The sequence below is a fragment of the Acartia tonsa genome, chromosome 1 (genome assembly GCF_053477335.1).
Source record: "Acartia tonsa isolate MP-2025a chromosome 1, ASM5347733v1, whole genome shotgun sequence".
Lineage (NCBI taxonomy): Eukaryota > Metazoa > Arthropoda > Copepoda > Calanoida > Acartiidae > Acartia > Acartia tonsa.
The window spans coordinates 50,078,996-50,223,174 of NC_137260.1; the positions used below are offsets into that span (position 1 = coordinate 50,078,996).

Below are 144,179 nucleotides of genomic sequence, written 5' to 3' on the forward strand. Positions count from 1 at the left end.
TAATTGCTGTGTTCAATGTTCAAAGCAATGAGAAATAATAATCATTTAGATTTGACATTCGTTTTGACCCTGATAATTTTTACAAAATCATTCCTTGTAAATAGACTTATGAACAAAAGAATGTTAAAAAATGACAAATAATGACGTGACTAGAAATGTTGGTACAGTATGTGACACACGGTTTTGCTGTCAAAATAATTCTTTTAAATTTACTTTTTTTTGTTAGACAATTTTAGGGGCAAAGGGTTGGGGTTGGTTTGAAGGCAAACAGGAGGAAAACGTTTAGATTTTATTTGTCATTAGATGAAAACTAAATTTGCAAACAAAAATGTTTCAATTTTGATTTGGAATATAAAAAAATAACAAATATAAAAAAAGGGAATATATTTTTGAAAGTTTTAATAAAAAAAGTAATTTTTGGTCCTTGGTATTTTTTTTAGCGAATTTCATATGTTCAATATGAAAATCATTGGTTGAATCAAATATTTCACAGAGTGCAATCTAGGTAAAAATAAAGCAAACATTAAAAATTTAATTTTATAATTTTTATTAATTTTCTAGTTCCACTCATAAGATATTTATGGTACCTTAGCAAAATATTATGTTTTTAGCACACACATATAAGATAAGCAATTTTATAACCTAAAATGTGGATATTTTCTAACGTGTTTTGATATAAAAGTTTAATAATATTAAAAGCAAATACTTTTCACAACCAGCCCTTTTATTTCTACTGTTTGGACAACCTTTTATTTTGAAGTTAAGTAAAATGAATGGGCTCTAATGTGATTTTATGAAAAAAAACACTTATCATTATTAACTATAAAAGTTTGCTGTGACTATGGACTAAAACTGGACGAATATAAATTATATGTTGATTATAAATATTCAGACTTTAATCAGACTGAAGGTGCAACAGTATAAGTGCCCAATAGGTACCAGGAATTTGGTTGTTTTGAAATAAAAAAAACTGACCGTTTATTTTAATAAAAGTATAACAAAATCACTAAAAAAAACACTAGGAATCTAGAAAAAATATCAAGAATGAAGCCTCTTCTAAATTACGCCTCAGCTTAAAGTATGTAATGTTTAATTATTCAAGGAATTTTTAAGTATTTTAATACGATCCAATTCCCTGGTACCCTAGTGCCCAAGTGCAAAAGTGTGTGCAGCTAAAATATTTCCATTATTTCTTGCACATAGTCATTTCTATATTCAAACAAAAAAAACATCTAAAAGTTATAAAAATTGCTATTTAATAAAGATAGCATTTCAAGATATTACATATTAACAAATATTTCTAGGGTTTATTAAATAAATGACTATATGCAAAATAAAAAGAAATGAAAAGTGTATATTTTTCTTGCTAAAGAATCAATGCCTTTCTATATCTACTCTTTTATTTGTCCTGAGACAAACAATATGGCTTATGGTAGATAATGAACTGTATAAACTCTAAAACTTATTAACTATATATTTTTTATAGAGTTAAACTTTAAATAATTATAATTATACATATTGATTGCATGATTTATACAAAATGGAAGACTTGTTTGCAAATATCAATAAAGCCATAGAGAAATCAAAATTACTATTAGCATTTTCTAAAGTTGTGTGGTTTGTATAATACAGTTTAAATTTTTTAAAAGTCCATTGCTAATTAATTGCACAGGTATAAAATTCAAATTATTGAATGGGGGACGAGGGAGTGGGGCAGTATTGGTTACTTTTCTGTTTAAAAAAAAGGTTTCCCCCATGAAATTACAGGTTACCACTTCAACGAAGAAAATGCCTTTTCATTATATTTTTTGTTTATAATTTTTCTCTATGATGTTTGAAGCATGTTTGGAGAATCACAAGACAAATTAAGGCAATTATCTTATGAATATTCTTTTTTAATAATTAATGCTAAAAAGCTAATTTAATTTTAATAACAGTCATATGCTTCTTTGTTCAGTTATCAAGTATTTTTTGAACCGGGTTTTATATGGCTTGAAACTTTTTATTCTTCAAATATTCAAACAAAAAAGACAAACTTTAGATTTTTAAATTTGCCTTTTTTGCAGAAGAATAGTTTCATATTTTTTGGATACTTTTTCCATAGATTTTTGAAACATTACACATTTAGATTTTTACAGAATCATTATAACAAAATAATTGTGTTGGTGAAGAGAAGAAAAAGTGAGGTGTATTTATACTGCAATCATTTCACAAAATCTTTGCCTTCTCTGCTTGGCATGTTCAACAATATTTGTCATTATTATATCACTTAATTTATATAATTTCTTTCACAAAAAGTTTCACTTTTTTCAAGTCAATTTGTATATATTTATAACAAAAAGTTGTCTTTTTATATATATGCTATATGTTATCTTTAACAATGTCAAAAGTAACATGTGACCTGCTATTCAGCTAAATTCTAGATAGTATGGTTTGGCCAGATTTTTTAGGTTTGAAGTATTTTTTTGTTATTTAATCTAGTTTTCATTACAGCCTAACTGGTTTTAGCAGACAGATCACGTGATCAAGCTGGTTAAAAATCAGCTGATTTATTCTGGTTTGGTTTGGTAGATATACTGAGCAGAGAGCAGCTTGGTTAGTTGTTGGTTGGGAATGTTTAAATCTACACTGTGAGCAGAGAGAGGAAGGTTTCAGCTGTCTTCATTTGCCCGGAATAGGTTCCTAGGAAACATAAAAGAATATTTAGAATTAAAACAAAACAAGGATGATTTATAATAAACAAGGATGACAACAACAATAAAAGCTAAGCAAGCGCTGAAACGTTAGGACAAACGGACATTAACACTTGTATAGTGTCAGAACTGAATAATCAGAATATAAATGTATAAGAGTCAATGCAAAATTGTAAGTAAATTTGTTGAAAAAAATGCTTGATACAGAAAAATGTTTATGGACAGACTGACATTTTTAGGACTTAATTATAGAGTTGCTTCACTTATAATATAGTAATTTGTTGTCCCAGGAATCCGTATACAAAAAATCAGATCAATCGGATGATTAGATTAAATCAAAATTTGTTGTTAAAAAAGTAAAAAAATCAACATGTTTAAAATGGACGAACGGACATTATGGTAATAGTTATAGAGTTGCTACGCTTTCTAAATCGCACCCAACTATTGCAGGAATCACCATGCAAAGTTTGAAATCAATAGGACAATTCTAACATGCCTAAATTAGCGAAAAAAAGCTATCCGTTACGGACGGACGGACGTACGGACGGACCGATCCTAATTATAGAAAAGCTTCGCTTTTTACAAGGTATTTTGATTTAATAAGAAAATATACATCCAGGATATCTTGTTCCATCTTCCAATTATTTGACATATAATTAAGAAAAGAAACAAATAACAAGTGTAGAGTAGCTGTGCCCCAACTAATTTTATTCAATTGTAAAGTTTAAAAAATACTAAAAATTGCAATTCAAAGGCAGAAAAGTCCATTAAAAAGATATAAGATAATCTTTTAGAATTGTAGATTAATTAAATGTCAATTAGATGTCTGTAAAAGGGCATAGTTGACTAGTTGACAATCATGCAAGCTAATTTGTTTTCCCCAAGTACACTAAGTACAAATTTAATGCTTGATAAAGCATTTTTGTTTCAATAAGTTTTACAAATCAAGGATAAAAACAAGCCAATCTTTCAACCGCGCGGCCTTATATAAGCGTAGCTGCAGAACCATAATAACAACATTCATAATAAAAGTTAAACCAATTAGATTATATTTTAAATTGTGTTTTAAACTTTGTTTAGTATGAAAAGCTTCGATTTTAGTAATTCAAAACTGCAATACCTGAATATTTTGTTGGTACATCTTTAATATCACTAATTTTAACAGGTTATTTATTTAGCTGGTTCATAATTACATGTGTTTTAGATACAGCACATGTGTTGCTATGCACATGTTTGAACACACATGTGCAGCACATTATGGTGCATTTGTTTGGTACGGCGTAGAGGAACAGGCACTAGGCGTAAATTAATCTTCCCAGCTAACCTAAATAAAAAATTGATTTTAAAGATTATTTTACTTTTAATGCTTAAATCGTATAAAAAGCTAGAAAAATATTATTATTTTTATCTTCAGAATAAGAAATTATACAATTTTGAATATCTTATTTCTTTGAAACTTCTAACGAGACTACTCTATAAATAATAATGTTCACTATACTTGTCATTCGTACAGATACGTAGTAAGGTACAGAATTATAAGAACAACTGGACCATCTTATAGAGTAGCTACTCTTTAAGAACAACTGAACCATCTTATAGAGTAGCTACTCTGTAAACAATAATATTCACTATACCTGTCATTGGTACAGATACGTAGTAAGGTACAGAATTATAAGAACAACTGGACACATCTTGAAACTACAGCCAGAACCACACAAAGAAATCTCCTCCTCCTGTAAAAGATATAAATTGAACCATTAAAATCTAGCATTATTATTATTTTCTGCCAAAGGTTGCGGGATTTTTAAAAAAGGAAAAGGTTGCGTGTTTTTATTATAGGTTTCGTGATTTATCTTTTCCAAAGTATAAATTTGAAATGGATGCATAAATAACTTGGATCTTACACCAGATATTCATGTTCTATAATAAAATGAACTCTGTAGCGAGCTAAAATAACTATAACGCCCATCCCCACTTTGTCCCATCCTCTTTCCCCCTACTGGATGAACGGCCCAACCAATAAATGAAATTGCAACATAAATTTACGACAATTTTTCTCCTGTTATATCATCCACGTATATTCTACATTTCTACATCCATTGAATTTGACAAAAAAGGCAAAGATTTGTTTTTAACACGTACCTGTGGATGGTATTTGATGCACTGGTGTGGCTTCTTTCTGTACAGATTTGTTTTCAGCTTCTCACAGTACATTGTCTCATTAGATGGCCCATAGTCAACCTATTAAATAATATTTCATTTATCCTTTATTTTTATTTATTTAAGCAATGTAAAAGCAACCGCTACAGAACATTACAACTTATAAGAATGGATTTATTACTACTTCGATATTACACTAGATTATCATGTACTCTAATAAAATTAAACTAGTAGCGGGCTAAAATAGCGAGCCACTCCTCCACCCCTATCATTACATCCCCTCTCCTCCTACTGGATGAACAAACTGACCAATAAATGACAGGGGATATAGCACCAAAATTGACAATTTTTCCCCTGTCATTATATTCAAGTATATTCTACATTCATTCGCATCAGTGATTCAAAAAGGCAAGAACTAATAGTTCTTTTAAAAGGTATTGAATTTTCAAAGCAACTTGGTAAACATGGGGAAAAGGATATAAAAATATATGGGTTAAAAGACACTTTTTAACTGACTTAAATAGTAGAAACTTTATTCCAACTTGTTGTATAAAATTCCTCTATTTTTCCCCCAAAATATTACCTTTGTAGGTTCGACAGAAATTCTGTTAGAATAACAAGGACAGGTTGTGTCTGCAGCCACCAGGATCAGGTTGGTGTTGGGGATCATGGACACAGTGAACTGACGGACACAGTTGCTTGTGTGACAGTTACGCAGGATGCCTTGCAGTGGACGACCCTCCTTAAGGAAATAAAATTTATAATAAATAAACAATTATTTTGAATTGTTACTTTCATCTTAAACCTTATACAAAGCCTTTGTTTTAAAGCTAAAACTATAATGAATTTAATTTTCAAATTTTTACTTATTCCAGTAACTCAATTTAGGTTTTAATGAAAATATAGACGTTTGGATTGAGGAAATCGAAATGTGAAATATTACAAATTTCATTCAATTCAATAAAGTTTTTTTTTAAATTCAATAATGAAAGTTCTCAAATATCTTAAAATATAGAAAATTATATTGTATGATCTTCACCTTCTTGAGAGCTTCCTCATTCAGCTCATACAGCTCCACCTCCTTGTCACAGGGCTTGGGCTGGGTCTTGTTGATGTAAGTCATGTCCAAGATTGGGATAGGGCCGCCCTCCTAAAAACACAGTCAATTTAAGTATTCAAGTCATGAAGAAAGGGAAGAATGGATTGTAAATTACATTGGTTGGCTCAAAAACTTTTTATGAAGAAATTTAAATAGGTTTGTTTCTTAGAAGTGCCTAACCTTTTAATTCAATAATTTTGATAAACCATTGTTTTAGATCATACAATTCATTATACATTTTAAATGTCATTGATTGATAGGTCAACAAATTTTAAGAAATGTAGCAGTAAACATAACTTTTATGTGTTACAACTGATAAACATCCAGAACGAAATCCTAATAAATCCTTACGAGCTAGGGTATCGTAAGCCTCGCATATTAGTCTTACCTTTTGATAATATTCTTGCATCAGCTGATTATCTTTTTCAGAGAAGGTTGGTGGGGCTTCGTCTTCATACCTAAAAATCATTGTTTTTTTTTTTAAATAGGACAGTAAAAAAGTAAAACTAGTGTTGCTTCACTCATTGCCTTAGTATAGCAGACAGCAAACTTTTTCATCAAATAAAATTGGCTGAAGATTTTAACATTACTGTATGATACATTACTGTTTTTTATAACTTCCCCCTACCCGTCACGCGCTTGGCATAACAGATTTAGGTATTGTTTAATCTTATTAGAATTCAGCTTTTAGGAACTAATCAATCTTTTTTGCCACTTTGACCAAAAACTTTACCTAATAGAGTAAGAGATAGAAATGGGTAAATCATCGGACGCTAGACTTTATGTGTTTTATTATAAATTAGGCAATGACTTACTGCACATCAGGCTCTGGTTCCTGTAGGGGAGGCATCTGTGGCTCTTCAACAGGAGCTGCAGGCATATACTCGTCATCATATGCATAGTAATCACCATCATACACAAGGTTGGGGTCATTGAGGGAAGGTTGGCTCTGCTGGGGCATAGCGTAGGTCCAGTCGGGGTTCCACAGGTGATGCAACTCAAATCTAAATTAATAATTTATTGTTAAAGGTTTTTCTAATTATTGCTGTCCTAATAATATTCCTAATATGATTATGTTTACTGTCAAAACTTCATCATAGACGGCGCGCGACACTAAAAATAAAAGGTTACAATGACCTAAACAGGCAAAATGTAACATTAGGCAGTTAGGTTTTCCTGGCAACATTTTACAAGAAACTCTAGGGAGGGGAGGGGGTATGAAAAGCCTAAAACAACCAGACGAAATCTTTAAAGCTTCCCTGAAAATGCAAACTAATCCTATGAATCTATTAAACTGACCTGATAATGGTGAAGGCAATGTTAGCCAGAATCCAGTTAAAAATATTGGCCATAACTCTGAAGGGAGTCATCATGATAGAGGCTGGATTACCATAGGCGGCAGATTCAAGACAGATAGCCTGAAAACATCATAATTATGAAGAATTTGTTACGGATGTGTAAAATTAGGTTAAGCCCCTTTGTTCGTTTTTCTCACTACGTCATTAACTGTGTAACTATCTATATAACTTCTATATTGAATTTGGTTCGCTAAAATTCAATCATCAGTAAATATTGTTTATTAAAGATTTATAAAAGTTTAGGAAAAATTGCTTACCTGGTAGTCGTAGACCTTGATCTTCTTGAAGACCTGATTCTGTACCAAGCTGTTGAGCACAGTGCCGTCAATCTCTCCGAAGAACTTGCCAGTATTCAGAGGATCCTCAGAGATAACCACGAAACCGTTGTTGTCAATGACGTAGCACTCAACCTTGGAGCTGTCGCAAGACAAGGTGCCGCCCTACAAAAGAAGGAATCATAAGAAAAACTGACTACTGTAAAAAAAGAAAAAAATATGTTTATTCCCCATGTCATTATTTTACATTATTTCAGGAAGAGAGGAAACATAGACTGTAAATTATACAGGTACCCAAAGTTTTTTAACAACGTGATCTTAATTGTTGGCTCTAAAACATTGAGTACTTTTGAGTTGGGAATTTTAATTGGTTGATAGTATTTTCTTAACTTTTAAACCAATGATTTTAATCTAATTTTTTAATCATCATTGAAAATGTATAATATATATCAATTGTCTTATCCCTTAAGATCCCTGCAGTATATTTTTTAAAAAATTTAAATAATATATTTGAGCATTTCGCTAATGCATCAAAATCACTTTACCTGCTTATTAGTAATATTCATGAACTTGTTTCTAAAATGTTCATAATCAATCTGGACACCGACAACAGCTGCGGGAGCCTTCTTGGTGCCCTTGCCCTTGAAGATGGCGTGAGTGGCGGTCACAACTGTGGGACGCTTGTCCCCAATGTCGAATGGTACGGAGAACACGAAAGATTCCGGGTTGTTGTAGTGATAATCGACGGCTCTCTTGTACCAGACTTCGTCCGTAGCCTCGTTGTTCACCTCGCTAAAGTGTCTAGAAATGGAGAAAAAAATCAAATCACACTCAAAAATAACACAAAACTAATGAAATATTTCAAAGAAAGTTAATATCCTAATCTCCCCGAGTGTATGATCTTGGATTAGGGGAATCTTCACAAAAAATGTAGACAATGAAACGGATAGACATTATAAGTTACAGAGTAGCTTTACTATTTAAAAAAAACTCACGGTTCTTTGGGGTTCTCAGGATCAAAAGCATGTTCCTCATCGTAGACTGGGTCTGGAGGGGGCGCGTGCTCCTCCCATCTAAATATTATATCGAATCAACATCAATCAGAGTGGGGGGGGGGGGAAGGGCGGGTTAATTCATTGCTAATTGTCCAGATAAAAAGCTTAAAATATCACATAAAGTTACATAAAAGTTTTTTTTCTCTACTATTTTGAAATAAATCATAAATTCAATATCATTTGGGCATTCTAGTTGACAATTGTTTTGTTTAAGTCAAGGCTGCAATATAATTCCTTTTAGTATAAGAATGTTGGTTTTTAATCAAATCAAGCGTTTCTTTCATCTTACCTTGTTAGACCAGATCTGGTTGCAACAAAGGACAGGTTGATTCCAAACAGCTGGAACAGCTGGCTTCTAAATAAAAAAAAAGGTTGTCAATATTTGTTTTCCTACCAAACAAGTGACATTATATCCACAAATAGCACAGATTATGAATAGAAGTTAGAAGCATTTCATAGTGCCTATAAAAATAACGTCATATTGGCCTTCCATTGGTCAATTAAAATTTATTCTTGACTGTTATTGGTAATTTAGTCGGTGTATTGGCCATAGGTCATTTGTATTGTATGGCGTATTTTTTTATGGGCACTATAAAGAGCTTAAAACGTTATAAAAGAAAAAAAGTATACTTATGCTCAAATGTTAATAAAAAACTTGATTAATTGCATTAAAAAGTTTTTTTTGCAAAGTAAATATGTATGTAAACAAACTAGATGATAGAGTGGCTGCTCTGCTCTAAGAATACTAAACATCATTACAATGTTACTTTAGAGGAAACACTGTATAAAAAGAAAAAGACATAAAATTTCTTTTTCTTATCAGGTTTTACTAGCATTTCTAGCTTACCCTTTGTTTCTATGGGATAAACAAATGCACTTGTAATAAGTGTTTAAAGAAATGTTCTGCAGATTCTTGTTCCTTATTTTGTAAACTTTTTTAATATGTACATATAAAATTGTGATTTAGCTGACATTTGTATTAATATATTAATTCTATTGAATAAAAAAATATATCAATCGCATTTTCTTAACTTGTACTTTATCTCGATTTATACATTTTTGGAATTAAATTACAAATTTTAAATTTAAATATCTTGTATCTTGGTCAAAAACCTTAGTTTATTAACTCAACAATTGCAAACAACAAAAAAAGGCGCGCACAAAATGTGCGGGCATAAAAAGATTACCTGTGGCGCTCATGTAAAGGAGCAGCTAAAAGGTTTTGTTAAATACAAACCTACAATCCTCGGCAATGAAAAGGGAAAAAGAAAGTTTTTTTTAAGGATTAGTAGATGGGCTGCTTTTTGGGTTTTATTACATACTGCGATTAAGAAATTATATATATTTTTTTCTAAACTTCCTAACCAAAACCAATGAAATAATTTAGATTTTAAAAACTATTGAAACCAGCTATGAGAACATTTCAGCACCTAATGTTGGAATGCTCATACGATTGTTTCAAAAAGGGTCAATTCCCTTTTTGTGTTCAATATATTTTCAGGAGCTACACGAAATAAATTTGGATAAAGCATATGAAAAAGTAAATTATTGAAGACTAAAATCAAATAAATATCCTATTGAACTTAGTCTTTTATTGAAAAAAACATCCCATCAAAAGTTTTTAGAAAAAATGAAATTTTACCTGGGCATCATAGCAAAGAAAGTGTCTATACCAGGACGAGCGCTAGATAAGCGGGAAACATAATTAATAATGGTGCACAAAATAAATTAGGAATCCTATTACTCTAGCCATTTAAATATAATTTTTTTATGCTTAATCCAACAATTTGAAAATAAAGTAAAAGGTGCAATAACTAAAAATTAAAATAAGGATAAATACGTCCGAGAGAGCATTTATAAAAATAAGGCGACAAATATTATCAGAATATAAAGGTCTTTGTACCCTAATAAGAAAAGAAGGCCAACTTTCCCGTTTTCCCTCTAAATTTGAACCATTTAATAAACAAAATTGGTGCCTTCCTTGCAGCAATTAACAATACTTCATTGCATGTGCGTTTGCGAACACAGGAGACTTGTATGAAGAATGCTAATTTAAATGTAATAACATATTTCAAATGCTCATCAATATTTTTTTTAAAACTGCTTGAAAAGAACTAAAAGAAAATAAAAAACAAACTCAACATTACTTACCCATTACCTGTTTACGACATATTATAATAATTCAATTTCAACAACAATTAAAATATTACCTCATAACCAGGGCTAAAAATGCTAGAGAGATAAAAAAAAACTTTTGGATTAGGGTTAGTCCAAACAATCGTCAACAATGTCAACAAAATCAACAATTTTTTCAGGTAATCTCATGATATATAATTATTGAAAATATCAAGAAAATACTTTTAGGGTCTAAAAGAACAAGTTTTTATTTTGTTTTGCTACTTCGTTTTTAGTAAAATTATAAAATTTATTGACAAAGTCCTTTTTTACCCTTAAAGCAAGTATTGCAATAATATGCCTACTCTATCCCTAAATATACCCTTTTAGTCATGCTTTTTGTATATTTTTTTAGGTTTTTAATTGCAAAGGCATTTTAAACAAGCATGACCAAGAGGGTAATTTCTTTTAAAAAGAGTAAGATACTTACGAGTCAGCGCTTGAAGTCTTGTCCTCAAAAACTTTAGTAATCATAGCATCCAGGATCAAAGCTTGTACCAACTCTTTGTCACCTAGGGTTAAATATTGCTTAAATATCTGCCAATTAATTTTGTCTGCAACGTGAACAATAATGGACAAGACATAATGAATTAATGTACATTATGTTTTCTTACATGTACATTCAAAAGCAAAATGAACATGAATAAAAGGGAAAAATATTTGGCATGTCAGGTGTTCCATTTTACTTGCATATAAAATAATTTATGCTAAATATTTTTTGTGTCTTACCTTCAATTAATGTGTTTCAAAAAGATAAAAATGTGCAAAAAAAGGATGATAAATTGCATGAACATGAATGAATAAAAAAAGAAATGATATGAAATTAAAATGTAAACTAAAGACAAAATAAAATTGATATGTCATGATGATTAAACTTACTACCTATACTTAGAGTAAAATTTCTAATGAACATAGTCTACTTTTAAAACTCGAAATGGAAGATTATTACTCTTTTACTATTTTTAACCAAACAACAAGTTTTAAATTTGAACAGTTCAAATTATCAAAATATCTAAATTTTTAGATGATACCTAAAATTATTGTTTTATTTAAAGATATAAATAATGAAAATTAACATAAAATTTCACCAAACAGCCTAAATCTGAACAATTCTATAAAGCAAAAATTCATGCACCTTGTCATGTTGATCAATTTTAACCATGCAAAAAATAGTTTTTCTTGCATTTATACATGTGCAATATATGTTTTTTTTTCATTTTTTTTTATGCAATAATAGTATTTATGTACAATTTAGTCTTCTGTCACCATTTTTAAAATATTTTGTTTAAGTGTTTTTTTTTCATAACGTGCAAATCACCAAACCAATAAGATAAACCATAGTTTTACACTTGTAAATATTATTGTATTAAAAAAGTGTAAAATTATGGTAAATCAAAATAAATAAAAAAATACTTACAGAAATGCGAATCTTTCCCGGCCGTGGGAATACCGCGAGCTTTAAAAAGAAAATAATTGTTTTAGTCAAGGGGGCAAAATAATCATTATCAGCAAAAAAAAATCAGGTTTAATGTTAGTTAAATAATATATCATATAAACAGGGTATACATCAAGTAATACAAAATAAAACAGGACCAAAGGCGTGCACATTGGGGGTGTTGATTACAATCAACACCCCCCTACTGCACGCCCCTGATAAGGATTATCTTGTCAATGTTCATCTTGTTATAAAATTTGGACACTAGGTCAGGTTTCAAATCATGGTTATTTTATTTCAGATTTTTTTTCTTTTTGAATCAATTGTTTTAAGTTGGTATATATTTTTTTCCTGTTCCCTCTATCTCTTTTTCTCTCTCTTTCTTTATCAATGTTATATATTTATTATTACCCTCCCAATACACTTAACTACATCCCTTGGACACTTTTTTGATGGTAAAAATTGGGTTTTTTTCATTTTTAGCTTTTAAAGTTCTGTCGAAAATTTTGGTTTTCATCAGGTTCAAAGACGGACAAAAAAAATGAGGATAGTAAAAACTTCTTAAAATATCACTTTAGGCATTGTATTTTTTATATTAAAACAAACCTATTCTTTATTATTATTCCCCAAGTTAAATCAAATTTTTGCCATTTTGTGATATCTTTTTTATAAGAATGTCATTAAATTTCATGATTTTGACATTATTACTTTATTTCATTCAGGTAAAGATTTCTTTGAAAAACACGGCAGACATATTTATGTGTGTTCTGTTTATGTTTTTAATCGGATTTGGAAACAAATATAAATTCTTGAGATTATATAATTTGGTTTATATGCTAATTAGATTTTTTTTTAAATTACCCCGAAACAATATACAAAGACTTACTTTGATGTTTAATTTAAATATTATATTAATTTAATTAATTTTTAAATGAAAGGCTGATATCAATCAAAATATTAATAAAGACAATTCTTAAAGCCGCAATCGTTTATTTGAAAGTGTAAAATAAATCAACACCCAAATTTGCAATAGCAATTTATAAAACAAACAAAGCAATATCAATCTAAAGAATTTCATGTTTTCCAAATCCTCAAAATTGCACTGCACATTATAGTTGTTGCGCTCTGACTTACAATAGCCATCATTAACAAACTGATCGTCTCCCTCTCCCTCAATTTCGTCCTCGACAACGGCATCATCGGCTTCCTCGTCGACAACATCACGTTTGTCGACTTAATGAGATAGTGGGTCAAAAGCGAAATATATAAATCTAAAACACCACATTACGTTTTTATATGCAGACCTAAACAAGAATCTTATGACATAATTAAAAGTTTACAAAAATATGAGCCAAAAAAACCCAAGAAAATAAAGAATTTCTGTTAGGTTATTTTATGTGATCAAATTGGCGATTTGATTTAAATTTTCCATACATTATCAGTTTTCGGACATATTAAATATAAAAGACAAAAAACAGATGAAATATTATTGTTTACTTTTAGTCATGCCATAAGGATCTTATACCAAATCTTCCCCCTATCTGATATTGTTTAAAGATGAACATTGTAATAAACATATCAATAATAATAATAATCAATTAAACCATTCATCAAATAAAAGGTAATTCTAATCTGAAAAACCATTTCAATATATAAAGAAGGTAGTGCCATTGAATCAACAGATAATGGCTTCAAAGACTTATTTCCAAAGTTTAAATAAAAATTCTTAAAGTAAGAAAGTTCTTTAAAAGAGACTTTGTTTGCTTTAAAAACTTGTTTATGGCTTTTTTTTCAGCACTAAACTATGAAATAAATCTTGTAGGCCTATAATTTAGGGGATTCATATAAAATTCAATATAGCTAGACTATAATAGATATAAACAATACAAGATTTATAGTGTATATAGATCATAGATTATAATACATATCAAGGTAAACAAACATTGGATGTTATACCACTGGATGGTATGGCTGCACCGCTAGAGAGAAGGGAAGAAGAGAAAAGTACAGTATTTCATATTCTTGTAAACAAATAGATTTAAATATAATATATTTTTATGTCCTCCTTTTTTTGCTATACTAGCTTACCGTTAGACACTGTGCAAAATAAAATTTATTAGAAGTCCTTAAATAGTTAAAGAATCTAATAAAATATGATGAACATATTAGTCAAGTTTTTAAACAAAATAGTAACTAGAAAATTTAGTTTTTAATTATTCACAGGGTTTTTAACGTTTTAATCATACATTTCATTAAATTTTACAAATGTAAATTTTTTGTTAAATCTTTTGAAAACTTACATTTTTGGCAGTCAGGGGTGTATACGCCGTTTCCTTGGCACTTGGGGAGGGGGCGCACGCGGGACTGTCCCCAGTTGAAGCTCTTGTTCTCCTAAAATAAGAAGGCGAATTGTTGAATGATTCATTGGATCAAAATTATGACCAAAAACGCCTTAGGATTCTATATTTTGTATTGGTGCTTAACTAAAATAAAAGATTAATTTATTGATTTTTCATTTCTTATTAACTTTGTTAAATTTTGAAAGAAACATTGCAGTATATCTTTTTTTCTAAAAATAGTAATAAGCATACCAAATATTCAATTATTTCTATTAAAATCAATCTTGTAATATTTGTGCTTAGTTTTATTCATCGCCACCAAAAAGTAAAAATCCATCTGTCTTATTGACAAAGAGTGTAAGTTTATCTAATCATTACATTTCCAAAATAAATTTCCATCCATAATTATTACAATAAAAGCTTACATCATCAAGTCTCATCAAGAAGTGATGCATCATATCCTCTGGTTTGTCGAACAATCTGTCCCTGGTGCCTCCGTAGTTGTACTCGCAGTACACCCAGTCAGGGTGGATCTTCCATTTACCATCCTTCTCCAGGAAGTCGGATACTAAACAAAACAAAAAGTTCAAACACAAGATTCATTTCATGAAAAATAAATGAAAAAAATTAATTATAATTAACTGAATATGAATAATGTACCATGTTAAATTTCCAAAAAAATACTTCAAAATATTTCTCAAACAAAAACTTTTAAATCTTTTATGTCTCAGTACAAACGTTTAGAAAATTATGCAAAAAAGTGTTTTGCTTCTAATAAGACCAGATTTGATGTATTAACAAACCTTTAGTGGATATTTTGAAAAAAAAAATAGATTTTTGTTAAAGCCACCCTTAGTAAAAATAAAAACTTACCTTTCTGGTTTGGCTGCCTGTTTCCAGGATCATTGACCTCTAGACCACCAACAACCCTGTACTTGCCATACTTGCTGGGGAACACAATACCCAGGGTGAAGGGAGTGTTAGAGATGTTGTGGTAGAAATAATCCTAAATAACACAATATGAAATAAAGTCGCTTTTAGTCAATTTCATTTACTGTTTTTGGTTTACAGCCTCTTGCATATTTTCAAATTTTAGCATCGTTTTCAGGAAATAGAAAGATAATTGTTCTTTTCAATATGATATAATCATCTTTTTGGCCAACGTAAAGTAGATTCTGAGTTTTTCGTTACCGTGAATGTAACTATTAGATGTAAACTTCATATATATGTACCTATCTATCTGTGAGGTTAACATAAATTAGAAGAAAGTTATATCCAATCCTATTAGACCCTTCATTCTTCCATCAATGACGCACCTGTTCCCTAATAGTGACCCTCTTCATATCATCCATGTGGACCTTGACGGTCATCCTCTGGACACCATCCTTCTGGTCCACCATCTCCTTTCTCATCATAAACAAGTTGGAGTCGTTGTAGCGAGGCTCATCAGACCTGAAAATAAAGTGTAACAATTGCAAAGGAATCAATATTACCGCTGATCAGTTATGCTCTTCTTTTGTAAAGACTACAACAATACTATCAAATGCCTTAATAAAGTCAAACTATCAATACATGGAAGATACATGGAAAACCTGTCACCTTCTTTTGTCTAAAGTGTTGATTGTCATAAATTTAGGGATGATACACTGCACTCTACAACAAATTCATCTTTCCTAATTGTTGTATTATCCACTCTGCCCTTTGTAGCTGACAAAGATTACTGGGATTAAAGGGGTTGTAGATTACTTTAACTATAAATTTTGCCTGTTTACGTCTGCACTAACCTTGGGTTATAGACAAGTTCAACCTCTGCGAGGTCAACACTGTTGTAGTTGGGCTTCAAAATCTCTTGGAACTATAACAAAAGTAGAAAGTTATCTAAATTAATGATGGAATCAATGGCATTGATTTTAGGAGCAGCTAAATAAAGCGTTTAGTCTTAAGCAGGAGAATTTTTGTAACTAAGCCTCTTATACAATATTTTGATTGATTCTTTAGTTTGATAAAAAAATTATGGTATAAAATGCTTAGTTTAATTATCTTTTTACAGCTGCGCTTTTGTAATTATAGTTGAGATGTTGCTTGTGAAAAAGACAGCGTTTTTAACAAATTAGGAAAGACAGACAGGAAGTCAGTAAAAACGACAAATAATTAAGTCGTACACAGAGATAACTAATTAGACAGCTAAGAAATTTTGAGGGATTGAACCAACCAAAACTTAAAGATCTGGATTATTTTACTGGGATAATTTGATAAAATGCATAGACAATGATGGTCTAGACAAAAAATGAAAAAATGAAAATTAAGAAATAAGACAGACAGTGACATATAATGACTATCTTCTAGAAACAAGCTTATTTTATTGTGTATTTAAAATGTAAAGCAATAGTAATTATGTTTAATTTTATTTTATTTTAAAATTTTTATCAAACTTTAGTATCAATAAGGCATTGAATCTATAAGATAGACCTGACAATGGAATTATTAGCAACTTTGCTTTATAATCTTTCCTTAACCTAATAGTGTATCTACATTTTTTGTGAGTTTGCGTTGCGCCGGGGTCATTTAACTATCATTTACTTATCTTTAAACATAAATAACTTAATTATATCAGGTGTTACTAAACCTTAATTTCGTTTTTTTTTGTATTATTACAGCAAAAGTTGGGCCAATTCTATTTAAATAAACTTCAAACGCTTTTTTTGGTTCTTGTCTTTGATTGAACCTTGATACTTTTGTCATGTCAATAATTTAATTTGGGATAAATGTAGCCAGCTCATTTATATTTGGAGGTACATCTTTTAAACATGTAGGTAAATATTGCATTTAGGAAGGAAGAAAATAAGTGCGAGTCAAACATAGAATACCCACATATATGTACCATTGTCATGTATTTTATATGGTGACCAAACGGAATAAATATTGTCCCATTTTGATGCACTGTGACAGCACAGTGATTGGTTCACAAATTGTCACGCAACAAACATTTGTATTTTTTTGGTAAAAATATATGTTTCATATTCCTATAAATACTGTTTTAAATTTGACTTATATATGTTTCATAATATCTTATGGCAGCACATTTTACAATTTAATATAGATAAAAATCATACCATTTAATTATTAAATCTAATCAAAATACATTTAGTTAAAAAAAAATAGTTTGGAGGTCAACCAAACGAATTAAAACTAATTTTCTAATCTATGTAACTTAAATACTTTTATATCTTAAATTTTAACCTAAAGCATTAGCGCGATTGGGGCGAAATCATTCATAAACAATATTTAAATTAATATTGTTTGAATGCAGGTTTTGATACTGCCTAAATACTTAAATTTTTATTTACACTAAAACCTACTATAAATACTTTTCTAATATATATTATATTTGTCTGATTTTGAATATAAGCCCTAATACATATGATTTTGTAACATACATACGTCTATAAATCATAAGAAACACAGTTTGGTCGAGGTAGGTTTTGACTTTAAGCAAAAGACACTCCCTTAAACAATTTGGGATACGCCTAACAAGTTTGAGATCGATTTGAACTCGATTTTATTAATGTTTCACTTAAGAACAAGCAAGTAAAATTTTGTATATCCTCAAAGAAATTTTTTTTTCTCAGAAATCTAACAACCCTTAAAAGTTTTAGTTCCTATGTAATTTTTCAAAACCAATTTCAGGTAAACTGTGGATAACTATGTAATTATATAAACTATAAAAAGCACCAGACGTCTATGTAAAAAGTTCTATTAAAGCCAAGTGTCAGAAATTTATAAAATTCAATCATCAAAATAATATTAATTAAGTTTTCATTAAAACTTACGATAGAATAAATAACATAGGGCGCGAAGTCAGCGTTTCTAAACTTTATAAATGCCTTAATGAAAGCATAATAATGATATTGAATATGAAAAATTTCTAACATTTAGACTTCAATTTGTAGAAAAAATACATATATCCTTGGTTATACTATTTATCATTTTTCTTACTATGAAATATTATTGATACATACAGGAAAAATACTAATACAAGTATACATAGAAAAATTCTTTCTAACCCCTCAATATCCTTAAAATCTAATTAAAAATACAGGTGTTTAATTAAAATATTGCACATGACTGAAAAAAAACTTGCTTTAAAACATTGTTGATGTTGTTTTACTTTAGCCAAGTCCTGGTAACTTTTGTTAGTAAGCCTTAGTAAAAAGCAAGTTTATAATAGTTTTGTGATTGTGACTATACAATTCAATAAACCATATTAGTAAACTTTTATGTAAGAAGAAGATATGACAAACTGTTTCTTCAAAATTCAACGAGATTTGCATAAACTCCTGGCCTGGGCTTGCTTGGAGACAGATACACAGGGAAAGGTAATCAGAAATTCAATTGGTTATACCCATAACTGACTCCACTGTAAATTGTGTATTTCTGAGAGTTTATTATTGCAAGATAACTTCTAAAACAAATATTTGTGAAGAGAAAATTTACCAGGGGAACTTTTTATCCAATATTTCTTTTATTTCAAGTTATCTATCCCTGTATTTCTGGCATGGCGCACACTGCTCAACTTTCTGAGGCTAATCAAAATTTCAATCTTTTAAAACAATTTTAAACTACTTAAAATACTTTGAGGATGAAAGGCAGGCAGAGAGTAGAGCAGGGGCCTTCACTCAGTGCCTTACAATAATCTTCACTTTTAAAAAGAATTTTTAACTTCTGGTAATAATAAGATTCAGAATGACAGCCAAGCAAGCCCTTGAAAGTATGCATTTTTTCTATACCTAAAAGTCCAATACATTCGAATAATTGCAAAGTATAGAAAATTTTGTCTGAAAGTTGAATTTGGAGAAAATTGATTATTTGTCCAATATCGTCTTTTTACACTTCCTTAAATTTATGTATATGTTTGTAAAATTAAATAAATATTTACCGCTCCGCTCCGAGGAATCTATACAGGACAACCAAATCAATAAAATGTTACAATTTATCTGTCGAATGTTTCTTTCATAATAATAATAATAAACCTCTGTTTTTGAGAAAATGAAAAATTCTAAATCTAATAACAATATTAAGGTGGAGTAGAAATGTCTGAAATGTGGGTTTTTATGCAAGTTTGCCATTTGTTAATTTCATAACTTTTGTTGAAAATTTTACATTTGTATGAATTGCAAACAGCATTCTTGCAATTTTGTCTAAACCTTGAAAAGGTTTCTATTTGTTTTTTAAAAAAATGGTTAGTCAATTTCCATAAAAGGATAAAAATATTTTTAAAAATAATGATAAACCTGACAAGAACAAATCGAAAATGTTATTCTGTAATAAGGATGTAAAGCATAAATGGGATAAATATTAAATTGTATTATTAACCTCACGACATAATCATGTTTTCAATAAAAAAGAAATATTATTAGTAAATGTCTGTAATGTAATTGTAGAATAAGGGATAAAAGGTTAATAATAATGATCACGGCCTGTAAGACAAAAATATGAAAAAAATTATAAAATGAATATTTAGACAAAATTGTTACCATTGGTCTCAGGTCAGGATGGTAGAGGATGTACCCGTTGTTGTTCACAGCGAAGGAGTAGCCGTTAACACCAAGCTAAAAAAGAAAAATAATTAGAATCTACTGCGGTATTACACAAAATACCCAGTTGAGCACTAGTAGCTAACCCCCCTGTCTTTACTTTTAAATAAATAGAAAATATTGGATGGGGGAGGGGGGAATTTGTTTGTTATGTTATGTTATATTGGAATCTGGTTAACCCCGACGGGTTAGGACCCATCGCCGGGGTTAGGCATGGAAACCCCCCCCCCCCCCATCAATACCATATTTTTTTACAGAAAGTTAAAACCTAGGTACATAGGCTTAAGTAATTATGATTACAACACAAATTTAATTATTTTTCTAGGACAATTTCTTTTAAAGAGTTTCCCCAAACTTTTTATGTAATAGATCAAAACTAATGTAAATATATATAATAAAAAAATAGAATCCAATTGGTCCAATGGTTTTTTTTATCTTGGGACAGATAAAAAGACAGCGTATCTCATATTATAGGTTACTTAATAATACCTTGTAAGGGGGAATAAGTTTCTCTATTTGGGCAATGGGGACATCAGTTCCAGCCACGCCAAGCAATTCAGCAATTCTCACCTATAAAACAATTATTATCTTAGCCAAAGCCAAGCTTAAAAGATGAATTAAATATTACATTTAATCTACCTTAAAAGAGGGTATATATGTTTAAAAATGTTAGGCTAAAAAGGATAAATTCTACTATGGCACACAGTTAATGTTAATTATAATTATTGTTTATCTAAAAAAAAACTATTACATACTATAATTAATAATTATGATGCTATGTTGCTAAACTGGGTCTACTGGTTAAAAACTATCACAATCACCTGGTGTTAAGTTAGCAAGCAGTCAGGGGTACAACATGTACTTGAAAAAGTACATGTTGTACTTTCTATTAATTATTTTATTTCATTCATACCATTCCTAAAGTTGTGGTCAACATGCTCAGGTTCTATTTTCTATGTCAAAACTTTCTTTACTTTCTTACAACAATGCTTAAATATGTTTATTAGATCTATGAAATTATAAACCAGATCATTATCTATAAAATTTCTAGATTATTATTTCCAATATCTGATAACTATTGGGAACTAATAATTGTATAAAATACCTTACAGCTAAATAAACTCTTTAAATCATGAATAGATATCTTAACATATTATAATTTTTTGGGTATTAAAACTTGTATTCTAAGTAATTTTAAAGCAAAAGTAAAATATTTTCTAAAATTGAAAAGTGAGAAAAATATTTGTATGTTACTTAAAGTTAAAAGCATCTTTGTAATCTTTTTGTCTAGTTCTAACGGGTTATAATTTTTTGGAAGGGATTTTTCTAAATGGTATTGAAAATTATAATGGCTAAAATACAAAAATATAATTCTTACATCTTAATCTAAGAAAATCGCATCTAAACCAACTAACATTAAGTTTGATTAAATATGGAAATAGGACCTCAACTTTAACAGAGATTAATAGCATATTATCAATGTGTATGTAATAATAACAGTTTATAATAGTTGCCACATGTTGACCAAAACTTTGTTTTAATTCATAATTACACGTCTAACAACAGGATTCTAACTAGAATTTGGTTCAATACAGAGATAGAGAGTGTATTATGTTAACTATATAATAATATATTTCCTAGAAATTCACTGACACACACCAGACAAATTACAATACAGGTTTCAAAGGATATCATGGCGAAACTTGAAGGGAGTAATAGAAAATAATCAGCACCTAAGGTGCCAAATTTATATAGTAGAAAATCAGCTCTAAAAGCACTATATAGATCCTTATCACTTATAAAAAGATCAGTACATAAGGTACATAATCCATAAAGGGAATAAAATAGACTTCATTTTGTTTGAAAATAATTAAACTAAGATTATGTAGAAGAATAAGAAGGTTGCTGGTTTAAATTAGGTTCTAGAGTTTCTATACAAATGGCTGTATGTGTAAAAGCAAAAGAGAAATGGCGTTATTTTTATACTTTAAGAAAATGCATACTTGTTTGATAAATGAAACCTTTAAAATTGTTGCAAATTTTTTACATATGACATGACGTTGGAAGTTGCATAAAATCTTTCAAGTAGTATTATTTAGATTTTGAAAAGTTATGTAAAAAAAGTTGGATTATAATTCCAATAAGCATCGAAAATGGTTTTACTGTTTGAAATGCCTGACATTTGATACAATAAAAGACAATAAAAGGCAGCTTGCGGGTAGCTTTTTAGCAGCTGCCTAATCCTGACCAAAAAAACCAACATACCGCCATTTATATATAAACATAAGGTACATCATCCTAAGGATGATTTATCTACTCGAAATATTTTCTATTGTTGCGCATGACAAAAAAGGTAAAAATCTATTACAAAGTGCCAGAAAAGACACAATTACAGATGCTTGCATTAATCAGAACTGTCATGACACATCTTTTTTGGAATTATTTTTTTAAAGATTTTTCTAGAGTTTCTAATATTTGTCTGTAATAAGAATGAAAGTTTTTGTTGTTACTCATGGTTGTGTTCACCTTCTTAACTTTGTCAACCTTCTTTTTATCGGACACACGTATACTCTCTGTAAAGTTCTGTACAGCAGGAAAAAAAAGAAAAACGAGTAGTTAGCTGGGTTAGTATGTACACGCCGTACAGACAGACGTACAGACCTGTCTGTACAGCAGATATTTACACTGTACAATACTGCCCAATAATATTTAGAAACTGAAATGTAACCTTTTTTATGTACATATTTACATTTATTTACAGATGGCTACATTTAGTTTGTAAATTTCAATTACTGGACAGCTTTTAGTCAATTGTTAAAAAAAAAGAAATTTGATACTTGAAATTTTTATGTAATTATAAAGTTCTTTTTGTTAACAATTGACTTAGGTTAATATACAAGATTATATTAAAAAAAGATGATATGTTATATACACAGGAGATTAACGAACCAGTGAATAATATTTACAACAAGATATCCATCAAAACATTCACAAGAAGATAAAATAGTTAGTATAGATTAGTATGTATATTAAATGCTTTGTATGTTCGGTGCTCAATATGCCCATGCTTTTTTCAGACAAAAATTTTACAGAAAATCACAACTTGTCAATTGCTTTGTTTAAGTCAAACTGACAATTAAGCCATTTTACTATTTAGCCGTTGACTAGTTATGAGTTTTTGTAAAGAAAGTTAATTGGTGCAGTAGGGTGGTAATATTTACATCAATCACATTCAGATATCGGTAAATTAAATTTTTTCTCAATAAAACAAAAGATTTTCCCACCAAATTATTTTCCCCAAACCCCTTTTAATTGTATAACCATTTTGTAATATAACAAAATATCCCATAAAAAATTCACAAAAATAAGGTCTTCCAAAATTTAGATGACACTCTGGTTTCTGAATAAATGAATAGAACATTAATAATTAATTTAACATAACACATAAGTGAGAAATAGATTAATTATATATCATTTATACAAAGTAGTGCAAAGGGGTGACAAATCAAATGCTTTCCATAAATCTGCAAAAAAAATTATGGATCACATAAATATATATATCCACAAAAATCGTTTATTTACAAGGTGTGAGAAGAAATGAAAACATAGCAGAGAGATAGCAGAGCAGAGCTGTGCTGTGATTTAATAGTATTAGTTTTTATTATACTGTACACATAGCAAGTCAGAGCAACAGCATTAGCAAACATATTTAGTATGTACACCAAGATCAAGTTCAACATGGGGGGTGGTTCAATTTATACAAGTAATATTTCTCCCCCCAACAGAGAACAGGCCTTTCATATTTACCAAACAGGGGAAATAATTACTAACAAATATATATGTTATTAAAAGAGTATTTACATGTTTGAGCAGAAGAAAAATTGGGAGTTTGAAACTCCTCACACAAAATGAGGATGTGATAGATAAAGTAAAAGCTAAATGTTAGGTGCAAAAATCCCCCAAAATATCGAGAGAAAAAAATCAAAATTTGCATTTGTTACCAAAATATAAATCACACCCCCATTAAGTAATCAAATGTTAGTAAAAAGAACAACCAAGCTAAGATATAGGGGAGTTATATGTTCGAACCTTTCCAAACGGATTTGATATTTCATTTGGTTTTAGTCCCAAGACCTCCAGGCTCTAAAAAGAAAAATATTCCAGCATCTGTATATAATAATTCTTAGGGATTTTCTGAAAATTGGCAGAAAATTTTATTCAATATTAAATTTGAAATTTTTTTTATCAAAAGGTACTTTAAAGATAAAAAACATATTCTAATATTCTTTAATAGATTTTACCTGGAAAATACTCATACATTTTTAGTTAAATAAAAAAACATTATTATTTTCCTTTTAAATGTCCATAAAAGAAATAACTTATTTTGATATCGAGCCTTTAAAACAATACCAATACACTTTAAATACAAAAATAATAGCTTCATTCCTGAAAGTACAACATTTATAATATATATCATATGTATATCATATTTTAAACAATTTGTATCATTCAACTTTTCAATTTGATGCCTTTTTTTTCATATACTATAATGCACATATTTATTCAAGCAGTTTTGTTTTTGCATAAGTTTGTCATAGAAACAGTTTAAAAATATTAAGCAGACTTTGTCAGATATGCACAAAAATAACTTTGCATGATTTATTTTTAGACATTTCATAACAAATGGTAGTTTGGTGTTTTTATAGTTTTTAAAAAACGATGTATGGCAGGCATTTGATAATTTTAGGGAGCAGAATATTTCTATTCTTAAAAGGTTAAACGTCTCTTCACTAGCTAAAATCTGCCCACATACCCTTGTCTAACAATAGAAATGCCAAACCCCAATCAATTGTTGAAAATTCCATTTGTTTTAAAATAGCTAAAAATATGTGAATTGAAATATAATAAATATATATATCAGCACATTCAGCATTCAATGTGAAAAAATGAAAAAGTGGTGAGAGAAGAATAGAGAGAGACGGTAGTGATTCAGAATAATTGAAGCAATGCTTGTTTTTTGTTGAGTTGTACAAAAAGTTGTTTATGCTTACCGTATGGTTCTTCTTATTATAAACGGGAATGGACACGGTGGTCATAAGTTTGTACCCTTTGAATGTTCCCTCTCTGTCCTGTGCCTCCTAAAATAAACAAAAAAGGTATTATTTGTAAATGCTCTAAACTAATCAATTATTTGTATTAAAGATATTTTTAAAATTTTTATTAAGCTAAACCTTTGTAAATTTTATAGCAGAGAACTCTGTTATTATTTCAACGTATTATAATTATTAATGAATATCTGAAGTTTAAATAAGACATTTAGAACCCAAAAGACAACGTGTACCCCTTATAAAATAACTAAAACTTACATTTGAACTGATTAAAATAATGCAATACATATTCAATTAAGCAAAATATAAACAAATTACTTACTAAAAATAGTAAAATAACACAAAACAAACTAAAATACTTGTGTGCTTTTAAACCTACCTTTGGGTTAATACTACAGGGTTAAATAGAAAATTTTTCATACAGAACAACATCAAAATAGCATGCTCACAATACGCTTATAAGCTAATTGCGCTTGAAGGTTTTTATAAATAGGGAATGTCTGTCTGTATGCAAAGAATCGGCTATATAGATAAGAATTTAAAAACTCTCATATCTTAGTTTCTCTGGACTTTTTCTGAATAAAATGCTATTGAAAACGAAATGTGCTACCAAATTGTACTCCTAAACTGTGCTTTCAAGCCTTTAAAGCCATTACTTAAAAAAACGTGTTTTTTTTAAATACTCTAACTGGATGTACTGTATAAACCCACCAGCCGTGCCATCACCCTGACAAGCTTTGCCCGAGGCACCATACTGACGTCTCTGTCCTCCATGACGGCCTCTGGTCCGCCGCGCACCAGCTTACCCTCGGATAAAAGCTTCGCAAACAAGTGGGGGCGAATTTTCTTCAATATCTGTAGGTAAAATAAATGTAACAATAAAAGCATGCAAACAAACAACAAATATAAAAAACAAAAACATCATTTTTCACAAGTCCCATAAAGTGAAATAAAAAAGTGATTCTTATACCTATAAATTGAAATATTTCTTATATACATTTCAACTTTTGTAAATAATTCGTAAATTGAAGATTTGCTATCTAAATCAAATTTACAAGGGGAAATATTTTGTAATATTTGAAATTTTTATATAAAATATTTTTTGTAAAACTTGCTCTTATCTAATATCTTATTTTACGGGGAATTTTTTAAGTAGAACGCCTTTGAATTAAAAACTAAAATATCATGCTTTTTGTATATTTACATGTAAGTTAATAAAATCAAACATATTATGTCTTTTTGAATATTGATTTTTTCTTCAATTTTGACTAGACCTTCATGCACAAGACACATTAAATAAAAAAAATGTCATAACTATTGAAAATTGTCTTGTATTATCAAATTTACAATAACAAGAATAAAATTCTACAGAGGAAGGAAACATGAGTGAAGATTCTAGAGTCTAGTGGCTCGTGTCAGTAAAACATAATAAAAATAATTGTTTCAAAAAACAACAAGCTAAAGATAATAAATAATATAATCAAGAGCATGGTTAAATAATAAAATATATAGTGAATTAAAACTTAAATATTGACCAAAACCAAATATACAAAACTTAGAAAATCAGTAAAAACCTAAACTCAAAATTATCCCTTAAAATCATGTTATGCTCTTTACGGGCTATGACATTCTCTGTTTGGCTTGATTTGATTTGAAGCATTCTATATGCCTTAGATTCGCTAATCTTCACACAAGGATACAAAGTACATTGCCTCATTTTAATAATAATCTATTTATATAATAATAAGTCAAGACAAAATATCAAAATGAAGTTTATATGATTTGTATCTTTGATTTTCTAAACATGCGTCGCGCGCGGGACCTTCAGCTAGTTTTGTCTCTTTTGTCTATTTCAGAATTATGTTTAAAGGCTTTTTTTGTTATGATACAATAATGTACGTTATTTTATATAATTATAAGCAAGAAAAATCTTGAGTTCTTATAACATAAAACATTAATGACTTGTTCTGTCATAAAAATATTATAATTTTTGCGCAATTTCAAGCCATATATTATGTTTATAAAAATGTTGTAAAGTCCCTCTATATGTTGTTTCTTACATGCTAAATGCTTATTATTATTATTATTACATAGTAACACATTTACACAAGGAAATGCTCGAGTATATATTATATAGGAGAATAAAATAACATGCCATCCCAGATTTTTTTTCAACCCTGGTTGAGGATAACTTACGCGAAATGCAAGTGATAATTCCTTGGGTGGAATAGACCACTTTTCCACCTTTGCATCAATGATATCGCGAACAAGCTGCACAAAAATTAAAAACAAAATAAATATAAAGTGACCTAAAATTTAAAAGAATATACATAAATTATATAATCATAATAAATAAGGTTGTAATACTAAATAATGTTTAGTATCGAACATCGTGTTAAAGTCAAAGTTACTGTAAATATAATGCAGTCAATTTTTTTTCTTATTTTGAGCGTGTGTTTGTGTGTACAGTTATTTGAATGCAACAAAGCATTAGAAAATTCCAAAAACTGGTGCACATAGTTTTTAGTAGCGCAGCTACTCTTTAACAAGTCTTTGTGCGTTTTTCCGTCTGTATATATCCGTCATTTTTCGTAGGGTTAGAAGTTATCCCTATAATCAAACTGAGTAAGAGTAAATTTAGAATATCAATATCCTATTCCATTTTTTTGTGTTGTGCTACCTATGAACAATATTTTCCTTGTTCCATTTGTGAGAAAGCATAAAGGGATTTTCAGATTAAATTTGATACACAGAAAATGTGAAATATTTTTAACTTATTTACTTTATCTTATGAAAATAAATATAAATTAACTTATTTAAACTATCAGCTTGTGATGTTTATAATATTTTGATAAAACTATCTATAATAATATGTGCGTTTTTAATCAATTTGAAATAACGAATATGAAAAATCTATGAAATAGATTGTAAAAGGATATAAAAATAGAACCAACTATGTTGCATATCAACTCAATAAAAGGAAGGATATATAATATGATCAAGGGATGGTTCAGTTTTGCCTACTTTGCGTAATCACAAGTTCTATCCTTTAAAAGTCATTGAAATCCACAACAAAAATTTAGTGGTCATATTTTCTTCAAGTAAAAGCAGAAATATAATTCATTTTCCCCTAAAAATCACCAATTGAACGGTTTCTTTCTTTAATTTCCGTTAAAATAGTTAATTAAATGTAAAGAAATCTATGTTTTTTTATGATTTAAATTTAATGACTTTAAACGAAAAGCTCAGTGATTGTTGAAAGTGTACAAGTCTGCACCGCCCCTTTGTTAAGAAGATGGGGAAAAGTTTTCCTTATTCCCTTATCCATATGACAAGTAAAAGTAAAGTATAAAAGTACAATATTTTGGAACTGCATTTTTAAACAATTTCTTGAAAAGAAAACTCTACTAATCTAACTTTTCTTAAAGTGGAAAACACAAAGAAATTATCTTTGAAAACGGCGCTGAAATTCGGAAAAGTTTTAACAACCAACTAAAGTTCGTTTCAATATTTGAATATTTCAATAGGGACGTGAGACTCGAGCATGAACCATAGATAAATTATTGAAGAGTCAGAGACACCTTACCCTCTCCTTTCTGGCCTCCTCTTTGTTAAGCTTCTCTATGTCAGCCTCCTGCAAGCCCCAGCGGCCGTAGGTTAGGAAGTTGGCCATCTGATTTTTGTCATGAAGACGGGTTAATTTCTCCAAAGCAGCAACCTATTCGTGACCAGGAGCGGTTAGACATTTGAATTTTATTCAATTTTATAAAGTAGGAAAGTTTTTTGTCTGAAGATTAAGATCTCAATAACTACTGAACCGATATGGTTCTCCTTTACAACGGAGCTTCTTATAAGTCCAGAGGATTTTAGGGGGCGTAGACATTAGTATATTATATAGTTTTTGATTTACTATGTTTTAAGAAGTATAAATCAACACCAGATATAGAAAGCAATAAATTTTAAAATAACGAAATGGGGAAAATTAATTTGAAACTTCTTAGGAATAATATATATATATTTCTTATATATATGTTTTAGTATATTTTTTTAGATGAAATCCAAATATTTTTTCCTGCTGTCCACTTTCTCCATCCTCTGTCGGCTTCAGATCCTTGTCTCGTTGCAGTGCAATGATTTTTCTGTAGTTTTCAGTGCGCCTCTTCTGACGTGCGCGTTCTCGTATGTTCCACAACCATCGAGATGTCTTTGGATCCTGGCAAGGTTAGTATTATAGGCTTAGGTTCACAAGAAAAAAACTACATTTTCGTTAGCTAAAATATGTTAGTAATCAAACAAATCCGCAAAATCTTCACAAAAATTATAATTATTAGTATTTTTTGGTTAGCCAAAGAACTCAATATCTTACAAGTTCTTCTCTAAGTTGTCCACGGGTCATGGGCTTGGCGAGACCAATTACCCATAACATACGGTCGTTGGGAACCTGTTATAGTATTTTATCATAATATTGATTCAATAAAAAAATTGGGATAAATATGCTATCCTTGAGTTTTTTTCAATGTACATAATCAGGCTTTTTTATTCGACTTTTTTAAAAGCGAATTAATGGATACCTTTTATCTGTAATCCTATTGTGACAACGTAATAAAACTTTAGCTTAAATGACTAAAGCCTGCCAAGGACAATCGAAGAAACGTTCTATCTTAGCTATACGGCCCTTGTAGAAATCATTTGAAACATATTTAAGGCTAGAATTAAGACTGACAAATAAAGTTATAGAGTAGCTACTCTACAAGTAAGTAAGTCCTACCTCAATATCGGCATAAACTCCAGTCCACCTGACAGGATGCTGCTCTCTCATCAGAACCAGAGGTCGGGCCATTACAGGAATGTATTTCAATACCTGAAAATAGTTATTCATTCAGAATAAAATAAAAATTTTTGACAGATTTCTCACTATTTTAATTTGCGGATTTTTAAAAGAAATTATTAAGTAAAATCAAACTTCGAAATTAAGAGAATATTATTAAAATTAATTTATTTCTTCTCTTTTTAAAAATATTCTTCAGATTATTTTATTTTTCTATCTACCTATCGAAATTTTTAGACTGAAACTTAATATTCTACAAAACAAATCAAATACGAAACCTGTTCTTTGACTTCAGCCAGAGTGGTGACATGTGTAAAGTATCCTTTATTATGGCAGGCAATCCACTTAGCTGCCTCCAGGTCACTGATCTCCCTACCAATCAGGTAAGTGAACATACGCACAGGTGTGCTTGGCTCATTGTGCTCCTAAATCAATTTGAAAATAGTTAGAGTTTTTTAATCTACCTAAACTAAATAAATAAAACTTTAAATAATATTACATATCAATTTTTTTGTTTACAAAAATTTGAGAGAAAGGTAATAAACTTTCATATTTTAGATTATTTGTATTGAATTTTGATTGAATATCATAATTCGATCAAGTCTAAATTGTAGACTGAATAAATGTAGAAATATTTATTAAAAACACTTTAACAAAGAGGGAAAAAGATTGTCATACAATAATATTTTTGTTTAAACTGAAATTATACCTGGAAGATAGTTTCAAACTTGTAGGGAACTCCATCAGTGACAAGCATAATAGCCTGGTTACATCCAGTTCCACTTGTACGGGCTTGTCCAGTCCTAGAATAAATGAAAGCATTTAATGAATATGCTATTATAATTTTTGTAGATTTCAAATTTTTAATTTGGCATGAATAAAAGAACAATTAAGTAAATAAGCCTACAAGATTAAATACATATTTTAGTAAGAAACTAAAATAAATACAAAGAAATGGTTATTTAGCAATACAAATTGATAATTTAATTTTGAACCTTTTTCCCCTTTTACAAATATTAACAACAAAATAAGGAAGAATTTGCTTGGTTTTGATCCTTATCTAAAAATGGCGGATTTACACATTTAAACTAAAAATGTGGTAAATGCGACTATAAAAAAATGAGAATGAGAGAATAAAAAGCTTACTTGTATCTTTCAAGAAGGTTGAAACCAGTAACCAGAGCAGAAGTAAAGTTGGCAATCTCTTCTGTCTCAATATTATTAACAGCCTCAGTAAACTCAGCAATATTCTCAGTGGTAGCCTGAACCAACTCGGGTTCACCGTCAGCATCAGTAAAGCAGTCAACCAGAGGACGTGTCTCGTCAGAGAATGTTAGGACAGTCAGGAAATCATCTTCTCCAAGAGTTTCCATGATGTTGATAACAACATGCTTGGCAATCTCCTTTCTCAAACCAGTCATAGAGCCAGATGTGTCCAGAAGAATGACAATATCCTTGGCACTTGCAGCAGATTTAATATACCAATCGCGCATACGAGCATCGTACATATCTGGGTCATCTTCATAGGTCAGCCATTTGATGGCAGGATATTGGCGGAGGAAACCAGTGCTGGAGCCGAAATACTGCCAGGACAGGCTGGGATCACGCTCGTAGTTGTCACGGAAGATGTCATCCAGCTTCTTGGACCAGTCGATGGCGTTGATGACCTTGGGCTCGCCGTCAAAGACGTTGGTCGGTACATGGACGGAGCTCCTGTTATCAGACAGTTACACATTGATTTTTGTTCATTTTTGGAGAAAAAAAACTTATTTTTGCGGAAGTGGGGTTTTCGCATTATAATTTGATTTTTACATTTAAAGCAAAAAGTTTTTTATATGAAGAATAAATCCCCACCAAAAATTAATGCGGATATCTGACAAAAAAGGAAAATATTATAACTTAATTTCACAACTTATATATGGCAAGATATTTCTTGTATCAGACAAAGTATAACAAGGATAGTAATGTCTTATTACAGGAAACTTTCAACAAATTGATTTATATTGTTTAATACGTAACCTATTGGTAAATTTGTTATGTATTCCCCATACAAATTGTTCAATTTTAAATTTGCCACCCATTTTTTTTTCTTTCTTACAATTAATAGCGCCTTATACCGACCGAATGACAACCCTTTCCTTTTACAAAAAGACAAATCTACGATCTCATATATCCAATTTTAGCAGGGATCGGAAGCCTCACGTAAGCCGCGTGTAAGCCTCAGTGAAATCGTGATTTTATCACAATAAAATTCAGCTGGATGTATAAAACGGCTCTTTAGCAGACAATCCTTCTTTCTGAATTATTTTTTTCTGCCCACAAGCAGGTTTAAAACTGAGGCTTATGCGCGGCTTACGTGAGGCTTCCGATCCCTGAATTTTAGAATACCTATGCTGCCAAAAATAAAGCAATTTTGTTGAGTGATTTCCCGCGGATATAAAATGAAAAAGTTTTTACTGATCTTCGATATTTTAGAATGAGAAATAAAGGTACGGAGAAAAAACTCAAAAGCAATATTTTCCACCCAATTTAATAATAATAACATATCTGGATCATGGAAAGAAAATGAAGTTGCGGGTTTTGACGTAAATTCACAGTAGCTTTTGATAGTTTATTCTAGGTTAGGTTAGGTAAAGTAAATGTTAATGATTACCCAGCAGGGGATAAAAATAGGAATAAAGCTAACGTGAGAATACGAAGAACCCGCTACTTCGTTTTCTTTTTATGATCCAAATATCTCTATAGCTAATTCTTGTCGAATATAAATTGTACTATTTTCACACGAGTGATTTGACTAAGAAAATGAAAAAAAAGAATATTATCATATAAGTCTTAAAATTTTCCTGTTTATTACTCTATAGTCTTTATCTCATTTTTCAAAAAGCAATTTATTTGAAGAATTGTCATTAAATTATTCCATTTTTGTTTCTTTCATAAAATAAAATTCTCAAAGGGAAGAAAAAAAAAACATTTTGGACTTTATTATTAAATGTCTCTTTTACTCCTGATTTAGAGATGACTATACTTGAGAAACTTTATAAGAAATAAGAAGTTTATAACGTAAAAATATGTGTATCATCTTCCTACATATAATTTGATTTTAGATATTAAAAATGTCATTTTATCTGTTAAAAATAAATTGCCATGTACAATGAAAGTAAAGGGTTGTCGAAAAGTTACCTAAGGGGGGCATCTCTCCTTTTCTGTCCAAACACCCTTAGTATTAGGTAAGTAACACCCACCCGACAACTAACTCTTTTATTGCACGAACTTTGTCTGAGACGTCTTTAGTGTGCATGGTAATGAGTTGCGCCTGTTTTGGGCCAAGGCATTCCTCCTACTCTGACTATTAATGTCGCGCATTTGACATAGACGAAGTATAAATTATTCTTAACGTTTTTAGTTATAACACTGTGTTAAGCCGAGATTCCAACATATCTCCGACGACGAGCGTATTCGCAACGTGTTGAGCCATGGTTCTGGGTATTAAAAATAGCTGCTAAAAATGAATGTATATCTGTTCCTGGAAGTGTTGACTGGAATTCCAGAAAAGTGTGGATCCGGGTTTAGCATCAGCCTAGTCACAAGTATTATTTATTTCAAGTTAAAAATTCATTGATTTATTTAAGGTACATGTAGTAAAGTCTAAATTAAGATTTTTTTTCTGAGTTTTGTTTGTCGGTATGGCATTTTGCCCATAACTTGTGTGCAAAACTTATTTACCATAGCCTACTCAATACAACCACACACACATACATTCAAAATCAACTTAGTACATAAACAATTTTGCTGAATATTCGCTCTCATAAAATAAATGTATAAATGCTTTGCCTATACTACGCACTATTCTTTCTGTTTTATGAAAAACTAATTGCTTGAAGTAAATAATTGCCTAGAGTAACCAGGAGCATAGTATTCACTGCTAGGATCTCTATACTGAGACAGATACCTGAAAAAATACAAACAGTTTGATACTAAATTTATTTTAGAGTAGTTGCGCTAATGAAACAGCGTATAGTGTCCAATAAAAATAACGTCATACAATACAAATGACCAATTTTATTGTATGGCGTCATTTTTTATTGGATGCTATGCGCCTGCGATAATAGGTCACAAGGTTAATAAAAATTAAATTTGAAATTATAAATGATCGTTTATCTTTTTGTTTTCTGTTCCAATAATTCTATGTCTTAAAATGTCAAAAATGTAATAAAAATGATTAAAACATTTCTAATTTTAAAATGATATAAATATAAACAAAATGAAAAGTTTATTTGTAATCAAATGTAAATCTATCCATGTAAATAAATAAACAAAATATGTCAGACCTAAACATCAAAAGGATAAAATTTAAAATATTCTAAAAGGCGAAAGTTGAGCATATTTTAATTTATCATTTCTACGGTTGAGCAGCTGAGAAAATAATATTTCTCAAAAAAAAGTTTATTAGAAATAAACCTAACATTAGATATATATTAGGCTTAGGCTTTTAGTAAATTATACAATAATAATAATACTATTCTAAAATGTCTAAAAATCTTTAAATTCTGAAAAAAAGTCAGAAAGAATTAGGATTTTTAATGCTAGTCACAGTTTTAATTTAAAATCAAACAGGGGAATGGTTTGAAGAAAAGACTATTTATTTAGCTGCCCAAATGTCTCATGTAGGAGTAAGAAGCCCATTAAATGTTTTGTGTCAATATCTTGTGAATATAAAAAGTGTTTGAAAATGTGGCTTCACAGCCTTTAGGCCAACCTCAATTTGTTTATTCTGTTTATGGCATAGTATTTTTGTCACTACTCAGCCAGCTTTTTTTTGATTTTTGATAAAAAACAATTTCTCAGACAATTCATTATAAGCTTTAAGCATTTTTTTATCTAACCACCATATGCCATTCAAAACTTTAAAATGAAGCAGCTTATAGTGCCTGTACAAAAATGACGTCATATAATACAAATAACCAAAGATATGCCAGTCTATATTTTAATTGACTTATGGTGAAATATATACTGGTCTATCGTTGGCCATTCATATTGTATGACGTAATTTGTATAACTATGAGCTGCTTCTTTCAAAATAAAATAAAATTAGAAAAAATCCGTGAAACGAGTTTTGATAAATGTTGTTTGCACCCCCTCTGCTGCCAGCCCTATATCCTGCCTACCCTTCTGTCATCCCTACAGCTTTCCTTGCCTGCCTACCTGACATAAACTGTAAGCATGATTTATGTTTGATATTCTGTGTATCTTATATACTAGGCCCTTTAGCCACTACATAGTTTCATCATCTTTTTATATATGTGTACACACCACTTTACTTTAAATATTTATAAATTGTAATGTGATGCAAGAAAAGTGAATACATGTTATGACAAATTGCTAAAACTTCCAGCAAATAAATGGTGGAAGCAGGATGTATCATCATGTATCAGATACGTCTAAAAGGGAAGGATGAGAGGAGAAGTGAGAAAGAAGACCCCTATAAAAAGAGACATATTTTTATGACGTCACACATAAAAATTAACGCTGTCCCAGGATGTGTCTATTTATAGAAAAGTCTTAAATAAAACAATGTGTCTGCAATGCCCGGTGAAATGTTTTATTGGCCTTTGGCTGGTTTGATGCCATTTAAGATCAATTTTTGTAGGTTGACTTTACTAAAGCATTTGATAATGCTATTATATTTGTCAAACAATTTGATTCCTATTATGAAAGTTTTGAGAATATGTTTTGTAATCCATTTATCTTACAAAACGTTTTATATAAGGATAAGATGATAAAAGATTTTTTAATTAAAATGTGAAATGTCACAAAGATGCAGAGTTATTGAGAATTATTGAAGTCAGAGTGGAAGCTTCACAAATATGAATTGTTCACTATAGAAAAGATGACATATGTTTGTTATACAACCAACGGCGTGCACAGGACGGTTGTAGGAAACCCCATAATGAAAATGAGATCTATGTAACTCATTCAAGTTTTATCTTCGAACACAGTAATAGTGTCTGACTGATTATGACGTAACAAAAAAATTTAGCCAATGAGAGGCCACTATAAATTTTACCATTGGTCAATAACGGCCTCTCATTGGCTAATTTTTTTTTGTTTCGTCATAATCAGTCAGACACTATTACTGTGTTCTTTATCTTCTACTTTGTAAAATTAGACCAGTTTGCATAATTCCATTTAAAGAGAAAACCAATAGACATATAAAATTATTACAATTCTATTTATGTAAGGATGAGAAATTGGTCTTTGTCACATTTATATATAATTCAGGGAACTAAATAGATAAACCAACCTCCCTGTGTATAAGTAGTTGTGCCTTTGGTAGCTTAATCGGAGACATGAGTGATTGTATTTAAATTGCATAATAATTGTTCTAAAAATTAAGTAGTGAGTAAAAATCATTTATATACAAGTCTGAATATTCATTATATAAGTATTTACCGATCAAATTCTCCATTTCCACCGCTATCTCCATCAGGAAGAACATTCAATTTCTTGGCATTTACATAAACATATCTACCCTCCGCCAGACGAGAACCTCGTTCCTACAAAAAAAAAAACATTAAAATGATTATTTGTATCAATGTTTAAACTTTTAATATTAGTATAAAAATAATAATTTATTTTAAGTAGAAAGCTATAATTTAATTTGTCTGCTATACGCTATAGGGAAAATGTGATTTCTCGGACGCTACTCAAGATAGACAGCTGAAATTTCAGTGAAGATTTCTATAACACATACGCATCATAATTCTGTCCGCAAGTCTGTCAGTCATGCTTTAGAGCACTTAAATTAGAGTTTAGTTATTTCTCGCATCGTATTATAAACGGCTTTCCGCGGATATAGAATGTACAATTATAAGATTAAAACCAGTTTTTTCAGCTCCGAGGTGCCGAAGGCACGGGCTAAAAAACTGGTTTTAATCTTATGATTGTACATTTTTATATTCGCAGAAAGCTGGATATAATACGATGCTAGACATAGTTTTTTCGTATGGAAGTGAACCGGTTCCTATCCACCGGATTCGAATGAATACGAGAAAAAGTTTTTAAAAATTTTCTTTTTTTATTTAGAAGTTTAACTTTCAATAGAATAACCAATTACTACTACTATTTACTATTTTTCCTTCAAAACATTATTTTAAAGGTTTAAAATAAACTATTCAATTGTTACCTTGTCGTATTTATGGTCAAGGGCAATGTTTTCAGCGAGCTCCATGATTCTCTTGATGGCGTCGATCTTGTGCTGCATCATAATCTGCACCTCGGCAGCCATGGTGCGAACCATTTCAAATCCATCAACCTCGGCAACCTTAAAGAACAAAAAAAGATTTAGTAACAAAGTTTAAAGAAAAAAAATCTTAGAAAAACGATTTAACAAATTTTAAATTAGTGGGTACGAACCCAGTAAAAGTGTCGGACTGATTATGACGTAAAAAAAAATTAGCCAATGAGAGGCCACTATAAATTTTACCATTGGTCAATAATGGCCTCTCATTGGCTATTTTTTTACGTTATAATCAGTCCGACACTATTACTGGGTTCAGTGGGTACTTGAAGACGAAGGGATGAAGAGCTTCCCATGATTTGTAAAAACTAAGGATTGTAGAACATGGCGAGAAGCGGCAAACAATCTTTTAGTGTTATGACACTAGATATGGTGTATACAATTTTAAAAAATAAACCTATTTTAAAAAAAATAAATGCTAATATCGTCCATGTTTTAAGGATACAAATTTGTACACAAGATGCAAGATACAAAGAAAGAATCAAACAAGTTGGAAATAACAATCAATTTATGTTTGTGTTATTGACTAATAAAGGGCTGTATGGTGGGATATTATAATATATTAATAATATCATATGCAATTATTTGGTATTGTGATCAAGTCATAATATCTATAAATGGCAATATTCAGGAATAGAGTAATAGGTAAAATTACTATTTTTCTATATATCTGATTAGTATAGATGGTCTGTATGTTTAACAAACTGTCAGACGGATGGACCGACCGACCATAATTATAGAAAAGCTTCGATTTAAAAATGTAGTAGTTTTGCTACTCTTGTATAATTAGGTTTATTTTTCATGTACATAAAATCATGAAAAATTGTTCATTGGTCTTAATAAATACAAATATAAAAAAATAAAATCTAATAAGATTAGGTACTTGACTTTTCATCTATTTCTTTTAATAATTTACCTATTTCCTAGTTCTGATCAATATGAAACCATTAGATTATACATTCTATAATTGTGAATATCGAGTAAGTTGGTTTCTTTTCTACATATTATTATTATATTACATTATGGCATGGTGTGGTTAATTTTCTTTGCACCTTGCACATCAAAGTAGAATGGATGGACATAATTGAAAATATACTTGGGAATTTTTATGGCAGCTATTCTTTTACAAACAGTCCTTTTTTTGACTGCCTTTTAAGATCCCAATAACCACAGAAAGAATTATGTATTACATTTTCGAGAAGCTTCACAAAGCTTTTGGAATAATTTCAGGTTATGTGTTTTCTAAATTAAAGAACTAAATGGTTTCTAGGCAATTATCTGCCCCTACCTCAACACATTGTAATTCCCCAGAAGAAAGGGGCGAAGTCAACGGTTTACGGTATTAAGTTGTGAGGATTTTGTGTGTCCATTAAATTTTGCTAACCAAGAAATTGATGAGTTCCTCATTTATAAAATACTTTTAAAGAACCTACAAAGGTTTAAAACGTGACTTTCAATATCCTGTAACTTTAATAATCTTTGTCTAGTACCACATCATAGTGCTGAATAAATAAAGCAATCCAACTAATCATTAAAACAAATAAATAATAAGAAAAAGTTGCGTGGTAATTACTTTATGTTAGCATATTATGATATTGTGTGAATGTTCTACTGCATCCCTCTCCTCCCTCACTCCAGCACTTCCTTGTTAAGCCACTCTAAAAATTCTTCCAAGCATACAGCCCTCCCCTCCTAATTCTCCATTCTTAAATATGCTACCAGCAAATCCACTTTTTAGCTGACATAGTAGATATATTTTAGAGAGTTTCAAAAATTAGAGTTTACACCTGAATAAAATGAACAGAATACACCTTTAAAAAATTTGAATCAATTTGATAAAATAAGTATAGAAATTAATTAAATTTAAATTTTTTTTCTGTAATCGTCGCTATAATATAAAGATATCAAGATGGCTATTTTATAAACAGCCAAACCCTTAATCTAACAAAGTGCATTTATTTTGGAACACTCTAATATACATCTATAGTTATAGGTATAGATAATATTTAGACCCCCTCCCCCCCCCCCCTACTCAGCAGCCAATAATATCTGGCATCCCCCCCAAATAGATTGCCTACAATGTGTAGAAGTCCTTTTGTATGTTGTTAGTGAATATATGGTGTAGACCGCAGGGCTCATCCATCTATACCACAACCCATGGGGTGGTCACACAAAGTAGTAAGATTTTCAACAACAAAAAAATGTTTCTTTTTACAGCCAATTATTAGAAAAACCTGAACTTAACATGTAAAATAAAACCGTTTAAAGTCTCAACAATGTCTTAAATGCAAATTTTAAAAATATATTTTTAGGACAACTTTAAATAATTCGCGGATTTTTTTTTTAATATTTGGTCCTTGCTTTTGCTGTTTTACTATATTTTATCCAATCCTATAACCTTTCTTTTTTTTTATCTTTACTCAATACTTGCCTCTCTAAATTTGGTTCCCATATCTCTCTGCACACTTCCTCTCTCTCTGTACAACAACTTTGCTAACCCTCAATTACATTATTCTTTTGGCCTCCAGTACAGGAAAAAAGGGAGAGGGGGGGGAAGTAGGAGGAAAATTCTATTTACCCATTTTTCTATCAAGCTCCCCCATGGGAGTGTTATGGGGGGGGGGGGGGAAGTAACATGGTACCTGCCTGGTTTTGCTTCCCTTCGATTTATAGGAAATCCTCTGGAACCAAGGAGGAAAGGGACAATAAAAGAAAAATAAATCTATGTACCTGACTTTTCTCAAACATGAGGAAGAATTCAACACTTTAGAATTAAGAGAATTATAAATTTACAATTAAACGTCCTCTCCATGTATCCCTGTGTAGAAGAGACCTTTAACAAAATTTGCATGGTAGAGTCCTCTCATATTTCTTTCTCCTCGAATTTTAACCCCCTCACTCCCCCCCCCCCCCCATCATCTCACATCATCTACTTTAGCTTCTCTCCCTGTGTGTGGTATGTTTCTGCGAAATTTTGAAAAAATAGGAATGGAAAATAAGATTTAAAATGAAATTGCCCTTAGATTTTGGGGTATTCTTTTTGTCATTAACAACATTTATTAAATTACTTTTTTGCATGACTATCTACCAGTTGATTGGCAGAAAAATTTCAATAATATGGACAGTCCTTTCCCTCTTTTTTTAACCCTTTAAAATATTAGGGAAAGAAGGAATTGTTGATACATTTAGCCATTTATTTTAAGCTAGCTAACCCTTTTGAAGTTTATATGTTGGGATAGCATATAGCAATTTTTTTTTGCAAATATTCACATTGTATTCACAACTTTCCCTGTATGTTTAATATAGAATGTGCAATGTACTGCACTACTATAGAGTAGAGAGACTGCAAACACACACACACACACACACACACACTCACACACATACACACTCACACACATACACACACTCATACACAGATCAGAGGATAAAACAAGTTCTCAAACTATAGCATAGAAAAAAGTTTTATTTTTGGTTGTCCAAAAATGGTATTGCCTTCTGCCAACATTTTTTGCCATGTCTCGTGTCTGTTGAAAAGGAAAACATAATATCTAACCCTGCTAACTATTTTTAAAAAGGCTTAAAGGAAAAGAAATTATTAATACTTTCATAAGGGAAATTGAATTTTAGGGCATATTACTTAACAGACAACGTTCAGTTTTCATTACAGATAAACCTCTTTTGAAACATGTAATAAAATAAAATCATGTAAGGAAATTCTAGCACATAATAAAACAACAGGGCCAAAAACTAAAATCACAACGTTTCATTAATAATATTGTCTAAAAAATAATCCCTAAAAACTAATTTGACTATTTTAATTATTTTCCAAAAATGTAACTGCTATTGAAACATACAAAATTGACATTGACAAAATAAATTAGATATGTTAGCTAAACCATTACAAAAAGTTTTATAGAATTCTTAGGCGAAAAAAAGGTGTGCAAAAACTACAGAAAGTAAAAGAATATCTATAAAAAGAAAACTAACAAGGATGACAACATCCATAAAAGCGAAGCACGGAAATGTATAGTGTCAGAACTGAATAATAATAAAATAAATGTATAAGAGTCAAAGCAAAATTGTAAGTATATTTGTTGAAAAACTGCTTGATTCAGGATAATGTTTATGGACATACTTACATTTTTAGGACTTGATTATAGAGTTGCTTCGCTTATTACATTATACTTTGTTGTCCCAGGAATCAACATACCAAAAATCAGATAAATCGGATGATTATATCACATAAAAATTAGTTGTTAAAAAATTTAAAAAATCAACATGTTTAAAATGGACGTACGGACATTTTGGTGATGATTATAGAGTTGCTACGCTTTCTAAATCGTACCTAACTATTAAAGGAATCACCATGCAAAATTTGAAATCGATAGGACAATTCTAACATGCCTAAATTAACGAAAAGAGCTATCCGTTACGGACGGACGTACGGACGGACCGACCCTAATTATAGAAAAGCTTCGCTTTTAAAAATACAATAAGCTTTGTATAAAGTGATTACTATTTTCTTATTTGGACATTATTGCAACAAAACCTGAATTCTAGACAGATTTCCTTATGATCAGAATAGTGAAGATATTAGAATAATGCATTAATTTGTGGTTGGAGGCTAAATACTTGGACAAGTATTTGATTATGTATTCATTATTCAGTCAGCTTATTCGATAATTTATAAGTAAAAGAGGACATTGATGCAATATTTTCGACACGCTATTATAGCTGATGTAATCTGGACATAACAATGGACTATTGCTATTAAGACTAAATTATTTCCGGTGAAAAATAACTAGGAGAATAAAATGCCAAAGTTGGAACCAAAAACAATGGCCGTGTAATCAAAAGATTTTGTCTATAATGGTGTACTTAAAGTAAACAAACGTAGCGGGACAAAGTTTCTCAAAATCAGCCATGTGGCGTCATAGAATTGAGTGATTATCCATCTTTTTTTAGGGGTTTTCATTCTCACTTTTCCTCTCATCTCCCTAATTTTCATGACCTCACATGGCTGATTTTTGAGACACAATGTCCCGCTACAAATAAACCAATCAAAGGCCGTGTTTTGGGTATACTATCGTAACTTTATCAACTAGTGCTTAGCATAAATATTTGGCAAAAAACAATACACTGCAAAGTTAAGCAGTAAGAAAAGATAAAAAATACTTACGGATAGCTGTGGCATGTTGTCGTATTGTCCTTGTATACTTTCTCTCCTGGTAGCCTGACTCAAGGAAACCCATAGCTCCGCTCCAAACTTTTGACTCCATCCTTCCACGCTGAAAAAAAAAACAAGTTTAATTTCTTACTTGACAAAATGATTCCTGTAACATATTGGTATAATAAGGAAACGTATAATTTACAATTAATGATTTGTAATATTAATTTCTTGTTGATTTTCGCTTTTTGGATGTTTTCATCTTTGTTCATCCTCGTTAACTCTGAAATGCTCAAAAGTAAACATTAAATTTCCCCTCTTTTAATATCAATGTTTTGAATGTCATAATTTTTATTGCGGTAAACAACACGAAGAAAACACGAGTATTTTTTAGTTAAACTAGCGGCTGTGCCCTTAGCATCTAGGGGATCTTCATTCGAAGGGATATGAAAGGGCAGAACAATAATTTAAAACCATCCCCACACTTATTTATAAAAATAAAATAGCCTAAAACCATCTCAGGATCTATAAGAAGCTTCACTGTAAACGAGACCAATATCTATTAGAAGTTAGCTAGATCTTTCGCTGCTGGCAAAAAAAACTTTACTACTTTATATCATAGGACAGTGTTTTCAATCCTTTTTAAAAATATAAACCGACCAAGCTAATATTGCTTCATTAACTTATACAAGATATGCAATTGATATTGAAGAATTTTTCTTTGAAATATATTTCGTGAACAAGCAACAGTAGTTACTATCTAAAATGCTTTGGTTGAGATAGATTAAAAAAATTAGAAATGTGTCTAAATAAGTATATTGTAAGAAACTGTGTTTTGAAAGTACAAAAGGAAATAAATTGTTTCGAGTCAATAGAAATAGACTAGACTAGACTAGAATATTAAAGAACAAGGATAAGCAGACGCAAATTGATTTTTTTATTACTTTATTGAGTCGCTTGTTTAAATAACAAAGCCAATAATAAAAGTTTATTCTTTATAAATTCAACAATAGACATTAAGGTCAAAAACCTTATTTATTTTTCATTAGTTTAGGTTTGTAACTGATTTTAAATCCATTTGTTATACCAGAGTTTTAGAGTAGCTCTTTACTTCCAACTCTAGTGAATAAGAATTTAAGTAAACTGTTACCACAAGAAGACTGCTAGGTAGGTAGGTAGACAGACAAAGTAACAAAACAAAACTAAAACTTTTTTTTTTGTTAAATCTTGTTCTTAGTTTAGTTTTGATCCCTTCGTTCTTGTTAATTAGAATGGATTACAACTTTATCTTTACTTTTTGTCTGGCTTTAAAAATATACCATAAAATATGTGTTCTCATTAACAAAATGATAAATTAATATAATCCTATTTCCACTAAAAAAGGTTTTGAAGAGATTTAACTCATGCATTGATCGTATCTTTAACCGTTTAAATCGTTAATTTATTTTTGGAAATTTTTATTTTAATTCTAACACAATAAAATTTAGATTGATAAGATCTTTGAATATTCTTTACTATATATTTAGGTTTATTTATCAAACACTTTATTGATATCAAAAGGGTAAGAATACCACATTCTTGATTTAGAAATACTGATTCAATTAAGGCACCTTTACTTAAATATTATAGACAATTATAACGCTTCCTTGAACTATTATTAAATAGGTTTATTAGTAAGCGAGATATGATCTGATATATGAAAAAAAACCTTCCAATTTATTACATATTATAGATAGATTATTCGATGGTTTTATCGTCATAAAAATAGGAAAAAAATAATAAAAATCATTCCTTTTTTGTTGGCCCCCCTAGGGAACGAACGCTTAAGAAAATAGGACAGGAATAATCCAATAATTTAATCTACGTATTCATTGACAATTTGCTAAAGAAATGAACTTTGTAAAAACGGTTCTAAATTAAATCGTTCTCAATGCTATTACTGTTGATATATTTTTACTAATAAAAATTTCAATGGATAATATGAAACATGTAATTTTGTCATAATATGATATCTGCAGTTTCTTGTTCATATTCTTATATATGTATATTCAACATCTTTCTGTGTAGATTAATATTTACATATGCACTATATAATCACATGTAATTTTGTTGTAGAGCAGTTACATTTCAATATCAGCCTATTGCGTCGGAAATATTAACAGAGCCAAGCCGCCACAAAACTAGGAAGTTGTAAGGGTTATACATCAATACTTTTACAATTATTTCAGCTACTATATAATTTGGGGTGGTTTCTACTCAATCTCTTTTTTAATGCATCACATGCATGGTACTCTGGTGTCTTTATATACCGTACACAAACAAAAAAGATTTGATCTTTGTCTATTTTATTGTTATACAATTTGTTGTGCCTTTTTCATTAAAACTATAATTTTCCTTGTTTAAAAAAACTTGATATAAAATATACTTTATATCAAAGCGAACATGACTTTCAAAAGATCAAGGAAGCTAAGCTGAAATATGTTATCAAACCAAATGAAAAGTCGGAGTTTGAGAGTGAAAGTTGATTGTTAGAAATTTATTAGAATTTAGGTAAATAAAATTATAATTTTGAAATTCGATATTGCTATTCATATTATTATTACAGAAGTATCTTTATATTTTGGCTAAATATTTTCTGATTTTTCTTATTAGTTGACCTTTTCTTTCTTATTTGATTGTTTTTTAACCATTTATTTTCACACCTTTAAGTAACTTTTAAAAGCTGAACCAAGTTTAAGCAAGCCTATTTAGGTTAATTATTGCAATGCCTAATGCTGATGCCTTTTTCTCAAGGACAAGGTTTCATTATTTATTCACAATACTCTAATTATAATCAAAGTTTTTAGATGCGATGCTACTCTACAAGTTACTTAATAAGTTGGCCCAACAATTGTACGGCAGTGCCTTTTGATTATTTCTGTATTTGAAATAATTAAAGTTAATATTTTTTGAATTATGTAGTTTGACAGATAAAACATATAAAATTTCAACTAAAAAATATTTAGTGGTATTTGGGCCTTTAATTCCATTGAATACAATCGTTCTTACTGCCTATTGAAATAAATATTGTTATTACAAAAAAATGCATTTTGACCTTTTTTGAAGTTTTAAATGTTTAGTAAAATTAAGCTTCCGAGAAAATATTTTGAGCAAGTATCAAAATATTCATTGCATGTCTAGATCAGTTTTTAAAAACATTCAATTGGATTGGACTTTAGAAAAATCGAGCAGTATTATTGCGCTTTTAATCGTTCTTGTTCAATCATTTTCTTTGATAGTACATAAAAAAACAAGTGTTCCTCTCATTTTTAGTGAGTCAGTTTTTTTTCAAAGAAAGCAAATTCATTTAAGAATAATTTCAATAATTGTACAGCAAATAAAAACATAAATCTTTACTATCCTTTTGGCTTTTTTTCCTATTTGCATTCATGGCTTTTCATCCAGCCTTTAGAAGGTTTACCCTTGAAATAGCCAAAAACTAACAAAGAATTCTATGATAATTTACCTTTAATTTCGTTAAAAAAGCATTTAGAAACCTAAATAAATAATAATAAAGAAAGCAATAATTTTACAGAAAAAAATATATTCCCAAATATGAGAAATTTAACCTTTAAAACTTGAGCATTGATAGCTTTCTATTGTAGGAAAGGTAGAAGTATTTAGTTAGTATTTAGAAATTGTATTCTTGCAAATTCTATAGACACTTAACATAAAAAAATAAAAATAAGGACATTTCAATTTCAAGTTTAAATTATCCGAAATACATTGATAGAAATTAATAGACAATAAAAAAGAGAATTTTGTTCTACGTTTGGTTATTGTTGAAAAACAACAAATATTTTCTCTCTTTTTAATTTTATTGGCTATCAAAAACTTAATTTCTTTTCTCGTATTCATTTGAATCCGGTGGATAGGAACCGGTTCTCATCCATACGAAAAAACTATGTCTAGCATCGTATTATATCCAGTTTTCTACGAATATAGAAATGTACAATCATAAGATTAAAACCAGTTTTTTTAGCCGGTGCCTCGGGGCTAAAAAAAACTAGTTTTAATCTTATAATTGTACACTCTATATCCGCGGAAAGCCGTTTATAATACGATGCGAGAAATAACTATTATCGGATAAAGAAGCCGGGTGAAGAAGTACTAGTTTATTCTCAATTGTTTTATCCCTGCATCTTTAAAGTGGATATATAGTTTGTATTTCTACATATAAACAGGGAGGGTACAGGGGTAATTTTGTGCATTATTATTGGGTATGTACATTAATTTATCGGCAATTGTCCTATCCGTTTAGATCTCTAACATAGAAGATATTTCCATTGATTTTGACCACTCGTCAGCGAAGTTGATCCAAAACCAAATCAAGGTTTTTTATACCAGGGAGGGAGGGGACATTGGACTGAAATTTGTTGGCTTAGAAACTTCAGGGTATTTTTATTGAATTTGGATCGGTTTGTTCTAATCAATAGTGTCAAAACCAATAATTATAATCATTAGCATAGTAGTCGGAGCTCCACATCCCTGATTGATATCTTTCAAACCTCATCAACTACTTATTAACATAATCCTAATAGCAATTAAAGACTATGGAATATCAATAGATATTAATATATCTAGATGGTAAAACCTAAAAAAGAATTTCTAGCAGACAACCACGTTAATTACGTAATAAGAGCGACGAAATTTTATGACGAAAGCTAACTTTTTCCAACGGTTCATATCTGAACATTAAAAGAGTGAAGACATTATTACGCGATATAACGAAATAAAAAAATATTATGCCATTTCTAACCAAAACATGACCAGATTGTTCTTCCTCTTTTCTTCTATTAGCTGATTTAGAGAGAGTGTCTCTAGATTATCTCTATTGGAATATCATAGAATGCTTACAATGGCCGATAAATGAAAATGTTGAAAATAATCTTAATTTAACCTTTAAAAGCCATGTCCTTATTGCAATCCAAACAAAAAAAAACTATTTTATTATTTATTCTGTTCGTTCTGTTTTTTTCCATGTTTAATTAGCTTCCTGACTAATAATCTATAGTAATGTAAGATTATGTTTACACGAAATAGAGAAGAGATTACATGAATATACATCTGTTGTTATTTGTATTTAGATATTTCTATTGTTGTGTGTGTCTCATCTTATACAGTTAGGGAGTTGAATCCATTTTTATAGAAGCAGAAACATAATCTATGATTATGGTTTGGACCCTCTAAAACTGTAATCTACCTTTCCACTTTCCCCTCTCTTGGTGAAGATATCTTCAACGCCAATACGATTTTTGAAATGTAAGATTTTACTTTCCTTTCTCTTGGTGAAGATATCTTCAACGCCGATACGATTTTTGAAATGTAAGATTCCACTTTCCCCTCTCTTGGTGAAGATATCTTCAAAGCCGATATGATTTTTGAAATTTAAGATTCCACTTTTGACTCTCTTGGTGAAGATATCTTCAACAAGAGAGACAAAAGTGATATCTTATATTTCAAAAATCGTATCGGCGTTGAAGATATCTTCACCAAGAGAGGGGAAAGTGGAAGGGTAGATTACAGTTTTAGAGGGTCCAAACCATAATCATAGATTATATTTCTGCTTCTATAAAAATGGATTCAACTACCTAACTGTTATAAAAGTACAAAATATTTGATTATTATAAAATAACAATATTTTATATGAATTTTTAAGCGAATCTTTTCCATATTTTTTTTCTTATGTTAGGTCTTCCGTCCCTAGGATGATGGTCCCTGTAAGAGTTATTTTGTCAATGGCCGCATGATGATTCCTGTAGGAATAGTTACTTTATATTTGCTATTGTTTGCTATATTAAGCTTCGCTTTTGTGTAAGTTTTAGTTTTTGAAATTTACCATGACACATAAAATTCATAGGGTTTCAAAAAAACATTGGATATAATAATGTTTACTCAGTTAAAAAAGCGAAACCATAAATATTTTTTTCTTCAAAGCTTGTTTAGCTATTCTATATAATACTTTGAATGCTTGATTTTCAACATCAGCTGATTATTTACCCCCCTCCTTCCCCCTTTCATTTTCATAGGGAAGTACAATTTACTTTGAACATAGATTGTGAAACAGACGGAAAAACCGGTCAACTCCTGTAAATTATTGCCAAAACTTTCAAACCCTTCGCATGCTTTTAAGTATTTTAAGAAAAAAGATGAGTAAACTTACGTTTTGGCGTCTATCTGATTTGTTTGCTGTTGTTGTTGCTGTTGCTGGAACTGTGTGACGGCCACGCTGGCTAGCAGGACCAGCCCAGCTAGCCCCCACCTCACCCCAGTCATGCCTACTCACTTACTGCCCCCTTGGTAAATTATCACTATATTGGTAATAATATTTGGTACAGCAGTGCAAGTATTTTTTGCTTATTTATAATTGTAATTTTATCACGCTAATATCATAAATACATCTTTTAAATTTAGAAGTTCACTGCTCACTACACATAGCAAATATGTGTGCGTGTGTGTGTGTAATATGTATATGTCCTCGAAGGAGTAAAAAAAATTTATTCCGGCTCCTTTCTCTCCCCCCTATTCTTTCCTGGGAGACACCTGAACTTCCCCTGAACACCTCCTGTGTGTAGCTGCAGCCTCCTATGTCCGTCCAGGTGAATTTATTTAGGACTGTTGTTCAATTTGTTGAACTAGTTTTACACTACGCCCCACGCAGAGACACTCACTATATACCTCAATATTTAATACATACACTTGCAAGGAAAGCTTTTATAGTAACTTTAGCTTTGCCTTTTCACTTTAAGTTAAGCATTCTTTCACTTAAATAATGCAACATTTTATCTAAATAAAAATTGTATATTATTTCAATTATCTTTTATTATTCTAAACTTTATTATTACATATAGGAATCACTAAAGATAAATCAAACTTAAATGAAACCAATATATTATATGTATATATAAATTCAATATCATAAAAGCACACACACACACACACTCACACACTCTGTGTGTGGTGGTACTTAGTAGCACATCAGAAATATAAATGTATGTGAGTGTGTGTATGTGTTTAAATACTAAATAAGTGTGTTTTTAAAATTTGTGGTCTATGGAAAACTAAACGCGTATCACTGACGCACACACACACACTCACACATCCGACCATGCATGCGTCAATATTTCTGTGAAATCAACCAAACAATAAAAATTACAATGATTAAATTTCTTGCTAATTGCAACAAATATTTTTCAACACAGACAATTATGGTTGAGATGTGTGGCTACAGGCACTGACTTGGTGTTGACTGTATGTTCTGTTAAACACACAAATACACATATAATAATGCATCAACACACAGTCAACCAAAATTTCGAGGCTATCTCTAGGAGGCCGAAAACTTACAGTCACACACACACACACCCACACACACACACACATACACACACACCATCACTCTTCACTTAAGCGCCCTCACCAAAGATCTTCAACTTCCCCCTTTACTTCTCTATTCTCTTATAACCCAATATATGCTCTTCCCTTTGTCATGTTATGCCTTCCCATGCCTATTGAAGCTGTTTTCCACAGCCTCTGGCTCTCTTATTTTGGTTCAATATGACCATTTTAGGCTCTCTCCCCTTCAATTCTCTATCTCTTTTCCTATCTTTCTATCTTTTTCTTTGTGTCCTTCCCTCTCTTCTTTCTCTTTTTCCCTTTATCTCTCTCTATTTTGTCTCTCTTTGAAGGATACTCTTTCTCTTTAGTTTGTCTTTCTTTGTACATATGTTATAGTAGAGTTGGAAACCTCAGTAAATCTATATGTCCTACTCTTGTACATGGATACCTCTCTTTTACCTCTGAGAGAAGGGTGCGGAAGAGTCATGTGCCTCTCGGAGGGAGGTTACAGGGTAGGGGCAGAATTTATTACTGAAAGGTTGAAAAAATGGCTTCATATATAATAAACTTGCTATATAGTACATAACCTTATAAAAAAAATATATAATTCATTATAAATAAAAATTTATTATGAAAATTGATTCTATTAATATTTTGAATCATCCATTATTATTAATCTTTTAAGTAAGTTATCCTTCTAAACGGAGAGGTTTAGAAAGTGGATGAGTAAGTATTGGAATATCCTTGTGCAAGGATAATATTAACGAGGTATGGAAATTAGCAGGGCTGGTATAAAAAAATACTTATATGCTCAAAGACACTTTAAAATTTTTTCTTGTCTTTTTTTAATGAAAACCAAGTTTATAGTTCTTTTAACAAACTTCAAAGGTAGATAAAAGAATAAAGCTTGGGTTGAAAAGAAGGGATGAAAAAGTGAGATAGAGTAAAGAAATAAGAATGGGGTAAAGAGTTTATACTAACTGAGAGGTCATAGAGGTAAGGATAGGGTAGTGTCACAATCTATAAAGCAATTTCTATGAAGTTTTGTTATTGATTTTAACAGTTCATATAAAAACTGAATTATTTAAGCATTCCAGTGTGATGCTTATGATTATTTGTTTAAGGGATTCACTTATAGTCAGACAACATAAACTTGTTTCAGGGTCAGGCCAAAATTTCAACAATTGCAACCACAAGGAAAGGCAGGGAAGGAATATTTGCTAAGGTGGTAAGACAATTAATATGGTTTATTTTCTGGTAAATTATTATGGAGCAGCTGCACTCTTAAATTGGGGAAGGTTACAACACTAAAGGATGATAACATAACTAAACGTTAGAAGTGGTTCCTACTGCTACTATGTCAGGTGCGCAACATTAATAGTTAGAGTAGGGGGAAGCCTTGGCCCAAAACAGGCTCAACTCATTACTATGCAAGGTTAGGACTTCTCAGACAATGGTCGTGCAGTCAAAGAGTTGGTTGACTGATGGTTGTTTCTGGACCTAATACTCCGGGTGTTTGGGCAGAAAAGGAGATATTTGGCTCCCCTTAGTTATCCTGGGTTGCTGAACCTGGCGCTTGAGTGTGGCGTTAAACAGAACTCCAGAAAATTAATTTCCCTGCATGAATCAAATATCCTTTGTAGCATTTATGACAGACAGACGGAGTGAGTTATAGAGAGAATTCTTAACGGTCATAAAATCAATTTTTTCAACCATCTAACTTTAGAAGTAGCTGTGTTAATCCCATTTTCTCTAGAACTCTCATATTTTACCAAAAAGTCTCAGGAATCATCAGAAAAAAAGCTTGAAAGATTAAATAAAAGTACTGAAAAGAAAAAAAGTGGGAAAAACGATGAAAATAAAATTTAAATGACAACATCACAGATTGGTATGGTGTTTTTACATTAGATTTATATACATGCATAAATGCCTGTCCATGGCATAATTAAATGAATTCTTGTTTATTAAATAAAAATCATATTAGCTTTTTTATTCAAAAACATTTATTTATTATAATAAAAAAAATTATAAAAAAATCAAATTACAATAATAGGTGCATTTCTTGTATTTCTGATTTTTTAATCATCTTCGTCTGATTTCTGAAATATATAGTTTTTTTAATAAACATAAAAGTGCCATGCAAAATTTCTTGGGTGTTTTCCCTCAAAGTGCCTTGTTTTTATAATTAATTGAAAATAAGGATGTGAGTAGTTTTTTTGTTTCTTTGTTTATTACTATAGTAATGTTTTGGTTAGGTTATATTGCTTATTGTGTGTCCCGCAGGGTTACGGCAACGCATGTATAGGCAGCGAAGGGTAAGAACCTCCCCACAGAATTTTGGCAAACGAAACAAAATCCCCTCCCACTAATTATCTTAAGAATAAGGGAGGGGATTCAGTGATCGAAAAGCATGTTGAGGGAAAGCACCTAATATTCAGACGAACACCCGTGTGCTCTAAATCAATTATGATATAAATCCCCCTCTATTTGCGCCTATGTATTAGTAATGTAATTTTCCACTTAATTTGGTATGTCATTCTTAGCAGTATTTTCACTCACAGAGCAAGCAATATTCTCTTAAATACAAAACGCTACTTTATAATTCTAAATGTCCGCTTATTTTTAGGAAGGGTCTTCTGAGATGGGGTAGGTGGGTGATTACCCCCTCACCGGATTTTGTTCAATTTATCAGATTTTAACCCTCCTCCCCTAAATATTCTATCTTTAAGTTGGGAGACCGAAGGCTCCACAAAAAGGTTTTTTTGGGTGGGGGGAGTGTAATACCCTAAATCGAATTCAGCCCTAGTAAAAATGTAGTAATTTTAATAGATTAATTGTCAATTTCCCTATCCCCTGGAATTGTATGATTTTCCTACATTAAGTTCCTGGGATATTTAATGAAATATTCGTCTATTCTTTAAAACTAAGACATTATTTTTTCAGTCAAATGAATAATGTACATCTATTTTAAAATTATGTCTTAGGGAAATTGTATGTGGAGCAATTTCAAACTGTTTTATTCTGATATTGTTAATATTTTATGTAATTTGTAATATAGCAAAAATACTGCATAAAGCATCATCATATGTATCTCCATAGTAGTTGCGTAAAATAAATGATTATATTAGTTTGCTTTGCCAGTAACCATTGTTTTTTGGCAACATATACAACACACACTATTTAAATTTTTATCTGAAGGGGGATTGTCCAAAATCGCAGAAAAATAGATACATCATAGAATGATGAACAAGTAATTCCTAAAAAAAAGTTAACCATATAAAAGTGGGGCAGGGGGCTGAACCGTGCTTGACAGGGCTTTTGAGGGAAATAGCCTACCAGGCTATTTTTGCTTTTAATTTATGTAATACTGCCTTTTCTTCCTTCCCAAACATTTTTTAACCATTTTACATACTGACGCATAGAATTTACAGTCTTGCTTTAAATTATCCATGGATATGGAAATAATTAATTGAAATATGTAAGTTTCTGTCTTATATTAGTATCATTAAACTTTCATCCCTCCCCCCAAAGAAACTACTTTGGACACGGGATAAAAAAGAGACAATAAATTATTCCTCCCCTAAAATTACCTGATTTCTTTGATTATTAATCTCCCAGAATCTAGTCCAAATATCCAATCTTTTTGTACTGGTCGCTTGCAATGGAACACCTTCTTCTTCTTCTAAAAGAAAAGTATTAATATTGTCACTGTATGACTAGAAACATCGTGAACAAACATATTTTTTTTAAAATTCATAATATATTAATCTTAAATAGCTGAAAGGAGAAAGATATTGTTAGTGAAGCCTCTTGTATCAATGTATGTCCTGGAAATTTTTTTATTTGTTTGATTTAAGGTGCAAATTTACTCATTTATTTGTAAATATACATAGAATTTATAAAAAAAAAACCAATTAGCTATTATTAAATTGACAGTGGAGAACTTTTAATCAATTGACCCAAATATGCAATTCCTCTTTTCAAAGCATATTTCACAGCATCAAAACGGGTTTAATTGGAGGCCCATTCGCGGCTGACGCGCAGCTGCCGAGCCCTGCTTACACTAACTACACTAACTAGCTACACGAACATAAAATCTAATCACCCTGGTTAATTTTCAATGAACAGATGAACAACTTTATTTACCCTTTTCTTGAGATTGTATTGAACTGGTGTTTTGCAGATTTTCTGTATTTGTTGATTCTTGTGATAAATAAGGATACATGCCTAAAACGGTTATTAATGGTGAAATGTTCTTATTCCCTTCGGGATTTTCTATACCAATGAGCATCCAGTATATAACTTACTTGGTCCGTTGATTTTTCAGGCATGCTACAAAAATATAAATTTTAAGATATATAAAAATTTATGTTAAAGGTTTCCTGAATTATGACCACTTGACATCTGCCGTTTAATTAGCTTTGTCCGTATATCCATCAAACTTATTAGATGCTTCGCTACTTATGGATGTTGTCATCATTGTCTCTATTTAGTTAGGATATCTGTCTGTTTAATTGTATCTATAAGATCTCGCTAATCACAGGTCTCGTTCACAATCGGAATTTATTTTTAAGAGAAGAATAATATAAGCAGGTTTTTAGCCATTTTAGGAAGGTGTCTATTTTATAGCCAAGAGCCCTGGAAATTTCAAATTTGTTGAGTTCCTAGTTTGGTAATTTTTTCATTTTTCTTTAAAATAATGAGGATTCATAAAAAGATTAAACAATAAAATTATAATTATATAATATTTATTTCAAATTAAAGAAATTAACTTTTTTCTTAATGAAACAAATTGATAGGTTTTGTGATTGAGCAAGTATAAATATTGTGCCTATACTTGTTTTTGTGTGTATTCTCCACAGTATTTGATCTAGTTTATAAGTAATTCTGTGTGCTTTCTCCTTTCTGCAAATTTGTGTAAATGCATCCGAATTCGGATAATAGATTTTTAGAATAGACAACTGTTGATTAGAATAATGACAAAATTTGTATAATATCAAGTTTAAATGTAAGGTTGTGGGTTGATTGTTCCTTTGAAAGATAAGACTAAAAAATGTAATGTACAATAAAAAACAATAAAGTGCTTTTTCAGCGAAACTAATATAATAATAGAATTTTTCCGCAAGTCCTTCAGTTGGCCACTCTAGTTAAAGAAAGGCATAAAATGAACATTTATATGTCTATAGTATATACAGATAACTACCTGCCCCCTTTTCCAAGGACCTTTTCGTCTGCTAGCAAATTATTTTCTCCTACTGGTCGGTGTTAATATTCCCGACACTATTGGTTGATTTTCAAAGACCCAATTGAGAGTCGATATAAGGTCCTTGCCCCTTGGGATAGGGACATACAGTTATTTAATCCCTCTCCCCTCTAGTGTTTTAAACAAACTGTAAGGAATAATCCAAGCTATTGAATAGATAATCATTGAAGGAATTAATAACGATTAGTGATCTAAATTATGTAATCTATTATTCTGAGGTTAATCCGTGTGCATTCTACATTTAGATTTATTTCCTCTCCACTATACACTCTATCATAAGAGATTAGGTTTATATTTTTAAATAAAAATATAAAAAAGGGTTGTATTCTTTATTTTATGATTTTCCTATAGTGTTTCTAATAATATTAGCCCTTTAAAAATATATGATGTATGATATATTTTTGGAAACTTTATAAATCTATCTTGAATTGAATATTAAAAGTCTAGTTCTAAAAGCCTTTTATTATAATGTTTTTCAAATAAACAATGGGTATAACTATGATATTTACATAGAGCTTGTTAGCTATAATTGTTTTAATATACACTAGAGCCTGCGCCCCTAGAAAATTCTAGGGGCACCTTCAATGGTCCGCTTCATTAATTAGTAGGAAAGAAATTTTTTGGGTGGTTTTTTTTGGGGTTGGGGGGGGGGGGGGGGTGGGTTAGTGGTGAGTGGAATCGGTTCAGCGGTAATCAATGTTTTAAAATGTTAGGGGCTTTGTGTAAGAAGGGAGAAAGAAAAGCTTAAAACCACCCCAAGACTACTATTTAAGAATGGAATAGCGTAAGACCATCACAGGACCTACGTGAATGTTACCTAAAAAAGAGTTCAGTAGTTATTGAGATCTTAAGCTTTGGACAAAAAAACCTCAATCCTTTGTTTGTATGTTTGTACCGAAGGATCTCGCTAACCACTGAACCTATCGGGTTCTCCTTAACAGGGTAGCTTCTCATAGGTCCCGGGAAGGTTTATAACTAAATCCTGGGGGGTGGGACACCCCCAACCCCCCAAAAAATGAAAAATCACCCCCCCAAAAATTTTTTAAAATTTTTTTTAACTAAAATTAAAAATGAGAGGGCCCCCCCCCCAAAAAAAAAAAAAAAATTTTTACTTTTCTTTTAAAATCTAAAATAAGAAATTTAATTATTAAATTCGACTCTCTCCTCCTCAAGTGCCCCTAGAGGCCTCTAGGGGCGTAGCCGCTAGTACTTTATATAATTGGATATAAGTAACCCATCTCCAAATATGCATGTACTTATTTATTTGTCAGGTTCCCAATAAGAGCTAACCTATCCCGTTTCTACCTGTACATCCAGCCAATATTGAGTTCACCGATTCCCGTTCGCTGTCTGTCATTCGAAGTGTATCTCGAAAACCTAGAAATAAAATTGTTTTGGTGACAAGTGAGTATACATAATAAACAAGGGTGACCCCATCCATAATTATCAAGGCACAGAAAAAAAAGGGCTGACAGACAGGTGGACAAAGTTAGTTTTTGAGCAACAAATTTAAAAGGTAGCATATAAAAAGTAATCTTATTTCCTCAAATTCATCATCGACAGACACAGTAAATTAGAGAGCAACACCGCCTCATAACTAAAGACGTTTAAAATTGTTCCTACTGCTGCTATGTCAGGTGTGCGACATAAATAGTAAGAGTAAAGGGGAATGCCTTGGCCCATAAACAGGCGCAACTCACTACCATGCACAGTTAGGACTTCTCAGACAACGGTCGTGCAATCAAAGGGTTGGTTGTGTGATGGATGTTACTTAACCTAATATCCTTGGGTGTTAAAGTATCGCATCCCATTACACGTGGATGATGCTCTGAATTCTCTAGATGATCACTTAAATCAGAGGAGAATCCCGCCCTTACGAGGTAATGGTAAAAATCATACAGCTCAGTAGATAAGGTGACTCATATATGTACATTTGCTATTGATAAGGAACTTAAATTTTAAATAACTTTACCTTTTGCAAACGGGTTACTGTCTATCTTTAGCTTGGTTATCTAAAACAAACATAGAAAATTTAATAATTATTTATCGGATCGTATCATAGACAGGTTTCCGTGGATACTAAAATGAAAAATAATAAGATAAAAACTTGTTGGATAAACAAAAATTAGTTTTGATATAATCATCTATTAATTACATATTTGATACTTTCATAAAAGCCTTTTTTTTTGAAAAAACGAATACCCCTTTGAAAATTGAAATTCTAGACATTGCGGGACTCTTTCAGATGAGGTACTATCCCCGGGTCTATTTAATCCTTTACTTAACCTAGAATAAGTTTTAAAATCCTTTTTTATTCAAAATGTTTGTTTTTGGTATTGTCAATATTGGAGATTTGAGAGAAGTACATATTTTTTCCTTACTTATGCAATTTTAAAATACAAATGTGTAGATGTATAAAATCTGAGCTTATTCATAAGATATTCAATTATTTATATTACACAGATATTATTGCATTAAATCTAATTCTAATTGTGAATCCTATCACCCCCCCCCCCCCCTTCTACCTCCAAGTTTATTAAGGGAAATGCAAGCATAGACTAATGTACAAGATCATCAGATCAAAGTAAATTACTTTAACAGTTATAAATCTATCTCAACCATAACATTTATAAATTAGTAACTACTGCTGCTTCATAACGAAATATATTTCAAAGAAAAAAATCTTCATTATCAATCGCATCTGTAATAGAAAACAACAACATAAATAAATGAAAAAAAAGCATTAAGAATTATACAAAAATAGTCAAAATGTTAAAATATATCATAAAAAATAAAATTTCAAATTCACAGCTACTGTTTAGATCTTTACTATAACACAACCAAATAACAAATAAAGGAGAAGCGGTCAAACTGGCTGTGTAATAAGAGAGAGAAAGGGAAGGGTGTATAGTTTGAAAAAAATATTTTTTAAAAACAATTGCAACTGCATTTTGAATCAAGTTCTACGATTTAACAATGGTTCAAATTTTCTAATATAAAATTTTTCACGGGCTAATCTTATCCAAGGATTATTACTTTTAAGTTGCTCAAATGGAACAAATTGTAAATGGCAAGGGTTGTGGCCATTTTGTGAAAAATGTTGTCCTACAGTTTTTACAGAATTTGGTTCAATTGAATTTTTGTGTTCTCTGAATCTATCCACTGCTTTACGTCCTGTTTGTCCAATATATTGTGGATGAGATTTACAAGTTCCATTATCTTTAGTACAAGTTATACAATATATAATATTTTCCGAATTACAAGTCAAATTAGATAAAATGGGAATAGTTTCTTTTGTTACAGAAGATACAATGTTGTTAACAAATTTAGGTGAAAATTTACATAACATACAATCATTACCACAATGTTTAAAACCTATCTTATTTCTGGAAGGTCTTTTAGGAACTAAACTTTTTGGCAACTTTGCTCTTATGAGAAATTCTCTCAAATTTTTTGGTTTTGTCCAGCACACCATCGGTGGATCTGGAAAAATCTTTTTTAATAAAGGATTTTGTGTCATAACCTTCCAGAATTTAAACAAAATATTTGAAATATGTGGCAACCGTGGATCATATTGTAAACTAAGAATTGGGCGGTTTACAATTTTTTTCTCTACTTTTTTCAAAGCAGTTGACCTATCAATTACAGAAACACGTTCAAAAGCTTTTAAAATGTAATTTGGTTTGTATCCACGGGTCAAAAGTAATTCTTTTAAAGTATCTAATTGTTTTACAAAATCTAAATTATCACTGCAAATGCGTTTTAATCTCAAAGCTAATGAATAAGGAATATTTTCAGTTATATGACTAGGGTGACAAGAAGATGTAAGCAAATAAGAACATTTTTTGCCAGGTTTAACAAATAAATCAGTTTTAATATAACCATTTTTATCAATTGATATCACAGTGTCTAAAAATTCTACAGATTTGGTCTCGAAATTGTAAGAAGCTTTAAATTTAAGATAAGGATGAAAATTGTTCAAATGTTCAATAAACTTTAAAAGTTGTTGCTCAGTGCCAGTCCAAAAGAAAAAAATATCATCAATATATCGTTTGTAAAGGTGTGGTTTGATGCCTTTCCATGATGTTAGCATCAAACATTCTATCGCACCCATGAATAAACAGGCAAAAGTGGGTGCAACACGCGTGCCCATGGCTGTCCCAATACGTTGTAAGTAATACTTATTATTAAAAACAAGAACATTACATGTTAGCACTAGGGTTAAAAGAGTAATTAAGAAAGTGGTTGGGACACTTTTATCACTTCTTGTTTCTAAAAATTTACCAAATATATTGATTCCCTCGTCTAAGGGAATATTCGTGTACAGACTTGACACATCTAAAGTCACAGGAATTGAACCTGGAGGCTGTGGCCCTTTTAGATTCTCCTGCTCAAAGTTCCTTAGCATATCTGGTGTATCCTCCCAATATGATGGCAAGGATTTAACCAGATGGTTAGAATGAATATCAACGAAATGGCTTGCATTCTCGAAAGTAGTACCACTTGCTGACTCTACTGGCCTGAGGGGAGGTACAGTGGTACCTGGCGGCCATTTCTCAGGAGCCACATGATCTTTAATCAAGCCATACAATCTACCTGGCTTTGGCTCCTCTGTTACAAGCCATGAAGCTATATCGTTGTCTATCCAGCCCTCCTTTTTAGCTTTATTTACTTCCGATTTAAGCTTCTCATGGTCATTAAACTGGATTTGATCCGCCTGATATGCATCCAGCTCTTGAAAATACGGGTGCTCTTGACCATCAGCATTAATTGGCATATTGAAATGTTAAAAATTTTTATATGTTAAAATATTCATATCTATTTAAAACCACTAGAAGAATAAAAATCATTACGATATTTTAAATAATTTTTTCTGTAATGATGATTCCTGGGACGAAAAAAAAATTTGCACCTTAAATTACGTCTCATCAGAAAAAAACTCCTCTATAAAGTCTATAAAGAGCTGAAGTTAAAACGCACAGAATAAGGAACTTGACCCATGTTCTATATATTTCTCTATGGTTGCATATTACTGGCAAGTATGTTTATTTAGAAGATGCATAAATATCTATGTATATGTATGAATCCCTATATGTATAATGTATATGCATGTATTTAATTTCTATGTGTATGTATTTAAATCAGCCACGTTCAAATTAAAAATTAATTCAGATTTTTCTAGAAACTTGCTTTAGTTAGGTAAAGATATTGACATTTAGAGACAATCTAACCCAGGTTAAGAATGGAAGGGATGGAACATTGGTATGTAAATTAAATTGGTACTCAAATTTGTTATAGGCACGTTATCTCATTTGTTAGATTTAAACTTAAATCTTAATGTGTTGGTTCATACTTTTAAACCAAATGATTTTAATCTGCAGAGGGGTGAAGTATGTTTTATGGTTTTATTCCCTAATTAATCAACAATTGTCTTATCCCATATAATCCCTGGGTTCTTTCACTGCTTTATACTCATTTTCCATGGAAGAAGAATACACATATCAGGCTAAATCATGAGCCAGCCTAATGTATATAATATAATTTACCAATTGGTTTTGATAAGCAGTGACAGCAGTGAAGCAGGTTTCTGGGAATGCAAATGTTTTGTGGCCCACTTTATGCAAATCGGATAAACTCTCCACCTGAAATTAGTAATGTTCTTTATTGCAAATTTTGCTTGTAGAATTGAAACTTTCATTTCTTTGCCTCAATTTCTGGCTCATAAAATTCTTTTGGTCTTTTAATTCAAATATTAACAAGGAGCAAGAAAGGTCAAAGTTTTAAATCTTTATTCAGCGCAACTACTAAGTATTAATAATATCCGATAATGAAATTAAATTGCTTAAATTTGAATGAGATCTCATTAAGTTGACTCTGAAATATCCACAAAAAATTGAAAAGGTAATAAAGAATAAAACAATTTCCTTCAAGGTGCATTCTCGAATACAAAATCCCCCCTTATTTTGAAATGTATTTCAAAAAGGGCAGGGGGAAGTTTTTCCTTTGTTTATTGATTATTTTTGGATTAGGTTAGGGCACCGCAGGTATAGACCATGCAGGGGCAAAGGTTATGCAAAAGAAAAAAAATACCAAGCCTTATTTCCAATTCATTCCAAAAATAAGGTGGGTAAGTTACAGTGCTCGATTTGGGTGTGACCACTGAATTAAGCAGTTAGTTCTTTTTGCTGAAATATATGGAGATGATTGTTCTTTTTTTTCATTGTTCTACCTACCTTATTATCATAGGAATGAACAATTAGATGAACTCTTGGTTGAAATTTGTGCATTGAATTCAAAACTATTTGCCCAGTTTTATCCTAAAACAAAACAAGATAATGATTTTGATTAATAAAAAAAAATCTTAACAAAAAATCAATTCATATAATATTTTTTTTTTATATTGTGAATCAACCGTATACCTAAACCTGTAGCACTGTGGGACTATAGTTACCTAACTAGACAGTAATAATCGATTTAAAAACCATTTGACCTAATATAAGCTATGTTATAGCCATTTTATAAAGTAGGTGCAAACCCAGTTAGGTGTAAATTTATGTTTATCGAGAAAATATATCATATAAGAAAAATCCAAACAACTGATGATTGTGCCTTTAGAGTAGCTTTGAAATTAACACAAAATAAAAAATAATATTTTACCTTCTCATTGTTAGTCAGTTTTACCTTTTCAAATGAAATGACCTAAATAATTTTAATATTATTGATTAATTAAACAGAATATATAAAAAGAGCAATACAATCTTACACATAAAATGATAACATTATCAATTTCTAATTTTTACAATATTATTGATTATAAATAATGTCAATTTAGTTAGATACATATAAAAGTAAAGGCGTGCGAAAGGGGTGTGCAGTGCATAAACAAAAATTAGAAATTGAGTAGACCTGCATTCCTCTATTTGCACTCTATTGAATATTACATTAAACGTTCCCAAAATATAATGGAATTTTGTGAGAGGTTTCGTGATTTTTTATATCAACCAAATATTAAAAAACTTTTATTTACCTGTCCAATTAGTTGTCTGGCAGAAAACGGAGAATCAGGGTGTGTATAAATTCTGTGGGGAGGGGCAGCGTCTGCCCGTCCTGCTATCAACCATCGAGACTTGTGATACGCGTACCTTTAAGTACAAAATATATTTTTAGTAAAATAACAAGATACAAATCAAGACAAAAACCACAAAAATAAAGAGAAAAAAATATCTTAAGTTTTATATGTGATAGATAGTAAAATCCTAGATAATGAATTAGCAAAACAAAGTATTTTTATTTTCATGTTTTAAAAATATCTTTGTATATATAACAAATATATACCAAAATTCTAGTTTTTAATAATTGAACAATCAAAATGTCGTCGTCTAAGAAAAAAAATTAACAACAAATCAATTATATTTGTTTGCATTGGAATTTGAATCATTAACCTAATCTTTGAAATCATTCTTAACATGAATTTTGATTAAAATTGATATACTTAATGCTTTTTAATAAGAAAAACTTAAACATTAAAAACACTTACTTACAAAGACGACATTTCTAACCTGTATCTTTTATCATCAGTAAGGAGAAAATCTAGAAGCACATCATACTGCTTTGTTGGGTCTAGATACCCGGCAAAACTTATCCGCAGTGTTGGAAACATTCTCCTAGTAATAGAAAATAAAAGAGTCTAGAAAAATAAAAATTCTAGTTGAAAAATAAAAATTAGTCATATTACTTTAAAGTGATATTGTGCTCATTTGTGTCAGTCGGGCATACGTTAGCGTTCCTTTAACCCCTTTTACTATATAATTGGAGAAATAGCTCTTTTACAAAATAACCAACCCTTTGATTGCACGACCCTTGTCTATAAGTCCTAAATGTGCATGATAACAAGTTGCCCCTATTTATGGGCCAAGACATTTACACGCCCTTCTCTTATAAATGTCATAACATAGAAGCGGTAAGATGCAGTGTGGTCCGGACTCGAACACGATACATCTGTCATATATATTTATGTTGTGATGTCATATATTTAAGTTTGCAGACATATGTTAGTTGTTACTCTTAATTACTCTTTAATTGCTCTCAGAAAGAATAAAGAGAAAATATATTTAAGTCAGTTGATATTGAGAGTCCTAACACAGAACATTATCTGGTTTGGGTTCGAGTCTTTATTAAGACCAATACAGCTATCCACAGACATCCTACTACTTTAGATAGTTTGCATAGGCAGATATTCTACCCCTTCAAAGTGCATAGTTAATTAATACATTGTATTAATTAAACAGACAGTCATCCTGTTGCTTGGTGTCCTGATATACAGACAGACATCCTGCTACTTCAGAACTATCCAGCTTTGAATAATCAGTAGTTTTGACTTATTAACATATTTAATCATTTCTAAATATAGTATCAATATATAATCTTATTTACTCAAAAACTGCATTTAATCCAATATAATAAATACTTAAAAATCTGTTTGCATTTTGAATTGAACATTAAGTCTACTCTATCATTAACTTATGTAAGTCTGTCTATATCACATTTGGCGCAGTCTTATTGTGCTACGTGTTATTTAGACCTGCTGCTGAGTTAAGGGTGGGGGAAGTGGTGTTTAATTTGGAGTCAATCACTTTTTGAGATATTTTTTTATCTCGGATTTTTCACAGTTTTGTTTTATTCTTTTATATTTTTAACTTGATTTATATTTCAGGTTTCTGTGGAATTTCATTCTTTAACTCTTCTGATCTAAATTTCACGGCGGATCTAGTTCTAGTGCTCGGATATGGCTGATGGTGAAAAAGGAGAGCGGGGTAAAAATGAAGGCAAGCGTGGACGGCCGCCTAAACGTCCTCGGGAGACTGACAGTCAGGATGATGATGGAACTCCCGAAAATTGGGAGGAGGAGGATGCTGCGGCTGAGGATGCTGGTGCAGGTGCCAATGCGAATGTGGAGTTGGCGTTGGGCGAGGTGGAGAATGACGTTGTGCCTGAAAGCATAAAAAAATATGTTAGGGCAATGTTGAAGGAGCATACGACTGTCAAAGGTCAGGTGGATAAGTTAACGGCGGCGAATAAACGGCTGGAGAATAAGGTGAAAGAGTTTAAGAACTCTGATGAGCATAAGAAGTTAGGTTATGATGTTGATTTGGCTACTAATAAGAAAAAGGTGGCGCAATTGCCAGCGGATGGGGATATTAGCGGTTTTTTGTATGAGACAGATGGGGGGCTGACTGCTGTGTAGTGGAATGATGTATATCTAAAATATATGGATATATTAATTAATTATAATGACTAGTGTTTTCAAGAGATTGTGAAGTTTTTGAAGATAACGAAAATGCCTATTTGTGCGGATTTAGAATTTTTTGTGCCTGGGGCTGATATTCCGGTGAAGGAGTTAGGAATTATTGATACAGGAAATAATTTTAATTCTTTGATATCTAGAGAAATTCTTGATAAACATGGAATTGAGTTTTGTCCTGCTAAATTATCAGCGTATTCAGTAGATTTAAAGAAAGTTAATATTATTGGATATGTTGTGTTGAAATTTAGATTTGCTGGAACTCAAGCTGTGTTTACGGAGATATTTTATGTACCTGAGGTGACGAGTAGGTTGGTAAATCTTGGATCTGATTTCCTGAAAAAGAATAAAATTAATATTTGTTTGGATGAGGATAAGTTTGAATTTTGTGGGGAATCTGTCCCTATTAATTCCTGTTTACAGAAACAGGTGGTGGCGGAGATACAGAAAATTCCTATTTTGTCCGGACGAATGAATTCTGAAATTCCATCTAAACCTACCTTGCCAGGGATAAAGGAGGGGGGTGGGTTTGGAGAGTTATATTCAACGAAGTATAATGTGAAGTTGCTGGATAAAACTATTTTTTATCCTGGAGGATCTACCGCTGTGGTGCATGTGACTGGATTAAAGAATGATGGGCTTTGGTACGTGTCCCCTAATTCTTCTAAGATGACAAGTGGCAATGGGATTATGATTATTGAGGGGGTGTATCAGCCACGGAAAGATGGGTCCTGCGTGGTTAATGTAGTTAATGCGTCAATAAAACCTATTACCTTGCTGAGAAATGTGAAGATGGGGCATTGTTTCATCATGGATAATCAAGATGTCACCTGTAATAAAACAATTAATGAGTTGGATAAGCCAGAAAAGTTGTCGGGGCAAAAAATGCATGAACGGGTACAGTTTATTATTCAAAAATTGAAGTTAGATGAAAACCAGATGATTAAGGAAAATCCAGAATTGAAACCTAGGATTATTAAAATTTGTTTGGAAAATTTTGATATCTTTTCAATGAATGATTCAGATATTGGTGATTGTAGATTAATGACATATAATATAGAATTGTTACCTGGAGCTAAACCTGTGAAGGCCAGAAATATTCCATTGAATCCAGAGTACGATGCTAAGTTGAAAGAACAGTTAACCAAATGGCTGGATGCCGGCATTATTGAGGAGGGTTTCTCGGATTGGTCTAGTCCTATTTTTGCTGTGAAAAAGAAGGCTGCACCTGGAGCAGAGGCTAAGTTGAGGTTTGTCATCGATTTCCGCAATTTGAACAACGTGACTAAGCGGGTGGCGTGGCCGCTGCCACTGATTTCTGATAATCTGACGAAGCTGGGTTCTGGTAAGGTGTTCAGTACTCTTGATTTGACAGCTGCCTACCATTCGATGACTATGGATGAAGACTCTAAACCGTTGACAGCTTTTAGTGCAGCAAACAGGATGTATTTGTTTAACAGGTTGCCATTTGGGTTGTGAATGCACCCAGCCTGTTCTGTGCTCTGATGGATAAGGTGCTGTCTATCCTGCCAGGTATGTATGGATTCTGTATCAGTTACTTGGACGATCTGATCGTGTTTTCATCAAGTCCAGAGGAACATGTAGAGCATCTGCAGGCACTGTTTCAAGTTCTTAGGCAGGTCAACCTGAAATTGAATTTAGATAAGTGTGATTTATTGACTAGAGAATGCCATTATTTGGGGCATATTATTAGTGCCGATGGATTGAAAATGAATCCTGCATATTTGGAACGGATTAAGGATTGGGGCAAGCCTAGAACAGGGAAGGAGTTGCAGAAATTTTTGGGATTTACTAATTATTACAGAGGATATTTTGCTGATTATGCCAAGAGGTCGTGCATGTTGGATAGTCACAGGAATGACACTATAATAAAGTGGACAGAAGAATTGAACAGAGTATGGACTGAATTTATGGAAATGTTCAAGACTGAAATGTGTAAAGGCTATCCTCAATGGGATAATCCTAATCTTTTTATCGTGGATGTAGATTATTTGTCGAGAACTGAGTTAGATTGTAAGGACCATCGACTGAAGGATTGCCAGGAGTGTAGAGAGACAGATAATAAAATTTTGGACCCTTACCTGGATGATTCACCATTTCTGGATCAAATCTATTCCATTATGCAGGTACATTCTGCAGAGGATGAGGCGGATGTTGAGTTTGTCTGGCAAAGTAGTCTTCAGCAGGACGAGATCCTAAATGAAATAAGGTTATGGATATTGGAAAGGAGACAGTTGTCGTCTTATGAGAGGGCGGAGTTATCGGGCAGAAAAGAACTATTGTACAATCTTATTGGCCATATGTATGTGCTAGAGGGGGTTGTAATTTTCAGACAGCCTTTGGCCGAAGGGGGTTTTGTCGAGAGGCCTGTAGTGCCTCTTTCTTTATACAATGATATATTTGATTCAGCTCATGGTGGATATGGTTCTGGACATAGAGGTGTGCAGGAGACAATACGTAAAATAAATGAGAGATTTTTTATGCCTGGCGTGAACAAGTTTGTGGAATCGAGAATACGAAGTTGTATTACATGTTTGAAAAAGGCTGGAAGTAATCCTAAACATGTTTCACCTATAACTCATTCTGTTCAAAGTAGTGAAGTTTTTGCTAATATGTCAGTGGATCTAGTTGGTCCTTGGACTCCATGTTATCATCAGGGACAGACGGTTAAATTTGTCTTAATCATGGTTTGTTTTTTTTCTAGATATGTTTTTACATGTCCGTTGGTTGATGCTAAAACTGAAACAACTGTAAAGGCTATATTGGAAAATTTTGTACCTACCTATGGTTTATTTAGGGCTTTGAGATCGGATAGAGGTACAAATTTTACAAGCAGTGTGTTTAAAGGTGTGATGAAAGGATTGGGGGTGGATACTGTCCTAATTCCCCCCAGGAATCCAAATTCGAATCCTGTAGAGAGGCAAAATCAAAGTTTGTATGCTGCTTTGAAAGTAGATGAAAATCATGGAACAAAGGACTGGGCTAAAAAATTACCTTTGGCTACGTTGGTGATTAACTGCTCCAAGAGTACTAGAACTGGATATTCTCCATTTTTTCTAGTTTTCGGTCGGCAGCCACGTATTCCCCTCGATTTTCTATCACCAGTCCCGTCTGTTGAATCTTCATCCTCGCGGTCGTATTTGGAATTTCTGAAAAATATGGAGGATGTAATTAAGAGAATTTCTACAAAATCCAAGTTATATTTAGAGGTTCAAAATAAACACAGAGTACAGAGGGAAGCATTAAGAGTGACAGATGTTTGTTATGCTTTCTTTAATATTGTGAAGACTGACGTGTCCAAGAAATTACAGTCTTTCTATGGAGGGCCTTTTATTGTAGTTAAGAAATTTTCGGATGCATTGTATGAGTTGGCACCTTTTGGGAATAATCCCATCAAGAAAAATCAGGTTGTGGCTAGGGATAAAATTCGAAAAATTCATGCTCGAACGGAGGTTTTAGGGGAGGAGGTTAATTTTAACGTTTTTCCTTTACCTGAAATTTGTCCGTCCGATGAGATATTTTTGGAGGTTGACAATATGCCTGTAGAGAGAGAAACTGTAGAGGAGAGAGAGAGTGAAGATGTTGTGTATTTGTCATCTGAAAATGATGGTTTTGAATTGGCAGAGGAAAGACAGAGTGACGAGATTCAGGAGAAGGAGAGTGAGGTTGAGGTTGATAATGACAGAGTTTCAGGGGATGGAAATGAGTGGAACGTTAATAGAGAAATTATACCTGTAGGGGAAGGAGTAGAGGTGGGAGTGACAGATGAATCTGTGGTGCCTGCTCCTGTAGTTGAGGGTAATTTTGACGAGGTTGAGCTTCCATCGGAACAGTCGTTTTTGACTACGGCGCCGCCGCAATCTTCACCTGAAAGATTAGTTACAATTAAGAAAAGTGGATCACGGGTGGCGAAATATTTATGGGACACTGGGAGGAAGTTAAGATCTCAGGTAGGGGGTCCTGTGGTACATGTTCAGATAGGAACTCGAGGACGGAGAAAGTAGGGAAAGGAGAGCTGATAATAATTATTTTTGAAAAAAAAATATTATATAAATACATATAAATATTAAAAAAGTATATTATAATAAGAGTTCATGAATTGTTATTTGATTATTTTAATAACAAATATGTGCTGACAAAGCTAGTAGGTGGAAAGTTGTCCTGCAATGAAAGGCTAAATCAGTTGATATTTGCGGGTGAATTGGTGAACAGTTATCAGCTAATAATGTCTGGTCATAATAATAAATTCAAATCAGGTAAATATTTTTTAATTTGGGGATTGTGTTTGATACCCTGTGGGGCTGATGTGATACCTGTGCTAGTAAAGGAGTGTGTTGGTGACGGTCCTGAGTTGAGGGCTTCAGAATGTACAGTATTTGGTCAGCATGAGTTTAATGGAACAATCAGCGGTCATCTGTTAAAAAAAGTGGGAGTGAGATTTTTGCCCGCGGTACAATGTCACGTCGACAGAACGGTTCACACCTGGTATTGTGGCAAATATAGCCACTTACATTTAGGGTCACCAGCTGTTGTTAGTAGTGATGAGTTAATTTCTAGTGAAGATTGTAAAAGGATGGAGGAACAGAGGGTGTTAGACATAGATGGACGACGGTTGCCTGTAGCGTTTTATGACCAGTCAATGACTTATTTCATAAATGGTACCATTCTGTATGATGATATGATGACGTATGGGATTGACCCTCAGTGCAGAGGGGATGGTATTTATTTAAACAATACCTTTGTGCCTAATACTTTTCAAGAAGTTCAGATTACAAGTTATTTGAAAAATATACAAATTTCAATGTTACCTGATAACAGTTGTTTTCTTGAGGATCAGTTCATTGGTGCACATTGTCTGGAGTCTGATCTGCGGCTTGGGCTTGATCGAGTGATAGTTCACAATAAATCACAGGAAGATAGACGTCATTTTAGTTATTTTCGGACTGTTGAAATTGTAAATTTAACTTTGTTTACATTTTCTAATATGGCGGATGATGCTAATAATCAGGGTGGCCAAAGTTGGTTGGCGATTTCTCCACAGTTTTCGTTGGGATTGAAACTGGGGAAAAAAGTGGAGTTTTCTGACTTTCTGACTGATTTGCATTATTTTCATACCAACGTTCCTGATGTATTTTTGTGGATTACAACTGCTAAAAAGAATTTTTTTCCTTGGATGCGAAAAAAGGAGGAGGATGGTGCTTTATTATTACAGCTAACGTCTTCATATCATCAGGTGGAAAGGATTTTGCAGGCAGAACAGGGGTGTTGGGAGAATAATTTGTTTCATTCCAACATCAAACAAGTCGGAAATTTGTTGGTACAACATCTAGGGGAGATGGAACTTGTGTCTGTATGTAAAAAAAGATGGTTGAATGTGACTTTAGGAGCAAATTCGCCGTGTTATCTTGGTCATTTTTCTTTGTTCATGGATGATAGAATTGTTGCTGTAGAACCGTTCACAAGATTAGTTAAAAATGTTTCCTTGTTGATGGTTGTCGAGTGTAGGAAAAATCCAGTATTTGTGAGAGTTAAACCTGGATTATATTTAGGCAACAAGGGGGCAGGAATGCAGCTGGTTCAGACTAAACGGCTGGAGGATAGTTGGTTGAAGGTACCATTGAATTTTGAGCATCTGTTGGATAAGGGAGAGAAAGGACAGGTGTTGGAGTCTGTGGAAGAGGCTAAACTTTCGGAATTGGCTGCTAATTCAAATGCTTTTGTTGTAGAGGTTACAGAAGATTGGTTTGTACATTTGTATAATACCTCGATTGATTGGTTGACTAATAGTTGGCAGCATTTTGTTATGGCTGTGATGGGTGCTGCGGGGGTGGTTGTTGGATTGCTGTGTGTTGGTTGTTTAGGCAGACTGTGTAACTGCGTTAAATTTTCGCGTTATCGGGAAAACAGTAATTAAAATTTGGCATCCCTGATAAATATAATTTGTGTAAAGTATTTCGTTTTGAATGTCGTCTTATATATGAAAAATGTTAAAATATTAAAATATTAAAATGTTAATATTTAATTATTGATTATTATCAGGAAATGGAGATGGAAACGAAAGGCGGTATCAGCGGCCGTCTGGTCGTCGGGAGAAGCGTGAACCGTCTGTTGAGATGTTGGATGCTGGTAGAGCTAATCGGCGGCATGTTGTGTATAGAAGAGATGATAGGAGGCAGTATGATGTAGAATCGCCCAGGTATGAGCCTGGGTATGATGATGAAGACGATGTTGGCAACGTGAGCCTTGAGGTTGAGCTTGATTCCAGGGATTGTCTGCCTAGTGAACAGAGTGGTTTGGAGCTAGACAGTTGGACTGAGCCTCCAACGGACAAGCCTGAAAAGGTGGCAGATACTGGTTCTGGTGAGGGACGGCGCAGGTTTGGTAAGTTTGTGCCAAATCAGGCTGCTGGGTCGGTCAGGACTAAGGGAGCCAGCAAGGCTTATGATGATGCTGGGGAAGGTACTTCCAGAAGGGGAGCCAGCAAGGCTTATAATGATGCTGGGGAAGGTACTTCCAGAAGGGGCGTGGTCAAGCGGCCTGCTGGGGCAGATTCTCTTGGGCCTAAACAAAAGAGGGAGTTACCAGATTTACGTGCTGAGGTTGAGAGAAATAAGGCTGAGCGCAAGAATGATAGACGTGGCTTGGCGCCGCTCAGTGATGAAGATATAGGTAGAATCAGTAATTCTGTTGCTGTGACTCTAAAGCCTATGATTGAGGAAAAAATTCGTGAAGCTGTAAGAGAATCAGTCAAAAGTTTGAACACTGCACAGAAACTTTGGCAGACGGACAGTCATAATCGGATTAAAGATATGTTGGCCTCGCATAAGAGGGATCTAATGGACTGTATAAGGAAGGTCGATACGGAGATGCAGCAAATGGTGGCTACTACTGCACAGCAAAAGGCTTCTTATATGGTACAGAGTGTACAGACAGCAATGACTGATAATTGGGAAAGTAGTTCAACCAAGTTGGGACAGCAGGTGGGCCAACAGGTGGAAAGTGTTTTGGCAGGACAGGGAACTAAGGTTCAAGAGGCTATTTCTGAGATGGCGCAAAAAGAGGCTGAGGTGCAAAGGCACCTGTCTAATATTTTTAGTGAGCTTAGCGAGATCCGGCGCAGAATAAACAATGACTTACCGGCGGCGGCATATTGGCAGTTGCAACAGGCTGGAACTTCTGGCGGTGCTGAGGCTAACAACGGGGTGATGATGGTTTCGGGAGGTGTTCAGGTCACTGGTGGTGTTGATATGGAGGTGGCAATGCCGGCAGATGGGCCAGCGGTTGCTGCAGAGGTGGCTGTTGCGAATGATACCGCCTCAGCGGTAAATGATGCTGTGATGGTTGCTGTAGGAGGGCCCGTAACTGCTGCAGCGAGTAATGCTGTCATGGCGGCAACAGTGGGTGTCTCGGCTGAGGTTGGTGGAGGGGCGCTGAACACTCCTCCTCCAGTGGGTGAAGGAGATGAAGGACTTGAGGCCGGGGTTAATTTCGATGTAGGTTCACCCAGTGAAGACATTGATCCCAGTTTATTGGATCAGCCTGATGGATGGTGAAACCATGCTTAGCTGGATGGTTTCAGAAGGGGGTAAATGTCATATATTTATGTTGTGATGTCATATATTTAAGTTTGCAGACATATGTTAGTTGTTACTCTTAATTACTCTTTAATTGCTCTCAGAAAGAATAAAGAGAAAATATATTTAAGTCAGTTGATATTGAGAGTCCTAACACAGAACATTATCTGGTTTGGGTTCGAGTCTTTATTAAGACCAATACAGCTATCCACAGACATCCTACTACTTTAGATAGTTTGCATAGGCAGATATTCTACCCCTTCAAAGTGCATAGTTAATTAATACATTGTATTAATTAAACAGACAGTCATCCTGTTGCTTGGTGTCCTGATATACAGACAGACATCCTGCTACTTCAGAACTATCCAGCTTTGAATAATCAGTAGTTTTGACTTATTAACATATTTAATCATTTCTAAATATAGTATCAATATATAATCTTATTTACTCAAAAACTGCATTTAATCCAATATAATAAATACTTAAAAATCTGTTTGCATTTTGAATTGAACATTAAGTCTACTCTATCATTAACTTATGTAAGTCTGTCTATATCACACATCCCAACATACAGTAAGCCAACAATAAACATGTATGGTTTTGTAAAGTTTTGTTTTGTTGATTTTAATATATTTATGATGATTATTGATGTATTTAATTAAACGAGTAGGTAATCAGTTCACATTGGGAAAAAAGGTCAAGTTGTTTAAAAAATTCCAGATTTAACCAATATAAATCTAGTTTCTTTTAGTTTCTAACCATAGCAGCTTTTTGCTATTTCAAATTTCTACTTTCAATATCCTTCTTTTTTTTAGTATTTTTTAAAATTTAGACATCCTGACAGATAAACCTACTAATAATATTTATAGAGTAGCTTTAATCTTACAATATCCTAGACTTTAATCTTGTATATTGAACTTGAAAGTAAAATACAAAAAATGTTGCATGATTTATTTGGAAAATATTAAAGTCATTGAGCACAATTGTAAATTAATAATAAGTAGGCATAGGAAGTGTAAATAATAACTTCCAAATAAACTAGGGATTTTAATTTTGTATAAAGAAAACTACTAATTTGCTGCCTTACAATGCTTTTTGAAATTAGGGTTAGAGGTAAAAAAATCATTTTCGATTAAATTATTTGAAGACAAAGGAAAAGTTTGCTGTCTTTTATTAGCTGAAAAAACCAGTGGCTGCACTATAGTATCTAGGGCTCTGTATTCAAAGAGAAATAGCCTAAAGCAATACTTAAAGCTAATAAAGCAATTTCTTTATTAGTTATTAAGTTAAGCTTGAGACAAAAAAACCTTACTACTCATAAATTATGATATCATATTAAAATTACAAGATTTAAAGAGTAGCTATGCTCTATCCTAATATTTAAATGAAGGCAATTATAGTGTGAATGCTAACACTTTATAGGGATACAGGGACATATAATGGAATATTAAAAAGAAATTTTTAAACTCTATCTTAAATAGTTGCTTAGAATTTCACCTCTCCCCTATGACGTATCTTACGCACAGACGGACAACCATGAACACAGTAATAGTGTCTGACTGATTATGACGTAACAAAAAAAATTAGCCAATGAGAGGCCACTATAAATTTTACCATTGGTCAATAACGGCCTCTCATTGGCTAATTTTTTTTGTTACGTAATAATCAGTCAGACACTATTACTGTGTTCGGCATCCATTTTGAATTATAGAATAGCTTTGCCATTGATAAAAATAATATTCTAGATTTGTGTTTTAAAATAATTTGAATCATAAAATATATTTTTCTTCTTATGCGATATCCTTTAAATCTGTGAGTAACACCACCTCGACCATACGAAGAATAAATATCAAGTGTCAAAATATTTGAATTAATATCACTTAGATTGACAACAAGGGAGATTTCTCAGGGAGAAAGTCAAAATTAAATGGTCAAATAAATTACTCTAAATATTGTTTAAAAGGATGTCTGCCTGTTTGTTTGTGATTCTTTACTTCATGACTTTTTTGGTCATTTAAAAGAAAAAATATGAATATTATATTTCGTCAGCTATTTTGGGGGAATGCCATAGATTACGTCATAACAAGTTAAGTATGGTTTGTTCTTCTTCAAAATCAGACGCATGACGTGTTATTATTAACAAAAAGGATAAGAACATAAGCAAGGACAGGTAAAGACCTAATATATTTCTATATTAAAGTCTTTATTAAGGTCTATATAAGGATATTTGAAATATGGATATATCCATACGAAAAAACTATGTATAGCATCGTATTATATCCAGCTTTCTACGAATATAAAAATGCACAATCATAAGGTTAAAACCAATTTTTTTAGCCCGTGCCTTCGGCACCTCGGGGCTAAAGAAACTACAATTGTACATTCTATATCCGCGGAAAGCTGTTTATAATACGATGCGAGAAATAACTAATATCAGGTCACTTTAATTAGATAAAGAAAATATCTACTTATACATGTTTATACATAAAAAAAATTGTTGCATATACCAGTCTTTTTGTGCCTGTTGATTATTACACACTTTTATTTGTAAATGGCATACTTTCTGTCTGCTGTCAAGTATATTGCAAGAGCCACAGTGGACGCAGTCACCAGAAATGATTAGTTACTTTTTTATTTCCTTAATAAAAATTCAAATATTCATAATTCATATGAATGTAAGTGACAAGCTGCATATGCATGTCTTTTCGTTAATTTAGTAGATAATGATTTTTAAGAATGACTCTTAACTGCTAGAAATCCTTTATATGTTTCAAGTAACTTAACAAAGGCTAGTCAAACAATATATATACATATATTATTAGATGGTGGGTCTTTACTTTGAATGGTGATAATTTTCACCTTTCTCTTTGGCCAATGCGTTTTCAATTGATTTTAAAATAATTTTACTCCCAAATAGCTTTTCTGAAAAGGTTTGTTATACAAATGTACATTTAATCACTACAGGCAGACCGACAGACCAAAGAAATAATAATATGAATGATCGTTGGTCTTACAAACAAACAAATAATATGCCGTTTACAATAAATATCAGCTTCAGAACTTACTACATATTATCTGTTAGACGGACAGACAGACGAATTAAAGAGTAGCTTCGCTACTAAAAGAGAGAATCAACATTTGATTTAAAAAACCTATTTACATAAGAACAAATGTTGTCCTTAGTTTAAGGGTTAATTTATAAACATTACATAGGTTGATTTTGTTAAATAGATTTCAGTCATTAGAATTAAGAAAACCCAGCGTTGGTTCACACATAGAACTGCAAATTCTATAAATTTAATAAATAAAAACCTTAGAAACACATCAATAATTAAAATTTTCCACTAGATCTAGAGTCAAATTAATGAAAGACTATACTATTGGTATATAAGTAATAGGTAGGTTATTTTTTAGATTGATACTCTTTGTACATTCTAATAAACTCTAATTCTATCATTAAACCAATTTTTGTGTTCACTGACTTTGTATATTGTAAATCCTTACCATCATTGTTTGTTTCAATCAAAAACAGTAGAATTACAAACAGAGATACTTAGAAATTATGCTGTGAAACTGGCAAAATCATATTTTAGGGAACCAGCTTTGTGTTGAGAGTGTATGGGAGTGAGTGACAGAGGTGAATATTCAAATTAAGAGAAATCTCTCAGGAAAATCAAAATATTCTAAAAAGTAAAACTGCAGATAAAATTCCCTGTCAGTTGGAACACCAGAAATTTACATTATTTGTGAACAAACACAAAATAGTTTAATTCAAGTTAATGAAATATCTTCAATATTCCACCCTTTAAATTGTGTAGTAGACGAGGGTATGGAGTAAAAGGTGTGGATAGTGGGGATATTTATTTTTGTCAGTCAGAAGTTACTTTATTAGCATACATAATAATCTGGTGTAAGATCCAAGAATAAATCAATTGTAGTAAACCTATTTTGTTCAGATTAAAATATAAATAAATCTAGCAACCAGAATCATTTAATTTGCTATAAAAGTGTGTAGTCATATTTCATTTCATGTGCCATATTTTTCTGTTCCTAAGGGTTATTCTTCAAGTCCCAGAATTCTATGAAATACATTGTACATCAAAAAAGTTATTGTCCAATGATATACTACGTTATTAGAATGAGGTAAGTAAACATTAAAGTGCACTACATACTATAGGAAGCATCTCAGTGTGGCTATTATACTAATGATATTTTACCTTCCAGATTTTGTTATTATCATCTCAGTACCAAGTCTGAAGAATTTATCCCAAAGTTCTCTTGTTTCTAACTTACATATCACCTAAATAAATAGTAATTGTCATAAATCAGGGAAAACTATTTCAAACATTAATAGTATCAAAAAGAATCTAGAAATCTAAAATAAAATTTATCTTAATCTTTTTGTAAATCTTGCAGGATGCCTAAATTGGATGCAATTCATTTTAAGATGTAATTACAACTTGTTATTTAATTATCATGGTACTATTACTAATAGTCTTTGGAATCATTGTTTAAAAAATTACAAATAATTTTTACTCCAAAAACAAAAAAATATGGACTTTTGTAAATTATTATTGAGTTTCTGTTATTTCTGATTTTTAAATACAGCAGACTCTAAAAGCAGAAAAAGGTTCATTTTGATATTCTATCTCATATAGACAAATATATTTTATTACCTGAGCTAGCTCTGGACAATTAGAAACACCTGGGCTGATACCCACACAGTGACCCAGACCTCCCAGCAAGAGGGGTAAACCTGGTGGTCTAATCTGGGTCTGAGGGCATCTGGGTAACAGTGGATGGGCTGCAGCTGTCGGACCAAAATGAACATTGCCTAAAAGATATGTAGATTCCTAACTTTGTGGTTAACCTCCAAGTTTCATTCAAGCACAGAAACCACTCAGCTTTTTGGTGAAATTGAAAAGAGGGAGAGGGGAGTTTTTGGTATGTTTGAGTTTTACTTTAGGCCAAGTTAGGTTAGGTTATATTTGGTAGAGGGTAGCTCTTCAGGGTTTTGGAAACACAGATATAGTATCTGTGAATCTGTTAGTTTGGAAAGATCTCCTAACTTCTAAATATTGATTGAGTTTTTTTTTATAAATCTTTGCTTTAGTGGATAAGTCTAAAATTTAATTAGATTGTTACCTATAGGAGGGTGTCTAAGCTGTGGAAGATAGGACGACTTTCTGTGTCCAGCCATTGCCACGTGACTTAGGTAACTGGAGAAGGGATAGGACACTGTCAAACTTTCAGATGACAAATCCTATAAATATACATGAAAGTTTAATAGTTGGATTTGATTAGATTGGTAAAATAAATGGTAAAAATATCAACAAACATTCAAGATCAGATATCAAAATGTATTATTTTTCATATAAATATTTAAAACAATGTAATGTACCTTTAACGAATTTTCTCTAAGATCACTTTTCTCTTCTGTTATATCATGTGTAACTGAATTATCATCGTTTTCATGTTCATCAACTGCAATGTTATTGTTATCTGTTTCAGAAATATTTTCATTGTCTTTCTTATTGTTATTATCAAGAGATGGATTCTCGTTGCTGTTATGATCAACATTGTTTATACTATCATTTGATTCATCAACAATGTCAGCCATTTCTTCAGTATTATTTGAAGTTGTTTCATCTAAAACATAATAAACAAGGTTATTTTTACAAAGAAGCAGGGTAAGAAAGCTAACAATATTTTATACTAGAGGCGGCGTTCTAAAATTATCTCGCTATTGGCTAGATTGAATCTTAATCTTTTCTTCCATTGGCCTATCTCTGAATATTAATTTTTTCTTCCATTGTCCAACCACTGAATATCAACCCAACTACAAAAAAGTTACTACACTTAAAGATTTTTTAAAAAAAATACTACGACTTTAGTTTAGTTTTTTCATCATTTTTTAGAGATTATATGTCCCTCTCTCTCACTTCCCTTTCCTTCCATCTTTTTTAAATTTCATGATTTTTATTTAAAACTGTATTTATAATTTTGTCTCTCCTTCTTTAAAATATTTTAGGATCCTAGAATTTTTTTGTTTCAAATTATCGTCCTCAAAGGGTTAAAATATTTAGTTAAATGTTAAATTTTAGTTTATTATTTGAACACATTACAGACGCAGCGCTAGTATCAAATTATTTTAAAACTAAGTTTTCTTTGATTTACTATTTTATAAATTTAAATTTTCTATTTTATGAATATAAATTTAATACTTTAGTATAATTCAAATAGCAACATGAAATTAAAAAAAAGAATTTATTCTTTATAGAGTAAAATAATGGGTCTTATAGTTCTGGTCAATGAGAGTATATTATGGATTTTTGGAGCACTATGAGTATTAAACACTCTACTATTGGAAGACTCGAGCTCATATATAGACGTTTATTTCCTATATAGATCTGTCATGGATCTTGATGCAATAAAGCAAGCCGTTTTATAAAAAATCTGTCGAAAATAATTCATAAGGTAAAAAACAGATAAAGTAATCGCTTATATAGGTATAGAATGAAATGTAATGAAAAGATAAAATGAATCTTCACTGTTTAAAGTCGATATTGTGTAGATATACCTGAGTCTTAACTCCCTAGATCCTTTAGATTATATTCTGATTTTAAACTGTATTATATTGTATAAAAGCTGCACTACTAAATTTAAGATAAAAACTTCAAATACCTTTTACAACAGCACAATGTCTTTTGTCTGATGAATCCCTAATAAAATCAGGCGAATGTTCTCTTTTTCTTCTAAATAAAATATTATCTTGTAATATGCAAAATATCAAACCTTCAAGGAATAATTATTTCATTTTTCGGATCATATGAAGAAAATGAAGTCATTCCTAAAAAGGACAGAAATTCCCTTCCTTGGGTATAGGAAGGCTATTTAGTTTCCTTTTTCTTACAAATTCTCAGTAAGGAAGGTGATTTCTGTCCACTATCTTACAAATTCTCACTAAAGGAAGGTGACCTCTGTCCACCATCTTACAAATTCTTCCTAATTCTTAGAAATTCTTCCTTTTCCTCACTATTACAACTATGCTTAATAAATCTATCCTATTTACCCAAATTCTTACTTATTTTCAGAAATTCTACCTTAATTACACAAATTCTCCCTTATTCTAAGAAGACCTACCTTATTCTAGCAAATTCTTCCTTATTCTAAGAAAATCTACCTTTTTCCCTCAAATTCTTCCTTATTCTAAGAAATACTTCCTAATTCTATGAAAATCTACCTTATTATAAGACATTCTTCCTTATTCTAAGAAAATCTAACTTATTCTAAGACATTCTTCCTTATTCTAAGAAAATCTACCTTATTCTAAGACATTCTTCCTTATTCTAAGAAATTCTTCCTTATTCTAAGAAATTCTTCCTTATTCTAATAAGATCTACCTTATTCTAAGAAATACTTCCTAATTCTTTGAAAATCTACCTTATTATGAGACATTCTTCCTTATTCTGAGAAAATCTACCTTATTCTAATAAGATCTACCTTATTATAAGACATTCTTCCTTATTCTAAGAAAATCTAACTTATTCTAAGACATTCTTCCTTATTCTAAGAAAATCTACCTTATTCTAAGACATTCTTTCTTATTCTAAGAAATTCTTCCTTATTCTAAGAAATTCTTCCTTATTCTAATAAGATCTACCTTATTCTTAGAAATACTTCCTAATTCTATGAAAATCTACCTTATTATGAGACATTCTTCCTTATTCTGAGAAAATCTACCTTATTCTAATAAGATTTACCTTATTATAAGACATTCTTCCTTATTCTAAGAAAATCTACCTTATTCTAAGACATTCTTCCTTATTCTAAGAAAATCTAGCTTATTCTAAGTAATTCTTCCTTTTTCTTACTAATTCTCTCTTGTTTTCAGATAACCTAGCTTATTCTATGAAGTTCTTCCTTAATTCCCCTAATTCTTCCTTTTTCTCAGATAATTTTTCTAATTTATATTGGGATATCATAACTGAAATAGAGGTATAGAGAATATATAAATTCTGCCTTTTCACCTTCCTTATTCTCTCAAAATCTTGGTTTTTCTCACATATATTTCCTTATGTTTATTGGGATATCAGAACAAGATGTGTAGGATAAGTTTGGGTTGTATCTTTTGACCTGAAATATTTGTTTGTACTTTTAGGTGGAATGTTCATAAAGTACATTTTAATAGAAGGAACCGCAGTCTGTAAAACAAGTATGAAATTATCTTAAGAAATAGTACATTCAGTATTTTTTTGGTTGTATCTTTTGACATTTAGTGTTTATGTTTTTATTCATAAAATTATTGATAATATTAACATAATTTTACTGAGAAATAAACCTTATAATAACAGGATGGCAGAAAATAAGAACAGGAGTCTTTATAATCCTTCACTAGCCAACACATACAAATACTAGACCAAGACCAAAATGTAATAATTTCAAAAAAAAATTAAATATTTTGTATATTTTACTGATATTTTTTCAATAACTATATGTAATTATCAATCCTTTTATAAAAGTAACAGGATGTTTGTCTGGGCTCCCAAGAGAAATTGCTTAAAGAAAAAGTTCCTCCCCTACCCATCAGAAGAAAATTAATTTCCTTGTCAAAAATAAAATCTCAGGCTTAGAGTCAGACATTTTTATTTGATTAATTACTCTAAGTGTCCATGGAAGCCTCTAGTGGCGTAGCTGCTAGTCTCAACCAATGTAATGTTTTTTTTTCACATTCCTATTTATGTGGTACAAACTCTATAGAAGGTTGGCAACTTATTTTTTTCGCCGGAAGTGATTGAACTAAAACAGCTGATAATTATGAAATCAATTCAAGGGCGTACATTGAAGTTTTACTATTTAACCAAAATGGGGGTAAAAGTTTAATACATAGGTAATAGAAAAAAATAAATCGAAAGTAGTAATTAATTAATTAAACTTGGAAATTAAAATCATTTTACCGGCCATTATCTTATCCCTTAGATCTTGAACTCTGGTTTTCACATATTATCCACCCCATAAACTGCATACGGAAGCAAAGGTTTTCTATAATTAGGGTCGTTCCGTCCATGTGTTAGCTTTTTTCGTTTATTTTGACATTCAAAACATGCGGATTTTTTTACAACTATTTGTATGAAACTAGCGGCTGCGGTCCTAGCCTTTGGGGGCTTTGTATTTCAATGGGTAGAAAAGAGCAGAATAGACTAAAACCATCCCTAGACTTAAATTAAAATAAAAAAGTTGCCTAAAACCATCCTGTACCTATGTAAAGGTTCTCTAATCGGTTCAGCGGTTAGCGATATATTCTTCTTTACTTTATATACTTGGAATAGCGGCTGCGCCCCTGGCATCTAGTAGACTCTTTCTGTTGAGGGGTAAGGAGGTGGAAGAAAAATAGCCTAAAACCATCCCAAGGCTTAAATATAAAATAGCCTAAAACCATCCCGGGACCTATGGGAAGGTTCTCTACAATGGAGAACCTAATCGGTTCAGCGGTTAGCAAGATCCTTTGTTACAGACCAAAAAAAGCTTACTACTTTATATAATACTAGCGGCTACGCCCCTAGAAGCCTCTAGGGGCACTGCACTGGTAGGAGAAGGAAAAGTCGACCTCATCCTATTTTAAATTTGAGTTTCCAAAGAGTTATAAAAATATTTTTTGGGGGGGAGAGGGGGGTTAGGACACCCTCTCGAAAAATAGTTTAAAACCTTCCCAGGACCTATAAGAAGCTTCACTGTAAAGGAGAACAATATCGGTTCAGCGGTTAGCGAGATCCTTTGGGACAGACAACAAATGCTTACTACTTTATATAATAGGACTAGCGGCTACGCCCCTACAGGCCTCTAGGGACACGTAATTTTTTTTCTCTTATCAATCTATTTTAAAATCAGCTATTTACCAAAAATATTTTTTCGCTGATAGATTGTGTTAGTTATGTTTTTTTCCCGGGACATATGAGAAGCTACCCTGTTAAGGAGAACCCGATCGGTTCAGCAGTTAGCAAGATCCTTTGGAACAAACTTACAAACACAGAGACATCCTGTTACTTTATTATAAGGATTTATTTATATATGTAACATGGGTTATTTTTTTACATTTTATTAATGGAAGACAATTGTTTCACTATTAAACAGATCATCGGTTCCAATTAAAATGTATTGTATAAAAAGAGTTACATCTTCATAAAATAGGATAATTATCCTATTCATCATACTTTGGGAATAATGATTCCTAGGACAACAAGGTACAATATCATATGCAAGGCATCTCTCTTATCAAATCCTAATAAAAAAGTACATATATATAAACTGTATCCTGTATTTAACAGTTTAAACATTTTTACAGTAACACATTTATAGTCGGATTATTTAGTTCTGACACTCTAAAGTTTTAATGTTCTTCTTTCCCGCCGTTTTAGAGCTTCGGTTTTATGGATGTTGTCATCCTTTTTAAAACTAAATTAAGGGTTGTGGGTTGACCTCCCCTCACCTTAGGTGCCCTTAAAGGCCTTGAGGAGCGCATCTACTAGTCAATATTCAAAATTAACATTGTGTGTTTGTGTATATCTGTCAATACCTGTGATTATATATGTATATCGAAAGATCTCGCTAACTGCTAGACCAATTTCTGGTTCTCCTTTGCATAAATTGGGGAAGGTACCCCCACTCTCCCAAGAGAAATTACTTAGAGAAAGAGGGTACAATGGGCTGTTCAATAATAGTCCCCAAAGTTTTATTATAATGATTCTTATTCGTTGGCTTATTAACTTTGTGGAATATAGTGAATTTTGATTTTTTGTGTTCAAACGTTTCAACCACAAATTTTTAAGGAGTAATTTTGTGTATCATCATTGGGTTGTACATCAATTTAACGGCCATTGTATTATCCCTTTACATCCCTGGAAAAATCAGAGAAGAAACAACTTTAAAATCAAATTAACCAGCATAAAAACTAAAGGCTTAAAAATAGTTCCTACTATGTCAACTGCGCGACATTAATAATTAAAGTATGTAGAATGCCTTGGCCCCAAACAGTCACAACTCATTACCAATCCCATTTAGGACTTCTCCGACAAAGGTTTTGCAATCAAAATGGTGGTTGTCTGATGGGTGTTAGTGTTACTTAACCTAATACCTCGGGTGTTTGGGCAGTTATTTTGGTTTGTTGGACCTGGCGTTTGAATTAATTGATAATACCCAGGGATCTAAAGGGTTAAGATAATGGCTAATAAAATTATGTAAATCTCAATGTTAAAAAACAAAATTACCCCTTCTGTAGATTACAATTCGGGGTTAAAATATTTGGACACTCAACTTAATACACCAACCAATTAAAATTTATTAAAAGTCCACAAAGTTGTTAAGCCAACTAATAAGAAAATGTTATTGTAAATATTTTTGGACTTGTGTAATTAACAGCCCAATGTCCCCTTTCTCTCTCGCTCTCTGCAAACACCAATATTCTCTGTTTATGTAATACTTTTTAAACCACGGTAGCGCGTACATCCCCAATGATGCACAAAATTATCCCTCCTATAGATTAAAATTATTGGTTGAAACGTCTGAACACTTAATTAACCAACCAATAAAAATTCACTCAAGTGCGTAAAGTTGTATAAACTTACAAATAATAAAACATTATAATAAAACTTTGGGGACTAGTGTAATAAACAGACCATTGTCCCCTCTCTCCCTGAAATAATAAAAGTATAAACAAAATTAAACATGGATGACAGCATCCATAAAAGCGAAGCTCTAAAACGGTAGGACTTACGGACACTAACACATGTATAGTGTCAGAACTGAATAATCAGAATATAAAACAAGGATGACAACATCCATAAAAGCGAAGCACTGAAACGGTAGGACAAACGGACATTAACACTTGTATAGTGTCTGAACTAAATAATCAGAATATAAAAGTATAAGAGTCGAATTTTCATAGAATTAGGAAGTATTTCTTAGAATAAGGTAGATCTTATTAGAATAACTAAGAATTTCTTAGAATAAGGAAGAATGTCTTAGAATAAGGTAGATTTTCTTAGAATAAGGAAGTATGTCTTAGAATAAGGTAAATTTTCTTAGAATAAGGAAGAATGGCTTATAATAAGGTAGAATTTTATAGAATTAGGAAAAATTTCTTAGAATAAGGAAGAATGTCTTAGAATAACTAAGAATTTCTTAGAATAAGGAAGAATGTCTTAGAATAAGGTAGATTTTCTTAGAATAAGGAAGAATGTCTTATAATAAGGTAGATTTTCATAGAATTAGGAAGAATTTCTTAGAATAAGGAAGAATGTCTTAGAATAAGGTAGATTTTCTTAGAATAAGGAAGAATGTCTTATAATAAGGTAGATTTTCATAGAATTAGGAAGAATTTCTTAGAATAAGGAAGAATGTCTTAGAATAAGGTAGATTTTCTTAGAATAAGGAAGAATGTCTTAGAATAAGGTAGATTTTCTTAGAATAAGGAAGAATTTCTTAGAATAAGGTAGGTTATCTGAGAATAAGGGAGAATTTGTAAGGACAAGGATGAATTTCTTAGAATAAGGTAGATTATCTGAGAATAAGGAAGAACTTGGAGGTATTGGATTAATTTTCTTAGAATTAGGAAGAATAAGTGAGATTTAGGAAGGTGATTTTTATCCTCTTTTTCAGATATGTGAGAAAAAGAAGAGTGATTTTTGTCCATACTTGAGATATCTGAGAAAAAGGAAGATGATTTCTGTCCTTTTTGGAAGGGAATTTCTGTCCTTTTTAGGAATGACTTCATTTCCTTCATATGATCCCATTTTTCTTCCGTATAATGTGAATTTAGTGATTTAATGTTGTTTGTTTATACCTCAAAAATGAACAAGTGACATCCAAAGGTTCTAAGTCATCAGTTGACCGCTGTTGGGTTTCAGAATATCTGGAAACAGCCAGAAGCTGCTGAGAAGCAGCTTGTAGCTGTTGAATAGCAGCTAATGGGTATGGGAGCTGCTGTGAGTATAAAGTAGCCTCTAGAACTTTTAACAATGGATATCTCAGAGATAACTGAAATTAGACTTTAATTATTTGATTTGATTAAAAATCCTAGATTTTGTCTTTTTATGGCTATAAAGAACAAGGATGATAATATTACTAGATAAGAACTAAACAAGCTTTTTATAAATCCAAATGGTGCGCGATTTTAAAAACCAATATTTACTATATTACATTCAACATAATTATAATTAATCAAATTTTTTTTTGAAGTCAATAAAGAATCCAGGAGAAATTATTTAAATTATTTGCCCTTATATAACATTATCACCTGAGAGTTTAAAAGTCGTCGTCTTTCACTCTCTCCAAATTCCTGAATGTCCTGTCCTCCATCTTCTAACAAATCCATTTTGAATTTGGCGGATTTTTTGAAGTATAACTTTAACAAAATTTCGTTTAACTCCGTGGTTTATGACTGTTTGTGACAGACTGTTTGCTTAAAAATTTTGCATACATTTTACTATACTATACATTTCTTAACTCCCCTCCGATATTTGCCAGAAATTAGGGATTTGTAAATAGATCATTTAATATATTTTACATGATCTTATAAGCAAAATATAAAAGTACATTATCCATGAAATAATCATCCCTTACACCTTAAACCCGAAACAGCGTATAGTGTTCAATAAAAATGACGTCATACAATACAAATAACTAAAGATAGCTTAGTATACATTGTAATTGACCAATCGTAAATTGTATGCTGGCCTGTCATTGGTAATTTGTATTGTATGACGTCATATTTTATTGGACACTATACGATGTTTCCTTAAACCCTTTTTAAGGATTATTTCTTGAAGCTTTTTGGGCTCTACTGAGCCTTACTTAACCAAACCTAACCTGAAGAAAGCATCACACAATGATTTTTATCCTCATTTGCTTATTTCTATATCCTTGGCTATTAGCCACCCTTAGAGAGTGAATCCTATCAAATTTTGCCATCGTCGCACGATAAATAAGAAACGTGCGCATGGTTTGACACTAAGAACGATTCATTTGCTCACTACTACTGGACTTCAGGGGCTATTATAACAGCTTAATGTACTCAAGCCTAATTAGGCCGTATTGGTTAGTAAGTAGTTTGTAGACTAGTATTGCTCTCTAATGTCCTTATACGTTGTTGCGTTACTCATCAACACGTAAGCAATGTAACATATTTATTTGCACAATTAGGAAAAAACTATAATTCTTTAAACTGAAACAAATAGGTATAATAATTATTCTCCTCATCTCTTTTTCTTAATTTATTGATTTATTTTTTCAAAATTCTCTTAGAACAATTACACAAAAAAACATCAAATAAGTTTTTTTATGGTACGCTATCTCATAATTTTTTTTCTTATTGTATAACATTGTGCTGTTAAGGTTAACAATAAAGAAAATTATTAGTAGGAATCTGCCTTTAATGGCTAAATGTTTTCATTTTTCTTAGCGAAGCTTTACAAAAATCCATGGATGGTTTTAGGCTACATTTATAAATCTAAATGAAAGTCGTGGTATGGTTCTGGCTTTATTTGCCCCCTCCCTCTCCCCTAAATGATAGGAGAAAAGAATTATAAATTTGATCATTTAGTTTATAAGAAAAATGTTTGGCCCCTGTATGTAAAACAAAATGCTTGACATTTAGTTGACGTATTTTCAAATCATTTTCAAGCTATTCAATATAAATTTTTTGTAATCATGAAAAACAGACACTTTTCGTGTTAATTGAGGCTTTATTTGCAAAGAATGTGAAATGATTTATTTTTCCTGATTGTTAATGTTAGAAATAAACAAGAAAGCATAATTTCATTAAATAAAAATATTGTAAACTATATAATAAACTTTTTAAAAAATTGGAGTAAATTTTCTTTCCATTTACACCATCATTTAATTTATGTTAATTCAGACAATTTTGTAGGTATTGTGCCATTAAAGTATCGTTATGTCAATTCATATATTATTACTTGGATCTTACACCAGATCTTACTAACTTTACCCCATCCCTTCCCCTTCTACTGGATGACCGAATAAATGAGAGCCATGTTAGCAATCTAAGTTAACGACAATTTTTTCCCTCTCATAACATTCACATATTCTATAACCATGGTCATGTTGATAAATTTCAAATGTGAGAAAATCTAAGCTTTGAATATCTAAATTTGCGCGTCTTAAATATTATGATTGTTATTCATGCAAAATTAAATTTTTAAATGAATTGCATTCAACATAAAGACAAAAGTTTTTAATTGCCGAAAATAAATGTTTTATTGTCCAAAAATCATAGCAGTAAATTGATTGAAACTAGTGTTATGTATCTTATGATCGAATTGTTTCTGGACCACGTATTTTCTATGCTTATTTTAGGTTAGGTTAAGTTAAATAAAAGTTAGAAGAATAACCTTTATTGTTAGAAGGGTGTCGCTGGGATATTAACCATTTATTTAGGGACCCCTAGGACTTCTTTACTTCTTTATATAACAGGATTATCAATCATGAGACTAAACCTCAAACAATGCAAAAAAGGTTGTCCATGTTTTGTTTCTTGTTGTAATCTCCCTTGTACGTGTGGAGAGGTCATATTGTAGAGCGTCCATGCACTTATGTGCAAAAACCTGGTTTCGGGTTAGAGCATTAGCACCATCATCCCTAATTAAATTACTCAATATACATAGCATAAGCAGTTACCATTCTGAAGTCTCAAGCATAAAATATTGTAGTCTAGTCTCGAACCCGACAACTCCCCAATTGCAAACATGTACATGTTATTTTTTATGCTAATTGAGATTGAATATGCAAGAAAAAATTGTACTTGGAATTTGAAAAATAACGTCTCATTGCTCTTTTTGATTGATATTGCATGATAATTTTGTAATTGTTTTTCCATTTTATTTGTCAATACTTGTTATAAAAACGTATAATCTTATCCCACAATTTAAAAAAGAAAAACATCCGAGGGGTCTTTTTGCCTTGAATATAAGTCAGAGTGGTTCATTTTGTACCTACAAAATAGAATTTTACTTACAAATAACTAAAGAAAATTATTAAATGTTAAGTTTGAAAAAGCCCCTATTTCTCCTCATTAAACAGTTTTCAAATGGTTTAAAAATTTTCAATTTTGTCAGGTTTTTTATTACAGTCCTTCTAAACACCTTTTGATAGCTTAAAAGTCAAATGATTTCTCTAATTAGCCTACCTTTGTAAGAAACCTTAGGTAATGCATGGAGGTTTTTTAAGGCTGATTTTGATCACAATTAGATGTCATAGAGAAGTTGTTTTTGTGTACAAATTTCGTCCGTGCCATCAAGACAACATTGTCAGGAATTAGAAGGAGTAGGTGCATGCAATTTGATTTATTTCTTTCGTTGTAACCTACTTTGAGTAACAAAAGTATGGATTTAGATTTGTAGTTATAAAATTGGCTAATTTTAAAGATAGTCCGTGTACACTTCATACTAAAGACGTTATTTTGTTCTGATATGACTAGCAATGTTGAGGCAATAAAAGAAATACAACAGTATTGCATTGTCCCATGAAAAGGCATACTCATTTTCATGCACCTCAAAGACTTCTGGAGAATAGTTGCACAATAAAAGGATTGGTTGTCTGTGTAATATCTTGAGTGAATGTGGTAGGTTTGTATAGTATAAAGTAAAACTAAATTACGTTGTTATTTTTTTAAAGAAACTGAATCCATCTATAATACAAAGTAGAACGATGTCTGTCTGTCCGTCTGAAGCTTAAGATCTCGGTAACAGCTGAACCGAATGGGCTCTACTCTTCAGGGAATATACCTACTGGTCCTGTGGTGGTTTTAAGCTATTTTCTTGGGGGGGGGGGGGCACACCCCCAACCTCCTCCCCCCCCAAAAATGTATTAAAAGATTGAAAAGAAACCGTTATGGATAACCCATAAAATTGTGGTTCGCAGCACCAAAATATGTTTTTTTTAATATGTTCGAAATAAGTTGTTGCATCTCCAATTTTTTTTTAATTGCCTCTTAGGGCAAAGCCCCTAGAGGCTAGGAGCGAAGTAGCTAGTTGTTTTATAAGGTAGTATTTAAGCAAAAAGTGAGACTTATGACAGAAATATATAATATACATAAATGTTGTAAGAATTAGGCTTGCCACAGAAATAGTTACCAAACTTGGATATTCATTTTATTTAATATTTAAAGCTTACACTATTTGACACTTTATGTAAGCTCAATCTTGATTGTTACTTTAATCTTTTTAACTTCTTTTATTTAAAGGGTGTGCAAAAACAAAGCGAAATATAAAAACGGTTCCTGTGCTACAAATAACCTAGGAGCCAGATGGTAAAATGAACCAAAATTTACTCGCAAGTCAAGTTTTGAGTCAGTTGGGACATTTTAACACGTGGCTCCTAAACTATGCGTAGCACAGGAATTGTTTTTATATTTCCTAAAAATAGACTTCTTAGCGATTCTAACGCTGTGCGTAGTATTTTTCTACTATTAACACAAGCCGCGCAATTTCAATTTTAAAAAAGTCAGCATTTTTTTTTGCACACCCTTTAACTAGGTTTTTTGTGTTTTTTTTTCAGATATATATGCTAACTCTTTTTCTTCTTGATCTTAAAGGTTTAAAGCCTTGCAATTCTCAGAATTAAATAATACTATAGCTTTTGATTAACTATCTACATTTATTTCTTTCTAAAATATTCTTTTTTAGAATTAAATAGATTTTTAAAAAAAATTATATTATAAAAAATGTATTTCTACAAAAAATTAGTTATTTTAAAATTAATCACATTTGCTAGTGCATATATGATTTATTAGAAATATACCATAACATTTTAAAAAAAATAAATCTTCTAATAGAATCAAATATTCGATATAATAAGAAACCCACCTATCCAAACACAAAGTACTCATAAATATATTTCCTTTCAAAAGTTTTGACGTCAAATTGGTTTTGACAAATCAAGGCACAGATCGACATGCCCTGACTTCTAAAACAAATTTGAGATGGATAGGTGGTACAGTGGCCAGGGGTACAAGGATAGGTAAATTCAATATAATTTTTTTTATGATGTAGCATATCGAGTACAAGTATTTCTATAAGTAACCAAGATAATGGAGCTGATTACTAAATTTTAGTAAACAACTGAATAAGATATTAGTTGATTTGAATTTGTATAATTAAGTTTTTTAATTCATATAGAAAGATTGTAATAATTTTGAAATTGCTTAATTTTGAAAGACTAGAAGGTGGAATATGATTATATTTTTCAAAATTATTCAACTTTTATTGAATTACCCCTTTCTCCCTGTGTTATAGTAGCACATATAACCAAGATATTTCAACTTGGTAGGTCCTATTCAGAATGTTTATACAGAGCAGCTAACTATTGAATGCACTAAAAATAACGTTCTTTGTAACACCACAGGAATGACACTTTTTCTTTCACTTACAGTTTAATTGTTACTCTTTACCCTTTCATGATATTGTTATAATCAGTACAATTTTTATGCTTTGATACTTCTTGCTTCTATGCACTTAATGTATATTTTGCTATTCTTATTCAAATTGTTTGAGAGGAAACACACCCTTATCTACTTATTTAAACATATCTTTTTATGCAGATAATAGACAGATATTTATATTCAAATTAGTTGTGACATTATTTTCTGTCTGTCTTTTTTTTTATCTAAAGAATTACTAATATTTCTTTTACAAAATGCGCAATTTATTTTAAGCTATGTATTTTTATTGCTTGAATTTTTAGTGCTCCACTTTCCATGGATTATCTTGCTCTTCATTTTTGAAATATATATTTATTAGTAATGATTTATTTATAGTGGAAGTTTTTTTTTAAATCTTTGATCTATTTGTTCCCATTCTCCATCTATTTTTTAGAAAAGTTCTGTTTAATTTTTTTCTTTTATAAAAGAAACACTTTTATAGTTATCAGAAATCATCACAGCAAGTGAAAATTCAACTTTTCATCTGCGTCTGTTGTTAATATTGAATATTGATTTTCTCATTCCTAAAAGAAAAAAAAACACTAAGACTAAAATCAGTAATTGATATTAGTCGATTTAACTCATGCAATGTTTGTATGTAAAAAGCACCTAAGCTTCATAAATGTTACTGATGATTATAAACTTAGGATATGCTATGTCCTTCCTTTAAAAATAAGCAAGAATTTAAAATAGAATAGCCTAAAACCATCGCGAAAACTATTTGAATCTTCTTTAAAATAAAGTACTTCATAATAAAGAATTTCTTACCGTATAAAAAGATCCTTGTTTTTTTTTTATAATTTTGATGGACATATATTTCACTGGTTGTCTATTATTAAATGATATTTGTTCTAAGAACTTAATAACTTGTAAAATAATGTGTCAATCTAATCATATAATTTTTTACATTTTCAATGAATCGGATAAATTTTGTGATTTGTTGACAAGGACGTTAATAATCCTTTGCAGCAGGGTGTTTATTTTATTTTGCAGAGAGAGAATGGACAATGGGATGTATATTACACTAGTCCCCTTAGTTATATAATAAGGTTTTCTTAATCGTTGGCTTAACAACTTTGGGTACTTAAGTGAATTTTGATTTTTAATTCGAGTCTTCAAACGTTTCAACCAATAATTTTACGCTACAGATGGAGTAATTTGTGTATCACCTCGAAGATGTACATCAGTTTATTGTTTATTGTCTTATCCCTTTAGATTTTTGAGTATTTTGATAATATAAATCAAAAGCTGTTGTAACTAAGCATTGCAAATTAAAGAAATAATGCATTTTGACCCCAATTCTAACTTTATAACAGATTTATTAATTTGGTAGCTGTAACACAATATTGTAATTTCTAATTTGTTTGTACTTTATCAAAAATTATTTCCCCTCAAAAACAATTTACAAGTCAAAAAGGCCTAAAAGACTTGCTACTATCAACATATAATGAATTCTTGATTTTTATATAATAAATAATCCATACAGATACTTACTGAATAATACTCTAAACAGCTAAAATTTATCAGTCAAGCCATTTAGGAGATCTTTAGCATTATTTAATCCTAAGTCCAAAGTTCTCTTAAATAAATACATGCATGAAACATAAATTATCATGCATCATGTGAGCAAATTTTGAAAATCATAACTTCGTCTTTGTTAGCAATTTAGAGATCTATTTTGGGAATAGAGGGTTTAGAAAATAGCCTAAAACCATCGTAACAAAATTATAAAGCTTCATATTAAAGAACAACCTGATCAGACCATACATTTCCAATAATATATAAAAAGTGTTTACTACTTATTACAACAGGATCGACATATTAGAATGTGAGAAGGAAAAAAGAAGTCCAAATTGAAAAGTATTGGATATTGGAAGAGAAATTGCATGTTTCTACCTCTTACCAACAACTAAAAAAATATTAAAAATTGCAAAAGTTTTCAAGCAAAACTTTTTCAATTTTCATTTGTCACCGTTCAATTTTGGCAAAGTTTTGCCCTTTTAATCCATTAATATTCCCACCTTTCCCCCTACCCCCGCACTCAATATGGAAAATCTTTTAATTCATTTAGTTTTGTTTTTAATTAATTTCGTGATGTCTGAACTGTCATGCAAAAATGGTTTCCAAAGTAAAATTGGAATCGGCGTTTTCGCAGAATTCTGGAAATGTTTTGCTTCATGTCAGCATAGAATAATTATTATAGAAGTATAACAAAAGTATTTCTACTAATTTCTATGGCTTAAAAAGCTTATAAAATTTTAAGGGAAAAAGTGAATAAAGAAGCTATTTAAATTTAACTCATTTTGTCACTACGTCCTTCAGTTTGAATTGCTCGTCTGCTATTCAAGATAGACGGCTGAAATTTCCATTACAATTGGGCATTTACTATACAGCTTACATGGTCCGTCAGTTTTTTGAATTCTATGGGGGGAAACTATGATATTTAAAGGCTATGTAAAAATTTCAGACCTATGAAATATATTTTCTCAGCTGGTAATAATGATAGATGGTTGAACTTTGCAGGTAAGTTTATAATAACTAATAAACATGTTTGTTTGTCAATTGCGTTGTTTAAAATTAAATTCATAAGCTTCACTTTTTATGGATGTTTTCATGCTTATTTGTAATACATAACAAATGCATTTATATTATTTGTATAATTATTGTAGAAGATTTATTATCAGAACAAAAACTAAGGTATAATTGTGTAAATAAATAAAAATTAGCTAGATTAAATCTTGATTTTCTACCATAAGATGTGCTTCATCTATCTTTATCAGTATTTACACAAAACCACAAAATACTAAAAAAAATTATGATATTAACAGAGCTCGATAGCTTTGCAAACGTGCAGAAGCATCCAGGGATCTAAAGGGATAAGACAAAGGCCGATAAATTGATGTACATTACAGCAGCAATCATGATATACAAAATTATTCCTTCTATAGTTGAAACGTTTGGACAATCAATTTAATGAACCAACCAATCAAAAATCAATAAAAGTTGTTAAGTCACTGAATAAGGAAACGTTATTAAATAACTTTGGGGACCAATGTCTCGTCCCTCCATGAGAAGCATCAATGTCAGCAGAGAAAAAAACCTGAGCTTTATAAATTCTTGGTTAAATCACACTTATCTAAGACACTCGTAGACATGGCATTGCAATATTCAATAATACAATTGACAATATTTGTATTTGACTATGCTATTAAAAACAATGGTCGTGGCTATCATATAATCGACATAACAATATCTTTATGTTGAAATTGTAACAGCGTTTAATATTTTGAGTTGGATTATGAAATTACCACAAAAAATACATCATTCGTTATTGACTTATTTAGCTTAAATGTATAAACAACCTCCTCACACACAATTAGATTACAACTCTCATTACTTGACATTAGATTAACAAACCCACACACACAACACGGCAACCAAATAAAATTAGATTAGGCTAGATTACAGATACCTTTAATCTAATAAAGCGAGGTCCTAACCTGATTAGGCCGGGTCAACTTTAGCCAAGAAATATTGTAAGTTTTGTCCTGGAGGACAGCTTAAACTTTTCACACAGATTCTACACTCAGGTTTATTTATACTTTTTGTGGTTATTTCTTTTTTATTTTCAAATGTTTAGTAAGTATGAAAATTTATTGATATATGTACATTGTACGTACAGCCCAAAGCAAAGTATGAGTTACAAATACGAATTGATAAAAAAAAACATATAGACGAAAACGTACCATTTTTTAAAAATAGCCACATAAGGTCTAGAGGAATCAATTTTATGATTTTGTATTTTCTTATCTGTGGTGTATTGTTGATAAAACTATAATATTTTACAGTAAAAGAAAGTAAAAAAAATTATATATATAAATCATTTATTTTAACTGAAAATCACGAAACCTTCTCCAACCAAGTTAAATATAAAATCCCTTTAAACCCAAAAAGAGTATCGATAAAATGATATTGGCTGGGCGTAAAACAAAATCACATGGAAAGGTAAGGTGGTGGTGGTGGGATTGGTAAGGCACAGTAAGGGGGGATATGCAATTTTCTAGGGGGTGTGGAATAAATTAGGGATAGATCTTCAGAAATAAAGGAAATAATGAGATTGGACAAAATTTAGAAACAAAACATGTTATGTAGTTTAACAATTTCTTCTTACTTAGGTAGCATTTTTTCGCGTATTTATCAGACACGCTAAGCTTCGTGACCAATTTTACGTGACCCATAGAACTGACCTGGTTAATTAATAGTTATTTTGCTAAAAGATGATATAATATCAATATGGTGTGTCAAATAAGTGTCAATTAATGTGCCAATGACTGACATATTATCAGCATAGCGTTATTATAATGATTTGTTTGTGTTAAATCTTCATATCTTTTTATGTAGAAATTTCTTTTTATCCCAGCGATGTATACCCTGCTATAACTCTGTAATGGTTTCCTTGTTCAATGAAGTGAACTATTGAAGGGATAAAAATGTAGTCAGATCCAACGGTTATTACCAACGTCATTACAATATCAATTCCATTAGCGAGCATGTAATTCTCATTTCATGCTCACGTATTTATTACCAGAAATTTTATCCTTTAACTTTTGTTTATTTGGTGGTTAGCTTTGTGATTGATCATTTATATTACTTCTTTTTATTTTACCAAAGGCTGTGCCTCTAGCATTAGAGGCTCTGTATTCGTTGAAAAAAGGATCAGCAAATAGAGTATAAATATTCAAAGACTTAAAAAACAGCTATAAACCAACCAATGTTATATTCTCCAAAATGAATGAAGAACTCATTAAGTTAAGTTGTTAGTTAGCTCTAAACGGACAAACAGAAAACTATATAAAAGAATAAATGTATCGTAAAAAGAATTTATAAAAGGAGAATATCAAAGTAAAGTAAGTTTATAAACAAAATTAATAAGGTAAAGATTCACTGCAAAAGGACGATTATATCCAATAGTAACCAAGCCTACAAAAATGATATAATATTACGGCCTTAAAAGGGAAGAAATTATACTTTATCTTAGCGTCACAATATGCTAAAATTATCTAATACACTTTTTGAAAACCTTATAAAACTAATTAGAATATAGAAAAGTGATCATATTTATAGCTATTGATTTACAATAATAAACAATCAAACCTAAAAACTATATAGAAAAGCTCCAAATTATAATACAAATACAAATGATTATTTACAACTGTAATGAATAAATAGCAAAATTGCCTAATAAATAAATATAAAAATCAATCTATTTATTTCGTTCTCAGGAGTTTCAATATATTTGGGTTTAAAGAGCATTGGATGTTTCTTGCAAACAGCAAAAGAGTCAATAAAGGGAGAAAAATAGTGTCTATTTCAGAAAAAAAACAATTAAAACAACCTCTACTTACTAGATCAAGAGAATGAAATTCTTACTATTGTAGCTTGAAAATTTAAAAGATGTATTCAATCCCAAAAAATATTGTATTGTAGTTTCGATTGTATATTGTGTATATAACTTAAATGCTGCTGCATGGTAGACACACTATAGGATGGTTAGGTTAGGTTGGGAGAGCTTGATTGCAAATCAATTCTTCCTTTCCTATAAATTGAATTGTATATTGATACCATAGATTAGGTAGAAAAGAGGAGAGTTTTTGTAAAAATATTTTTAAATATGATATTAAAAGAATAATTTTTTTGAAACATATACTTATTGGGATATTTCGTAGCATTTAGAAATAACCTATTTGTATTAAACTTTTCATGAAAATTTAATCATCTTTTTATGTATAATAAATAAAAGTAAATACTTTTGCTTTCTAGACATTTCTTTGATAATTTTTATCTAATCATTCAGTACTACAATGTTCATAAAATTAAATATTTTAAATTTTAGAGTACCTGGAATTCAATCCATATGGGATTAAACCTACGATCAGCAGCCAACCTATTAGTCCCTGTGGATAGGAAGGTGGGCGAAACCTTGCGGTTGTTTTACTTTTAGCTAATCTAATTAAACTAAAATTAACCTTGACTTACACAACCTAACCTAACCTACAGATATTATGTAAGATGCATACACAAATAAATATACCAAGTAAAAAAAGTTATTGTGTAATGAAACTCTTTAAAATAATTACTCCATGATGAACACCTACATGGTTGTACTGAAACAGATGCTGTGCAATGATGACACACGTGCCTAACTTACAATAACCAATATGCTCCACCAATATTCAACTTTATTAGTGGCGCAGCTATTCTACATTTATGGTTGTTAAGTCCAAGCATTACGGATTACTCTGATCGTCAATTAAGGTGTATAAGAAATGTTTGCATGATGATTCTTATAACAATAATGTAGTCTATAATCAATGTAGTTAATATAATCATAAATCATTAACTTATATGAAATATTCAAAGCCGGCACTTTAAATTTGTCATTCGTTTGTCCGATTATCTGATTCGTTCAGCTTCGCTTATCCTGATGTTGACATTCTTGTTATACTGATTGGTTACTGCATTTTAACTATTTTTAACCTGCTTTTTATACAGTTCTCACACATCATACACATATTGTTCAAAATCAATGATTTGGTCATAAAAAGTCCAACCTATTCATTTTAGAATTAAAAATTTAATTTTCTATGGTTTGTGAACAAAAAATATATATATTATTTGTAGAACTTTTTGAATATTTTAAGCCCCTTCCACTTAAATGGTAGTTTTATTACAAGTTTTTAGAACTATATATCTCAATTCAATGAATAGTAAATCTTCAAATGATAATCTTTATTTTTAGAGAAAAAAATATTATTAACTGAAAATTTGATCAGCATTTATTCAGAATTTCGCTTTTAATGTTAGCTTATTATTAATAGCTAAGTTTAATATTAATCTTTCATAGATATAATGATTTATAAGATAACCATAATGATACAGTTTCTACGTTAAAATATTGCTTTGAAATCAAACATTAAGTTTTAAATCTACAGACCATTTTGTAATATTCATCTAAAAGCTAATTAGTTCGGTCATAAAAACACCGACTAGTTATTTAACGCATCGTATTATAGACAGCTTTCCGCAGATATCAAAATAAAAGAAGATATAAGATGAAAACCAGTTTTGTTAGACCGAGCCTTCGTTTTAGTTTGTTTTTTTTATTTTTATAATAGTGGAAAATTTTCTGTTATACCTTGCTGTGCATGATTTTTCAGATTGGCTGAAAACCGATTCTAATCCAGCGGAAATTAATCGGTTTGGAAGCCATACTGGAATATACTTGGCCATGTTTTGACTCTAAATAAACTAATTTACATAAAAAGGTAATTTGTCTCTTGGACCAATTGTTCATTTATTTAAATCCCTTGTGGAGACATGTTTAAATCTTCTTATCAATATTCCCTAGCAAAATTTAAATAAACAGTATTTGTAAAAAACTTTACGGGTCTGTTAAAACTGTTTCAAAAAAGAAACCAAAAAGCACAAAACAGATCATTATTAGATGTTATTAATAGTCCTATTCCCGTCAAATGTTTAAGTTAAGTCTCAATGCTCTAATGTTCCATTTTTTACTGATAGCACAGTAAAAAAATAATTCACTTAATTATGTTTACAAAAGATCAACTAAATTAGTAGATTTTAAATAGCTTTATTTAGAAAATGTTTATAGATTATAAATTTGAATATAAAATCAGTTTCATGCAACTTTGTAAAAATATTAAGAAATTTTTAATATCTGAATTTATATAATTTATAAACAATAATTTTTTTATACTACTTAAAAGACTGATAAGGCAAAATTTTGAATGATTTTTTAGCAGTGCCAATTTGTATAGATCAACATGTGATATGGCTGTATTAGCCAGAGTAACACAGGAACATATCATTTAAAGATTCCCCCCTCTCAGATAAACATTCCCCAATGGTCCTCTTACAGTTGGTCCAACAATTTAACAGGTTCAAGAGAAAGTGAAATTAGAAAAAAACTTTACTTTTTTCACAATACTTTATGTGATTTTTTTAATGTGTATTTTTTAAAATCTCTTTAGTATGCAACGTACTAAAAAGGACTTTTAACTTTTCTGCTTGTCTTGTATATTACACAAATTTTGTAATTATACTTTTAAACATTTAGTCTATGTTTAAAAAGCTACGCTTCTAAGTTAACAATATAAATAGCTTCCTGACAATTTACCTAAAGTTATTTACCTGTCTCCTTTATCGCTGAGTAAAATGCACAACATTTTAATAGGGGGGAATCTAGTTAGAAAAGGAACTACATGCTCCTCCTTCCTATTCAACCAATTTTATAACTAAATATATTGTAATATACAGGGTTTCCAATGAAAACTCTAATTAAATAAGGAAAGGCACAATTTTTCTACATATGAAAACAATTTTATAATTAAATATATTGTAATAAACAGGGCGTGCAAACTAAAATCTGATTAAATAAGGAAGGGACCTACAAGTTTGCACTTACTCAACCGATTTTATAACTAATTAAATTTGATATACAGGTTGTCCAAGCAAAAATCTGATTAGAAAAGGAAGGGACCTACAAGTTTGCACTTACTCAACCGATTTTATAACTAATCATATTGTATAACTGCAAGAAAATTAAGGAACTAAATATACTCCTCCTTTTAATTAAACCAGCTAGATTTATAACAAAACAAATAAATAATTTTTGTAGAACACTCTGCTAATATAATCTAATATACATATACATTATAATATATAGGGAGCCTGCTAGGGTATTTATTCCCCCTATTAGAAACGGATAATCAGAATAATCTGTTTCCGAGCAAACTTACAATAATTTGTAAAAGCTAGGATATGTAACAAACATTAGAATAGCCACGATGAAAATATAACCATGCCATTTTGGTTTATTGTAAAATTTTTCTATCAAATTTAAGTTATCAGTTAAAAAATTTGCAAAGAAATACCATATTACTAGGATCAAAACTAAAAAAGTACCGTTATAGCAATAACAAAAAACTAAAGCATGGTTTCAAAAATTTATTTTTTACATTTGCATTTGAGAAAACAGTGTTAGATTGATGGAGGACAGAGTAATCTTAACCCCAAACATATTTAGCAATCTTTTACTGTAAAAACGTACTACCTATTTTGAAGATTTTGTGAAACCTAATGTCTTGCTTAGTGCCAATTGATTTGTATCCCCTCTAGTTGGATTGACTAGATAATCTATAACAATAAAAGGTAAATTTACCTCAAGAAAAGAGAGGGATACAATGTTGGTCATAAGGTCCAGCAGTAACTGCAGGATTCCACAACTTTATCAGGCTAATTAGTGCAGAAATAATCTGTAATTATACTTTATTAACAACTATTAAACCAACTAAGATGAACCTGTATGTTTTCTTGTGTGACAAAGAGGGTACACTAATATATTAATTATATTATAGGTAAATCTGTGTTTATAAATATGCACATAATTGATAATTATATCCATATCAATGTATCTTAATCATAGGAAGGAATACAGGAAGGTGTAATTGGCATTTTATTAAAACAGATTTACTTTTTAGGTGATTTTGATTATTATAGTTACTTAATTAAGAAAACAATAGAGTGTGTAGGGATTAAATAACTGTATATCTCCTTCTTGTGGACCCTGTGCCGACTTTCAATTGGGTCTTTGAATATCAGCCAATAGCGTAGAAAGCAGTAGAAAGCAATTTACTCTGGATCCAGGTAGTTATCTGCATTTTATATCTATACTAATACATTTATTATTAAGAGTTTGCTAATAATTTAAACCCATTACCTTGGGTTTCTTATAAAACATTTTAAACGTTGACTTCTAAGCCAGAATTTTTACTTGGCAATTGAAAACATCCAATAGAAGCATGAATGTTGCCTTGACAAATGAATTACAGATTTACGAATCAATACTTAAAAATTACCGTAAAGTATTAGTTGTAGAATTTCTCATCTGAAACCTGTTCTTTTCATATCTAAGCTGTTTTTTTTTACAGAACAAAATAAAGATTATTGAATTCTAAAACTGTATATATTATTCAATAAATCTTATGAACTTGAATGCCAAAAGATTCCTAAAAGCGCATCAAATATCAGAGAAAAGACATAAAACTTTAATGAGACAATCATATTTCTTCCAGTATGGCTTCAAAATGGTTAATATCCGCTGGATTATAACCAGTTCTCGGCCATACTGTAAAATAATTCATAGCATCGTATTACAGACAATTTCCCATGAATATTAAATTAAAAATCATAAATTGCAACCAGTTTTGTTTTCCGCGGAAAGCTGTCTAAAATACGATGTGATAAATAACTATTAAAATTTGGTGTCAAAATAAGTAAAACCAAATAAAAAAAAATTCTGAAATTCGGTCACTAAATTCAAAATTTTTATTTAATATAATTACTTTGAAGACTCCCTGTTATACCTATTTATTATTGACGTACAGATAAATGTATGTACATTACATACGGACACAACACAAATGTAGAAAAACTTGGCTAAAAAAACTTGATTTTTTGAACATGTAGTGCAGCAAGATGGAAACAAAAAGTGTGGAGAATTTTTGTTTCTGGCATTGCATGCAATCATTTTAAAACAACTTTTGTAGGTGAGCAGCCACTCTTCACATGTCCTACCAAAAGGGTCGGTTATGTTCAGGTTTACATACATTTTTAGCAGTTTATTAATTGTTTCATGATTTACCATTCTATCCCAAAATTAATGGCATTTTTTTTCTTGTGTATTTCCAAGAACATTGCAAAAAGTTTTATAAGAATTTAATTTTGGCCTTGAGGTTTTAGATTAATGGAAAATGTTTTTGACAAAATAACAAACAAAAAAAAACAAGAATATTCTTGAGTAAGAATATTAATTTTTCCCTTCCTGTTAAAGATTGTGGTTTTTTCCCTAACAAATTAGTACCCTGTTGTATATTAATTTTCAAAGGAAAAAAATGCAGAGTAGTTTGGATTCAAGATATTATTTTAACTTGCTTAGCTACTCTCACTATAGATGCTGTTTTACTTGTTAACAAAATAGTCCATGTATTTCAATAAAGGGAGTGTAGCAAAACGCTTTTAAAACACTCATATGGACAATGGAACACATATATTATTGTATTGTATTCTATGTACATGCTATAAAGATATTTTTAGGCCAAATTTTGGGTTTAAGTTTTGCATTTTTCATCATTTCAAAATACATAGCGATGTTTTCAAATCACCAAAAAAAACGCCGTAAAAGATTATTTTCATTTTTGTGTTGTGAAGCTTCTCTAGAAGTCCTTCTTAATAAGCAAATGGAAATGTAATTACCAAAGTATTCCTTTTATAAAAAAAAAGAAGTGGAATGTTTGTGTGTCTGTCTGTTTTTAATACCAAAAGTTCTTCTAACCGCAGAACCTAAGTGGACTTCGTTAAAGTAAAGCTTATTCATAGTCTGTTTTAAACCTTCCGAAAAAGGGTAAGTAAAGTTTTTTCTCTTATTTTCTCAATCTCAAATTCAAATATTAAAGTTTTAGAATAGCAACACCACAATGCTTAACCCGTATTTCTTTTATCAAATAGAGTCAAACAAAAGTATAAAATATAAAAATGAATCAAAGTATAAAATATTGAACCAGTATAAAAAGTAGCAAGCCTTGTAAAAACACATGATTTGAAATTGATCGGTATCAAACTACTCATAGATTCTACTCATTATCCAGTTCAGTTAAATTGACTTATGTTACAGTTGATTATAAAAGCAAAACAGATTATAAAACTTTATTTATAAGATTATTTGTTTTATATACCGCTTCGTATTTTAGACAGTTTCTGTGGATAGAAAAATGAAAAATTGCCTGTTGAATAACATTGAGTACTTATATAAAAGGACCTTCAACAAAACATTAAATAAAGATATCCTTCACAGAAAGCATCAACCATATTCAACTTATTAAATATCAAGTTTTTTTTATACATTATCCATATGGTCAAAGTAAAATTGAATGGATAATGTTAATTCAAGCTTCCCTCCCCACCCCCTGATGGCCCCTGGAGGTTTTGAAACAGCATATTTTGTTGTTCTAAATTGAATTATAATTCTGGGTTACAGAAGGATACAGGTCAGGGCTGCAAGGATGGGCAAATAGAGAAAAACAAGATATTTTACTACATCATAAGCTGTATTAAAACTATTGTAACAACATGTGGTAAGCCGTTGCTAATTTTAATCTAATCCAATAAATACATGAAAATGTACAAAAAGTATGTCTTTTTATCCTAAATATAGCTAGAATACAGTTTGGGAGGGGAACTAATTTATCCTCACATTACTTATCCCTGCAACCGTGAATGTAGGTGGTAGATGTGGTGGCTAGAATTAATTTAAACCTGCACAATGTAGACAGATTAGGTGTCGGGGCTATACATATACGCTATAGATAAAGGAAGTGGAAAATTTTACATTTTAAAGCTTTTGTTCGGACTTGTTAGCAGAACTGTTTTCAGTGCAAGCTGGAAAAGTTTTTGATACTGAGTCTCTAAGATTCCACCTTTTTCTACTTCTACAGTTGACTGTAGATTGTCCAAAACAGGACGAATGGCTAAAGATTATGGTAAAAATTGTAGTTCCTCGCGACTGCCAAGCCTGATTATTTTTTGAATATCCATATACATATTACGGATAAAAACACTTATTCTGGTAGGGCGATGAAAAAAAAAATTTGATAAAACAATGGTTTTGAAAAGAAAGGATATTTTTTAACCAAAAAGAACAGAAAAAAAATGTTAGTAAATCAATTAATGTATGAATCTAAATTATAGATTGAACATAAAAAAAAGAACAATTTTTGAAGAATTCTAACCTGATAATATTTTAGGTTTTTATGGATTGGGTTATGACGAAAATCTTCAATAGTTTTGCAAAGATGTATACCAGCTATGATTTTTTTTCATTGTTAAATATATGTATGTATTGCAAAATCGTATTAAAATATTAATAACTATAATTAAAAACCAAAAGCAAAATTATTAGATAATTTTAAAAATTTTTAAACTCACTCTCCAAATTTGAAATCTTTAACAAACCCCCTTTTTTGCCAATTGACTAAGTAAGGCTAGAATGACCATAGCAGTTTTTTATCCTATAATGTATTTTGTTTAAAAAAGTTAGTGCGTTAGATAAAAGTAATTTTTAAAATATTTTTTTACTTAACTTTTACCAAAATAAAGTTTCTCGTTTTGAAATATTTAGATTTACAATTTAAAATGTGTATGTAAACAACATTGGTCCATTAAAAATTTTATAGTCTAGCCTAGGAGTTAGGCTTCCAAGGCTTACGTTTTACTTTATATCGAAGACTAAGAAAAATCTCCTAGACCATTCTAGATTATTTTATTTATAAAGATTATAATTTGAAGTTGTTTAAACTTCAGATTCAACTTCTTACTACAAAATACGAATCCAGACTTTTTCTGCTTGTTTTACTCCTGTACAATTTCTACATGCATTTTACTCTGAATTAACTCTGATGCCTGGCCTCCCAAAGAAGACTGTATAACATAACTATTATGCCTTCAATATTCATAAATCCCGGTAATTTGCTAAATATGCCTTTCCAGCGCTTTGCAAAACCACACAGGTCGCTCAAACTCGTTGGGTCAAAATTCCATATTTTACAAGTTCCAGGCGATTAATTAAAGAAGCTTAAAGTGCCCGATAAAAATCACATTTTACCATTAATTAATTAAAATGTATACTGGCCTATCATTGGTCATTTGTATTGCATGACGTTATTTTGTATTTATCAATATAAGCTGCTTAGATTAATTCTTTGTAATTGTAATTCAGCAATGTCTTTATGCTACAGTGCAGTGTGACTTGAGGCAAAACACGATTTTTCAACAAATATTTAGAGTCTTGGTTTTGTATTTTTTTTACACACACATACATTACTATTTTCAGTGGGTTTTAGCAAAATTACCATCATTTCTGCTCGTTTGGGCGGCACGAGTTATTTTTATTAATCATTTGCGCTGCAGAAAAAAAAATATGTTTACTTACATGTTTTGCACTTTTTTACTTTTTATTTGTAGGTAGGAAGGTTTCGTGATCATTACTTAAAAATTATTTCTAATTATTCTAAAAATGTAACCATTTAGGCCTTTTATTCCGATCATAGAATAGACTTTTTAAAATCTGTTTATTTTTCATTAAAAAAAAAGTATAAAATCCATGAAAAATTTTAATTGAAAAAAATGAAGAATGGACCCAAAAAAGTCCTAAAGCCATAGTTAAACAGCTTAGCAAATTTTTTCTTGAATAAAAAGGGTGCTACCATTTTAAAGTTAATGTCTGTGGTATTTAAAAATCCCAATGTAACATTAGACTTACAGTTGGGACAAGGGGCAACTTTTTATGTGATGTCAGCGATTTTTTTTGACAGAAGGAACCAATTGATGAAGTTGTGTACCACCTGTAATTTGTTAAAATTCTAGCATACAAAAGTGTTAAACTAACATTGAGGGGCATGGAATTTTTTGGCACAATGAAACATTGAAGACAAGAATTTACAATCATCTTATCTTATTAGAAGCGAAGCATTTCTATAATTGATGATATGTCTTTCAACATTACGTAGTTAAATGTAGCAGGTTCTATTGTGTTATGCAGACTAATAACTTATTTTTGGCTTTAAAGCATTTTTCAAAAACAATTCAGATAATGTTTCAAATCCATGTCAATAATTTTACGTCAATTTTAGTTTTATTTTATATACGAGTTTTTAATGGTTAAAACATTTGAAATAAAGCTTCTCTATGATAGTTTTACTTTTCCCTAATAAAGAAAAATTATATTTCGATACTTATATGGGTTTTATATTAATGATTTGTTTTCGTGGAAGTTATTGTTCTTGTTATACTACGTAAATATTTAACCTTTTCCTAACAAGGATAAATGTTTTTCTTTCTATTATTTTTCAAATATTTCACTTTCTAACCAATTTTTCGCTCAACAACAATTACGAAAATACCTTTAGCCTTGGATAATAAAAGAATAAATCTTAAATGATTATCCATGTTTCAGAACTAAAATCTTCATGTTTGTACAAAGGTCCAAAACATTAAAAAAATGCTGTAGCTTCTAGATTTTCCTCAATGAAATATTTTTTTATTTCATTTTTATGAATAAAGATACAAAAATTTATATTTCTTTGTCGTTATGAAGGATAAACTCTTTACATTTCCTTTAAAAATAACTTTTAAAAAATTTGTTAAAAACTATTTTATTTATTCTAACCTTATAATCAATTATCCTTGTAAATTATTATTTAAAAGCAACTAGTATCTTTTTTGACAAACTAAACCCAATACTTTATAGTAGTGAAAATAAAGTTATTGGCAGATATTGAGAATGTTTGATCATTAATCCTGTTTATATTTTATGTAGCCAATTGTCCAAAATTTATTTATTTAAAAAAAAATTTTAATATATGAAGGTCATTGTACATAAAACCATGTATTTTCTAACCTTACTGTAAACATTCCTTTACAGGAACTTGACACATGTCCCGTGCAGAATCAGTAATTATATTACTTTATTAAGATACCTAACTTCAATTTATATGTCAATATGGTTCTGCAGTACATAAATGTGGGTTTTTATAGATCTTAATGCCCCCTATTTTCCAACCATCTCTAGATACTCCTTGGGAGGCAGTTAGCATGTGTGGGGTCCCAAATTCTGTGAGTCTATACATATATAGTATAACTATAGAGCTAGATGGAGACACAAAGCCAGAACAGATAACATTATGCCAAAACTCAAAATATTTAGAAGTCATTCTCTGCTACCCCCATGAACAACCTCCCCCCATTCCACCTTATTTTTCGCCCCTCCGGGGGTCTAAAGCCCCCCCCCCACCCTATGAAGTGTTAAACCCCTCTGTGACAATTTGAGACAAAATATATTTTAAAGGTTGGAAAATGTATGGCTTATTGACAATTTAGAATTTATATTTTTCTAATTAGATTTTGGAAGTTAGATCAATAAAAACAAGATTTTTGTACTAAATATAATATTTTTGTCAAAGTTATTAACGGACCTTTTATCTTGTTATCCTTGATTTTAGGTTTTTCTAAGGCATCTTTCTCTCACTCCTTCGCTTCCCCCACTCTCTCTTTCTCTCTGAATTGACTCCCTCATTATGTTAACTACTTGGCTTTGTATGCTGTGAAATATTACTCAATAATGTCACCCTAACACCAGAAAAAGATACAAAATAGATAAATACAAAAAATAGATAGATATAAAAAGTAGATGGATACAAAAAACAAATAGATAGACAAACATAGATATATTTAAGAGTTGATGGAGCGAGGAAATTAGATTGATAAATCTAAAATCTAAATTGATTGAGAGGACAAAGAGAATATTACAATAGGAAAATAAAAAAATAAAAATAAAAATATGGATGTCATAAAACAATATAGAAAAGATAATGATTTAGTAGCATCTAATTTAACAAATCATTTATAACTCAACAGCTGCAATTATCAACTACGCAAAATGTCGTCGTTTCGCCCAATAAGAGCGGCTTGACGTCGTCATACGTCGACCAATAACAGCGAATTAATCATTACTCTTTTAGATGGCTTTTAGAATATTTTCTGTCATAGTTTGATTACAGTTAGTTCAAGCTAAATTTATATTGTAACAAACTATCTAAAACGAGTATAGGAACTGCCTTTAAGGGGTTAACCAATGGGGTGGGGTAAATATATTCCTAGATTTGACTGGTGATATGCCTGCTGAATATATGCTGAATAGACTGGTGCTGTGTCAGGGTTATCTATACAAGTATACCACTAGTGAGATACCTGCTGAATATATGCTGAATAGACTGGTGCTGTGTCAGGGTTATCTATACAGGTATATCACTAGTGATATACCTGCTGAATATATGCTGAATAGACTGGTGCTGTGTCAGGGTTATCTATACAAGTATACCACTAGTGATATACCTGCTGAATATATGCTGAATAGACTGGTGCTGTGTCAGGGTTATCTATACAAGTATACCACTAGTGATATACCTGCTGAATATATGCTGAATAGACTGGTGCTGTGTCATGGTTATCTATACAAGTATAACATTAGTGAGATACCTGCTGAATATATGCTGAATAGACTGGTGCTGTGTCATGGTTATCTATTCAAGTATACCACTAGTGAGACAAATGCTGAATAAACTGGTGCTGTGTCAGGGTTATCTATACAAGTATACCACTAATAATATACCTGCTAAATATATGCTGAATAGACTGGTGCTGTGTCATGGTTATCTATACAAGTATACCACCAGTGGTATACCTGCTGAATATATGCTGAATAGGCTGGTGCTGTGTCAGGGTTATCTATACAAGTATGCCACTGGCACTAGTGATATACCTGCTGAATATATGCTGAATAGACTGGTGCTGTGTCAGGGTTATCTATACAAGTATACCACTAGTGGTATACCTTCTGAATATATGCTGAATAGACTGGTGCTATGTCAGGGTTATCTATACAAGTATACCACTAGTGATATACCTGCTGAATATATGCTGAATAGACTGGTGCTATGTCATGGTTATCTATACAAGTATACCACTAGTGATATACCTGCTGAATATATGCTGTATAGACTGCTGTGTTAGGGTTATTTATACAAGTATGCTACTAGTGATATGCTGATTAGACTTGTTCTGTGTTAGGATTGAAAATATAGGTAAACATTATTAATACATTTTGGTTCTAAGTCAAAGTTGTCGAAACAATAAACCCTTAAATAATAAGTGGATGAATAACTTTTGTGCTAGTTTTTTACCTAAATGTAATAAATATAATGTAGTTTTAGATATACTAATAATGGAACCTTACTACAAAACCTTGATATGTCTACTTTTAGACAGATTTCAACCACTATTGTGCTCCTTAATCTACAACCATTTCTCTCTTTCCTTCATACTATGTTAAAAAAGCTTCGAATTTTAGAATTTTTGAAACTATATTTACATAATTTGATTTTTAAAAAAATACAATGATATTCATCTAATAAACCCTAGAGACACATATAAAAAATAAATAATTAGGTTTATGTTATATTTAATAAAGTTACAAATAATATGAAATTTTTAAAAAGTTCCTCCAAACTTTTTATAGTAGGGATTGTATATTAAATATGTGGGAGGGGGTGATTACAATAAAGCTAGACACTAACACATATAAAAAGAAGTTGAATAGAGAGAAAAAGAAACATTATTTCCAACTCTAGCGAATCTTCTAAAAAAATATCTATTGAAGGAGGAAAACTCTAATTGCTAAAAAGTGTATAATGTTGTCAAGGACTTAGGCAATTTATTTCTAGACTAACGGCTACGACCATAGAAGCCTCAGGGGGCACTTAAAGAAGGGGGAGGCGCCTCTTTGGTGGTTTGTGAGCGATACTTTATCCCAAAATAGTTTTAAAACTTTCGTGGACCTATATATGAGAAGCTTCACAGTAAAGGGGAACCATATCGGTTCAGCGGTTAGTGAGATACTTGGATACATACAGATAGACGCATAGACAAAATTCTAAATTAGGAGTGAAAAAGCAGGGTTTCATGCATTGACATCTTATGTTGGATTTTTTGGCTAAAGTAAGGAGGGAAGTGTTTACTCCTATTACGAACTAATATACTAAGAATAAGAAAGGATGACTTTAGCAGTGGTTAGCAATTAAACGGCTGCTCAATCAGTTTGCACTTTATAGGAACTTATATTTGCTGAAAGAAAATATGAAATAACCAAAGCTATTTAATATAAAAAGGTGCTCAGATCAGGAAAATGCGTAAGCAAGGTTGAATATTAAATTTATATTATAAAATTTTTAGAATTCAAATTGTACATTTTAGAAGTAAAAATCACGAAACCTTTTCACATAAAATTTTTAAACCATAATTACTCTAGCTATAAGCTGCATGTCTTTCAATTTATATGTTTGCCATGATTTATAAAACGGAAAAGCCAATCTTTCTACAATTTCTGGGAATTTTATATTGTTTCTGGGCAGGTTTCAGGCTATTTTTCGAGTTGGTTAGTCCTAATATGTCCATTAGAGATATGATCCAAGACAAATTTATAGCTAAATTTAAAAATCACTTTTACATGTTTTAATATTCTATGTCTGATTTTTATAAATATATCAAAGATAAAAAAGAGTTCAAAAAATAATCTTTAAGGACTATTTTTTTATCTAAGAAATTATTTAAATTTATATTTAACATAGGTAGGAGTTTAAATTAAGTCATATTTTAATTCTATAATGACTAACATATATCATATTTAACTACATACATTAAAAATCACGACCATATTTAACATTCAAATAAATACAGTAGGTATATATTTTATATTACAATTCAGCTTTATACCCCCCTTAAATTTAGATATTTAAATTCATCTACCCCATATAATACTCTTTAGTAGCTTATTTTACAATTTTAAGCATGGACTAAAGGGAAAAAAAGCCCTAGTCTCTAATTAGGATATAAAATCTTAAATATTCAATAAAAATGATGCTGTATTTCCGATGACTGTTATTTTAGTTCATCTAGCATCTAGAAGTTTTTTTTTCAAGATAAATTATTTAAAATCATCCTGGTATACATGAAAAGCTTCTATAATATGGAGAACTCAATCGGTTCGTTGGATAGTGCTATTATAATGGAGAAACAAAAATTTTATGACATAGAATTTAAGTTGTAAGCTCAATGCTCCGCTGTCTATGAGCAGTTGTTCTTGGGCATTTAAAATAATCCCCACTACCTTATCCCTGATTTTTCTACCACCCAAAATAAACTCTTTTTTTGACTTGATATAAGCAGAGAATGGTGGTAGATTTGTGGTGTGGGTTGTGTTGGGGGGGGGGGGGGAGGAGACCCCCCTGGCCAAAATTATGTGTAATTGTAATATAAACAAGCATTATTTTCATGAAGTTAAAGGAGAAAATTTATGCCAGCTTTTTTGGAATATAGGGGAAAGGGGATGGGGGATTTGCATTGTGTATTCCATCACGGTAGATCGCCAGAACAGTATGTTATGTAATATTTTATCCCATTAAAATCTCAAAGTAATTTATAGAAACCAATATTTATTATAGTAAAAGTCTGACATCATGACTTGGTAATAAAGCCTGTAATTGCAGGATAAAAGACTGGATAAATATTAATTTAGATAAGTGTTTTTTGACAAAATAAATTCTCGAGCATTTAAAAAAAGACGTTTATAGGGAACAATGAGGAATAAAGCCCTGAAAACAATACTGGCAATAAGTTTCAACTTTTTGCCTAAAAAAAGTATGAGGGAAAACCACATTTGGATCTGTAAATACTTTTTCCTGCTAAAGTAGTTATGGAATAATGGGTACAGGGACAGAAAATGGGTTTAGGGGGGATGGATGGAAAGGAAGGAATGGCGTGAATCCTTACACTCACACCACAACTAACATATTTCAATATTGTTACTAGTATAACACCACACACACACACACACACACACAGACTACATAAATACTTGTACTAGTAAGGAGAAGAGTGCCAACCCGCCCTAGACCACCCAACATGTTCATATATAATCTTATGTGTGTGTGTGTGTGTAAATACTGCTTGCCGCCACTAAAAATTGGCCCGTACCGCCCGAATCTGTCTGCCGCCACTGAAGGCCGCCCCGTACTGGCCCGTGCACGGAAGTTGTGCATCCGTTTGTGTGTGTTTGTGGTCGCGCTTTGAAACTTTTGAAAATGGCGGCAAACAAGACTTTTTCTGCCTTATTTCTTCTTCTATCTCTCAACTCTCTATAAAAAAAATCTTTGCAAGGGGGGAAAGGAGATATCAAGGGGGTAAGGGCGCTAATTGCTTTTCTCGGGGGGAGGTGGGGAGCTACTTTTAACCCCCTTTTCTCTATGAATCTGCATGGAAGGGAGAGACAGATAGAGAGTGAGTGCTTGGGTGCCAATGTGCTATCTGTCTGCGTGTAATCTACTGATTTTTGTGTCAACTAGCTCCCACTCTCTCAAACTTCTTAACTCTCCCCTAAAAATCACTACAGCCACCACTTTTTAGTATTAATACGCTGCCCCCCTTTCAATTTTACCCCCTCTATTTTAGAGTTAAGCCCCCCGTGTTGAAAATACCCCCCTTTTTTTGTCGTGGCCACCCACTGCATTGAGTTTCTACCTAGATATATCTGTAGGAGCAATGATCTTAGCAGCCTCTACCATACACATTTCTATTATCTTTATCACCGCACTATATACACACAGATACGACACACTCAAGTGGTAAACAACAGTTTACAAGATTAAAACAGACCCTCACAACAGACATTATTAAGATACAAAAGTGTGTGTTTGTTTATTTATTTATTTACTTATCACAGTGAAGTAGTTCTGCGCTGATAAGCGCTTATTAAACTTGCTTGAACCGACGGCGGTAGCGCATTATGGAGGCGTTGATCGGGGGTACGAAGCTGGCTGCTACCGGTAACGGCTTCAGCATCGCCGCCCTTATGGCCTCCAGAAAGATAGAGGCTAAAATTGAGAAGAAATCTTCTGAATGTGAAACAGATGTTGATGAGGATGACCAATGTAGTTCGTCGTCAAGTCCGCTGCTAAGGCAACAAACGCCACCTGAACCTACAGAAAAACCTGCAAAAGATCTAAAATTAAAGGCAGAAAAAAGTTTGGTTAAACAGCGAGTCCAGGAGAAGTGTACCTGTCCTGAGCTGAGTAAAGTTCACTGTACCTTGGACAATAAGGAACTGTGGGATAAATTTTGTGAATTTGGAACTGAGATGATTATTACCAGAACAGGACGGCGGATGTTTCCAACTGTGAGGGTTAGTTTTGGTAACCTGGATGCTGAGCCTGGAGTAAAGTATCTTGTCCTGCTTGATATTGTACCCTGTGATAACAAGAGATACAGATATGCGTACCACAGATCAGCCTGGCTGGTGGCTGGCAAGGCTGATCCTGCTCCCCCACACAGAATATATCCACATCCTGATGGTCCATTCACACCAGAACAACTTAATAAACAAGTTGTCAGCTTTGAAAAAGTCAAGGTCACCAATAATGAAACTGATAACACTGGACAGGTAAAAATTAAATTATTTCAAACTACTCTATAGTATAACTGCGTCTGCCATTAACACTTCAGAAAACTTATTACCAACTGTATAGTTTAAATTCTCTAAATGTTTAGGTTAAATGACAAAATCGCATTGACAGAGTTGCAAAGATAAATTGATTAAAAAATAATTATAATTCCTTTAATTATATTTTCTTACTTATTATTTTCAATTATTGATCTAAATTGACCATAATTTTAATTTCTATTACTATATTTCTAAGATCATTAGAATATAAATGAATTGATTTTATCATTCTTAAATAAATTCTTGTATATCAGCAGAATTAAATGAATGGTATGTAATATGTATTTGTTCAGAGATAAATGTATATTCTCATTAAAAGGAAATAAGTTGTGTCTTAAAACATAGGATAAGATTATTTAGATTATAAAAATATTTAGATTAATAACTTTCTATTTAAAGTTTATCGTCTAATTTTTTTATTTAGGTAATCAATATGAATACTGTTATACCTATTTAATGAATTAGTTGGCTGTCTTTGTATGTATTTTTGTCCTATAAGATATCTAAAATGGCTTATTTTTATTTTCTAGTGCATTTTTTCAAGTTTTGAAGGAATAGGTATTAGGGAGCTAGGATTGATCAAAAAATCGTTTTTCACCGAAAGGTCTAGAGAAACAGCCACTAGATATTATTATAAAATTGTAAATTGTCTATCCATTTATCCCTGTCTCTATGTATATGTGTGTGGGTCTAGGAATCTAAATTATTGTAGGCGTTAAAACTATCGAGCTCTGCAAATTATCCCCACCCTTTTACTTACTCAAGGAGAGAGACAATATTTAAATATAACATTCATGTATAGCTAGTGTTAAATTGATCGATTTTTTCTTTATACATTATACATTAACTTTATACAGTGTCTTTTTAGGAATAGCGATTAAATTTATTTAGTATGTAATATGCCAGTATTTATTACTTACATCTGTTAAAATCTTAAAATAACTTTTAAAGGGTTTAAGGGGCACTTAATAAAGTAGTAAGGTTTTTTAATTTGTGCACAAAGAGCTCACTAACTACTGAACTATTTCCTTTTGATGGAAGATTTTTAAGGGTCTCAGGATGTTTTAGTTTTATCTATTTTGAAATTTAGGTGAGATAGTTTGACTATTTTCATTCCCCTTCCCTCCCATTCGAATACAAAGCTCTCGATGCAACAACCAATATATTGTAAAATAGAAAAAAATGAAAATAAAAAAGAGAATTAAAACGGAAAAAATAGATTATTTGTCCATGTTTCTGTACATAACAAATTCTGTCCATCTATCCATTCAATTTAATAAAGCTAGTAGGTCAAATACCTTTTTTTTCTTTTTATTCATTTCAATTTACTTTATTATCTTGATTTTCATTAATATTTATAGGTTAGGTTATATTGGGTACTTGGTAGCCCCACAGGGTTAGGGCACCACAGAATTAGGGCCCTAGGCAAGGGTTATGCAAACAAAAAAACCTCCCTTTATTGTCAATTAAAAATAAGTGGGGTAGGGGATGTTAAGTTCTCGACAGGTACTTTGAGGGAAAGCAAAATAATAAGATTATAAATAAGAATAAAATCTTGAACAATCCAAATTTACATTGATTTTCTTTTCATATTTACTCCTTTCTAAGAGTTTATATTTAAATATAGCTATTTTTTCTCTTTTGTGCTTCATAATGTTATCATCTTAACCAATAAATATTAGAACAAGACATCCTTTCGAAAATAATGTAATAAACAAACAAAATCACTTAAAATAGTTGTAAGAATATATCATGAAACAACATCCTATATCTACAGCATCCTACAGTTGCCACGCAAAATAACTAAATTAGTTAAATAGCAAAAGAAATTCAGAAAACAACGGCTTTTGTGTATAATAATATCTTTATTTAAATCAGCGAAAATAGCGCAAAAAGCCAGATGCCCATTTCATGTCATTTCCATGCACCCAAACGAAGATCGTGCAATCTAAGGGTTGATTTTTGGCTATATAAAATTATCGATATTTAATGCGCACCTCATCCTTTATTATACACTTCTAAACAATTTGACCCAAATATTTAGACTATGTCAGCTTATTGGGTGTGGTAGGGGGTTTCAAATAATTTTTTTTTAGCTACGTAGCTATTTATTTTGAAAAATCCGTTATGTTGCAGATTAAAAAGGCTTGTTCTGATAAGAAAAGGCCAAAAAAGGCTTTAAAAATTTGCTCCTATTCTCAACATTTTGTAAAGAAATTCCCTAAAAAAATATGTTTAAGATATGTATACTGTCCTTTTGTTCTATTTTTTTGTACTTAAAAAATGGTTGGTATAAATAAAAAACTAGACAAATATTTCATTCTAAAATTAATGGCATTGTCTTAAGTAAGAAACTCAAAGTATTTAAATCTTGTAAAATTAATTTAGCTTTTAGTATATTTTTTACTCTTTACAAGTAACATCACTATTAATTTGATTGTTTTGGTGCAATTTCTGACTGAATAGTATTATAATCTATAATACAAAGTAGAATGATGTTTGTCCGTCCGTCTGTCTGTCCGTCTGTCTGTCCGTCCCTTAAGATCTCGGTAACCACTAAACCGATCGGATTCTACTCTTCAGGGAATATACCTACTGGTCCTGTGGTGGTTTTAGGCTATTTTTTGGGGGGGTGGGACACCCCCAACCCCCCCAAAAATGAAAAAAATCCCCCCTCAATTTTCTTTTTATATTTTTTGTTATTTTTTAAAATTTGTTGGGGCATCTCCAGAGGTAATTAATTACTTTTCTTTAATTACCTCTTGGGGCAAAGCCCCTAGAGGCTAGGGGCGAAGCCGCTAGTATTATATAAAGAAGCAACCTTTTTTTTTGTCTGTAGCGAAGGATCTTGCAAACAGATGAACCGATATGGTTCTCCTTTACAAAGTAGCTTCTCATAGGTAAAGTAAAAATTCCCCCCTACCCCAATTTTCCTTTTTTGAATCTAAAATGAAAATGAGGGTGTCGAATTCATACCCCAAACACTTCAGTGCCTTTCAACTCATTTCTTTTATTTACAAGATGAAAATTATAAAGCAACTAATGGAGAAAAACAAAAAAATTAATGGGAAAACAAAAATGCAATGATTTTTAGTAAATTGTGGGGCACCCTACTTCCATGGACATGAGGACCACCCAAGATAAATACACTTTAGCCTTGATTCTACACCTCATAACACACACACACACACACACCCATATACTCACACACATATACACCCATACACACACACTCATATACAGACATTTATTATTAGACCTCAGATTTATATTCTTTCATAAAGATTATAGCTTAATAAATAATATTTTCTTAAGTCTCATTCTGCTAAAATTATGATCTTTAATGCAAATACTTTTAAATTCAAAGCTAACTTTTAAAAACATTTTCTCTATTGTATCATTCTCGTTTAGGGTTTAATCTATGATATGATAATAAACAGTCTATGTTATCTCTAATTCCTAGACATATCACCCTAATAAATGCACACTCTAGAGCTAGCCTAAAATTGCCTCAATTGCACACAGACAGCAAAATTTAGCTAAATTCAATAAAGAATTTTGATTGATGACTTTTTAAAATATTTAGTTGAGCTAACAGTTGAAAATTATGTGTGGTATTTAACCCAATTAAGTTTGTGTATAATTTACACCCTTATATTTAATATCATTGCTGCTTCTCAGCTTTAGAAAATCAATTACAGGATCCAAATAATGGTTAAATTGATGTATTATTGAATTAGATCAAATATTTGTTCCTTTCAAAACATCAAAATTAGAGATATTTTAAAATTGGTATCTTTCAGAATAGTATTTCAAATGCCATTAATAGTTTTGTTGTTTAAGGAAGCCATAAAATTTTATCAAAGTTAGGAAATTAGCTCCTTATTTTCTTTAATTTTATCATGTAAACTTGAAAATTTTGGATTTAGATGTATTTTAGATTCAAAGAAATTTCCTATGTAAAGAAAAATAATAAATTTAAAATTAAATAAAAGATAAAAAAATAATTTTTGTTTCTAAGATTTAAAATTAAAAGATATTTTTTTTTCAGTTGATCCTAAACTCTATGCACAAGTTCCAGCCCCGAGTGTACCTGGTGAAGCGGGCAGCCAGCCAGGCAGGTCAACCTGTCCAGGATATTGAGAGGGAACAGTACAGAAGCTTTGTGTTCACAGAGACTCAGTTCACTGCCGTCACTGCGTATCAAAATCAATTGGTAGGTATTCTTAGTAGCGCAGCTTTCTATACACACCCTGGGTATACCCAAATCCAGCAGTCATTTTTCATTCAAATTACGTGAAACGTTGACAGATTGTAACAGAAAAAATTTTCAAAAATGTCAAATTACTGATTTATTGACAATATCTGCCATTGAAAAAATTTAAATAAATGTAGATTTCTACCACCATAATCCAAGAATTATTATCTATAATAATCTTTTGAATTTATATGTATTAATACACTTAAAAATTTATAAGTATCTAACTTTAATCTTTTTCCAGATTACAAAGCTGAAGATCCAATCCAACCCATTCGCCAAAGGATTCCGCGATTCCGGCTGTTCCGACTACGAAGAGCCTATGATGGGTAGCATACCTGGATTACCGTACCCTCCGCCGGTCAGCAGTGGCATGTATGGATCCTATGATCCAAGAACAGCACATCCTGCCTATGTATCCGCCAGTCACCATGAAGCACTAATGTTGGATAAGGCTAGGTTAATGTCCATAATGATGCAACGCAGTAATCACCCACTGTTTGCAGCCCAACTTCCGAACCCTTCGACAAGTCTGCCAAGTGGTTTTCCCGGATTTTTACCTGGATTTCCTAGAGGCCTGCCACAACCTTCCTTAACACCAGAAATTATTGCCAGGTATACAGCAATGCAGGCAAGCCTCGCAATGTACTCAAATCCAAGTTTATTAAGTGCTGCATTTCTAAGACAGGCAGCTAGTTTATCATCACCTGAAATGCCCCAAACAACAATACCATCACCGTTTCTAACGCCAACAGATCGCAATTCTCCGCCACCCAGAAGACTGCAGCAATCACCGCGCTCACGCAGCCCGTCCTTGTCACCTGGCAGGGAAGACTCTGGACGTGCCTACCCCGCAACTCCACCTCCCTCCTCTCCACCAAGATGCTTTAGTCCTCAGTCTACAGCTTCGTCACTATCTTCACCATAAACAGTTAAACAAAGACAACACAAAAATTATTACGCCCATGAGTGATCTAGCGTTTTTTACTTCATAATATTATATCAGAACATATAGTCTTTAAACCAAAACTGAAATACTGGAGTTTTTCATTTTAAGACTTTTATATGTTATATTTTAATTTATTTAGTTTGTTATAAATATTGACTGTGATATTAAAATGTTAAAGTAAAAATAAATTATAGAAATAGATATGTAATGATTTAATGGAGTTTATTATAAAATGTATAAAATAAGGTTTGTCAGTATGTCTTGAGGCACTTACTTCCCAGCTATTGCATGGTTAAGAGTTGCGATTGTTTTGGATCAAGGCATTCTCACTAAAACTGGTTATTTCGTTTATCCTTAGTGGCAAAATTTGTAATGTCTTTAATTGTGACGCTGTTTGGGTCGAGATTCAAACCGCTCACAAAACGATCTAATGGGCTACGTTTTGCCTTACAATCACAAGTAGACATGAGGATCATGTTACTTGTATGTGCAGTGCTGCACCTACAAGTAACATGTTTAACTTTGCTAAACCTACAAGTAACATGTTAAAGTGAGATAAAAAAAAAGGAGATAGGCAGACAATGTTAGTTATATTTTTATTGAAAATAAGCTTTTTAGTCATTTCTAAAGAACTTTAAAACCCCAAACAACTTCCTTTATCCTGAACCAAATTAAATCAGGAAAACTCTTCCTACTCTTTTTAGTTATTTGGATGAATACATGTGGAGGGATCGCTATAATGATAATGCATTTTACAATTTGTGCAACCAGATTGCTATTCAATAGCATGCGTAATTATTTAATAATATTTTTGCATATATTCAAAAACATTACTAATAAATGTTTAGCTAACGAATTAATCTTAATTGTTTCTATTTATAATCATATCAGTATCTTTATATATCTGATTAACGTAGTTACCCCAGTTATAGAGAAGCTTTGCTATCAAATAGATAGAAAGCTACAACACATATCAGAGCAAAATGCTGTGCGTCTAAATTATCTATGATAAATTCATAATAGATAAAATCATCTCTATATCCCAATTAGTTTTTTTCCTTTAACGAGTGTAGCTATTCTATAACTTGCAATTACTGTATACTTGATATGATTAAATAAATTTATTAATCATGTCTGGATCATATTACTTGTAGGTGCAGCTCTTATCACATGTTACTTGTAGGTTTAGCAAACTCATACATGTTACTTGTAGGTTTAGCAATATCCCCCCTCCATTCCCTAGAGTCAATTTGATTTAACCGCGACAAAGCTTTATCATTTTAAACTCATTATACATCCTTTCAAACTATTTCAGTTTTCAGCTATTTCTAATGTTTAAAGAACAGTTTACCTTTATCAGTCTTTAATTTCCTGTCAAAATTTAAGCATTTTCGTTTTGCTGAATGTAAAAGTCCTTGTTTTTATACATGCGTTTTTAACAGAAATAACATTTTAAACTTTTCAACTGGTGTTCAAACAAAACGCATTGATCGTAATTACTTAATTATTTTGATAAAAGCGGATTTTTAAGTGAAAATAAATATCATAATAGACAATTTTGCATTATTGTAGATAATTGAAAGGTTACTTTAAATTCAATTAACAATTTTGTAATATAAAAAGTTTGAGATACACAGACTAAGACTCTTTTTGGCTAAAATTAAATTTGTTGTATTCCACGAATACACAAAAAATAAGGCAGTAAGCAAACATGGGCGAGGCGGGCATAGAAAGATAAATATCATTAAGATAATGTTCAATTTATCACATTTTAAGTCTGTTTTATTTAGTAAACAGTATTTTACAAGTTTATGGGTGTTTTTAATAGCTTTCTATAGGTATTCAACACGTTAAAGGAAAGATTAGGAGATTTCTTATCGGATACTTAAATTTCTTTTAAGATAAATTCATCAAATGCTACATTTTTACCTTTTTATAAACATATAATGTTTTATACTTATCTCTTTGGTTAAATTCATGTATACTCCGAATTGACACAACTTTTTTAGGAAATGGTAATTGATGGAAAAGTTTGAAAATTTTTAAGGTTTGTACAACCTAATCAAAATTAAGTAAAACTACCAAACGAATGAGAAATCGTATTTAAAACTTTACGTAGCAATATTATTTACAGCACTATGTCCAATCCAGTTATCGAGAAACAACGTTGAAACATAAAAATTAACATTTAAAACAGTATTGACCTAAATAAGACATGTCTCCGGAAGTAAAAATCACACATATACCTTATAAATAAACATACAAATATTTTTAACTCAATCAAAACTCTTGTAAAGGGGTGCTTCAAATCAAACTAAAATTGTTTTACAGATTTTTAAAATTTTCATCAAAACAAAAATTTTAACCAAACTTTAAATTTTTGGATCATGTTACTTGTCGATGCAGCGCTTATCACATGTTACTTGTAGATGCAGCAAACTCATACATGTTACTTGTAGATGCAGCAATATCCCCCCTCCATTCCCTATAGAGATACTAATATAATTATAAATAGAAACAATTAAGATTAATTTGTTAGCTAAACATTTATTGGTTTTGAATATATGCAAAAATATTGTTAAATAATTACACATGATATTGAATAGCAATCTGGTTGCACAAATTGTAAAATATATTATCATTTTAGCGATCCCTCCACATGTATTCATCCAAATAACTTTGTAAGAAGGTTCTGTGACAACCTCTCATTGCTTTGATATGAGTCTTTGAAGTTTTGAAGTTCTTTAGAAATGACTAAAAAGCTTATTTTCAATAAAAAATATAACTAACATTGTCTGCCTATCTCCTTTTTTATCTCCCTTCAACATGTTACTTGTAAGTGCAGCAAAGTTAAACATGTTACTTGTAAGTGCAGCAAAGTTAAACATGTTACTTGTAAGTGCAGCGCTGCATCGACAAGTAACATGATCCAAATTTTTTAATAGTTATTTCTCGCATCGTATTATAAACGGCTTTCCGCGGATATAGAATGTACAATTATGAGATTAAAACCAGTTTTCTTAGCCCCGAGGTGCCGAAGGCACCGGCTAAAAAAACTGGTTTTAATCTTATGATTGTACAGTTTTATATTCGTAGAAAGCTGGATATAATTCGATGCTAGACATGGTTTTTTCGTATGGATGAGAACCGGTTCCTATCCACCGGATTCGAATGAATACGAGAAAATGGTTCCTTCGTTATTTCACAAAAGCATTACATTCACTGAATTAAAATCTTTGGTACATTTTTCAAATCTTTTCTTTGTTTCAAACAAGCAACATCCAAACTTTTTAACCAACTATTCTGTTAAACGAGTTCTTTTTAAACCGCCAAATTATATAGGATATGCAGTTTTAATATTGTAGGACCTTCTTTAACTTGTTTCGGGCTATCCAAAGAGCATCAGTTGAAAACTTCCTGTATCCTATTTCAAGAAACACAAACTAAGCAGCTAACTATGTGGGTGGGGGTTATGAGAGTAGGGAAATCTAAAGGGTTAATTAATTAAGTGTACTTTTTTGTTACATTAATCCACATTTAATGTTATAAATAAATAGAACGATTCTAACTAGTATAAATCTACGAGCAGATCTATCAATTACGGACGGACATACGGATGGAAAGTGTAGAAAGCTACGCTTCAAAAAACGGATGTTAATATATCATGTTTTCACAATGAATGATGAATATATGTCTTGGCGGTATTATTTCATTAACTCAGAATGACCGGATAGCTGCTCATAGCTGGCAGGATCAGGGCTGGACCACCCTGGAACCTGGGAAATATTTTGTTACTGATGACAATCTTTGTCTTATCTTTACACCCTTGCTAACTTGTCATAATCACTAGTTCATTTCAACAGAGACTGTTTCATTTAGGATCGGCAATTTAGTTTTAAACTGTAATGTTATTCAACAATAAACCTTTAATGTGAGGATTTTTTCTCTCAATCTAATGATCTTCACAACGAATACATTGAATAACAATTTATCAGCAGCTTTAAAATGAAATGTGATGGTTATATGCTTTTATCCTTGAACACCACCCTAACTAAGCAGCTAGTATTAGAAATACACTTCTTAAACAATGGATTTTCTGCTCTTCTCCGAATTACAACAGTTACGTAATCAAAGAAATAAAAAGTAAAACGCTAATGTAAGAAAGTTGATTGAAAGAGAAGAAAAAACACTCAGTAGTCCAGGCTAAATAAAAATACCGAAGAAAAAAGTCTAAAATCAAATCATCAATTTTTTTAAAATTCTTCTAAAACATGGAAAATTTAAGTTTGTAACAAAACTAAATAACCAAATAATTTACTAATAATTTGCAATCTATTTGTGATTTAGTCAATGACAAAACGTATTTATAATGAAAATTAACTGCGAGTTCCTCATTACGAAAGGGTGGGGGGCAGTAAGATTAATTTTTAAGAAGCGAATATTTTCTACAGTTGTAAAATATCCTTTAGTATGTCAGTCCACATTACAAGCAAGCTATATACATTATTGATAGATTTTTTATTTAATATTATAAATATCTAAAATATTTTATTAATTCCATAATTAAATGTCAGAAAGAATGATATTATAATACAAGCGTTTTAAACTATTCTCATTGATTTTTTATTCCGCGTATATGCCAGGTGTTATCCTTGTTTAGTGAGAAGCTGAAAACATCCTGTGTATAAGTAGATGCAAAAATGACAGAAAATGATAAATTTATTTGTTGTAATGCATAATAATGATGGTAGCAACCAGGAGTTAAGGGAGGGGTAAACGAAAAAAAACTATGTATATTTTTGTCCATTTACTCTTTTACATTAAGATATTAGCCTAAGACTAATCTAAAGAACACAGTAATAGTGTCTGACTGATTATGACGTAACAAAAAAAATTAGCCAATGAGAGACCACTATAAATTTTACCATTGGTCAATAAAGGCCTCTCATTGGCTAATTTTTTTTGTTACGTCATAATCAGTCAGACACTATTACTGTGTTCTAATCTAAATTATTACTTTCGAAAAACATCGGGTTTTTTTTTACTAAAATAAGCTTTTTTATTTGAAATAGCACCTATAACCATAGAAATAAACCTTCTAAAATTAAGAACTCAATCAGTTTTCAGTAATTTTCAAGATCTTTAAAAATCTTTAAAGTACAATCTATTCGGACATGTTTTTTTCCGAGATCTTTAGCTTCAGACAACAAAACAATATTATTTTATATATAGGGAATGATTTTAAAACAGTCACCCTGTTCTCAATGGGCTTTGAAAATATTTTTTATGATATTGTATGAAATAAAATAAGAATACTTTTTATTTCATTAATTTATCCTTACATTTCTGCTGGAAACAAAGATCTACTAGTGATTGTATAAATTCTATTTTCTCAACTTTGGATGGTGGACTCAACCCTTTTGTATAATTGTTTCTTTCTAAGGATCGACTTCATGATGTAGTATTTAGATGTGCCAGCGGCTGTACCCTTAGCATCTAGAGAAGGCAGGGCAGTGAAATATACAAAAACCACCAGAAGACCTAAATTTGAAAATAAAATAACCTTAAACCGTCTCGGGATGAACGAGAAAATTCCTTAAAGTGAAGAACTTAGTTTCGGTCTAGTTGTTATCGGGATTTTAAAGGACAAATAAAAACTTTACAGTTTTATATTATAAGATATATTACAAGTCTGGTTTTAAAGAATGTTGTCTGCAGATAAGAAATGAAAATTTTATTTCGTTTTTGTTAGTACTGATGAGTTGTAGATTATAATAATTGTAATAATAGGGCCATTCTGAAAAAAATGATTGAATTTGGTTACAAAGTATCTATGCTTAAAATGATTAAAGAATACAAGAACTTTTAATAATATTTCATTAAAAAAACGAATTTTTTTATTTGCCGAGGAAAACGATCGCACAATTTTGAAAAATCAATGTTTGTTGTTAGTGTATAATTGTAAAAGGATTAAGCTAATATAAGGTGTTATAAGTCTACCTTTAATACTAATAATACTAACAGCATAAAATATACAGTTACGCGGTTGAAAAATCTTCTCATCCCTTTAAAAGAAATTCTTTAATTTCTTTATTCAACCTCTCTAAATTGAAAAGGCCAATTATAGTTTTATAGATGTAAAACTTTGTAAAATTTTCATTAAAAGGATTTTGTGAAACATTAAATTGATTATGATTAAAATAAAGCACTACTTTTTAATAGAAAAGTTAGGTTTGTAACTTATTTATACAAATCCATGTAAAGCTAGGTAAAATCGTAAAAATACAGGAAACAGGATCTACAGTAGAATCGCCCCAAATCTGTGGAATCACCCTTAAAAAACATGGTCAACTGTAGTATGACCTCCACAAAAATCCAAATATTGCGAACCATTCCAAGAAGAATATGATTAATTATTATATAGAAATTGCGTAAACTTAAGAAACAAGAAGTATTTTCATCCTGTTAACTGTTTAAGTTGCAACTGTAACCAGATGGTAAATATATTAGGATTGTGCTAATAAAAACTTTCTTTATACAAATAATAGATAGGCTCTAAACAGTAAATCCTTTAATACATTGTTTAAGATAAATAATTTCCTTTTAATGCGAAGCTTTTTTGTAACCTTGAGATGTTGGTTTGTTGTTAAAACATTATTTTTATCTATATTAGAATCGTTCAATCGATTCGAAAGAAAAAATATTAAGAGATGGTTTTTCAAATCTTACATTAAAGCCCTTTTAAACTCTTGAGACAATAGTCTACTCCTTCGGCAGCTTTCAAGGTACTTTTTGAGTCTTCTCCCTATAATATTCTGACATAAGTATGACAAACCGATAGATTATTTCAACAAACCTTCGCTCTGAAAAATAAATTTAAAAAGAAACACACGAGATTAAAATGTATCATATTGAGAATATTCCTTAATCCTAACAAACTACATTGAGGTTTAAAATTCAACCCACACCAGTTCATTTAATATTTTTCCAGGGTTTAAAACAATTTGGAACACTTGTTGTTTTAGTAATCCAGATTTATATTGGAGGTTAGGCTGAGCCAATTTTTTAGAATTTGAATATCTAACTTAAAATTTATATAAATAATTTCATATTTGATGATTTTTGGAAATTCATGTCAAAAAATTTTACTTAATATTTTTTTAAATCTAAAAACTAGATATATAATTTTTTTCCAAAATCAGTGCAACCTGCCGTTTTAGCTGACTTTATCCATTTCCTCAACCAGGAGCTTTTCTTTTAGAATAGAAATACAAATTCAAGGTAGAGAGAAGAGGGGAGAAATAGATTGGTTGAGAGAAAAAGAATTTATCATGAATATAAGTATTTTTAAAGAGGCTTAGAATATTTTTTTAAACATTTGAATGAACATCTGATCTATAGTTACAAATCAATTTATCATGTTCTGAGCTACTTTGAAATACCTTATAAGATTTTTAGTAGCGAAGCTATTAGTAGCGAAGCTACTCTATAATTCACTTTGTCCGTCCGTCAGTCAGTCAGTCCGTCAGTCCGTCAGTCCGTCAGTCCGTAACGCTATGGGGGAAATGGGATTTACTCAGCTCCTATAAAAGATAGAATTCTGAAATTTTTTGACAACATTCCCATCATTAAGGAGCACAATTAACTATAAAACATCACTGGCGGTCAGACGGCTATTTAGCAGGTTTTAGGCTATTTTTAGATTTTCCACATTTTCCCCCATATCTTTGGTGTTTATGGTCCTATTTTCAAAATTCTTTCAGTTAAAGATATCAAAATTAAATTTTCCGTCGTTTGGAGAAAACAACAATAACGGTCAGACTGCCTTTTTGCAGGTTTTTAGCTATTTTTACATTTTCCACCATATCTTTGGTGTTTATGAACCGATTTTCAAAATTTTTTCAGTTATAGTTATCAAAATCAAATTTCCCGTCGTTTGAAGAAAACAATTATGAAGGTCAGACTGCTTTTTTGCAGGTTTTTGGCTATTTTATATTTTTTTTTACATTTTCCCCCATATCTTTGGTGTTTTTAGTCCAATTTTCAAATTTTTTTCAGTTAAAGATGTTAAAATTAAATTTCCCGTCGTTTGAAGAAAACAACAATAATGGTCAGACTGCCTTTTTGCAGGGTTTTGGCTGTTTTCAATTTTTTTTACATTTTTCCTCATATCTTTGGTGTTTATGATCCGATTTTCAAAATTTTTTCTGTTTTAGATATCAAAATTAGATTTCCCGTTGTTTTAAGAAAACAACCATGACGGTCATTCCCATCCACGAAATTTTGTGCTTCGCTACTTATGGATGTTGTCATCCTTGTTAATGTATAATGCTCTAAAGAAAATTGTTGATAGCTTTTAGTTATGGTATCAAAAGTTAATTGTGCTCGAACTCGTTATCTAAATATGTACAAAATAAATATTGCTTTTCAATATAATCCTTTTCAAGGGCATTAATAACTTTTTTTGTATGTATGTATTCAAATGAAGGAGGAAAACCTATAAATCGCACTGTGAAGAAATCTAACGTCAAATTTTAAACTCATAATTATTCCTTTCAACCCTGTGCCGCCAGAAGAAAAAAAATGGACGGGGTACATGGGGATCCTTAGATAATCCTGTTTTAGATTCAGCAGATATACTCAGTATTTTCAAACAAACTTTATATATGTGTAGGTATTTGCTGGATAACAGTTCCCTAGAGACAATAAATGCTGGGTTCTAGGACGGTTAGATTCATATATTTACATCAAAATTTAAAGGATATTCAACATCAAAGTATGCTGTACTAACTTTTATATTTTTCTCTGCAGAATCCAGGTAAACCATACCAGAATAAGGTCTATTCACTAGCTTTCTGTGTATGTATTTCTTTTAATATACATACATTTTATGAAGATGTATTTTGTCTTTTGAAATTTATATCTGTATTTTTCTCTATAAAAGTTAAATTTATTTTGCAACAATTAAGGCAGCTAACTGTTTGATACCAATTTCTGAATAAGTATTTTTGAAGCCTTGCTTTGTTTAAAGACAAATAATATTTGGTGCAGTTCATATGTTCCAACATTTTTATAAATGCATTGATTTTTGTTTTAAATTTTTATAATTTAACTTAAGCTAATAAGTACATTTAAAATACAAATATTTTTTTGAAAAAATCGTGGAAATGATAATATTTGCTTATTTAAGGCTTAACATTTATAAAAAGAATATAATATTATCTTTTCTCAATTTTTTTCAATGTTTACAAGTCTGCAAACAGATGTTAGTGTAAGATTTCTTTTGCAAATTTAGAAGCCTAGCGCGCTGCTTCTAAAAAAGTTACTTTGTCTGTCTTATTAATATTTTTCCATCCGTGAATTTGCGTTTAGCCTAAGATAGCCAATAGATCACGTGATATACAATGAGATCTTATTTTGTTATACCTCTGAACCAAATCTTGCTTAATGATATGCATTATCATATGGTCAAACGCCCCTCAGATGACCAACCTTTTTATTGCCCAACCCCTATTTGGACATCCTAATTGTTCAATTTTATAAATGAATAATAGTAAAAGAAGGACTTTTCAAGACCATTTTACACAATTCCTGCTATAAAATGACCTAAAAATACAAAAAGGATTCTCTTTTATAGACATTTGCAAACATAAGATACATCAGTCCATTGAATTTTTTCTGGTCTCTCTCAGCTATTCCATTTTATCATAAAATGTATTTTCCAAACTAAACTATACAACATTAGCGAATGACTATTCTTCTTAACACACAAATTTAACATAGAAGGGAGAAATTTGTTCTTTTTAAATTTACCTCCTTCTATCTATTTAGTAAAGGTGCATACACAGAATATTGACTTTAGGAACAGGGTCTTTTTTACTCTTCTTTGGTAAAGATGGCCCTATCCTTGCTAAGATAAGATACATATAGTTAAGTAACGTTTATTTAATTTTGTAGAATTAATAATTCCCTGGTATCTGTCTACAGATTAACTAGGAAAGAGTAAATATTTGCTCAGATTATCCAGTAAGGATCATATTGTCAAAACTTCTCACCATGGACTACAAATCACATAGATTTTTATGTAGATGAAGGGCTAAGTGTCTAATTGTGCACTACAGCCATCGTCTCTTACTATTAAGATTATCTGAACTTGAATGTCTAAAAGTCAAATAGATTTTTGAGTTATAAAATACTAATATTAATACAGGATTTGAAACGTTATAGAAATTACTAGAAACATGCAGTTACAAAAATAATGATATTTTGGTAAAAAGGCTGAAATTTTGGTCAATGTTTTGTTCATTTCCCGTTATACTTAGTTATGATATAATGGCCCAAATTTTTTTAGTTATTTTTATTATACTACAGTTTACTCCTCTTTTCAAAGATTTTATGTAATTATTGTATAATTATATTATAATATTACAAATTTCCGATCTGTAATTATACTTTGTCTATGTTTCGACTTTTGATGTCTAGTGTCATGTTATGTGATGCTTTTCTCTCTGTGTCATATATGTATCTATGCTCTATGTATGGCTTGTTATGTTTATACACTACTGCCAAAATGTTGAAGAATATTGTATCTCTGTCTGTGTCATATATGTATCTATGCTCTATGTATGGCTTTTTATGTTCATACAATACTGCCACAAAAAATATGAAAGAATATTGCATCTCTCTCTGCGTCATATATGTATCTATGTATGCTCTATGTATGGCTTTTTATGTTCATACAATACTGCCAAAATGTTGAAGAATATTGTATCTCTGTCTGTGTCATATATGTATCTATGCTCTATGTATGGCTTTTTATGTTCATACAATACTGCCACAAAAAATATGAAAGAATATTGCATCTCTCTCTGCGTCATATATGTATCTATGTATGCTCTATGTATGGCTTTTTATGTTCATACAATACTGCCAAAATGTTGAAGAATATTGTATCTCTGTCTGTGTCATATATGTATCTATGCTCTATGTATGGCTTTTTATGTTCATACAATACTGCCACAAAAAATATGAAAGAATATTGCATCTCTCTCTGCGTCATATATGTATCTATGTATGCTCTATGTATGGCTTGTTATGGTCATACACTACTGCCACAAAAAATATAAAATAATATTGCATCTCTCTCTGTGTCATATATGTATCAGGTATCTATGCTCTATGTATGGCTTGTTATGTTCATTCAATACTGCTACAAAAAATATGAAAGAATATTGCATCTCTCTCTGCATATTAAGATTGAGCGGTACAATTATTAATTTTTTTTAGTGGCACACAGTCAGCATAATCATAGGTGTCCGCTTGATGTTGTAAAGAAAGAAGAGGAGAGAGCAGAAAATAACTTCACTTCACTATGGACCTTTTTAGTGTTTTGAAGGGGCCTAATTGTGTTAAACCTTGGGGGAGTTATAGAATCTTAATACAGGACGTTTAACGTTTATACTTAATTCATACGTTTATTACAATTTTTAAAAAGTAATTTAACTAATCTTATTTGGATAAAAGTTGGTTGGAAAGTACGAACATAGCAAAAAAGTTCTTACATAAAAATCAGTGCTTGAATATCGAATAATAAAACGCCATTACTCTAGATTCGTGCAATATGATAAAATGTCATTGAAAAAGAGATATTTAGAATATTTTAACTCCAAAAATAATAATATCTTAGTGCAAAGAACGGTAATGGAATAACGTTGTGAAGTAGATACTATAAAAAAAAATATATTCAACCAAACACATCTATGTCCATAAAAAGCGCATCAAAAAATATTTTAAATATTTTCTATACTATCCCTCTACTTAATAGTTGTTTAGTGTTTACAGTTTATATTAATTGTAATAACAAATATAAAATATTAATTGAATAGTAAAAGACAAACTCTTTAAGAAAATAACCTAAGTTAAGAATATATTTAAACGCAAAAGTGTTCTATAATCAACATTCTGCTGTAAGACAATTATTTTTAGCCATATTAGAAATTAGATTTATAAATATGTTTTATTGGTATTTATAAATAAACAATATATATATATCATAGGTGTAAAATCAAATATTTATTATATTTAGTTCATTAACACTTTCTATTTGTTTTAAGTTTAATTTTGTAACGAACAATTTGGATGTGTGTGAATTTATATTTGAAAGTGTCAGCCATGTAAGCTTCATGTTTGCTTATAGCGAAACTTCTATACAATATTGCAAGTAATAGATTGTTGTTTTCTGTTCAAATATGACCATGGCTTTTCTATTTCAAGTCTTAATAACTTTTGATTTACACAATTGTAAGATTATTCAATTTTTTGGTGTTTTACTTTTTATTAAACATCTACTGTTTAGCATTCTAACAAAATTGACAAATCTTATAAAATCTTTCCAGTTTTTTTTACTAAAATAATTGATGATTAACTATTGCTGCAAAACTGTTAGACATATTCTTCCTTGTTTTATCTGTATTTATTATGATAATAGATAACCCAATGACCTACTATTAATTAACATTTATTTCTTAATAATTTAAAAATGTTAAAAACATTATAAGAAATAGTTAAAGTCAATAGGAATATTCCTAAAATACCAGCGTAAATTTATGATTAATTACTCATTAACAGGCAAAGCATCAATATTTTGATAGATTTATAAATAAAATATTATATTATTAGAGTTATTATAGAGTGGTTCTACCTAATAAAAAAAATTAACAAAACTAACTAGGCGAGGATATCTTTGTAAATTTTCGAAATATCCCTAATAATTTTATTACGCAGGACGCCTTATCTCACTTTTTCAGTGGATCAGTCTGTCCGTCTGTATTATATAAGAGGTATTTAGTTTTACTTAGCTGCTGTATGGGATAGATTCTTAGATTTCTTGTTAAATTCTCCTAAACGTATTAAGATGCATAATTCCCTTAAATTGCCCGAAAAATTGTGGTAATGTTTAATTTATTTCGTCTCCATTTCTTTTTTTCAAATTACTGAAAGATCTGTTTCTGATCTATCTAGTATTTTTTCTCTCATTAGTTTGACCGCCAATATAGCATGTCTCTGCCAGCGCAAGGACCCAAGCCCAGGGCTCATGGCTCGCTACGCCTGTCAATCACTCTGCTGGTGTGGCTAAACAATGGGTCAGCTCATACCTGTCAACAATCAATCTTTGGCAGAAAAGATCCGAATAATTTGAAATTATCAAAGGATACTTGATACTTCATGGTGGTCTTAGCATATTTTTCTCCACAAAAATTAGTATCCTTAGCTGAAATAATTTCGCCATCCTTGTTTATTGAGGAATTTTTAAACTTATAAACATAATGAGATTTTTGACTAAAATACAAGCTAAATATGCTTTTATTCCTTGTTATATTCTTACACCTTTAATTTATTCTAAAAATATTGTTAGCTTTTTGTTGCTACCATACTTATTAACACAGTTATATATTTCGAGTAAGCTTTTATATGCTTTTAATTTACTAGTCCTTGTATCAAAAAATTACTTTAAAAATCAACATAACTTAAATAAATAAAAAAAGGAGAGCGATGATCTTTGAAAACTCAAAGTCAATAAATCAACAATAAAATTATAATCCTAAAATCCTAACACATACACATATCATAATTGATCATTTAGCCGATTAAAGAAACAAGGATGAAAACATCCATAAAAGTCGTTGATAAAAGCTATTGTTATAAAGGTATCGAACAAAAGTGACACAAAAGTAATGCAGTTTGGTCTTCGTCAAGATTAGCATCCAAAATGCCTTTCATATTAAGTTATTATGTTAAACCGCTAAACATTTTTTTCTTAATATAAGATAATCATTTAAAATATCGACGGACAAAACCTAATTTTATAAAAGTATATTATTTAGAACAAAAGAGGGATAAATGGTGTATTATACTGTATCTTAAAACCAGCTAATAAAAGCAGATTATGTTTTACTATTGTATTTAGTTAATCCTTAAAGATCATAAAGTTAACTTCTAACCATCATAAAATCTTTCTACCCACACAATAAACAAAAAATAAACTAATTGTGCAAAATATATTTGTAGCTAGCCTTTGTCTTTAACCATTAGAGACTCTCTAAAAATGAACTTTATGCACGTTAAAACAGTAGATTTCAATTTAAGAATGTTAGTGGGGTATATTTGGAAAGCGTAGCAATACTATAATTGTATGTTACTCTAAAGTGTTCAAATAACACCTCCACCTTTCATGTTAGCTTTGAAAATATCAGTTGATTTCAGCCGTGAAAAAATGCTCCTGTCTTAAAAGTAACCTAGTATTAACTAACTCAAACTTAAAATATTAGAAATCTGTGAATAATAAAACCAATTTGAGATATTCTATTATTTTGACAATTTGTTGTACGGTAAAAAAATTGGTACGATTATTGCGTTGTCCAAAATACATTTAAGGTTTAACAATTCTTGAACTATTTATAATATTTAAATTTAGCAGAAAAGTAACTCAATAGAAAAGTTATTCACTGATATGAAAATTCAAAATTATAAGATTAAAACCATTTTTGTTAGCCCTAGATGCCGAAGGCCCAGGCTAACAAAACTTGTATTAAATTTATGATGTTTAATTTAATATTGGTGGGAAATTGTCTGTAATGCGATGCTATACATAATATTTCAGTATGAATTAAAACTGAACTGGTTCTAATCCAACGGACATCAATCAGTTTTGAAGCTAAACTGTAAAGTATATTCAGGCATAATTAACAAAAATTCCAACACATTACCAACTAAAGATCTATATCATTAAAAGTATTCTTTTTATAAAAACTATTTTTGCATTCTGTAAATGTTCTGTATAGTTTGAGATTGTCAAATTCTCATGATGAATTACTCATCAATCTCTTGACATCTAGCGATGGAACACACAGAATTAAGTTAACATACAATACAACAAAAACCATTAAGTTTCAAATAGAAATCTTTATTTTATATAAATATTGATACATAGTTTAAATTTATTTATTTTTTTTTATATATGTATTACAATTAGACAGAAATAGTGAATATAGTGAATTTAGATTTTATGAAATATATTCGGTTAATTAACTGTTTCAAACTGAAGGTAGTTGATATGAAATGATGATCACTTTACATAGGAAGTTGTTTGGAAATAGTTTTTCTCCAGAATTTGAAGTTAATATTATGAACCTTAAACCATTCTCTTGAGGAAAAATTGCACTTCGTGATCTTTTTAAAAGTTTTTGTTTAAATGAAAAGACACTCAAGCCAAAACCGAAAGTAAACCTTTTTGTCGCATTGAGATCAGACCGTCTACCTCACCTCCCCTTCTTCAAATTTTAAATACTCCCCCCTTTAACTTTCGGAAGCGACAGACTCCGCCCCCTTTAAAACTATCTACACACCTATTAATCATTCTTGGATAGGTGTGGCAAGAAAAAAGACATTCACAATAGCAGATGGTGAATCTCAACCACTTTTTAAGGTGGTTTTGGAGTAGCATTTTTCTGTTGGTTATTGGTTTACTAATGCGACTAAACATACACATAATTTTTTGCTCCAGGAATAATGTTTAACTGCTGCAGATTGTTGACAGTTGCGATTTATCCACAAATTTAGCAAAAAAGCGCGGCTTATGAAAATTGATGAAAATTGTAACTGTATTATTTTTGGAAAAAATATATTAAGTCTTATCCCATTGCAACGTCCATTTCAAGCATTTTCCAAAAAGAAAAGTGGTTTGCTTTTTGACTCAGAAAAACGAGGGGGGAGGGGGGGGGGGGGTAAAGAGGGAGGAGTTATGTAGAATTATAGGGGCGGTGTGTGTATTCAATTTAGAGATATTTCATTGTTATTTCAGGTATGTCAAATTAAATTCAGAGGATGGGTGGCTCTTACCTTTATGGAACATTAGACAAAATATTTTTAAACAATGCACATTAATCATATTAATGCACATAAAGCCACTTATATTTAGCACCTATTTAAACATTTATTTTATTGAAATATATATTAGATATTGTTTGATGGTAACTACACAGAAAACAATTCTATCTATGGTAAAAAAACGCACCTAATCCTAATATAAAAATCTCACTTTAATAGCTCTATTTTAATGCTTTTGTTTTGGTTATATTCTTAAAATCTAAAGTTGTAAAGGTATTAATTCAGATTTGTATTTCATATTAATCCTTATACTAAAGTAACAGGATGTCTGTTTGTCTGTCTGTGTATTTGTACCGAAGGATCTCGCTAACCGCTAAACCGATCGGATTCTCCTTAACAGGGTAGATTTTCATAGGTCCCGGGAAGGTTTTTATCTATTTTGGGGGAGGGTACCACCACCCTCCCAAGAGAAATCACAAAAAATCTAATTTTTTTTACGTTTCTCGATTTAAGAAAGAGAGTTCAACGAAACATAAACGTCAAAGGCAACATAGACATATTTAAATATAAAAAAAACATTTAAAGTGCCACTAGAGGCCTCTAGGTGCGTAGCCGCTAGTAATAAATAAAGAAATGGCTTTTAACAATTAAGAGAAAGTACCTATTTGCGATAACAAGTACTCCATTTAGTTACCTTTGCATTGGTCCGTAGATAGTTTTCATCTATATATCTTCAAAAATGTTTGTTCCAAGTAAATTTTTATTGGAAGGTGGTGTATTATTATAGCTGTAAGTGGGCTGGGTTGCAGCTAGATTAATTCATATATATGTTAATATGTGATAATTGATTGGTTTAAAATGGACATGTTGGTTTAGTTTATGATTTACTTATGATTATCTATTACAGACAAAAGAACATTAGTTTGAATAACATTTTTTTAATGAGTAATACAATTAGAACAGCAAAACAGTCTAATCTCCATTAATTGTAGAGTTTCTACGCTTGTTAAACTTGTCAAAAGATCTCATAAACGGTTAAAACTTTAGTTCCACAATTTTAGGGGAAGATTGAAAATAATCAACACCCTGTGAAAAAATACCCCCCCCCCCTACCAAATAATTTTTTTATTGACAAAAGATAATCCTATTATATAAAGTAGCGAAGGATCTCGCAATCTTTACAATGAGGCTTCTTTAAGTCCTGAGATGGTTTTATGCTATTTTTCGCCTTTTCCATATCCATTCGAAAATAGAGCCTCTAAATGCTAGGGGCGCAGCCGTTAGTGAGGAATAAACAAAAAACAGTCAATCTGTAGATAAAGCCATTAGTTGTTTCAAAAGTATTTAATTTGTAAATAAAAATTAATACTATTACATTGCGTACTTGTGTTTTTGTTTCATACTTCTTTTTTTTGCTCCACTTTCTGATGAAGTAAAATTGCCTCTTATTATTCTAATTCCAAATAAGAAGTAATTATTGCTTACTATATAAATATAACTAAAAGTCCCTAATTATGAAACCTGGTGCAAGCGTTTAATTGTTTTATCTAAATTTTCATCAAATCTTTGTCACTAGGGAATTAAAGTCTGGTTTATTAGGCAGAATCAAATTTTTTTAACAGGCTTTAATTTTGTTGGAAACCAAATATAACTAGTTTAAAACATTCTCATACCATAACCAAAGCTTACTTTTAAGGAAAATCTCATTAAAAAGAAAATAAAGATATCTTGAGTCACATACGGTAATTAATAGATACTTACTCAACTATCTAATAATCTAGCGGCTGTGCCCCTGGACCAATGTCAAACTTACCTTGAAATGTATATCCAAATTAGTTCAATAGTTATTGAGATCTTAAGCTTCAGACAAACAAAACTACAAAATTACTACTATCTATATATAGGATGGCTATTTTAGTGCAGGATAGAACCAAATTATGGATTAATGAAACCGTCGGTTTAACACAATCTGACAAAATATCATTACGCTTTTCGTGGGGGTCCCTTAAAAATTGGATCTATTACAAATATAAAATATAATTCCTGTAAACCATAATTGATTTTTCGAATAATATTTTTGACATTTTTAGTATCACAATTTTATAACAATTTTCTAATTTAGATCATACGTGAGGAATATCATGGTTTATCGTGATACAAATTCTTACTGCAACTAAATTATTTAGTAACATATCTCTAACAACCTAGAGCCAGCACTAAAAAGTAGGCACTGACATCCAAACTATGGCAGGCAACCAACCCCTTGTCTGTAAGTCCTAACTGTACATGGTAATGAGTTGCACCTTGATACTTGGTCCTTGGCATTCTCCAACTTATTAATGTCTTACATCTGACATAGCAGCAATAGGTACAGCTTTTAACATCCTTAGATTTGACGCAGATTGAGCATAGATTCAAACCCATTACCTCTTTGCGACGATGAGCTGATGCGCCACGTGTAGATTTCTAGTAGAGCCAATTACGATAATGTGGACGTGAAAACAATTATTTTTGTTTAGATTGTTGATTATTCTTTTTATAGAAATATTTAGCTTGACATGTTGTGATAAGATAATCAGTTCCCAGAATTATTTTAATTTTATGTAATAAAATCTGAATATCAGTAATCTAAATTATAAGCCACACCAAGCAAACTGAAATCAACGTTTTGAAAGTGTGTTTGTCTCTTAAGTTGGTGTTATTTAAAAATCTACGCTAGAAATAAAAAAATCTCAAATTAAAAAGTTTACAGAAAAATGTATCTTATAATTCATTTTGGATCATGAAAAGAAAACGAAGTAGCGGGTTTCATCGTGGTATTTTCCAGAAGCTTTTCTCCTACTTTTAGCCCCTGCGGAGGGCTCTAACCTTGCAGGGCCTATTTCCTAACACTGCGAGGCAATCATTAACATTAACCTTACCTAACTTAAAATAACCTATCAAAAGCTATTGTGAAAATACGATGAAACCCACTACTTCGTTTTCTTTCCATGATTTTTAGTTTTTTAAGCAAGTGTTCGCTTTTAGTTATTCTTTTAAAAATTAGATATTCTTTTATAAATTGTATGGTAAGTAAGTATCAGTAAGTAAAATGCATTTGTGTGTGGTCTAATAAAGCACTAATGAATAATTATTTAGACTATTTATATTAAAATGCTCATGATAGCTCATAACGAGGTGGAACATTTGTTGGAATGTCACTCAAACACAGTATTTAGCATGGTGTTCATACATAGAAGGATAATTGCATTCAAAAGTAGCAAAGTTTATTAAACAAGTATATAGAGTAGTTAGGTTTTGTTTTGTCTGTTGCTTAAGATTTCTACCAAACTGATTAAGTTTGGAATCTTCATATACGTTCTGGGAAGATTTTAGGCTATTCTATTCTTAGATTTAAGTCTTAGGATGGTTTTAGGTTATTTTTCTGACCCTTCTTACTCCTTCGAATACAGAGCCCCAAGATGCTTGAGGTGCAACCGCTAATATCATATAAAATACGTGCAGTAATCAAATCTTACTTATCACTATTGAAGTACTCATAACCTCCCCGAATAGAAAAATGTATTCTATGCTTTAGATAAAGTTAGGTTATGTAAGATATTATAAAGTACAAGGTTATAAACACTTGCAAATAAAATGGCACAATTAAAAGAAGGACCAAAATAATAAATTTTTAATGTTTTTAGTCTTTAAAAAAAGAACAGCTATTTTCAAGTAGGCGGAGTTTAAATACATGGGCGGAGATTAGCATAGCGAGAAGGAGGCGGATAAAAAATGAGAATGTCCATCAATTAACAATTATCCACGAGTACATTAATCTTTTTAATTTGCGTGTAATGAAAACATTTCAGACTAAAGTATTCCTTCTATTCTTATTTTCCCAATGAAAATTGGGGGTGGGGGGTTGACATAAAAATGTAATTAATCATAAAAAATGACACAGATTTTCAAATATTTACTGAGAGTGAAAAAAATGAGCTTCATCATTTTTGACATAAATGTGGGTTATTAAATCTTATGAGATGTTTGAATACTTAAGATACAGAATTCAATAGAATTACAATATATCCCTGTTATCTTTAAAATTCTAGGTTTGTATTACTATTTTATTGCAAATCTTTTCTTCATTATGATAAATTCTTACAAATGTGCAATTAACCTCCAAGGTTAAGGATTGTTCTAATCTTAAATTGGGTACCTTGTTTACTAGAATTGTAAAGATTTCTGTAATAACATGGTATAATTTAGAACCTGGGGCACAAAATTCTAGAATGATGAAATCATTCTTTTTATCATATTTTATTTTTATGCCAAGGTTTTTAAAAATCAAAAAATTTAAATTCTATCGGCCTACAGGCATAAATTATAAAAAGCCTTGGAAATAATATCAGGAGGATAAATTTCTTTTTATTCTTTTATTGAAATGAATATAATACCAACTGTTGCTGTGTTGAGCAACAATTAGAATTAATCTAGAATACATCAATGAAAAACTTTAACATCACCGACCTTGTTATTGCATAAAAGGACAATCCTTAGCATGATTTATTTGCTAAAATTTATGGAATTTTAGGTCTTTTTCTTTTTATGTTAATGCGGTAATAGCTTTGTCCGTAGCTTCTTAGGAAAATTCATACAATCTGAATACATTTTTCTGTTTCAAAATAAACCTTACCAGAACCTATATAAAGTTTCATACGGTCCAGTGGCTAGTGAGATATCTTTGAACAGACACAAACACACGGTTAGACATTGTACTTTTTTATAGGGATCAGTAACTATTGATGAAATGTCATGCAGTATATTCTGCACAAGCTAACCTTAACAATTAAAGCAGAAAAATATTTTTTAAGGAAATAAAAATGTAAGACTAACCCTTTTAACATCCTGGGAAAGCATAAACAAAAAAGCCCTAAAATGATTGAAAGGTTTGTGATTTTCCATGAATACAGGGTTGGGTGAATGATAGATGTATTAAAGTTTCCATCCTATTTTAAGTTCTACATTTTATGGAAGCTTCTTATAGGTCCCTGGATTGTTCAGGCTATTTAAGTTTCATATCTAAGTTTGGTTTTAGGCTATTTTCTACTTTCCATACCCCTTCGATTATAGAGCACCTAGATGCTAGGAGCGCAGCCGCTAGTGTTTTAAAAAGTAAATATACCGTATATAAGCAGAACTTTTTTCATGCTTTTTTTTTAAATTATAGCTTTGATTTGATAAATACACCAGCAGGGAAATCATAAAAGATATTTTTTCCATTTGCCTATCCCGTCATCCATGAATTTCTAAACAATTTTGTATGCTTTTCTAATGAATACAAGTTTTGATGAAAAGTGTCAACATAACTTGGCTATGATTGACACAAACACAAATGGGATCAGATAATACCCAAACCCTAAAAAACTTTTATCAGGATATTTTTGCCTTTTAACGGATGGAAACTGTCGTTAATATTATTTGATAAAATAGAACAGAATCAAAGCATTCATGAATTATATTTTTTTGAAAGCTTAGTATTTTTGAGCATCCTTTTTCTTATATGTTACTTTAACTTCTAAAAATGGCAATATTTTAGAAGGAAATGTCAACTGAACTTATTATTATGTTGCGAAGTTTATATATGCTAGTTATTAAACAACTATTTGAAGAAAAATGTAAAATATTGAGTAGCAGTTTTGCTCCAAAAATGCAACCCACATTTTTTCGCTAGAAAATGAAATATAAGCCTGAACTTTCTAGGAAATTCATAGCCAAAATATTTTAATTGCCAATATACACTTCACATAGTTAACACCCGTAAAACTGAACAAGGACAGCTAATTTTGGCACATTTTTAGAAAATTATTTTAGGGCATCTTAAAACTGGTGAAGTTTACTTCTTTACTTAAAAAAAAAATACTCTTAAAGGGACTGTGAACGTAAATTTTTCTCATCTTAATATCAAATCTTAACATTATCTCATTCATAATATCTCACAGATAAAGCAAAACTCGCTTTTGTTTGCTTAAAAAATGGCTTTTTCCGACGATTTTTATAAGGTAAAGGGAAAGGAAGAAATTTTCCGTATTATATAAAATGTGCATTAAATTGCTTTTTTCTCCCATTATAGCTAAAGTTAAACTTTTTCACATAGTTCTTGATTTTTCCTAACGGTTAAGCTGACTTTTAACATAATCCTTGCTTTAAACCAATGTAAAGTTACTTAGAAATTGATAAAATAAGCAATATTTTTTATTGAAAACCAAATACAATAACAAAGATAGAAACAGATTTTTTATTAGTATCCAATTAACTTTAGATGGCCCATCTCTCGCCCACCTTTAATTACAAATTTGTAAATAATAAAGACGCAATATTTCTTTATAAACAGTCTGATAAAAGTGTAAATTAATTCTTGAAAGTGGGTTATTTATTGTCCAACACAATAAAAAAGGATATTATTATTTTAAATAATCTATGAGATTCAACCCTTTGTAGACAGTGAGGTATTTTTTTTGTCAATAATACGAATTTAAAATAGGTCTTTATTACCTAATTACTACGTTATAAAAAAACTAATTGGCAATTTTATATCATAAAATAAATCCTTAACAGTAAGTAAATTGTTTCAACTATATATGACAAGTTAAATATCCCTACAAACATTATAAGAAACAAAAACGTTCAGATTTTCCCTGTTTTTTCCTTTTTCCCTCCCAAAATACCATAAAATCAAAGCATTATTCCTGGATATTTTTGTTAATAGGACGTTTTTGGTTGATCAGTGTAGTGAAATGTGCTTAGAAAATGTTAAGATTTGATAATCAGATGAGAAATTTTTACGTTCACACTCCCTTTAATTGAAAGTGGAAGTCGCTATACAAATTTACTTACAATTTTGTTCCGACTTCCGACATCTGTTCTGACACTCTACAAGTGTTAATGTTCGTTTGTCCTACCGTTTCAGAGCTTCGCTTTTATGGATATTGTCATCCTTGTTATTCTAAATTTAATTACTTTAATCTGATTTGAAAAGTGTTAAAAATGTTCAAGTTACTTGACTTTCCCAACAATGAAAATAAATCTTTATCACTTACATATGTTTCTTTTTTCAGTTAAGTACACGGGCGTGAATTGTATTTTTATGCAACACAATGTTTTTTAAGTAGAGAAGGTTGTCTTAAAATAAATAAATATGGAAATTTACTTCACTTTCCTCAGGATATTTTTGGCTTGCTATTGCTGCTCGACGCTTAAAAAAATGCTGTAATTAAAACAGGATAAGGCAATGGCCGATAATTTGATGATCGTCCCCAACAATAATGCACAAAATTACCTCTTCTGTAGAATTAGTGGTTAAAACGTTTGGACACTCAAAGTAATGAACCAACCAATAAAAATTCAATAAAAGTCCCCAATGATGTTGAGCCAATCCGACGAATAAGAAAAAGTCATTACAAAATTTTAGGGACTTGTTAATAAACAGCCCTATGTTCACTCCCTCCCTGATATTAAAAAGATTTTGAATGATCATAGGTAAAAATTATTCATAGAATTCATATTCCTGACTACGCCAACTGTGCATAATTACTTTACATAAGATTGATATGAGAGAATTGTGTGGTGTGAAACCTGAGCAGGGATTAAGGACTGAGAATGCACATTTTTAGCTGACACAGCTGTCAGATTAGTCAAACTTTTCGCCCCACACAAATACCTAGGATGACAATGTCCAATAAGAACGAAGGCAGGTATACCTGATGTTACATAGTTAGACTTTGTGATTTTGCAAAACAAAATGTTTTCAATTGCAATCGTCAAATTATTGCATATTAATCACCAAAAAGAAAAGAAAAAAAGATAATTTAGAAAGTTAAGCAAGAAAACCGGTAAGTAGCTTTGCCTCTTTTTGGTACTTTTGATACTTCTCTTAATCTGACTGTCAATCCACGTGACCACAAATAAAAACACACAACTATACAAATTTTATGGAAGTTTTGCTGCTAAAAAATGCTAAAACACAGAAAAGTAATAAAATACTTGTTCAAAATTACATCATTTAGGACGTAGGCATATTTTCTAGATCTTTAAAAGGAAATTCTTATTCTTTTTCTAGTTTAATAGTAGCGAAGCAACTCCATAATTTCAAATGTTATTTGCATAACAACCAAAATCTTATTTTTGTGAACGCTCATCTAGCAATTATATGTCTTTTTTTCTAGCTATATTTCATCAAAATATGGATATCAAAATCATATAAAAAAAGTGGGATTTTTGTTTGTTAAAATGTCAAAAACCTATGAGATGATAGAGTTTTACATTTTAGATAAGCTTCATAAAGCTCCTGCGATGGTTTCAAGCTATTTTCTTTTCTTTAGTTTACCCTTTAAATATTACAGACCCTCTAGGAGCTATGGCGAAATCACTAAATAAATATTAAGAAAATACAAATTTCCTTATAAGTTTCTTATGAGATAATACCTTAAAAGACACTAAGTCTTATTATAAATTTAAATAACCCAATTATTTATTTTTCAGAAATAAAAAAAGAAATATTGAAACTGTTTTAGAGAGAAGGTTTATTTAGTAAAGTCGGTACTAACTGAAAAAATAAGGAATCAAATAAAATTTATCTTTTAGGTTCGTAAATTATAATTGGCCAACTAAACCCTTTGAAAAATAGCATAAAATCTGGCTGAGTCAAATATGAAGTTTAAATGATATTTATTTCTTTACTATCAAAAGAAAACTGTATTAATAAATTGGTCTTGATCCCTTATTTTCTTTAACTAATGGTAAAAATGTAAAATTTTGATGTGAGAATGTGGAGCTTGGTGTCACAGGAATGTGAAAATGAATTTTTATAAACTCTAAAACTGTGGGTATTGGTAATTTGACACTCACAACCTCATTTCAAGGAAAAAAGTAGCATTATCCCACCAAGCCACGATAATACAATAATATACAACCCCCCCCCCTCCCTTGGCTGAACCTTTAAGACATCATAAAAAGGGTAATGGTAATCAATTTCACCAATTGATAAGGTAAGGTTAGATTAGGTAAAATTGGGTAGCTCTGCATGGAACCTAGTAATAGTGTCCAACTTTTTATCTTTGTGACGTAACAAAAATTCTTTTTTAGGGGTTTCCTTTCCCACCTCCCCTCTCATCCTTCGATTTTTGTTACGTCACAAAGATAAAAAGTTAGACACTATTACTAGGTTCCTCTGCATGGATAGGATTTTGAGTATTTTATCCAGACATTTGGTGGTCAGGGTGCTTCCCATCATGGTGTCTTTAGAGTACAAACCAGGTTTCCAATTCTAAAATGTGAGACAGAGGAGAAAGGGGTAAGTAGTATTACCGAATAATGCTTAAAAGGATTTTTCCAAAAAAAAGTTTGACTACTCTAAATCTGTGGTTAGATTGGTGGAAAAAAAGAGGGGAGAGGGAGATTTTTTGTATAAGTAGCGTTTTCCACTTAAAAGCATGTAAAATTTGATACCTTAAATCAATTTTAAATAAATAAGCTGATTTAAACTTAAAAACTAGAAACAAAACACTATTTCTATATATTTTTTATTTATTTTATTAGATATATTTTAAATACCAATGAATTTGATATATTTATAAGAAAATCAATAATTTTGTTTTAATCGTAGGATAAGTCAATAAAGATAGTTATGGATGGACAGACAAAATGAGTTACAGAGTAAATGCTCATTTGTCAGGTGGAATCTTCATAAGAAATTTCAGAAGGATATCGTCTGTACTACTGTAGCCGCCGATGAATTAAAATTGTCCTTACAGAAATCCAATTTATACTCTAACTAAATATATGGACAGACAACAAAATACTTAATATCTGTGAGAGAAAAAATATTATTTTTAAAATTGTATATGGTCTGATTCTTACAGCATTCATTATAAAAATGTATGTCATCAAAATCAGAAAAAAAGGTTTGTTAGTCTACTACAGATTAGAGAAACCCAATAATTTAGAGAAACATTATCATTAGGTTGACCATTTCCTTATTCATTCAACAGAGTCTCACAAGCATAAAGGAATATGGGATAATCTTGTAATTATTTCGATATAAACTTACTAGCGGCTACTCCCCTAGAGGCCTCTAGGGACACGTAAAATTGTATCTCTTCAACCTATTTACCAAAAATATTATTTTCGCCGATAGATGGTGTTAGTTATGTTTTTAGCTAATTGCAAAATGTCCGCAGGGCGACGTTTTTTTT

At 30.9% G+C, this 144,179-nt stretch overlaps 4 protein-coding genes across 21 annotated transcripts; 1 reads left to right on the plus strand and 3 right to left on the minus strand.

Moving 5' to 3' along the window:
- Positions 1 to 226: 226 nt before the first annotated feature.
- LOC145323072 (voltage-dependent calcium channel subunit alpha-2/delta-3-like) lies at positions 227 to 49,407 on the minus strand. 18 transcript variants are annotated; one of them, XM_080165510.1, is made up of 37 exons: positions 48,789 to 49,407; positions 42,599 to 42,707; positions 37,303 to 37,440; positions 36,570 to 36,673; positions 34,012 to 34,068; positions 33,641 to 33,696; positions 31,266 to 31,830; positions 30,829 to 30,922; positions 30,398 to 30,544; positions 30,060 to 30,152; positions 29,658 to 29,732; positions 25,235 to 25,321; positions 22,710 to 22,766; positions 20,673 to 20,753; positions 20,124 to 20,198; positions 19,526 to 19,543; positions 16,374 to 16,444; positions 15,906 to 16,041; positions 15,463 to 15,595; positions 15,015 to 15,157; positions 14,551 to 14,641; positions 12,233 to 12,271; positions 11,246 to 11,327; positions 10,283 to 10,324; positions 8,930 to 8,995; positions 8,581 to 8,658; positions 8,131 to 8,386; positions 7,568 to 7,750; positions 7,252 to 7,370; positions 6,768 to 6,956; positions 6,341 to 6,410; positions 5,893 to 6,003; positions 5,437 to 5,595; positions 4,836 to 4,934; positions 4,328 to 4,426; positions 3,814 to 4,017; positions 227 to 2,682 (listed from the first exon to the last, which is right to left on the minus strand). In XM_080165510.1, the coding sequence occupies exons 1-35, from the start codon at positions 48,899 to 48,901 to the stop codon at positions 4,331 to 4,333; spliced, it is 4,032 nt and encodes a 1,343-aa protein (XP_080021636.1). In that variant the 5' UTR covers positions 48,902 to 49,407; the 3' UTR covers positions 227 to 2,682; positions 3,814 to 4,017; positions 4,328 to 4,330. The 18 variants fall into 18 exon arrangements, with proteins under 18 accessions (XP_080021636.1, XP_080021596.1, XP_080021582.1 ...); XM_080165470.1 differs by lacking the exon at positions 12,233 to 12,271 and adding an exon at positions 13,385 to 13,483 and having other exon boundaries at positions 5,437 to 5,592; XM_080165456.1 differs by lacking the exon at positions 12,233 to 12,271 and adding an exon at positions 13,385 to 13,483.
- A 2,602-nt stretch (positions 49,408 to 52,009) lies between these two features.
- Positions 52,010 to 85,547, minus strand: LOC145327913 (uncharacterized). Its single transcript, XM_080171447.1, has 17 exons — positions 85,414 to 85,547; positions 84,961 to 85,154; positions 78,807 to 78,877; positions 77,524 to 77,771; positions 77,268 to 77,385; positions 76,799 to 76,956; positions 76,340 to 76,422; positions 62,786 to 62,890; positions 62,254 to 62,368; positions 61,884 to 61,925; positions 61,460 to 61,543; positions 60,773 to 60,868; positions 57,199 to 57,238; positions 56,532 to 56,603; positions 54,110 to 54,190; positions 53,554 to 53,645; positions 52,010 to 52,062 (listed from the first exon to the last, which is right to left on the minus strand). The coding sequence occupies exons 1-17, from the start codon at positions 85,489 to 85,491 to the stop codon at positions 52,042 to 52,044; spliced, it is 1,698 nt and encodes a 565-aa protein (XP_080027573.1). The 5' UTR covers positions 85,492 to 85,547; the 3' UTR covers positions 52,010 to 52,041.
- Positions 64,357 to 65,867, minus strand: LOC145317930 (uncharacterized). Its single transcript, XM_080159253.1, has 4 exons — positions 65,597 to 65,867; positions 65,301 to 65,357; positions 64,823 to 64,863; positions 64,357 to 64,485 (listed from the first exon to the last, which is right to left on the minus strand). The coding sequence occupies exons 1-4, from the start codon at positions 65,784 to 65,786 to the stop codon at positions 64,357 to 64,359; spliced, it is 417 nt and encodes a 138-aa protein (XP_080015379.1). The 5' UTR covers positions 65,787 to 65,867.
- Positions 85,548 to 111,221: 25,674 nt separating the features above from the next.
- Positions 111,222 to 118,271, plus strand: LOC145322949 (T-box transcription factor TBX22-like). The gene is made up of 3 exons (XM_080165345.1): positions 111,222 to 112,795; positions 116,907 to 117,071; positions 117,358 to 118,271. Exons 1-3 carry the CDS (start codon positions 112,142 to 112,144, stop codon positions 118,039 to 118,041), a joined length of 1,503 nt encoding a protein of 500 aa, XP_080021471.1. The 5' UTR covers positions 111,222 to 112,141; the 3' UTR covers positions 118,042 to 118,271.
- Positions 118,272 to 144,179: the final 25,908 nt, after the last annotated feature.

What these genes read in the sequence shown, in the direction of transcription:
- LOC145323072 (XM_080165456.1), bottom strand. Translation starts at nt 48,901, where the DNA reads ATGACTGGGGTGAGGTGGGGGCTAGCTGGGCTGGTCCTGCTAGCCAGC. An exon ending in AACTTATTCCCCCTTACAAG is followed by an intron (nt 20,199 to 20,672) that starts GTATTATTAAGT and finishes TTTCTTTTTTAG; the next exon opens with CTTGGTGTTAACGGCTACTC. An exon ending in TGCAAGAATATTATCAAAAG is followed by an intron (nt 6,004 to 6,340) that starts GTAAGACTAATA and finishes CTGTGTTTTTAG; the next exon opens with GAGGGCGGCCCTATCCCAAT.
- LOC145317930 (XM_080159253.1), bottom strand. Translation starts at nt 65,786, where the DNA reads ATGACAAACCTCAACTTAGCCTCTGCTCCAGGTGCAGCCTTCTTTTTC. An exon ending in CTTCACAGGTTTAGCTCCAG is followed by an intron (nt 65,358 to 65,596) that starts GTAACAATTCTA and finishes GTTTTATTACAG; the next exon opens with GTGACATCTTGATTATCCAT. An exon ending in CAACCTACTCGTCACCTCAG is followed by an intron (nt 64,486 to 64,822) that starts GTACATAAAATA and finishes CATATATTTTAG; the next exon opens with ATATACATCATTCCACTACA.
- LOC145327913 (XM_080171447.1), bottom strand. Translation starts at nt 85,491, where the DNA reads ATGGATTTGTTAGAAGATGGAGGACAGGACATTCAGGAATTTGGAGAG. An exon ending in GTCACTTGTTCATTTTTGAG is followed by an intron (nt 78,878 to 84,960) that starts GTATAAACAAAC and finishes TATTTTATTTAG; the next exon opens with AAGAAAAAGAGAACATTCGC. An exon ending in ATAATAACAAAATCTGGAAG is followed by an intron (nt 62,891 to 76,339) that starts GTAAAATATCAT and finishes TTCTATTACTAG; the next exon opens with GAGAATGTTTCCAACACTGC.
- LOC145322949 (XM_080165345.1), top strand. Translation starts at nt 112,142, where the DNA reads ATGGAGGCGTTGATCGGGGGTACGAAGCTGGCTGCTACCGGTAACGGC. An exon ending in AAACTGATAACACTGGACAG is followed by an intron (nt 112,796 to 116,906) that starts GTAAAAATTAAA and finishes TTTTTTTTTCAG; the next exon opens with TTGATCCTAAACTCTATGCA. An exon ending in CTGCGTATCAAAATCAATTG is followed by an intron (nt 117,072 to 117,357) that starts GTAGGTATTCTT and finishes ATCTTTTTCCAG; the next exon opens with ATTACAAAGCTGAAGATCCA.